Raw genomic sequence first — 144,179 nt, forward strand, 5'->3', positions numbered from 1 at the left:
CCAAAAACTCCAAGGGATAGATCTAATACAGGTTGCAAGGGTCCTGAGGTGAAGAAGGGTCAAACACCACACAAGGGACTTTAGACAACTTCCCATATAGTAAATGCTACATTATATGGCAAAATTTGCCCAATTTACTAGATGTAGACATTTTTTAATCCTACAATCTAGATAATGTGATTTGCTATATACTAAATCTAGGAAATTGCAATATGATCAGAAAAAATGCATTCTATCTAGAAAAAAAGTTGGTTCTATATAGTAATTGACAATATCTATATAGTAAATAAGAAAGTCTATGTAGCTAATTCATTCTATCTAGCAAAAGAAACAAAATCTGTATAGTAATTGTAAATGTCTATATAGGAAGTACATAAAAGAAAAGGAATTCTACATAGTAATTTTCAACGTCTATATAGGAAGTACATCACTATCTAGTTAAAGAAGTCATAATTTTCTAGAAGATATGAATGTCTATATAGAAAAGTCATTGTATCTAGAAAATAAATGAAGTCTATATACTAATTGACAATATCTATAGGAAAGACATCCGTGTCTAGTAAAGAAGTTATAATTTTTTATAGCAAATTCAATCTATCTAGCAAAAGAAATGATTTAAATATAGTAATTGACAATGCGTATATAGGAAATACATTAGTATCTAGTAAATGTAAACATATATATAGCAAATTATGCTTTTCTATTTAGCAATGACAATAGCTAAATAGCAAAGTAATTGTACATGTAAAACATATATGCATGACTATCTATATATTAATAAATAAATAAAGGATTGTAAAAAGTTTACCTTGCGCTACTAAACAATTGTCAATTTCTATATAGCAAGGGGTCAATTTATCTTTACAATCTTTTGAACAAGTAGTACCTCTTTTGTACTATCAATTGATTATGTATAATTTCCATTTAAAACATATATGTGTGATTATAATAAATAAAGAAAATGATTGTCAAAAGTTCACCTTCTTCTACTAAACAATTGTCAATTTCTATATAGCAAGGGGTCGAGCAATTACCTCTTTTGTACTAAGTAATGTATATATGCCAATCTTTCAAAACCTTTGAAAAAGAATCGATTCGCATGTATACGCCATGTTTTGTAAATATAGTTGTGCTTTCATTGATTTCCATCGGTACTCCATCCAAATTTTCCATGTAATTTATATGCCCCCTTGAATTAGGTCAAAAGTGCATGGGGGAAGGGGAGTTTTTAAATAATAAAATAAAGCATCAAACTCAATAAATTATCAATCAAAGCAATAAAATAACTTCTTACAAGAAAAAATAATGTAAAAAATTAATAAGGTTTTAGACCTTGGTCTGAGAATTAGTAAAAGGTCCAATAGTAGAAAGTATTAATTAATCATGCCCATAGTGGGTCCTATACATTATTGATATCTAGAGATCCGCTATTAATCATAAAGTATTCCCAAGAACCTAAATAATTAGGGGTGTTACATGAATGTTTAGGTAATAGGTGATCCCAAGAATAAAGTAATAGAACTTCTGAACTAGTTCCATAACCTTTTGGGTATGAAATTACTTCCATATTATTGAGTGTATGACTATCATAGTTATTAATTATTTCCTACAATCAAGGGTAGGAAAAAACATATAAATATAATTTCTATTGCTTACAAAGGAATATAACTTGGAAATCTTTTCTTACATAGGTAAACAAAAGCGATGCTGAAATTAAACAGATGGTTCTTGAAAGCCAATATAGATGGATTAAGAAAACTATTAGGATTCTTGGCTCCATATTCATGTATATAACTTGGAATCCTTTTCTTACATAGGTAAATTGTGAAAGGGCCAAATTGCAATGCTTGGGAATGTCGATTTGGGCATCTTGTGCTTCACAAACATAATAATTCTCAGAGCATATGTGCGTGTGTTAGAAGGCTATGATACTTTTCATAGACCTTAATGAGAGTAGGATCCTTGTGCCTGCAAATTTTTATGGGGATTGGATATCATTTTCATAGTTGGGCATGAATATTTCCACATTTCTTATCGTGCATCGTACATGAGGGCTAAAAAAATGCATCGTTGCATTTGTAGCATATGTGGGTGTATGTGATGGGTATGACACCTTGTACAATTTGGTATCATTTTCACTAATTCTAGGTATCAAGAGTTCATTTCTGTCAAATCCTAAAGGAATTTCACCATCGCGTAGAAGGGAAAACTGTTCGGCACGTCGCCAGGACCCAAGAAAACCCAAAATCCACCACGGTGCGAATTTGGGCATTCTAGAAGTGTCCCGCACATCGCCAGGACCCCAGAAAGCCCAAAACCTACCACGGTGCAAATTTGGGCATTCTGGACTTCCAGAATGCCCAAATTCACGCCAAGCCAGAATGCCCAAATTCGCACCAAGCCAGAATGCCCAAATTCGAGCCGTGGTGGGTTTTGGGTTTTGCAAGCACTTGAGGGTTTTCAAATCACCAGCAAGATGCCATTCAACTTGAAAGGTTCCATGGCCATCAATTGTCAATGTTTGCCCTTCCTCTTGTCTTCGAATGGTCAATGGGATTCTTGTTCTATCTAGAACCCACTTCAATGTCTCATGGCACTCTTTCAGAGTCTCAAATGCTGCAAGCCACCATATATCTTTCTTTGATTGCATTGAGAAATCTTGCTCTACATCTTCATCCCCTTGAACAAAGGCTAAGGCTTTATTCATAATGCAGATGCTGACTCTCTCTAACTTGTGTGCTTTCACCAATTGAGCTTCATCCATTTTGATGACAAATATGAGCTTTTCATTGCAATTTGTACAACAAAAGAGAAAAATTGTTAGGATAAACATGATATAGGAAATGAACTAAGTGCAATGCTATAATGGATTTCCTCTTACCATCATCTCTCATGCCATAGAATTTGACCATTGCTTATTGCAGTTTCTCAACATCTAAGTAGACATTGTTGAAAGCATTCAACTCAAAGGTTTGCAAGCCAGATTTCTTTTTACTCTTCGAAGTCATTGTGCCCCTTACGCAATGGTACCCTCCAAGCATTTCTCTTGCATATTGGTTTGTTTCTCGCTTTGCACATCTCACAGACCAAGGTGTGGGTAGGGGCACTATAGACTTCTTATACTTTCCCAAAATAGCAGACTTGAAAATTTTAAAAACAGATGTGTAAGCTTCATGACTTATACCGGCAGTATCACAAGCTACAAGCATCTCCTTTGCATCCACAATATCCTTGAAGTCCTTCATCACCTCCTCAGCAACTTGCACACATAGGCGCTTGTGTCTTGGGTCCCTTAGTATCCCAATGACATTGCTTGACGTCAATAAACTAGCTAGAGCATATGAACACTCAATATCATCCCCGTCCATTCTTCCCATCACATCTTCCATGAAGTTCCTAAAGAAGAACACAATAAAAACTTAGTCACAAACAATGTAGCACAAAAGAGTGTAATCTGATTGGAACATTTGATAACCAACCTTGTAGCCTAGACCCTCCTCTTTCTAGCACCACCAGTGGGTGCCAATGCATCCATGTTATGTAAGTACCTTCTTTTCCTCTCCTTCAATCCCAAAGGTGTTTCTTCCATCTTTTGCACTCGTTCTTCTACCAAGCAACCCCGCATGTCCATTTCCAACAAACCGAACTAGCTCATGCATTGTATGGAAAGGTCGGCTCTTTTGGTTGGCAGGATCTAAAGGATACAAGGATCCTTCTACCCAAAGATCAAGATGCTTCTTTCCTTGTGAATGAAGAATGTGGATTTTGAAAGCTCCCCTCAATCCTAGACTACATGTGCTTGCATATTCAGCCTCCAACTCTAAGAACTTGGTACTTGTTGGAGACATCCTCAAATGGTGCCATGACTAAAGGAGTGTAGAGAAGGAGAACGTGTGGAGATGTAGGCTTGAAGGAGCAGCATGTAAGAAGAGGGAGGGCGAGGAGGAGGGATTGGGGAGGGAGGACAAGTAATTGAAGAGAAGGAAAGGGGGGCAGACCAACAGGTGTGGAGGGTGAGGAGGAGTAGGCGTGGAGGAGGAAAGAGGGAGGAGGGAGGAGCAAGAGGGAGGGGGGAGGAGGAACATCAATGGAGGAGGAGGGAGGGGGAGGGCAGGAGGAGCAGGCATGGGGGAGGGAGGGAGGGGGAGGGCAGAAGGAGTAGGCATGGAGGAGGGAGGGAGGGAGGGGGAGGAGGAGGAAGGGGCAGGAGGGAGGAGGGAGTGAGGAGGGTAGGGGAGGAGAGGGGAGGGGGAGGAGGGAGGGAGGGAGGGGGAGGAGGAGAAGGGAGGGGGAGGAGGGAGTGAGGAGGGGGAGTGAGGGAGGGGGAGGGAGGAGGGGAGGGAAGGAGGGAGGAGAGAGAAGGAGGGAGGGAATTCAAAATTTGAATGTTTGAATTTTGAATTTTGAATTTTGAATTTTTTGGTTCCCACCTAGGAGTAAGAGTTGTGTAAGAGGTGTAAGAGGTGGGGTCACTTGTTAACCCACCTAGGTGAGGGGGGGTTAGGAATTTTTGGGACCTACCTTGGCCCTTTCATTAGGACTAATCGATTCCTTATGAAGCCCTTTTGAGACCCCAATTCTCCCGTAATGAGTACATTTACTTGTTATGCTTATCATTGACTGGTCAGACTTGTCTATTGGTGAAGGGAACTATACCTTTTCAGGATTACCTAAGCAAGCAAATGATGGTTTGAGGTTGCTTTGTTTGGGAGCAAAGGAAATGCCTTTGGAAACTCAATTTCAGATCCCATGCTTATGGAATTTCATTTAGCCCATTGGGATACTTCCACCATTTTATATGCACTTCATTAATATCATACATGCCAACTGCTTTAAGAATGCCAAGATTTTATTAATGCTAATCTTGATTGAGTGACAGGGATAACAACCATGTTTCGGCATTGAAGCCCGGCTTCCACATAAAAAATGTATTGTCCTAACTTTCATTTTTGTTGTGATGGTGCCAAGTGAGTTGGCACACCTCTCCGTCGGATTTGCAAGTAGAGTCTTGGGCATGATATTGCGAAAGAAGACATTGGCAACCTTGAAGAATGCACTTGAGAGAGAGATATAGTGCTCACGACCCTATTATACAAGCTTACATAATTATATGTGTTTGCAATTTAAGAACTTGGAAGTGAACTGCCTTGCAACTTGCTTAATTTAGAAATTATCTTATGACTTTCACCATTGGAATAATTGACAAAATGTTATTCTGTTGGATTCATGACTGGAAATGCAGCTAGAGTAATTAAATGGATTTCTCTTGTCTTGTGGATTATCTCTAGGCTCTACTGCACCCTATAGCACTAACGTAAAGGTGAACATAGTCTTAATAAAACAATGGCTACCAGGGGCCTTTCAAAGCATTGACTAAGAGCATGGATTAGTGGAGATTTAGATTCATTGAAATAATAGGTAACACTCACACACTTACAATCTCCCTTCCCCACTTTTTTCTAGGATCATTCGTTGTTGCATGGGGCCACCACCTATGGACAACCTTGATCTTGCTCTTTGGAGCACCTACCCACGCACACCATGACCTGTCTTACCTTTGATCTATTTCTTTACTTGGTTGTTGAGTCTTTTATAATGCCTATTGCCTTCTCAAGTTGCTTATAATTGACTACTGCTTCTATTGGGCTTCTCTGCCATCGAGCTTACCTTGTGCATATGTTGAAGCTTGCTTACTCTCGGTTATGGCGCAATGAGGTAGCTCTTCTTTTGCACTTCCTCATCACTTATTGCTAGCTTTGAGTCACTTCTAGGTGTTTGTCTTTGCTAGCTTTTCACCTCCTCTATTTGCCTCACAACTGGGATTGCTTCTCCTTTAACTACACTATTTGCTGCTGACAGTTTCTTAACTTTCAACTGCTCTTGGTTCCCTTGGCTTGTCTTTTACCTTGTTTATTGTGTCCCTTTGCTTTGTTTACCTCTTTTGTGCTTCATGGTGTCCTTTTTTATTCCGTGTTGCTGTCTTGCTCATGGCCTCTTGCTCAGATCATCCTTTACTTAGGTGCCACTTCTTAACTCGGTCAACTACGCATTAGTAAGTTCCACATGTTGGGCTTACTCCATGCCATGTGGTCTTACCTCTAGGTTGGGGGTGGCACATACTCTCTCTCTCACACACACACACACACACTTTCATTCTCTCATATATACCAACACCCCCCCAATAGATACAGATACACACACATGCATGCACGCACGCGCACACGCATACATACATACATACATACAAGAATAAAATGTTATATGTGGGATAACCAATGACACTTGGATGTCAACTAAAAAATAAAAGGAATTATATTGAGGGATCAAACACTTTAGGCTCTATTGGCTCTTCCAAATTTTATAGCTTAAATTATTCATCCTTGAAGGAATATTTGGATTCTCTAGATGCCAATTGCACTTTATCAGTATCCAAGCTAAATTTTGCTTCCACCTCCAAGTTGGTACATGCATATTATTAGCTGCACATAGCTATTGCAAGATAAATGATGCTTGCAAGGGATCTTTCTCAATTGTAACAAAATGCCTATTGTTTTGGAGAGCACAAACCATGTACATCCCTGTCTTGACAAAAAAGTCACAAAACAAATCATGAAAATGTCCAAAAGTTAATTGATGAAACATTGTGGCTTTTGGTATGGGTTGATAAGGGACTTGCTATTCTCTACATGTCATAGCTTCTGTGTCACTAATAGAAAATGAGATACATTATTTATGTGAATGTGTATGGCCATCAATTATTTGTTCATAGAAGATAATTGGTCTATAGAATGAAATGATGATCCAGTTTGGATCCATGTTGTGTGCCTTGAAGGTTGCGACAATCACATCAATCTACTTATGACCTAATTCTATATCATTTATGCTTCCCTCTAACCTAAATAAAAAATATGTGCTATATCTAACTTTTAATCTTTTCGAGTAGTGATGTCAATTGCAATATCCCTCATGTCATAACAATATATATTATAGTAGCTAATCCTTAAAGGATTTGAGAGAGGAATAAAAACTTTCATGTGCTCATCAATCCTTATGACCAAAAGATATAACATTTATGCTTCCCTTTAACCTAAATCCATAACCAATATCTCCTATAGCTTGCTTATAGTCTCTCTTAGGGATATTTCTACAAAATTCATCATGTCACAACAATATAGTTTTAAATAGTTAATCTTTAAAGGATTTAAGAGAGGACAATATTTTCATGTGCTCACCAGTTTGTAAAAGTTTGAGACCCTCTCTCCTCTTCTTCTCTAGTCATACATCTTCAACGTGTGCTAGAAATTTGCTTGGACATGGCAATTCCAAGCTGCTAGATTTTGCATTTTTTGCTATAAAAAACAAAACAAAAGTTAGAAAATGCTTGACCTTCATTATACAATTTTCCAAATAAGAAATTGAATTAGACAATTTTACATTCATTAAAATGGCATCAACAACTCATAAGCACTCAAGATACAATAGTTATACACTATCTAATCCCATGATTGAACATTGAGCCTACCCATCATCTATTATTGCAACTTTATATGTGTCTAATGCATGCACAAAATAGGGACACACAAAATAATTCAAGTACATCTTACACAATGAAATAAAACACAAACAATGACAAAATTATCTTTCAAAAAAGAAAAGTAGCTTATTTTTTCAATGTTTGTGATTAAGGCTAAAGTCCCATGCCCTTCCCAAGTTAATTTAGAAAGAATAACTTTCGTATCCTTTATGCCTTGCATTGATCATTAAAAGATGACCTTCACTTCATCCTATAGGGTCTTCAAGGAAACATCTAACTTTCTAATCTTTTCTTTTAAAAGGATTTTTGGATTATCCTTTTCCTTTAGCTACTTCAAATGCTTTATTTCTCCTCTTTCCTAAATACAAAAAAATAGTTCTTGCAAATCCCAACCTAGATCAGGTCTAAAAGCTAGCTTAAAAAATTTATTATACCTCTACTTGGTATTTAAACACTTTGTTTTATAAAAAATGAAGCCAATCTCCTTGTAGCATCAGATTTCAAATGCTAGAGTGACCTTGTCATTACTTCTCATGAAAGCAAGGTCATCATTATGGAAAAGTCAAATCCTCTTGATAAATGACATACCCTACGAGTAGTTATTGTGATCGGTAAAGCAAGAAATAGCTTATAAGTTTTGCATATCTTTATACTTTGCTATTTTTTAATACATTGAGTTAAGATACTCTATGTATAGTTGCCTCTCAGCTTCTACACCATGACATCTAATCACAAAATAGTCATAGGAGTGGGCCTTTGAATCATTAAGTATTTTCGTTTTTGGGGTGTTGATTTGGATTATCCATTTTAAGAAAGCAATCCAAATTAGCAAAAGCATTGGTCTTCATTGTAGCCCTTAGATTTGCCACATGAAGTGGGTGTGGCTCTCTAGTCTCGAAGATCTCCTTCTAGCATCAGGGTTAACAAGGGCATGTGAATCTTATTCATCTGCAACTCCGAAGTCCCAATTCAACTTTGGATTTTAACTTTTGAATTTTCTCTTTTGAGTATTCCATTATGTACGTACAATCACATAAGCCAATAAAATTCAAAGAGCCTCTACATCTTGCTCCTCATGGTCATCTATATATGGTAATGAGGCAACCTCCACTTTATTTCTTCTATGAGTCTTCATGGCTTCCTAGTTTTGGCCTCTTTTCCTCCCCCTTTGGAGTCTATGATGCTGAGATTCCACCAAAGTGCGAAAAAGGGGTTTGGTTGGGTAGGAGATTAGCATTTGTTTTGGTAGACTCCAATACTTCTTCCTTAATGTTAGGGGCTTGATTCTCATTAATTTTAGTGGCCACTATGGATGTCACAAAAGAAATTTTGTTTGAATTATAGGTGATTGACCTCACTGTGCCACAGCATTCATAGGTACTTCTTGTGAACACCTAGACAAATAGAAGAGTAAGCTCTTTTTAAAAAATTTAAAGAGCAATCTATGATGAGGGTACTAGTGGGTGCTTTGTGGTTGAGGGTCTTCATCTAGAAATTTCCCTAACTACCAATCTAGTGTCTATGAGGGTTAATAAAGCCTATTTGTAGACCACCCAAAGCTAATAGCTTGGACTTGGCAACAACTAGAGAGGTCTACTTGGTCCTACATTTCTTCATAATCTTGATAAGTGTACCTTTCGAGGAAGACACTAGGGTGTCACTCTTTGAAGAACTCCCCTCTTGCTTACAAACTTTAGCTTCAATGGTCTACACAATTGAATTTATATCCATTATAGAAATAGAACAAAGGTACAAATATAAAAGAAAGTGGACTTTCTCAAAATAAAGAAATTGATTTTTGAGCAAAAATTTGTGAATATGAAAAACAAAGCTAAATGTTCTAGTAAGTGATTAAAATGAGGAAAATGAAGTGAAAATTCCCTAAAACATAGGAAAATTTGACCTTGGGAATCAAAATAGTACAAATTTTCACTAAGAAACGATCCTTGGAATCAACTTAGCATGAGAAGGATAACAGTTGATCCCTAGGAATGGCAAGATGTGTATGTCATCAGAATTCAGAATCAAGCATCAAATTTTTATGCCATTGACCTTGGGGATTTGGTTTGGATGGAGCTTTGCACAATTCATTATGATGTAATCTAATTCATTTCCTTCCACACAATTTGTCATGAAACAATAGTCAGACCCTTGGGATTAAATTTGCTAATCTTTATTGCTAATATAATCAGAAATGTTGGGTAAGCTAAATGGTATGAGTTAGCATGAAGCTTGTAGGAAAACTTTAGGCTAATTTGATCCTTGGGATTAGATTGACCTACATGCTCATGCAAACCCAATCTCTGGGATTGATTTAGCATGAGCCTACATGCACATCTGGTCCTCAAGATTAAATTAACCTGTAGGATCAAGCAAAGTTGATCCTTATGATTAAATTAGCATAAGTTTAGAAGGTAATCTAGCATCAAGGATAAGATTATCATAGAGGCTTCACACTCATCGACAAGTTTGGATTAGATTAGCCTATAGCTCACAAAAATCTAATCCCCAAGATCGAATAGGCATGAGCCTATTGCTCATGTCCGCATAGACTAGCAGAGTCAAGCTGCTAACTCGAACATGGAAGCTCGAGGATTAAAGCCTCGTGGTTGTTGATGCCTTTGATGGTTGGAAGGTCAAGGATGAATGTGATGTTAGGATGGTCCGGCTTCATCCATAGTTGAAGGGCAAGGAGGGGACCATGGTGGCTCTGCATCAAGATGTCACCCCCTTAGCTACCAAGGATATATATGACTGATATCACTAGGGGGTCGTTTGGGTTTAGTGAGCCAGTCCAACGTCTAGGCTTCAGCTACTGGGTCTTCAGATGGAACTTCAATACCCATCATCTCAAAATTGTTACGGTACCTTTTGACCTAGCTAACCCACTCTTGCCACTTAATACCCGGATCCTTGCACAAATCGTGCATTGATCAGGCATCTACTACATGGCCACTGTGATTAATTGCTCAAGTTCCCACAAAAGTTGCTCGTAGTAGATGGGAAGCTTGGCCATAATAGGTTTTGGTAGTAGCTAATGTTCTCATGCGAGAATCCACCTACGCTCAGTTTTGAAAATGTCTTGCTACCTCTGAGCACGCTCCTCAACAAAATGGCTGAAATCTCTGATTGCCTTGTCATATACCGAGACGATAGGCTGTACTGGTGCCAAAACTTTATGGTGCATGGAGTGTGAAGAAGCAAACACTTCATCTACCTTAGTCTGCCCCAATACACCCTGTAATAGATGGGCATATCCTCCCTACATGGAATGCCATGTAAAACTTCCGTGGTGGGCACTGCAACTAGGAGACCCTCAACTAGCAAAATTGGCTTGGCTTCTACTAAACAACTCCACCATCTGCACCTCCTTATCTACCATCTATGCCAAAATTCAAACTTGCACAGAGGCATCTTCAAAATTGCTGCCCATCTACATTGATTGCTTGATTCTTGCTACTCAACCTTGTGAGTGTAGCATGCGAAGGGTCTAAGCCATGACCGCTTATGAGCCATGAACGCTTGTGAGTATAGCATGTGAAGGGTCTGAGCCATGACCGCTTCTAGCCCCTTGGTTTATGAGGTACATCCCTTGTCGAGGATTTCTAGCTTGAGGTATCCACCTTCTCACTCTAAATGGGCCGAAGTCCACCAATCTCCTAACCATAGGCCCCATCATTGTCAGGTGGTTGTTGGTGAGGTAGGTTGTCTAGATGCTTGTCTAGCACTTGGAGAAGATGAATTAGATGCTAGAGCTATTGATATTTTCCCACCTTAGCCTATAACCTCGCGTTCTCCTCTCTTAGAGCCTACCCTTCTGTGGCTCCCTCCCTTCTCCCTCCCTTACATGTGTATTTTCTGGTTGAAGAGCCTCGAGCTGGTCTTCAGGTACCTGCTATTGGGGAGCATGGGAGAGAGGAGATGCATCATGAGAAGAGTTGAGAACACAAGAGAAGACCAAAATGTGTGTTCTATTGATTGTGAGAGAGAAGCCTCTCATTTATAGAGTGGGAGAGAGGGTGTCCTAGGTCATAGGCACATCTCATACATCAAAGGCAATCAACCCTATGTCATAGGGCTCCTGAATCTTTGGCACCTCCTCAAGAGGGCGCCTTGTACTACATCACCACCCGCGTCATGGTCCTAGACACCTCATAGAACTAAATGTGCTATACTACACACACACACACACACACAAACATGTGACTACTAGATGCACATATGCACCTTAGAGCAAGCCCTTGATCAAAAATGTCCGAACATACCCCCCCTCAAGGGTCTGCCTCATGCTATGTCAAGGATAAATCTAGTCACATAGTTTCACATGCCATCTCATGGTGGTCAAGGATAAATCTATGGCTAGATCACATGCTAGCAAGGGTGCCCAAGGGTCAAGGTTTACAAAAAATGGGATAGACCCCCCCCAAATCGTTTTCTCCCTTGCATGTACAAGGATTAATCTTAGGCCTTTGTGTGGACCTAATTTCTCATGTCTGTAAGAGTTACCATGAAGACAAACACAACACATAACCATAACATTCTTTTTAGAGAGGTAGAGAGCCTCAAAATTGACTACATGACCAAGCGATGACAAAAGTTAAAAGATATTGGAATTTAGAAGGTACAATATTTATCTTTATCTACTGATGGATTTCTTACTTCAACCATATTTGCCTTGACTTTCCTCTTCTCATTGTAAACTTCTCAGAGATTGTTTTTGCCACAATAAGTGCAAGGATTGATCCTATAGCAATCTTTTTCAAGATGATTGGTCTTGCCACAGTGCTTACATGCTTTGTACTTGCCTTTTGAGAACATCACTGTAAGTGCCTGAGTTTGATCTTTTACCTTCCTTGAAGTCTTCTTTCTCTGTTCTTCTTGTAGAGTCAGTGATGCTCTCTAGTGTTGGTTGCAGAAGATTCTTCAAAGTAGTCACAACAAGAGGCATACTCTTCAAGAGCACAACCAATGCATCATCTTCAATGATTGGAGAGCTGCTGACTAATACCAATTGTGTCATAATACTTCTCATAGTGTTGACATCAGCCAAGAAGAGCCACCATGGAATTGCACAATGTTGTGCCAAGTCACCAGGAGAGCTACGCCAATTTTGACTGATTTTGTGCTTATTTCTCCTCATCCATTGAAGCATTTGAGCTCAAAATCCATCAGGATATTCTTCATAATGTCACACAACTTCAACTATGAGGGCTGGTCAAATTCTATGTCTATAGCCTGAATTTTAAAAAAGTGCGCCTGACATAGAATGCTTTGGTATGGGCAGTAGGAGGACGATTCCAAGGAGAAGCACTTTTTGTGGGAGAAAAACGAGCTTAGAGCTATAGGTGCACCCTAATGAGATGGTTCTTTAGCCCATAGGTCTCAAAGAATGGTCACTCGGGTGAAGAGAACAAGCTCTCACAAGAATTTTCAAGAAAGGGGCAAAATGGAGGGAAGGAGGTGGAGGTGAGGAAGAAGATGATGATGTGGCAAACTAGGAGGCTAAGGAGTTTTCTAAAACCTATAGCTTTGATACCACATGTTGGGGAGTCATGGTAGAGAAGATATGCATCATGACAAGAGTTGAAACACAAAAGAAGACCAAAATGTGTGTTCTATTGATTATGAGAGAGAAGCCTCTCATTTATAGAGTGGGAGAGAAGGTCTCCTAGATCATAGGCACCTCTCCTACATCAAAGGCAAATCAGCCCTACATCATAGGGACTTCCTAAATCTTTGGCACCTCCTAAAGAGGGTGCCTTGTACTGCATCACCACTTGTGTCATGGTCCTAGACACCTCATAACACTAAGTGTGCTATACTACACACACACACACACAAACATGTGATTGCTAGATGCACACATGCACCTTAGAGCAAGACCTTAATCACAAATGTCCCAACACTTGCTGCTACCTATCCTCTGAGATCTTTTTTTGTAAGAATTGTAGGGCATGTTGCAGCTTGATGTTCCTTTCGAAAATGGCGATAACATTCACCTAGGCCTTGCATGCAACATCCTTAAGATGTGCCATTTCACATTACAGATTACTAAAGTTAGTTTTCAACTCAGTGTGCGCATACTACAACTACATGTGGGCATGGACCAAGTCATCGTGAACTACCTTCTTGCCTTTTAACTACTCCTACAAAGACTTACATTCAACTGCCAGGTCACCCTTAGCTTGGTGCAGGTTGGCAGTCTATTCCTCAAAGAACCTGGTAACCTCCTCCCAGTACTTAGCTTGTAAAAATAGATTGTGCTCAAGTACTTGGGGAGGGATCTAGTGGTTTGCCAAAATTTTAAGTGCCTATAGTGCGTGGACCATATTTTCTCTGAGTAGTTGCCACTAAATTTCTATGGCAGCCCGAGTTCTCCTATTGTCCTTTGGAGTTGTCATCGTGATCCCCCCTGATTGTCAGGTGCCCTCACCTCACTATTCCATTTTGGCCTCTTTTCTTCTTTCTCTTGCTCAATGAGCTGCCTTTCCTGTTACTCTTGCTCTTCCTCCTCCTCCTTTTCACCATGTCCTTGCTTCTGCTCACCCTGATGTTCTTCCTATTCCTACTTGCCTTCCTACTCTTCCTGCTCTTGCTTGCCTGTCCCTTCATCCTACTATTCTTGGCTACCAGGCTCCTATTTTCCTATTGAGCTCCTGATGGTCCAACTCCACTTGAAGGTAGTGCTCTGGGCCAAGGCGCTCACCCTGACATCAACCGATGGTAGAGCATGCACAAGTGGGGGCCGAGCTTGCAGTGGGGCTGGCCTTTTTTGACTGCTCACAGTAGGAGCAACTGGTTTTCAAATGCCTTCTCAAAAATTGTGAGCCAGTCAACCAGTTCCTGGGCCTCTACTGAAGTGATGACTCAAGCTATGAATTGCCTTCAAACATACCCCACACTCTTCTTGAGACATACTCAAGCTATGTATTTCCTTAAGACATACCCCATGCTCTTCTTGAGTCCGATAACTTGGACAGGAACCTTCAGGTGGTCTTCCTCTACCTTGTTAATCAGGTACCCTTGTGAGGATGAGTAGCTTTCTCCTTCAAAGTAAGCATCGTAGCGTTTGGCATTCACCTTTGTAGGAGTGGTGTGCTTCTTCAACCCAAAAGGCCTTCTTCAAGAGATCGGAGGTGATCCCGACATGTGTTTCGTTGATGGTGAGGCTATGATCATCTTCATCTCGTAAGAATCTAGGATCTAGCCCTTCGTCATAAACATCCCTCCATGGCAACTGTGCGAACTTCAACAAACAGTTGGCCTCCAAGATGCCTATGAGGAGGTCATTGGAGAAATCTTCTATTGGGAGTGGGGGAGACATACGAGAGCTACATTTTCTCTTTTAATGAGCTTGGTGCTCTGCTATGTCCATCATAAAGATGACACAACTGGAGACGGAGAAAGAAAGTGGCTAAGGAAGAAGCTGGAGACAGAGAGCAGATTGGTGCGAAGGAGATAGAGAGCTCAAAGAGGTCAACAGAAGCGTGAAAATGGTAGCAAAGGGAAGCACAGAGATGGTGTTGAAGACAATGAAAGTGACGAAGATGAAGTATACCAAGTTTGCAAGTGAAATTGATTAGTAGAGTTCCTAACCAAATATAATCAATCACAATCTATAACTGTAGTTCCTATCAAATCAGTGGTTGCATGAGCCTCCCTTTCTTTAGCATGATGAGTCCTTCAATGTTAATCATGCCACATGGCAGAACACAATGCATTTGTTCCATTGTAATTAAATAGCTAGTTGGCATGTTACCTTTTGAGAACTTTACCAAGGCATTGTCAACCAAGTTATTTATTTCCGAGTGTTGTTTGTCTAAATAAGTTGTTGCTTGGTATGGATTTGCTTTGCTTCCATTGTACAACTCAAAAAAGACATTACCTTCCAAATCCATGAGTTGCACTATCCCATCGTCAAAAACTTCCACAAGGTGGTAGGGTCCATTCTAACCCAGCATAAAATTGGTACTCACCCATAAAAGATTGTACTGTCTTAGTGAGAATGAGTTTCAATGTCTTGCTAGCTGACTCAACTTCACCATTACCATGAGCATAGTAAGTAGTGGAGATTGTATGCATGATTTTGAATTCCCTTTTGACTAATTGCATCACATCATTAAGGAAATGTGTTGTCCCTTGATTGCTAATAAGGTACAAAGGGCATCCATACTCCTAATGTTGATTGGCTCTACTTAATTAATTTTTTCATATTAAGTTTCCCCTTATTTTAGTTCTAATTTTTTTACCTCTTACTTACAATTTTTTCTAATAAACTCTCTCTTTTTTGTTATCACCTTTTCTCTCCCTATTGTTTACTAATAATCTAGTTAACCCACTAATAACCTAACCTACCCCTCCTCCTTTCGCATTACGGGCCGCCTCGCCATTTTGCATTCATAACCCCCACCTCCCAACTCTCGCACTTCACACATCCTGACTCTCTAATCTCTTCAACTCTGGTCCTAGCTCCTGACCTCCTCACTGACTCCTCGCTCCCCCTCTTCTATTTACATGCCCGCCACTATACTCACTACTACCTCTTCTCTCCCTATCGCTACGGTATGCTACCATCTATGCACCTCATGTTCGCTGCCTTCTTCCTCACTCCTTCTATCAGGCTGTCGCCTTCCTTCAAGTCTCTCTGCTGCTGTGCTACTGTGAACAAACCCACCCAGCCTAGCTCACTAGTGGTATACCCTTTGTAGCAGCCATCTATACTACCCCATCTATTGTCGTGCCGTCCTCTCGACCTCGACTATGGTGCGCCCTAATCCCAATTGCACATGGCCCCTCACTAGTTCGCACCTCGGCTCCCGTACACTTCCACAACCATCTTCAAACTGCTTGCCACCTCATCTACTCTCCTCATCATGCTTCATTAAAACTGTGCACTTCTCACATGATTTCTCCCCTGGCTTTACACATCAATCCCCCCCCCTTTCATTTCACTCACTTTCCCCGACCCCTTCTCTGTCCCTCTATCATTTCACTCACTTTCACCTATTTATATTGGATGGTGGTAGGTATGCAGACTCCCCTCTTCAATAAAAGTGATGCTTGCTAGGACTTGTTCAAGCTCTACCTTAATGGAATTTGTGCAAATTCATTTTTACAAAATTGCCCACCACTTGGTAACTTTTAGGGGTTCACCTACTTCAAACTTTTTCTTTAATGCAATAAGTTTCGCTTTCTTTTCCATTCTCCAGCTTCAATCTTTGTCATTTCACTATGCAAAGGGGTGTTGCCAAGTCTTCCACACACACACACACATACACTTACTATCCCTTCAGGGAATGAATAGGAATAAACTAGGTGAAAATTAAAGTAAGAAAAAAGAATATAGAAAAATCAATGATATTGGTAGAATTATGGAAATTTATAGTTAAAAATAATGAATAATAAGAAGAATTAAGGATAATAAGGTAAAAATAAGATAAATTAGGAAAGAAAGGTAAAGTAAGAATAAGGAAAATAAGGAAAGAACCAAAAAGAAAAAAATGAAAATAGGGGTAAAAAAGAAAGAAAAAAGAATGAGAAATGTAAAAAAAGAATAAATTAGAGAAAGTAAAATAGAAAGGAAAAAGGTAATAATTAGGAGTAAAATAAATTTTAAAAAAGAATTAAAAATAGGGGTCAAGAAAGTAAGAGAATTAGGGACATTAGTAATTGAAAATAAGAAAGTGAGAAAAAATAGTGTATATAGAGAGGGAGGGAGAGAGAGAGAGAGAGAGAGAGGGAGGGAGGGACGGAGGGAGGAAGAGAGAGAGAGAGAGAGAGAGAGAGAGAGAGAGAGAGGGTAGAGGAAAAGGGAAATAAGGGGAAAAAGGGAACAATTAAGAAGGGAAATGCGAGGGAAATGAATGGAGAGTGGGTGAAAAGAGGGAAATACTAGGGAGAGAAATGAAAGAGGGGTTGGGGGGGTTGTTGTCAGGTGGAGATCTAATGAGCAAGTGACCAAACCAATGTTAATTCCCCCCTGCCCCCCGTACCCGAACCGTCTACCTTCTCCCTTCTCAACCCCCGACTCCTCATCATGCACCTTATGTAAAGTCTCCCTCCCAATTTGCTCTTCACTAGTTACTCCTGCTCGCTATTCTGCACGCTTGACGATGCCTTTAGCATGATCCTTAGATCTCTGGCTCCATCCCTAATCTCTACCCTTAGGCTCCCTATTGCCATCCAATCTGTGGTTCTTTCATCCGCCCATTCGCCATCTTGTTTGCCTTTTGGTTCCTTCACCATCTGGTTCGCCACCCCTCTACTCACTAACTCCCTTTTTCTTTACCCTCTCACCCCTTATGTTTTGGTTCACAACCTCCATCTCTGATTCGTTGCCCTTTGTCTTGGACTAAACTTTCGTGTCTCTCTCGATTGTCGCACTGACTACCAAGTTCCCTCCCTGTGTGGCCTCTTGTCCCACCCGTGGCTCCTCAATGGCCAGCAACCTTATGACTCTTCAAATGCCTGCAGTCCACCCTTCCTCCTTGAACACTCATAACCCCTGGTTGTCCCGCTACCTTCAGCACGGTATCCCACTACCCCTACTAGTCACTACTACACTACCCACTACAGTTTGCAACCCCATCTCTATCTGCCTCCTTAGCATTTCCTGCTTGCCCTACGTACTTAGTACCATCTACTCCCCTCTAAACTATTCATGCTGCCGCCTGCCCTGTGCTCTTTTCCAACTTGCCCTCTGGCCTTACTGCCATAGTTCTCTACGAACCAGGACCAACCCATAAGCCAGCTCTCTATAGACAACCACCAGGCCACCCCTCCTCGGCGGACCTCGACCTTAATAGTACCCTTCATCAACACCCTCAGTACGTATGACTCATGAAACCAAAAGGTAATCTTTTCAACACACAAATTCACCACATAATCAATTGGAGAAGAAAAGCACAATCACACCATGAGAGCGACAGCAGACTGGGTACAATCTCCCCCCCTAGATGAGTGGCCCACGCTTCCTCACCTAGAATATTTATGATATTTCATAAAAGCACCAAGGAGCCAAAATTATCCCTCTCATCCAAAAATGAGGGATTTGCTTTACATAGCCATCTTAGGGCCCAAAATGAATTATGTTTCCAACAAAATATATTGCTCAAACTTGCAATAATAAAACAAATACAAAATTGGCCCATGGCCATATATAATGCGCTGTGCAACACCTCGATCGGTACCCTCGCACTTACTCCAATCCTTGCTATGAGTTCCATCACTTGTACTCAAGTCGCCAATTACATTAGTTATTAACAATCGATTGAGCGATTCACCGAATCAATCGATCCCAACATAACCGCGCTCAAAGCACAATAATCAAGCACAACACCAATAACACTAGCAACATCAGTATTAACATGGAATCACCCATAGTACCAACCATCTAGCATGGCAAAACACAAGCTAGTCAAGCATCCCCAACTAACCACACAAAGTATCCACTATGACCCCCGCCGCGTCCAGTGCGCTCCTATGGAGTACTTTGCCATAGTCACACTTGACTAAAGTAATAATATCCAAAGCAAGATATATCAGAAAATATAATTTCCGTAACAACTCAAGTACCCCCCCCTTTTTTTTTTGACACCTTTTTGATTAATTATTACTAAACAGGCTTTTCGCCCCTGTTAGACTCTTCTAACCCCCTTTTCTTTCCTTTCTATATTTTCACTCTTAATCTATTTCTCTTTGATTTCCTCCCCCCCCTCCCCCTTTTTTATTTCTACTCACCATTTACCCCTCCCCACCCACTTTGTCCTAATGACATATTTTACCTCCTTGTCCCTTTCTCTCCCCCTTACATTCATGAGCATCAACATCCTTTTTTATGACCCCCCTCCCCTTCTCTCCTTTTTAACCTTTATTTAATTTCTTAAAAACTTATATACTGCCTATACTACCTATTGCTATTATTTTCATTACTCCATTTCTTTTTATCAATCTCTTTAGTGTGACCTTTCCCTTTTATCTCTTTCGCATTGAGAAACATCTGTGTTTCATAGGTTGTTAGTAAAACCATTGTTGCCTCATACACTACCCTAGCATTTGATTTTCTTGTTATTTTTAAACTAACCTCTTTCCATATTCAATTCCCTCCTTCTTACCTTTGATTTCCCTCTATAATGCTCTGTTTTCAACTGCCATGGTTTATTTATATCTCATTATCAAAACTTATTTATTCTTCTTGTCTTAATGATTAACCCTATTAATTAATTTTTTAAAACACCTATGTTTATTTCAAAATTTTATATCTAATTTATATCTCCATACTACTTTGCACTCATAATTTTTACAGCTTGCTTTGTAAGTCAGTGGTTAAGTGTGTATTTTTATTGTGACTCCGATAACAAGGGAGAGGTGTCTATGACACCTGTCTTCCCAACTAAAGCTTCAATAAAAGTGATGCTGCGAACGACTTGTCAAAGCTCTACTGCTCACATTTCCTCTTTTAGAAAAAATTGTTCATCCTTTAATGATGCTACTTCATTTTATTTCAAAGCTTATCTATTAAACATTTCTCTTTCCTACTCCAAATTTGTATACTTTTCACTATGGAAAGGGGTGTTGTAAATGTCTACTACACACACACACACATGTGTGTGCGTGCAAACACACACACACACACGTGTGTGTGCGTGCAAACACACACAAGTGTATATAAATAGATAAAAATAAAAAATAAAAATAAAAATATAATAAGTGAAACATTCCGTAGCCTCTTCCAATCTATGAGTTGACACTTGCGAAGTTGTGGAGCGGTGGTAGCTCAAATGGTAGGGCCTTTGCCTAGCGAAGTTGACTTAGGACCTACTGGTCATGGGTTGTGTGTGCTCCTTGAAGGGACAATGGGTGGGTCCAATTCACTTATTTAAAAAAAAAACTCAAACGAAGTGAGTCATAAGCTCATGTCATACAAAGTTGAAATCGAATTTACACACTATGGCCACTGCCCAGGCAATAAATGGATCCGCAGAGTGGGCGGGGGCAATCTTGCCCATCCATGAGTAAATCTCCTTGCAATGACCTCCCAATAGCCATCGTATGGGCATTGAACTTTGAGGTAGTCTCTCTAACTAGAGTACTAGCATTCAAAGTTTTGAGGTACTTGCCAACGTATTTATTTAAAAAAAAAACTTTTTAATTGTGTTGGGTCTTTGTAATTTGGACGGCTGTTTTGTTTGCAAGTATGGGGGATGGTGGATTGAAAAGCCCTATGTGCTGTGTACACTGTGGGGCGACAGTCAATGAAGTATACGTACAATATTCTCCTGGCAACATTCGTCTCACAAAATGTGTAAGTTGTTAGTTGAATCCCAACTTCTTTCTTCATAACATTGAGATCGTACACATTTTTTAGTAAGCTTGCTGTGGCCAGTTCTTGACAGTTCTGTCCAATTCTCCAGCAATTTCTGTGTTGCTTCTAGAAGGGTCACTTCTTTTTGCCTACAGTCTTGAACTGCTTCGCAAAATTTGATCCAAAGAGCGAAACTTTATGCCTCTTATGTTGCATACTTTCAATCAGTTGTTCCAAAACGTATTTCATAAAAACCTGTGACAGCTTTTTATTTGATATGGTAGCCACACTTACATTGAAAGGGGTGATTAGGACCCGATTTGATGTCTTTGTTTTGCTACGTTAAAGAAGGTCAGAAGCGATCACTTCATATATTGTAACAATTATGACACACTTTGCCTTCACAGCTGCACTTGAAAGCGTACACTCCTGGCTATGTGCAGAGACTTTCTTGCAGCATCGCTCGTCTCATGCACAGCATGCAGGCATGCTTACCTTACAGCATGGAGGTTTTGGAAGGGACTGGTGTGCTCAGGAATACAGAATCAAGCAACGGGGCAGTAAGTCCTGAAAGTCGAGGTCACCGATAGAAATCATGGACATGCTTACACTTCTGACTGCTATAAGTTTTGCCCCACACTTTATACATGAAAGATTGCAATGCCACCCCGTCCCTCCCTGCGCCCCCTCACCCCATACTCTTCCCAACTTACCTCATCTCATCTCATCTGGAAAGGTTTACATCGATCAATGACAAAAAAATATGGGAACACAAACATTTGTAATTAAAGTGTCCCTCAAAGTCTACTCTTAAAGTACTAGGCTTCTCAATCGCATGTCTTTTGTAGGCCCATGATCCACCTCGCCTTCCTCTTGCATGATAGCCATGCTATCCATAATTTATCTCCATCATGTAATTCCCACGGATAACACGTGTGAAATTCACCTATTCTAGGTTGATGCAAAGCACCTGCGGATGCTGCATGTACGTGAGTGGCTCGATTAGAGAGCGTCACTGGTGCAACTGCCTCTTGCCATACCATGTTTGTTCTATGGATTGAAAAGCCAAAAGGCTGCTGTTACGACTGTTGTTGATGACCGGGAGCCTTCCTGAGGGGAAGAGTGGAGAAAGGCAAATCACCTCGCTGAATCCTCACTTGTACTAACTCTACTGCTGGCTGCTAGTACTGTAGGCTGAAGCTGAGGCTGAGTGATGGAGTAAAATGTGGGGGATGTTCCCTTTTATACACGGGGGCTGTGCTGGACCTGGCCAACATACGATTGAAGCTGCCTGACTTGTAGTAGGGCTTGTATCTGGTTATCATGAGCAAGGTGGGCTGCCTCCGTGGAATGATCTAGAGCAGCAGAGGAATGGGGAACTGGATGGCCCTTCGGCTGTTTTCTCTTCTCCGAAGCAATGCTCTTCTGACAATCTATAATGTTGTGGCGGGTTTCCTGCAGTAGTTACAGTGCTTCTTATTCTTCCTGTCGGAATGAGAAGAGGAGGATGAGGTACCAGATGAAGGTTTGAGCTTGTTGTAAAATTTTCCCCCTTTCCCTTTGCCCCTATGGTCGATAGCAAAGGCTTTGCATGAGTAGAAGCAGCCCAGTGTTGACGACTCTGCTCCTCCTGCAGGAGTAGGGAAACAAGCTGATCAAAGGTATGGTGGTCGGGCTTACCCATGGCCATTAGCCTCAACATCGTAGCAAAGCCTTGATATGAGTCAGGGAGCCCATCAAGTCTCGTAGACACAACCTGTGAGTATGGCACAATCTCATCAACATTGATGAGCTGCTCTCTGAAGTCCTGGCCTCATTGCGAATCTGATAAAGATTGGCCAAAGTAACCCATGCATCCTTGGCTGTCTTGCAAGACCGAATGTGAGGTCTAATGACCTGCTTGTAATCCATAGCAATCACGGCGTGGGCCTGTACATAACGTATCTGATCAGGCATGGGGGGCACTACGGCAGGCTGTGTGGATGAACCGGAAGTGGCTGTACCAGCAATAGCACCACCTGAAGTGGTGGTGGTGGCAGCAATGCCGGTACTGGAGAGACAAGTCTAGTCTCCGATCCAGACACAATATCCCAGAAATTCCGAGTGGCGTGCCAAGTATGACGACATGGGATAGTTGGTCCTATCAAGTTTATCTTCAGCAGCAAGCATTCCAAATGACTCATGGTTTGCCATTGCAATGAAGATTCCCAAAAATAAAAGGAAAATGTGCAACAAAGGTCAAAGCCTCAAGGCTATCAGTGCAATGAGCAGGCTGTTCAAAATACTGACACACAATCTGCAAGTGCCTACCCGAAAATGACAGCAAAAGCTTGGCAAGTGTCAATGATAAATAGACCCGCTCAGCCTCTGAGCAAAGATGCACACAATATCCAAAATAAATTCTGCAAAAACAGACTGCGGGAAGGGCAAACGTCTGTCCACTGGAAGTGATCCTGCAAGTAAACTGATGATGCAAAAATGAATGCAATGGCTGCAAATATCAAAGCACCTGAAGCATAAAGCTGCGTTGCATATTTCAAAGCCTCAAGGCTACAATGCAATGAGCTGGTTGCTCAAAAGTAGACTGCAAGTCTGCAAATGTCAACTCAGCACTGCTCTGCAAATTTAAATGCCACAAGTACTGCTCAAACGCTGAGCAAAAAATGCAAAGGGCTGTCCCCAAAGAATGTCCTGCAAAGATAGACTGCAAATTTGCAAATGTCTGTCAAAGGAAAAGATCCCCCCTACAAAGGGCTGTCCGGCAAGAGTCCTGCACAAATCTGCCCCAATATATGCACAAGTCAGCTCCAATGGACCTGAAAATGACGTCCTCAATGCAAGATGACAGGAGCAAAAGCCCAATTTCTTGCAAGCTGAGTGTGTGAAATGAGGAGGACTATGTCGAGCCAGGCAATCCAAGAATTGAGAAAGGCAATAATGGCAAAAGCCCCAAATTCTGAGGGCAAATGGTCCAAAGAAGGGAAAATCTGAAAAATCCCCTCCAATGCTGCAAATGCGACTGCCAACTGTGGCTGCTCAAACAATGAGCAAATGCACAAGGTGTCTTGCAAAATCTGTCCTGCAAAGAAAGTCCTGCCACCAAAGGTGACCAGCCCAAAGCAAAGGGCAAATACCTGCACAATGGTCCAATCTGCCCGCAAATGGTGGCGAAAAGTCCCTGTAATGCAACTTCCGCGGCACAAGTGCTAAGTGGAGTGCACAGGGGGTCTATTAAGGCAGAATACCCAAATCAAAGGGCAAATGCAAGCGAATCCCAAATCTGGCTGTACCGTGCAAGGTTCATTGCAAATATCAGTAAATCTGACAAAAGCCCCAAATATGAAGAGGGCAATTATGCCAAAAAGAGGGCAAATGGGTAAAATTGAACGGAAGATCTGAGTGGAACGTAGGTACCAATGGTACGGTTTTTGTACAGATTGTACGGTGTGATGGCAACACTAACAAAGCGAAAGTACGAAAGGATGCGCAGGATTTGATAACCGTATGGTACGGCCAGGTGACGTACGGTAGATAGGCAAGAATAGCACAGAAGCATACGGCTGATACGTACGGCAGATGTATAACACCAACGATGTACGGACGGTGCTGATGTACATACGTCGCTGATTGTATGGACGACGCTTGATGGTTGTACGGACGTGTAAGGATACTGATTGTACAGAAGATGTAGACTTACGTCGCAGACACAGATTCGCAGACACAGATTGTACGAACGACTGTGCGGTTAGGCGTTGTATGGCAGATATGACGACACTCGGCGTGAGCAGGGAAGCAATGTACAGAAGCGATGATGATGCTCAACAATGGAGCATGAGCAGGGAAGCAAAGGGGGGAGCAGAGGAGGGGCAGGCACCAAGAGCAATGGAAGGCTCTGATACCACTGTTGGGTGCGGGAAGCAATGGAATGGGAGTGGAGTGCAAGGGAGCAAACAACAAGCTCAAGCAAACGTGAGTACTTGCAAATGGATAATGAAGCAATGTACAAGAATGGCCGATGTAGGCCTCCAAGTCAACCAAAGTGTTCACCAGGGAAGTCAACCAAAGTGGTTGACCGTGTCCTAACATCTTGTAGGGCTTGTGGGCCCTGGTGTGTGGGGGATACCCAATCAAGGACCAAATCTGGGCACCTAGGGGTCTCGCAGAAATAGGTCCAGGTTAGATTGTTTAGTGGTCGACTTGATGCAGACTTGTGGCCAGAATGTGGGGTCGGCCCCAGTTGTCTGGTTCGCCCTGCAAGGCAATGCGACCAGCTTAAGGCACTAAGTTGGCCTCGTCTGATAGAGGGCAGCCATCCCTTTCTCTAGAAAAGGCCCCTTTGGGGTTTAGTCTCCATCCCAGCTATTGAAGTCACAGCTACTACTCATGAGAAAAACACTGATAAAAAACCTCCAACTAGGTCAGAGGAAGGTCTCCAAGAAAATGCGCATCTTGGAGAGACCGAAGCAAGGATGAATGAAAGAAATGAAAGACATCGACTGAACAAATGCCCGTACAGTCAAATGTTACGGGCATGATAGATAGACCATAAAGCCCAAAAACAATATCAGGAAAAGAATTGTGTAAGAAATCCTAGATTTACTATATTTAGAAATGTGCTAAGGAACAGAAAGGAGACTGAAATAGCAGAGAACAAGGAATATTTGTATTGCTTGAGTGTCTGTAGTATCTGTAGTGTGTCATCCATACAATTGGGCCTCTCTTATATAGAGAGTGAAGAGTCACACATGAAAAGGTGTGTACTCCAAAGTATATGTGCATGAAGAGGTGTGTACCCCTTGTGAAGGGTGTGACCCTTGATGAGAGGGTACATTACAATAGAAGTGTCTCTTCCATAGAATGTCTCTTGTGAAGGGTTGTGCCTCATAGGAAGTGTCCCGTCGAAAGGGCATACCCTTCCACAAGTGTCCATTCATCAAACCATCCATAAGTCTAGATATAGAGAAAGGAATACGTCACAGATCGTGACATCCCCTCCCACTCAAAATAAGACCCTGGTGGAGAGAATGAACTGATGTAGAAAATATCACGGTAAATTCTGAAAATACTGCTGTAAAATGTCAGGGTACTGCTGTAAGTCTTCATCAGATTGCCAAGTAGCGTCGGAGTCGTCCAGATCTCGCCAAAGAACAAGGAATTCCGTGATAAGTCAATGTCGAGTCTCTCGCTGTCGATGGTCCAGAATATGCTCAGGAATAATGAGAACATAATCGTCTTCGATTTCTGGGACATAATCACCTGCAGGAGGAACTGCTTCATCGCCTAGAATGTACGTCTTTAGCCAAGAAATATGAAATGTCGGATGGATTTTACCCCATGATGGTGGTAATTCCAATTTGTAACTTAAAGATGAATTTTTCTTGATGATCTGGAAAGGTCCATAGTATCTTAGTCGCAACTTAGGAAACACAGACTTAACCGTCTTATAGCAATGTGGGGCTACAAATAATAGCACCATGTCACCAGTGTCAAATTCCAGGTGACGTTTATGTTTGTTGGCAGACCGTTGATACCGCTCTTGCGCTTTTCGCATATGATCCCTGACTTGGAGTAGAATGTCTTGCATTTCTTGAACCAGTTGATCAGCTAGGGCCACTCGATGTTGAAGTACAAAATTCGTTGGTACAATCGGAGTGTGTCCATAAGCTGCTTGGAATGGACTCATGTTGATGGCACTATGGAAAGAGTTATTATAAGCAAACTCAAGGAGTGGTAGATACTCTTCCCAAGCTGCTAGGCGTGACTGAATATAACGTCGAAGCATTTCTTCCAGAACTTGGTTGACTCTTTCAGTCTGGCCATCTGATTCTGGGTGGTAGGCTGAACTGAACAGTAGAGTTGTTCCTAGCTTCGAACAGTGAAATCCAAAAGTGACAGGTAAACTTAGGATCTCTGTCGGATATGATATTCTTGGGCAATCCATGGTGTCGGAAGATGTGTTGTATGAAGAGTTTGGCTATGTCCGGAGCCTGTGCACTGCTTTTGCAAGCAACAAAGTGTGCCATTTTGGACAATCGATCAACAATTACCATAATCTGAGTATTACCTCGGGAGGATCGTGGTAGTGTTGTAATGAAATCCATGGAAATACTTTCCCACCTTTCAGTTGGAACTGGAAGAGGCTGAAGAAGTCCTGCTGGAAGTCGTCGGCTTGCTTTCATTTGTTGACAAGATAAGCAAGATGTAACCATTTTGATGACGTCGTTTTTCATCTGAGGCCAGTAGTATGTTACACTGAGTAACCGACAAGTCTTGTTGATGCCTGGATGGGCAGCATAAGGAACTACATGATGCTCTTTTAACAAAAGACGTTGAACATCCTTGTCATGTGGTACACAGACGCGATCTTGATAATACAGAAGGTTGTCCGTATAAGAATAGGATGAGAAAATCTTCTGTTCGGAAGTCGAAGGTTGATCTTTTGAAAGAACTTGTACTGTTGTGCCGAAGTCTTTATCATTGAAATACTTCCCTTTGAATGAATTCGGAACATCCACAGATAATGTAGAGATTACCATAGCTGATGCTAGAGTTAACCTGCTGAGAGCATCTGCAACTACATTGCGTAGTCCTGGAATGTACTCAATGGTCATGTGAAAGTTGGCCAGAAACTCAACCCAACGTGCTTGTCGAGCGTCCATGACTGGCTGAGTTAAGATATACTTTAGGGAGTGATGGTCTGTCTTGACCACTGAGTCGGCTCCCATGAGATAATGTTTCCAAGAGCGATAAGCATGTACAACAGCAAGAAACTCCTTATCATAAACCGGGTATCGGGTTTGGATATCAGAATGTTTATGGTTGTCAAAAGCAATAACTCTGCCTTCTTGCATCAAGACTGCTCCTGTAGCGATGTCGGAAGCGTTGGTCATGACCTCAAATGGAAGGTTTGGGTCAGCAATAGCCATAACTGGTGTGGTAGTGAGTGCTTGCTTGAGTTGTTGGAAACTATACTCTGTTTCGGGAAGCCACTGAAAAGCTGATGTGCTTTTCAATAATTCGGACATAGGAGCTGCGATTTCGGAAAACTGATAGACCTTTGTATGGTAGAAGTTTGCCAATCCGAGAAAAGAGCGGACATCATGAACATTCTTAGGAGTAGGCCAGTTTCGTATTACCTTGACCTTCTTGGCCAGTTTCGTATTACCTTGACCTTCTTGGGATTTACAGAGATGCCTTGAGCTGAAATAACATGTCCCAAATATTTGAGTTAGGTCTTGAAGAACTCACTCTTCTCAATGTTGATGTAGAGAGAATTTGCGCGGAGAACTTCAAAAACTTGGTGAAGATGTTGTTTGTGCTCATGTAGGGATCTGCTGAAAACGAGGATGTCATCGAGGTAAATGATGACGAACTTATCAAGGAAAGGCCTGAAGATGTCGTTCATTAGTGTCATGAATGTGGCCGGGGCATTTTTTAACCCAAAAGGCATGACCAAACATTCATAGTGTCCATACTTTGTTCGAAAAGCTGTCTTGTACTCATCGCCTTCTCGTATGCGAATTTGATGAGAACCTGAACGAAGATCAATCTTTGAGAATTGTGTTGCGTGTAGAAGTTGATCGAAGAGGTCATCGATGCGAGGCAATGGATACTTGTTTTTTATAGTGAGCTTGTTGAGGGCTCGGTAGTCGATGCAGAGGCGCATTGACTTATTCTTTTTTTCCACAAGTAGTACAGGAGATCCGAAAGGGCTGCGACTAGGCTGAATGTGACCTTTGTCGAGTAGTTCGGTGACCTGTCTTTGGATTTCTTCATTTTGAGTGTAAGAAACCCGATAAGGAGGTTTCGACGGTGGATTATTGCCGGGAATAAGTTCGATTGGGTGATCCACTGGTCGTCGAGGTGGTAACTGCTTTGGCAATTCCTGTGGAAAAATATCCAGGTAAGGCTGGAAATAAGGTTGGTTAAGGTATTCAGGAGGATCCTTTGTTGGTGTCTCCTCTACTGCCGTAACCAACAGAAGTGAAGTCTTTACTTGACGTTTACAAACCCACTTCTTTACTTGTAGGGCAGAGGCAACTGGGGTTGAAGGAGAGTCCCTAGAACAAGTCAGCTCAATAAGTGTTCCCTGGTGGACAAATTGGATAGTATGGCTGCGAAAACTGATTGATGGATCATAGTCGTAGAGCCACTGTTGTCCGAGTATGACATCGTACCGAGAAAGAGACATGATGTCGAAGTTCAACTTGTCCGTATAGTGTTGGATGCGAAAAGACAAGTTTTTGATCCTGGTGTTGCACAAGAAGGTAGTTCCATTTGCGAGTTCAATCTGATAGTTCATGAGACTAGGACTGGTGGTCAATCGAAGTTTGTCGACCATAGAACTAGCTAGGAAGTTATGAGAGCAGCCACTGTCGATGAGGATAGTGACCGTTGTTCCACGAATCGATCCTTGAACACAAAGTACTTGAGTGGCCAGGGAAGGTTCGGGGTTGCTGGCAAGGCTCAGGTGGATGGTATTTGCCATTCGAACAGCTTTGCCTTTCTTGTCTTGTGCTGGGGTAGCATCTTCTGTTTGGGAAGTACTAGGTTCCATATTGGAATTTTGCTTTGGTCGCTTGGGACAATCGAACCATCTATGGTCGCTTGTACAGATGGTACAAAGTCCTTTTGTGCTGGAGTTGTTCTTCTCGTCAGTGGCCGCACCTTTATTTTGGGGATGACGGTGATGACTTTGTGAAGAAGAAGAGGCGCGATCCTTGGAGGAGTGCTTCTGTTGGAATCCAGCATACGATTTCTGAGACTTCTGGGGATCTTGAGACTGTCGCTGACCTTGATTACCCGAGTTTTTTTTAAACCTGGGGTTATCTTGAGGGCGAGCACCTTTAGCCATAGTAGAGTTCTGTGTTCGATTAGCACTCTGCTTCCGTGTGTTTTGAAAATCTGTTATGTGCTCTACGTAAGCAATAGCGCCAGCTGTGGTGGTGATGTTTGCTTTAAGGACATCAATGCGTAACGAGGGATTTAGGCCTGAGATGAAAGCATGAAGGCGATCATCATCAGTTAACCCATCAATCTCCAGCACCAATGTGGTGAACTGAGAGATGTAGGAAGACAGGGAGCCTGTTTGCTCCAACTGTCGGAGTTTTGAACGTGCTTGGAAGTCCGCATTGGCAGGTATGAACTGCTTACGGAGCACGTGTTCAAAACGTTCCCAGGTTAACACACTTTTACCGTCCTTTAAGCATCTTTGCCACCATAGAAAAGCTGTATCCTTAAGGAGGGAGGCTGCCAAGGCAATCTTTTTGCCTTCAGTGAGGTCAACAGTATCAAAGTACATGCGCAATTTTGCGAGCCATTGGTCAACTGTTCGGCGATTGCGCTAACCATTGTAGGCTTCCGGAAGTTTAATGTCAAGTCTTTTAGTTTTGGAAGCTTGGAGTAAACGGTAGAGGGCACGGAGTTCAGTGTTTTCTACCTCTGGTGGGAATGAATCCGCATAGTCGTCTGGTTGCATCACGTCATCCTCTGTATGTGTGGTACTGCGAGAATCTTGGAGTTGTTGGACTTTCTGGACCAAGTCGGAGATGCTGTCCTGAAGCTGGGAAATTTGAAGTTGCAGTAGTGTTTCGCCTTGTATGTTGACTTCAGGGGTCTTTTTTGGACTTGAGTCGCTTATCTCCGGAGAGACTGCACGCGAGCGTTGCGACATATCTAAGGTCCCCGTGAGAAAAGCACAAACCTGCGCTCTAGTTTGTACCATTTCTGGAAGAAGATTCGGGCTGCTCCGTGAGGTTGCTCATGTTGGAGGGGGCAGAAGAAGCAGGATGGAACCAGCCGTGGAAATATGGTAAAGGAGTTCCTGTCTGAGGTAACACTGGTGATGCCGAAATGGGTGTTACTGCTCGTGAGAGTACAGGGGTAGGTTGCAGAGTCCACGGATCTGAGAAGGGATAAGAAGCTGTTGTCGGGAGTGGAGGATATCCAGGAGAAGGAGTGCCTTCAGAGTGTAAATACTGTCTTGGGGAAGGTACAACCTGTATAGGAGGATATCTTGGAGCTGAAGGAGGTGGAGAGTTGTCATGTGCACGGATCGGTATCTGACGTGTACTAGGTACACAGAACTAGCTCAGGTTAGCCTGGGGAGGCTTAGAGCTAGGCAGGCTTGATTCTCGGGTTGAGTGGCAAGGGTATGAACTATTTATAGGTCTTCGCTATTTTTGGCGCCGGGGCCCGAGTCTATAAAAGAGGCCCAGGGGGTTCAGTTCTCAGTATGCAGTTGGGAGCAAGTCTCGTTCCCAGGTGCTAGGTCTGATCCTGGATTGTGTCGCGGACGCGCGCCTGCATCTTAGCGTAGCCCAAGGCCCAGTGGCAGATCCAGGGCTTTACAGCGCCACCTGGTGGTATGGGACACCAGGCTGGTTTGGATCTGATTGGGAGTTCGTGCCAGTAGCTCAGCTCGTGGCTCGGGGGGACATCTTCTGATTCGGGATTACATCCCGTAGATGTCACGGTTGGGTGGTGAGCAGCCTGCTCAGTTCTGATGTTGTGTGTGGTTATTTTGCAGATCAGGGGTTTCAGGAGTGCTGGGATGTGTCAGTAAGACGACCTGATCACTAAGAAAGCCTTCAGTGAGTTCACGACTGCTCTGGATGGTAAATTTGAGCAGGTCAACGCTAATCAATCGGGGTTGACACAGCAACTCCAAGGGATACAAGCTACTTTGACTCTTCTGGCTAGCACGGTTCAGGCACTCACGCATGTGGATGCCATGGCCTCCGTGCTAGGCCCGAATATCACTCCGGATCCCTTTCCAGGTGACCAGAAATCAAGAACAAAGGAGGTGGTTGACACTTGGTTGCACAAGTGGCAAGTACACTTCCAATTTCACCCCTATCCAGATGAGAAAAAGATTCAGCTAGCAGCAGGGTTTATGTCAGGTAAAGCCTTGCTTTGGTGGAAAGAACTTCAGCCTAAGCCTGACACTTGGACAGAATTTGAGGGTATCTTCAGGAAGGAGTTCCTGAAGAAGGAAGATGACTATGATATCGTCGGCAAGCTCAAAGCCCTCGATATGTCAAAATTGAATTTAACTTTTGAAGTTTATCTTCAGAGATTTAGGGATCTGCAAACCAGGGCCACCAAAATGGATCCTGTAACCTTGTTAGGTTTTTTCGTGGATGGTTTGCCAGACTCCTATAAGTTACAGATTAAGAATAACAAGTGCACAACATTGCAGGAGGCCATGACATATGCGCGCATATATGATGATACCATGGCCGGTACCAAGGCAACCACAGTTACCGAGACCAGCGGAAAGAACAAACGCAAGTTCTTTCAGCATGCGACTGGTATTGGGGAGACAAAGTCTACGGACAACGCCTCCAGGAAAAGCTTAACTCCTGCGAAGAATGGTAAGGCCCATTTCCTTCGCACTCTCAGGCTCAAGAAAGAGGGCCGGTGTTTTTATTGCGAGGAGCGGGGCCACACGAAGAATGAGTGTCCTAAGCGGAAGAACCAGAAATTGGTGCTAGGACCGAAGCTCCAGGCAGGTCCACGTACCGCAGCCAAGGGAGCCAACCAGGTTACGATGACAGGTATTTCAGTAAATGTCATTACCTGCCCCCTTTCTTGTAATTGTACCTTTAATACTTCGTTGTTTGGTTCCCATGATCTTTTCCGAGTTTATGGAGAAGTTAGGGACCAACAGGTTCACATTCTCTTTGATCCGGGCAGCTCTCACAATTTTGTTAATTACAAATTTGTGCAGAAGATGGGGCTGTCCACAGTACCTAGCGACCACACCTACGAGGTGCAGCTTCCAGCCGGGAAGCAGTTTTGGGATCGCAAGGTTGAAGCGCTTCCCATCCGGATTCAAGCCTACACGGGAGCTCTCACATGTTATGTTATGCATCTAGAGCATGTAGACTTGCTGATCGGGATAGAGTGGTTTAAAACCCACAATATCCAGATCGGATGGACGGAGCATACGCTTTCTTTTGTAGACAAAGGCACCCAATTTTGTATTCAGTGTGATAAGATTACCCCTTCTCAGGGGCCTATTGTATCTGCGATGCAGCTTCGGAATATATTGAACACTTCTCATTATGATGTCTATCAGTGTGTTTTGATTCCACTTTCTTCATTCATTGTTTCGGTGATTAACAAAAATGAATTAAGTGTGTTTGAACACCGAGAATTGAGAACGTTGTTAGATAATTTTAAGGACGTATTCCCAGCTCAACTGCCGGTAGGGTTACCTCTAGAAAGGGCAGTAGATCATCGCATAGACTTAGTCCCAGGGGCTCAACCTATCAGTGTACCACCGTATAGGATGAGCCAGGTCGAGGAGGATGAGTTAGCTATCCAGCTTCAGGATTACCTGAATATGGGCTATATCCGCCCAAGTAAATCTCCTTGGGGTGCACCTGTCCTCTTAAGAAAGAAGAAGGATTCTTCCTGGAGGATGTGTATAGATTATAAACGACTAAATAAAGTTACAATTAAGAACCGCTATCCTTTACCTCGTTCTGATGATTTGATAGACCGTTTGGCCGGAGCGAAGTATTTCACTAAGATTGATTTGCGTACGGGTTATCATCAAATCCGTATCTATGCTAAACACATAGATAGGACCGCATTCCGGACTAGGTATGGTCATTACGAGTTCCTCGTATTACCTTTTGGTTTGACCAATGCTCCTGCTACTTTTCAGCAGATGATGAACGATTTGTTCAGGGATTATCTGGGCAAATTTGTTGTCGTGTTCTTAGATGATATCTTGGTCTATAGTAAAACGCTTGAGGATCATATAGGACACCTCCGGGTTGTCTTACTTGTTCTAAGACAGCATAAGCTTTATGCCAAGATGAGTAAATGTGACTTCTTTATGAAGGAGATCATTTACTTAGGACACAAGATTTCTTCTGAAGGTATTAGCATTGATCTGGATCGTATCCAGAAGGTTTTAGATTGGCCTATACCTCAGACTGTGAAACAACTTCGCTCTTTTCTAGGATTTACGGTATTTCTTCGAAAGTCAGTCCGTGATTATTCACAAATCACGGTACCCTTGACCAACATATTGAAAGGTCGTGGACGCAGGTCTACTCAACCGATCCCTTGGAATGATGCAATGAACAAGGCTTTTGAAACCTTGAAGTTATCTATCAAGGAAGCACCCGTTCTTGCATTACCCGATCCTACCCGGCCTTATGTTTTAGAGGCCGATGCGAGTGATTATGCGATTGGGGCAGCTCTATTCCAAGAGGGCAGACCTGTAGCTTTTGAGAGTAAGAAGCTAGACGACACTCAGTATCGTTGGCCCACACTCGAGAAGGAACTTTATGCGGTAGTGTATGCTCTCAAGGTTTGGAGACACTACTTGTATGGTTCAAAGTTCCTTGTATTGACTGATCACCAGTCAATTAAGTATGTGTGTGATGGATCAGAATTGAGAGGAAGGAAAGCCAGATGGGCAGAGTTAATGCAGGATTTTGATTTCGAAATACGTTATCGTAAGGGTTCGTTGAATAGTGTGGCGGATGCCTTAAGTCGAGTTAAGTTTGTAAATGCTTTGTCATTTACGGAAATATCCTCAGACCTATTTCAATCCTTGAGAGGGCTATACGCAACTGATAGTCATTTCAGTTCTTATTGGCAGAAAGTCCAGGATGGGAATTCCATGGTTGACCAGGACTCAGGGATTGTGCCACCTAGGATACAGGCGGCGGGAGGTCAGTGGATGATTAGGAACGGCTTGCTGTTCCGGAATGAAAAGATTTGTGTGCCTGATGTTCTGGACCTAAAATCCAAGATTCTCTGGGAGTGTCATGATGCTCCTAGTGCGGGACATCCAGGTATACATAGGACTCTGTCTCTTGTGAAGCATACCTTTTATTGGCCTAAGATGCGTGCATTTGTAGAGAACTATGTGGTAGGTTGCCGAGTTTGTCAAGTTACTAAGGCTGAACGCCTTAGGAGCGCGGGCTTATTACAGCCATTACAGATTCCAGGTAATAAATGGGAAAGTATTTCCATGGATTTTATTACTGGTTCACCTCGAACGCGCAAGGGTCATGACTCTATTTGGGTCATAGTCGACCGTTTGACAAAAATGGCTAGATTCTTACCTACAAGAACAACTATTTCAGCTGTTCAGTTGGCTCACGAGTTTGTGGACCACTTGTTCAAGGTGTATGGTTTGCCATCTGACATAGTCAGTGACAGGGACTCAAAGTTTACAAGTAACTTTTGGACACTTGTATTTGAGAAGTTGAAAAGTACTCTAAGTATGAGTTCCTCGGATCATGCACAATCCGATGGCAGTACAGAGAAGGTCAACCAGTTGGTTGAAGACATGCTTCGGGCATATGTATCTAAGAGACAGTCTTCATGGGAAGATTATCTACCCATGATTGAATTTGCTTACAACAGTGCAAAGCATTCTAGTACAGGTTATAGTCCTTTTATGCTTATGTACGGGTTTCAACCTAAGTCACCAGTTATGGTAGGATTAAAAGGGATTCAAAATGATGCTGCTAAGAACTTCTTGCAAGACATGCAGGAAATGTTGCAGTTTGCCAAGGAGTCTATTAGAAGTGCCCAAGATCGGGACAGATTTTATGCTAATAGACATCGTTCACCTAGAGAGTTCTCTGAAGGAACGATGGTATATTTGAGAATTCCTAAGGAATCCAAGAGCCTAAGTACTGGTTTGGTTCCGAAATTATCCCCCAGATACTGTGGCCCATTCAAGGTCATTAAAAGAATTGGACCAGTTGCATATCGACTAGAATTGCCTCCTGATGTTAAAGTACATCCAGTCTTTCATGTCAGTAGACTGAAAGAAGTATTGGGTGCAGATGATCAAATTGTTTCTCCTCATGAGATTATAGAAGTTACAGATTTAACTTTTATTCCTCACGAACCTGAATCTATTCTTGAATTTCGTGAAAGACAGATTCGAAATCGTACTATCACGGAATACAAGATTAAGTGGAAGGATCGTGTTGAGGAGGATGCAACATGGGAGACATTACAAAACCTCCAAAGAACATTTCCCGATTTCTTAGCGAACTCAGGAGTGAGTTCTTAGAGGAGGGGGCGTATGTCATGTGCACGGATCGGTATCTGACGTGTACTAGGTACACAGAACTAGCTCAGGTTAGCCTGGGGAGGCTTAGAGCTAGGCAGGCTTGATTCTCGGGTTGAGTGGCAAGGGTATGAACTATTTATAGGTCTTCGCTATTTTTGGCGCCGGGGCCCGAGTCTATAAAAGAGGCCCAGGGGGTTCAGTTCTCAGTATGCAGTTGGGAGCAAGTCTCGTTCCCAGGTGCTAGGTCTGATCCTGGATTGTGTCGCGGACGCGCGCCTGCATCTTAGCGTAGCCCAAGGCCCAGTGGCAGATCCAGGGCTTTACAGCGCCACCTGGTGGTATGGGACACCAGGCTGGTTTGGATCTGATTGGGAGTTCGTGCCAGTAGCTCAGCTCGTGGCTCGGGGGGACATCTTCTGATTCGGGATTACATCCCGTAGATGTCACGGTTGGGTGGTGAGCAGCCTGCTCAGTTCTGATGTTGTGTGTGGTTATTTTGCAGATCAGGGGTTTCAGGAGTGCTGGGATGTGTCAAGAGTACCCCGGAGATGCTGAAGCTGAGGGGTAAAAATCTCTCCAAAGATGGACAGCAAACTCGTGAGGAATATCGGGTTCTGGGTATCTTCGTGTCTCGTGGAACACAACCTGAACTGTGTTGAGGAAGTAATGTAACTGAGGTGCCTCACGCAGAAGGTATAGGATGTGGTCCAAATCACTAGGAGGGCACGTGACACAGAAGACCCACGATGCCAAAGCTCCGAAATGGGCTGGTTGTGCAATCTGAACACGATATTGTGTGGTAGATAATGCCTGAGGTGTCCTTGAAAGGCCGGGTGAATTACCAGGGTTTTTCATGCTTTAAGGAAGCGTCTTTCATTTGCTGTAATTTGATAATGACAAGAGAATCCTTAGAAGTAGAATGGAAAGAATCCACCTGGCATTGATTTAATCTGCCAATTTGTTGCGTAGAAAAGGCCTGCAGATTTCTGTCCGGAGGTCCATGTTGTAGTGGGTGGCGAGGAGCAGATCTGGGCCTGGCTGGTCCGGATTGGAAAACAGCAACAGCGCGCGTTTAATCGGCAGTCTGAATCGCGTTAAAGGGGCTGTACCGCTGCTGATCTGGCAGGTAAGATGGCGAAAAAGAGGGGGCAGACTGCGTATGGCGAATGAGGCTGCTGGTATCCAATGCTGGATCGCGGTAGAGGGCTGGCGAACCAGGCTGCGGGCTTCCAAGGGCTGTTTAGCGGCAGTAATGGCAGGGCCTGGCAGGTAATTAGGGCAGCAACTGGCGAGGGCAGGGCAGCAAACCGGCGAGGGCAGGAGGGCTGCGTACGGAGGCGAGCTTGCTTGACGAAATCTGTACGGGCGTCAAAAAGTGCGTCCCTTTTTTTTTTTTTCGTTTGTGGCTTCCTATGTTGGGTGGTTGCCCAAAAAATTAAAGGGTGGGTTTATTTGACCCTTGGGTAGTCTAGGGTTAGACCTAAGGTATGGGGCTGGGTTTTCCTTTTCAGCCCCTCTAGGTACCCTTTTATTTATAAGTGCTTGGTGCCAAAAGGTGTGCCTATTCGAAGGGGTGTGACCCTTGGAATAGGTGTACCTTTTCATGAAGGGGTGTGACCTTGTTTTTAAAAGGGGTGTCCCCACATGAAGAGGCGTGTCCTTTTTTCCACGATGGGGTGTGTCCCTTGGGTGAGGAGTCAAAACTCTTCATCAAAAGGTATGTCCGATGGTGGAAAAGGTGCGTCCCTTGGTTTTGGGACAGCCCAAGCACATGAAAAGACACGATTTTTGTCGTGTCCATTCACATCAACTCGTGATGTGAGGGAGATCAAGAGGCCATTGATGACTTTAGGCAGGGTTGCGCTAAAAATTTTTACGCTCATTCTCTCCATCTCTTCCATGCACAATGTGCACGGATATCCTTCTAGTGGAAAGAGATGTATCAGATAGGCGCTAGAAGGTGGGGGGCATTTCCTACAGGCAGGAGCGAAATTTGCTCTGATACCACTGTAAGAAATCCTAGATTTACTATATTTAGAAATGTGCTAAGAAACAGAAAGGAGACTGAAATAGCAGAGAATAAGGAATATCTGTATTGCTTGAGTGTCTGTAGTATCTGTAGTGTGTCATCCATACAATTGGGCCTCTCTTATATAGAGAGTGAAGAGTCGCACATGAAAAGGTGTGTACTCCAAAGTGTATGTGCATGAAGAGGTGTGTACCCTTGTGAATGGTGTGACCCTTGATGAGAGGTTACATTACAATAGAAGTGTCTCTTCCATAGAATGTCTCTTGTGAAGGGTTGTGCCTCATAGGAAGTGTCCGGTCGAAAGGGCATACCCTTCCACAATTGTCCATTCATCAAACCATCCATAAGTCTAGATATAGAGAAAGGAATACGTCACAGATCGTGACAAATTGAGTAAAGTTTGGTCCAAGGGCATTGCGACCAAATGGCCAGAACTGCTTACCAAAGGTAATTCTAGGAAAACGAGCATGAAGATCTGTCTGTAGCTTGAAAAGAAAATCGCGAGCAGTAGGACAGGTCCAAAAGAGATCAAGTACAGTCTCCTGTGGATGAGAACAAGTAGGGTAGATTGGAGGAGCAATACACAGAGCAGCCAATAGAGAACTCACCGGTAAGGCCCCTACCAAACAGTGCCATAAAAAAACTTGTTGCTTGAGAGGAAGCTTGCTATCCCTGTCTTTGATCTCTCTCTCTCTCTCTCTCTCTCTCTCTTCTCTCTCTCTCTCTCTCTCACACACACACACACACACACACACACAATCCGGATCAGAAACCCTAAAAACGAATCGCTACTGGTAGAAACGCAGCCTTGATCTTCAATTCGCAGTAGATAATCACCAAGATAGATTTTGAATTTCATAGAAAATAGGGAAAAAATATCTTCATCTGACAAGGAGCAGCACCAGATTTTTTTCAGGAATCAAAACAAACTCAAAGATTCTTCGCGATTGAACAAAGGGAGAGAAGAAGCAACACGTGCAACACTAGGGCCTAGAAATATGGGCTGGACCCCCCCGTGCAATAGAATAATATTTTGTACAACTGGCTTTGAAAAGAGCATGAAGCTGAGTGCAAGTCTTCAATGAATTTGGGAGGCTTGGGCCCTTTCTTTTATAGACTAGGCCTAGCAAAAAGCTAGGGCCTGCTTTCTAAAAGATACTTTTACAAAAAAAACCAAGCTTTTTAGGCTTTCTTTTTAAATCTGGTGCTTTTGGTGCCTTTTTTAATCTTGTGGGCCCTCCTTTTAAAGAGACTTGTCCATGCTTTTAGGCCTTATGGGGCTTGCTTTTTGTGCTTTTCTCCCCACTCTTGGGTTCTTTTTGCACTCTCTTAGGTCCTACACATTGCACAAACAAGTTCCAATACTTTAACCCATTAGAGGTTAGCGAAATACATGCATGATGCATTCCTAGTTCTTGACTAATCCTAGTCCCTTGTGGGCGTCCCCACAGTTCTCTTTTATTAATGCTAAGTAAAAGTAAGAGTAGTAAAACTTATTCTAGTAAACCAAAGTCAATTTTCTTTGACCATAGTCAATCTGATAAAGACTCTTCTTTATTTCTTGGGAGAAATACCAATTGGTGACATCCCCTCGGCTTCTAATTAGTTGTCCTCAACTGAAAAGCTTCTTGATACAACTGTAAAACTTGGGAATACCTCCTCTATTGGCATCAATTGCCTGATAGTTCTGGTACTTGGCAAGATACTCGCAGAGATAAACTTGCCTATGAGTGCTTTTCTTCTTTGTGCGGTACACAATCTGTTCTTGTTGGAGGATCTCCTCCATCTCTTCCACCTAAAGTGGATCTTGGAATCTGGTAACTTCCAATTGTGGCATTCTCTGCTCCTTTTGGCCGACTAGCCTTCCAGTGCACTAGGCAGCCACACGCCCCTCTTTCTACATCTAAAACACTTGCTTTTCGCATTGAGATTCTTGCTTTTCTTTGGCATTTCCTGCTCTTTAAGAGCACTGGGCAGCAATAGGCATTCTTTTTCTTGGCGTTTCTTGCTCTTTAAGAGCATTGGGCAGCCATAGGCCCTTCTTTTTCTAGACGTTTCTTACTCTATAAGAGCACTGGGCAGCCATAGGCCCTTCTTTCTGATTTTGGATTGATTATTCCATCCCATGACACTGCTATGCAATAATCTTCTTGCTATGATCGACCCACCTGAGTCCTTTTGATTTGGTGCCATCCTCGATCATATCAATATTCTTGGTCCAAATTCCTTGGTATGACAAAGCTCTAGACATCTCTGCAACATAATGTCTGTAGATACACTTAGAGAAGTTTCCCATCCGGTACTTATAATGTCCTTCTTTCTTGGTAAATCCATGCCCCTTTCACTTGGAGTTGACTGCTTCTTCTTTGACTTTCACAAGCCGGACTAGAGATAGTTCTGAAATGATTGCTCCTTCCAAGGGCTCTGTATTCCCCTCGGCTTCTTTAGCTGCAACTCCATCTTTAATCCGAATAAAATGGAAGCTGAAAATCGCATGGCCAATATTTGGGCATATCATACTTATTGACTTCTCATTCATGAGAGGTGTCTTCTTGAAATAAATTCAAGAAAATAGTCCACTTTTCTCCTTGTATTGCCATATTGTATACAAGGGTTAGATATTCATAAGGCAAACTTTATCAACATAAAAGAGTTACCTAGCCTCAATAAAACTGCTCAATAAAACTGTTTCTTGGAATCTTTCCATATCCTCTTTCTTTGAGAATCCACTCGAATCTTTTTGAATGAAGTGATAACCTCCATACCAATACTCTTTCAAGTATTGTAAAGCTCAACTTTGGAAGTTCTTTGGAAAGAACTGTGCATTGGAGCATATTTGCAATTTTATTCATTGATCTGGTGCTTCCTTATACATGTAATATCTTCCTACCAAACACTTACCGTGCTGGTCAGACATAAACTTGGAGGGTTCTTAAACTTTCCAAAAGGACATATAACTGAGAGATGAACTGTAAAACTGTGTCATTTTGGCCTTAATAATCCATGAGAAACCATAAGAGTTCTTGTATAAAACAAATCCCAATGGAAACTATTGAATAATAGAATCCTAAAGAAAATACTGGGTCAATAATGACCATAATATGCTGCCATATTGAGGGCTGATACTTGAACATGTCATGCTCCATAACAAGAAAACAAAAAAACTGAATATCATAACTGAAACTCCTCTGGAACTGAGATAATATAACTTGAAACTGAAATACTTGGCCAATAATGACCACATGAAATCCCGCCATAAAGGATTGGATACTTGATCATCTCATCCTCCATAAGAACATAACTGATTATTATAACTAGTTATCATACATCAATTCCCTAATTGAAGATCATAAATTTGGAGCATGACTATCAACTTGCCAACTTTGAACATGCTACCCTCAAATGGGGTCTAATCTTGAATCTGTCATGGATCTAACTCTTCAATTCATAAAAGATATACACGTAGTCTTTGACACTTCTCCTCTTTGGCATAACCTGCTTAAACCCATAAACTGGATTTAATAACTTTGAGATTCTTTTGTCCTGGTACTATGTATACAAAAGTTTGATGAGACCAAACAAATAGTCCATAGCCTTGATCACATAGGTCACAGAAAACTGGTTCCATAATTTAGACTATATCACTCGTGTCTAATAACCTGGAATCCTCCAAATATAACTCGAAATAACTAGCTTGTCCCATTAAGGAATACTTTAGAACCACATATGTATGTATAAGCAATCTTGTGTACTTGGCTTTTGATTCCTGAAACAATCAAGGAAACAACACACTTCTTTCCTTGTAATAGGATACAAGGGCTAGATCTTTAAATTAAAATAAGGCAAGCTTAATAAACATGAAAGAAATACTTATCTTTAGATGTCCCATAACATCTCTGAAGCCACTTTGTCCAAGGACAAGCTTCACCTAAGATGTGGTTATCTCTTGCTTTTGCCAATTCAGCCAATAGTTCTCGATAGAAATCCTCATTTAGGGAACTTTTTCTTTTCTTTTTGTTGCTTTTGCTACTTCTTTTATACCGCTTTGGAGAAAAAAGAAGGCCGCATATGCATTTTGTGAAAAGCGGGTGCTTTATTTAAAAAAAAGAAAAAAAGAGAAGCAGATGCTTTTTGCTTCGAGAATTCTGAGCAAGAGATTGGAAGCAGTCACCAAGGATGACGACATGATGAACGTCTTTCCTGCTTGATAGATCACAAAGAAGAGAAGAAAATAGCCCCAAGAGATAGGGCGATAGAGAGAGAAAAGACCTCTGGCCAAGATGAATTTGTGCCTCCTGAAAGATGCGCCTCAGCTCCCACCTTCTTAGATGTGTATTAGTTCACAAACAGGAGTGCTCCACCTTCTCGAGCAAGAATCATGTCACAATTGATACACCTCACCCTCCAACACTCGAACTGATACAAAAACTAGTGTGCTTCACCTTGATTCATAGCTGCGTGCTAGCCTTGGACCGTTTCCACCAAGGAAAGTGAAAATCCTATTCTCTAATACCACTGAAACCAGACCAAAAACTCTAAAACCGAATCACTGCTCGCAGCCTGGATCTTCAATTTGCAGCAAATAATCACCAAGATAGATTTCGAATTTCATAGAAAACAGGGAAAAACAGCATCTAATATCTTCATCTGACGAGGAGCAGCACCATATTTTTTTTGGGAATCAAAACGAACTTAAAGATTCTTCGCGATTGAACAGAGGGAGAGAAGAAGCAACATGCGCAACACTAGGGCCCAGTAATAAGGGCTGAACCCCCAGAAGGTCTTTATTTCAATAGAATAATACTTTGTACAACTGGCTCTGAAAGAGCATGAAGATGAGTACAAGTCTTGAATGAATCTGGGAGGCCTGGGGCCTTTCTTTTATAGACTAGGCCTAGCAAAAAGCTAGGGCCTGCTTTCTAAAAGCTACTTTTACAAAAAAAACCCAAGCTTTTTAGGCTTTCTTTTTAAATTTGGTGCTTTTGGTGCCTTTCTTTATCTCGTGGGCCCTCCTTTTAAAGAGACGCCCCCCTTGTCCATGCTTTTAGGCCTTGTGGGACCTGCTTTTTGTGCTTTTCTCCCCACTCTTGGGTTCTTTTTGCACTCTCTTTGGTCCTACTATAACATGCAACGGAAATCTGATCGTGTAATTCACAGCAAGACCTTCTTTAAACCTTTAGCGAGGAATGAGCGTTGTTTACCATAGAGAGAGAAAGGAGATGAGGGTAGAGAGAGAGTAGAGTTGACAACTGATTGGGTCCATGTACCCACTGAGGGCCCCCTCCCCCAATCAGGGGAGAATTTGCTTTATACTTGGAGAACTGAGAAATACAAAGAACACTCTTTGAGAGAGCACGGAATGCGCTTCTAAAGAGCTCACTGTGCACACGTATAGCAGACCCAAAGACCCAAGAGGCAACGCTGACCAGTACCGAGACCTTGATGCTGTCCACACTGACGATGTAGGACGTTTCTGCAAGGCAAGGGAGAGGCTTGTGCTGTCTACCGGAAATGCAGGGTTACTGCGTGAGTGAGAGAGTGATAGCTGAGAGTAATAGATATTGAGAGAGAGCTGAGATATGACTGAGAAACTAGAGCCGAGAAGTAGGCTGTGTAGCTTGTAAAGAAAACTGAGAAAAGCTGAGGAGACAGTGTCCAAACCTCTCTCCGTTTGCTGGTCCAAACCTCCGACTGTTGTGCTGCGTGGACACCTTCAGATCAGGCTGAACTGATGGCCAAGGGACTGAGGCTAGAGCAGGGCCAGAACTGAGGATCTCAGGGGCTGCACAAGGAGGTTGGAGTGGAGCTTGTAGGAGAGCTGAAGGCAAGAGCACTGAATGAGGAAAAAGGGCAGCCAAGGGGCCCTTTTATAGGGCTGGACTGAGCCAACCCAGTCTGTAAACAGCCGACTGAGTCGGTCTGTTTTACAGACTGGTTGGCCTACAACCAGCCTATAAAAGCCCTCCCTGGCTCATTTGCTAGGGGAGTTTTTGGGCAGCCTTTGCAGGCTGCCTTCCCTGCTTACCTGTCCAGCCTTTGGGGACCTTAAAGGGACTCCTAACCTAGGCTAAGACCTAAACTATAAGATGGAAACACTTAACCTACTGTTCTCCAGTGGGTACTAGTGAACAAGAACTGACTTACCGACTTGACCTAAGGCTGAGAGACTGACCTAGGTAGCTTGTGCCTGACTGTCCCTAGACAAGGGCTCACAAAGGGGTCACAGCATACGACAAAATCTCCTATGTGGGAACTATAATGCACTTGTCGATGTAGCGAGTGTGTCACCTTGCACCCGAGTGCAGGGGTGCATGTGACACCTACACATTGCACAAACAAGTTCCAACACTTTAACCCATTAGAGGCTAGCAAAACTCATTAGAGGCTAGCAAAATGCGTGCATTCCTAGTTCTTGGACTAATCCTAGTCCCTTGTGGGCGTCCCCATAGTTCTCTTTTACCAATGCAAAGCAAAAGTAAAAGTAGTAAAACTTATTCTAGTGAAGCAAAGTCAGTTTTCTTTGATCATAGTCAATCTGATAAAGACTCTTCTTTATTTCTTGGGAGGAATACCAATTGGTGACACACACACACACTTTTTGGGTGAAAACTTTGAATGATTTATATTACCAGAGAGCTAACCCATGAAAATGAGAAGCTTAAAATATACATCAGGAAAAGATTTCTAAGTATGCCAAATATGCATCATGCTCTATGCAACCAGTTTGCCGGCAATAAAAAATGATTGCTGCAAAGAATGTCGGAAGAAAACCCAAACCAAGGAAGTGGGATCACCAAAGACTCTGTGGTTGCGAGCTTTCCAAAGAGCCCATATTGCCCAGTAGTGAACCCAGGTGAAGAAAAGGTCAAAATCCGATCGTGGCGGATAAGTACCAAAAATCCAAAATTATCTTCCAAAAGTTGTCCGAGGAAGTCTCATCTGTAAGCGTTGAAGAAAGACGAGGAAGTCTCAGGTATGAGTGCAAACCCAAAAAAGATGTGATATAGACTCCCTCAGAACCAAACACCGGTGACAGACAACTGGAGCAATGCGTCTGGCTGATAAAAACTGTCCAGACGGAAAAACCCCCAATAAAGTCTGCCAAAAGAAAACTTGCTGTCTAAGAGTGACCTTGAAATGCCAAATTATTTTTAGTCGCTTCGTCCACCAATTAGCAGGGTGCTGCAAGCGCCAAATCTGATTTGCTCTGTCAGAAACCCAAGGAGGAGGCAATAAAATCTTGTACAAAGAAGATACCATGATATCAGATAGCTTTAGAGTGTGGAAAGACGAATGTGTAGGAACCAAATTCCAATCTTGAAGTCTGTCTTGAAGCTGTAATGGTGGAACTGGCAGAAGAGGTTGAAGCATCCGTATAATGATTTTCCATACAAGACGATATTGCATCCCCAAATCATATTTTCTAGTAGCTGAAGGAAATGATAAAGGAGTGTCATCATCCCTAACAACATCAGCCACATTGGAAATCCCTTTTACATTAAGGAAATAAGAGCGTTGTGGCTCCTGTAAGGCCAAGGGAGAAGAAAAAACCCGTGACCAGTGGATGCTCTCAGCTCTCAAAGAGTTACCCTATAAAGAGTCTCGTCCATTCTAGTCCAAGTGTGAAAGAATATGCTTCCAATCCAGAAACATCTGTGAAACCATAGGGCAACTTTTGATTTTGCCTTCAATGCAGGCCAAAAGAAAATCCCACTGCATGGGGTGCCAAAAACCAAAAGCAAGAGTGGTGATTTGAACAAGTAATGAGCGCATCATAGTAGCCCAAGGCTGATCATCTTGAAGAAATCGAAGCATCATTTTGCCTTTGTGGGCTAGAATATGCACATGAATATTAAGAATATTCAGCCCTCCATGCAATTTGGGTGAGCATAATCTCTGTACCGGAAGTAACCACAAGCTTTTCTTGCCATGCTTTGACCGCCAAAAAAATTCCATAATGGTGGACATGAAGGAAGACATATCCCCCTTAGTGAAAAATATTAAAGGCAGATAAAACTGAGTATAGGCCACCAAGATAGACTGAACAATGTGAAGACAGACATGCAATGGCCAAGTAGCCAACTTCCAATATTCCAATTTTTTCTTCAATTTAGCAAGAACCCAATCAATCTATTGATGCCAAGTAATGCTCCAACCCAGAGGATATCCAAGATGACGGATCAATTGTGTTGGAACAATTTCCCCCGGCCAGAGCAGACTGTGCCAATCCTTGGAATGCAATGGCAGCAAATGGGATTTCTGAAAGTTAATGTGAAGGCCAGCAGCCAGTCCATACAAAGAGAGAGCTTGCATAAGTGAAGAAAGGTCCATTTGAGTGTTTTTTGGCATGAAGAACGAATCATCTGCATAAGCCTGAGCAATCAAGGGTGACTTGCAGGAATTTCCAGCCCATGTAGTATATCTGTCACCACTAAATCATCAATATATTGAAGCATTGGGTGCGTGGCTATAGCATATAAAATAGCACTGAGAGGAAAACCTTGCCGGATTGAACATCGAAGCGTCTAGGGTTCTAATATGTCTCTAGACAAAATGCATGCAACTTTATGATCCTGATAAAGCCAGAAGATGACATGCTGCAATTTCTGACCAAACCCCAAAGCTTGCATAGTCTGAGCTGTAAAATCCCATTGAATGGTGCCAAATGCCTTTGCCAATATCCACCTGCAAAATAAGAACATCTTGCTTGGTATACTTGGCATACTCAATCCCAACATAAGCATTAGCAATATTATCAGTAATATGCCATCGTGGAATAAACCCATACTGAGCTAGATGCAGGCCATTGTGTAAATATTCCTTAATCCAATCAACAACCATTTTGGTGATGATCTTGTATATCACTAGCATCAAAGTAATAGGGAGTCAATCAACCAAAGATTCACAAATGGGCTTCTTGGGAAGAAGTTTGACCAAACCTTTCTTCCAAGAATTTGGCATATATTGATTTTGCCAAGCACTATTGATCATTTGTAGCAAAGGAATTTTCAGCAGGTCCCAAAAAGCCAAGAAAAATTCTACTGTTAGACCATCCCAGCCAGGAGGTTTCCATCTACCACATGATTTAACAGCATCACTTAACTCTCTTTCAGTGAAAGGAGCTTCCAAGTTCCAAGTCCAAGGCATGTGCTGGTGAGACAATTGGAGTGTCATGCTGTAATGATTTTTCCCTTGCTGAAATGACCTCCTGCGAAGGTAAATCTACTTTCCCAAACTGAGAAGAAAAATGCTGAACACAAGCTACAGCAAGCTGTGCCCTAGAAGAAGTTCAAACACCATCCGATAACAAAGCCCTGCAAATATTTTGAAAATGCCTTTTGTAATGCAGCCCTTTAAAAAATGCTTTGGACGAGCAGCCTTTATCCAAAAAAGCTCTCTGTCGCGCACGTGTCTCCCATTTGGCTATTTTCCTATTGTCATTACATTGCAGATAATATTTTACCTGACATAAAATCTGATTTTCCTAAGAAGAAAGATTCTTAAAGCGACTCAGCTCTGTCAAAGACTGACACTGAAATTTTGCTTGAGCAACATTATCTAGCCAAGGTTTCATGTAGCTTTTGCCATAATTACGAATAATTGCTTGCATTCGTGCAACAAAAGCTTCCCAAGCAAAATCAATGCCACAGGCAGCCTGTTGAGACAGTGGCTGACCCGCATCTTTAACGAGAGCCTTGTATGCTTCATGCTCCAAATAACTATTGTTGACAATGAGCAATCTTCTGTTCACAAGCCTACCATTAGGCATCTCATGAAGGCCAATCCTCAACCACACATTCTGAACACACACATACTTTTTAGTTAAATCTTTTATTCCGTGTGGGAAACCCCAAAAAGAGGTAAAAACCCATCAATAGGTACAAAGAAAAAATTTACAAGTAAAGCCTAAGAGAAACTCATGAGGCAACCCAATAAAAAGTTACATATCCATTGGAGGAGAATGAAACAAAACATCCTCCAGTTTCAGATTGTTGCTTTGTAAAAAGTGATGTAGTGGAGTAACTGCACCATCAATAAAAACTAGTTGTTTTTTGCCCTTGTGATTCTTCTTAATATAAGCTGGCAGCCGGATTTTTTGATCACAGGGTCAAAAACCTATTGTAACCAAGGATGAAAAGAATCCAAAGAAAAAGGAACATCTGCATCGTGAACAAAAATAGACTCTGGCACGATCATCACAGGCGAAGGAGCTGGATCAACATTAGTACCATTTGAAGGAGCTGCATCAGATAAATCACGACTCATCGTTTCAGCTTCACTCCGAGTATCAACCTGAGATAAAACATGTACAACATCCTGTATAATCCCCTCTTCAAGAGGAACATCCATATCCTGAGGAGGAGGAGGCTGGTGGTGCTCAACAAGAGATTGAGCCTGAGCTTCTTTAGCAGCAGAAAGATTGGCCTGTGATTTATCTACCTTCCTTCAGTAATGCTTCGGAGCAATGAATGAAGGCTTATCCAGCGAAGCCATAGCAGAGACCGGAGAAGAAAGGGGAGTAATCTTGACTGCTGAGGAAGGAGCAGGAGGAGGGCAAGCACGTGCAAAATGACCAACCTGGCGGCATCGATAATAGGCTGTAGGAAAAGAGGCAAAATGCAACCGAATGCGCATCGGATGGGCAAAACCCAGATCAAGATCCAAAGTAGAAGGCACTGGCTGCATCATATCCCATAGAACACAAATACGAATATCCTGAGTGGCCTGCAAAAACTCCTGTCTCGGAACATGAAGAGGCCTCCCCAAGAGCATTGCAAGGGTAGAAAGATGCTGAAGAAGAGGAACAGGCAGCGCTTTGAGGGTGATCCATACTGGGCAATGAGTCAAAAGAGAAGCTGTCGGATCAAAAAGAGGATCCCAGGGCATGACATAAGCAAAGAAACTTGCCCCAGGAACCCTAGCACAACTGACAAGGCGCTCCACCACCTCCGTCGAAGAACAGTGGGCATAATAAAACTCTTTGCCCATAAAGACAAAGGAGGAAATGAGATCCGGACCCACGGCAGCTTCAACCCAACGACGAAGGTGAGCTACAGAAAGAACCCTACCCATAAAGTAGAGACAGATCCCAAGCTACTGAGCCTATCGAAGACCAGAGATCACAAGGGCAGAATCCAAAGAACAAACCAAAGGAGAACCCGAAGAAGAAACTTCTGTAATGGAGGCAGTACACATCTGGTGAAGAAGATCCAACTGGAGAGGAGAGGAAGGTCCATCTGCAACATCCAACTTCGTTGATTTAAAAGAGCACGAAGGAAGCAAAACACCTCTCTTTCGCCGAATGAAAACACGTGTGGGATCAGAGGCAGAAAGAGGAGCTGAAGCAGAGTCGAAGCAACAGGAAAAGGGGAAGAAGAGGCATCAAGGAAAGAGCAAGGCGGAGAGGGCTGCTCCAGAAGAGGTACGGACTGCACAAAAGGAGCGAAATCGGGCTGTACGGACAGACACACACACTCTTTTTTTGGTGAGAAAAAATATTTTATTGCTGTGAAATAATTACATTCATAGTTACTTCAAAAGCGGAGTAACTACTACTCAACTGAAAATCTCAGTATAAGCCATATATACATCATGACAATCAAATGAGTCTGAAAGCAATCATAAAACAATTGCCGCAGAGATCGTTTGAAAAAAACAAAAGATGGAAAAGTAGGATCACCAAAGACTCTATGATTTTTGTCCATCCATAGAGTCCAAAGTGCCTAGTAGCACACCCAAACAAAAAATAAATCAAAACCCTGTCTAGCGGGATGAAAACCAAATAACCAGAAGAACTTGCCAAAAGTAACATTAGGAAATCTCGCTCGAAGCCCCTGATGAATGAGAGCGAGGAAATCACAAGTATGTGGACAATGCTAGAAAATGTGAAGCACAGATTCAGTAGAATGTAGACATCTATGACAAACAGCCGGGGCAATATGTCTATGCGCGAGTAACTGCCCAGATGGAAAAATGCCAAGTAGGACTCGCCAAAGGAAAAGCTGTTGCCAAAGAGGGATTTTATAATGCCAAAGGAGACGCATCCGCTTTCTCCACCACTTTAGTGGGCGATCCATATGCCAAATAGAATTGGCTCTGTCAGAAACCCAAGGCGGATGTAACAACACTTTATAGAGAGAAGACACTGTGATATGTCAGAGCTTCAAAGGACGGGCTAAAAAAGATGAAGAATGGAGAGTCCAATCCTCAAGCCTGTCCTGAAGTTCCAAACGAGGTACTGGCAAGAAAGGTTGAAGATTTTATGCCATAAAGGACGATAATTAGCTCCCAAACCATACATGCTAGCAGCCGCAGAAAAAGATAAAAGAGTGCCATCATCTTGAAGTACATCCGCCACAGAAGAAATACCTTTGAAAGATATAAAATAAGAACGCCTGGGTTCTTGTATAGCCAAAGGAGGGTGGAATACTTTGGACCAATAAATATTCTCAGCCCTCAGGGAATTTCCCGACAAAGAATCCCTGCCATTCCATTCCAAGCGAGATAAAATATGCTTCCAATCAAGAAGCAAATGAGAGATAAAAGGGAAGTCTCTGATCTTGCCTTGAATGGAGCCAAATAGAAAATCCCACTGTGTAGGCTGCTAATGCCCAAAAGCAGAAGTATCAATATGCAACAAAAGAGAGCAGATCATGAAAGCCCAAGGCTGATTCCCTTGCATAAACTGCAACATCATTTCCCCCCTGTGAGCAAGTATATGCATTTGAATATTGAGTATGTTCAAACCCCCGTGCATCTTTGGAGAATAGAGACGATGCATAGAGAGTAATCTAAGACTTTTCTTGCCATTTTTTGAACACCAGAAAATCTCCATGATAGCAGACATAAAGGAAACCAGATCCGCCTTAGTAAACATGATGAGGGGTAGATAGAATTGTATGTATGCTATCAAAATGGATTGCGTTATTCGCAAACGAACATGTAATGGCTAAGTTGCAAGCTTCCAATATTCAAGTTTTGCCTTCAACTTTGTGAGCACCCAATCAGTTTGTTGAGAACGAGTGAGTCCCCAACCTAGAGGATAGCCAAGATGTCGAATCAATTGAGAAGTTGGAACAATTTCCCCAAGCCACAAAAGACTGTGCCAGTCTTTAGCATGCAACGGCAAAAGCTTGGACTTCTGAAAATTCACATGAAGACCAGCAGCTAAACCATATGTAAAAAGAGCCTGCATAATCAAAGAGAGATTGCTCTGAGTATTGTTCGGGGTAAAGAAAGAATCATCAGCATATTCTTGAGCGATCATGCTACGGCTGCCAGGAATTTCCAATCTGTGCAACATGCCAGTGTCCAAAAGGTGGTCCATATATCGAAGCATTGGATGCGTGGCTATGGCAAATAGTAAAGCACTGAGGGGACATCCTTGCCGAACAGAACAACCAAGAGTCCAGGTTGTAGAAATATCCCCTGAAAGTATGCAGGTAGCTTTACTATCTTGATATAGCCAATTGATAACTTGTTGCATTTTTTTGCCAAATCCCAAGGCCTGCATTGTTTGTGAAATAAAGTCCCACTTAACAGTATCAAAAGCTTTGGCAATATCAACTTGCAATAGCAAAGCATCCTGCTGCATATATTTGGCATATTCAATTCCAACATAGGCATTAGCAATGTTGTCTGTGATATGCCTATGAGGAACAAAACCATATTGCGCAGAATGCAACCCATCATGTAAATAGCCTTTTATCCGATCCACAATCATTTTGGTAGTAAATTTATAAATGACTGGCATAAGCGTGATAGGTCTCCAATCAGCCAAAGATTCACAAATTTGCTTTTTTGGAAGGAATTTAACAAGACCTCTCTTCCATGTGTCTAGCATTTTGTGATTTTCCCAAGCAGAATTCACCATATGCAGCAAAGTATGCTTCAAAAGAGGCCAATATTCTTAAAAAAACTCAATTGCAAGACCATCCCATCCTAGAGATTTCCATCTACCACAAGATTTGATTACATTTGACAATTCCCTTTTAGTAAAAGGTTCCTCCAATTCCAAAGCTTGAGTAGTGGAGATAATAGGAGAAACATGCTGTAAAAGTAAATTTCTTGCAGACAAAACGTGTTGTGAGGGAGGATCTGCATAACTAAACTGCTGAGAGAAATGATGTACACAGACAGAAGCAAGCTGTGACCATGATGTAGTCCATGAACCATCAGGCATAAGCACCGTGCAAATGTTTGTTTTTAATCTCTTCTGATGCAAGCTTTTAAAAAATTGTTTGGAAGAGCAGCCTTTATCTGTGAAAGCTCTTTATCTTGCTCTGGTCTCCCATTTAGCAAGCTTCCTGTGATCATTTGGAGACAATGTTTAGCTTGGCATAGTGTTGTTTGCTCATGCAAGGACAGAGGACGAAGGTGACTAAGTTCAGTGAGGTCTTGACAAGTCAATTTGGCCTGAGCAATAGTTTCCCTCAGAGTCTTCATGTAAGACTTGCCATAACCTCTAATTACAACTTGCATTTTGGAAATAAAAGAATCCCATGCTTTGTCAATATCAAAGTGACTTTGAGAAGACAGAGATTGATATGCTTCAGTAACCATTGCCTTGAAAGCAACATGCTGCAAATAGCTATTGTTCATCAATCAGATGTCGCCTTTGAGGCAATCTATCATCTGGCATATCATGAAAAGATAACCTCAACCATAACAGTGCATGATTTGAATGCACAAAGGCATAGTCAACCCACATTTTGCATGTAAAATCATCATTTTGTTGTGGAGCTACACTATACTAGCGATCTAGACGTGCCTGATAAGAAGAAAGGGCATTATGTTGGAAAGTGTATCCAGGTGACAAAGGCTGCAACTCCTTCCAAAGATCAACCAAATCAAGATGAATCAGTAATTGAGACCATGCATGCCTTTCAGAGGTTCACATATGAGTATTCCCAGATGTATTGTCACCCTGTTGCGGAGCATTATTGAAATCCTCACATATAAAGGCATGATATCTCCATGGATATCGTTGCATGGCATCCCAAATGGCACTTCTATCCCGAGAAGATTGAGGTGCATATACAGAAGCAAATTCAAACACCTCGCCTTGAATGATGCATTGAAGAATAATCCATCTGCCTTGATTGTCATTTAAAGCAACCATACTGATGTGGATGCAGACCATCATGTAATATATTGTGCAGTCTATGAACCAACATTTTGGAGATTAACTTATAAATCATAGGCATAAGAGTAATTGGCCTCCAATCTGTCAGATGTTCACACAAATGCCTCTTAGGGATGAGCTTGACAATGCCATGTTTCGAGGAAGCAAGCATACACTAGCTATCCCAAGCTGCATTAATCATGGCAAGGAGCACTTCTTTGAGTTCCTCCCAGAAAGCCAAGTAAAATTCTACTATGAGCCCATCCCAACCAGGAGATTTTCCTTTGCCAAGATGAAGCAATGCATCATGAAGTTCCTCAGCAGAAAAAGGCTGCTCTAGAGGAAGTGCATGGTCCATTGTTAGTATTGGCTGTATCTGAGTCTATAGAACTTCCCTGGCATCAATGATTGGCTGAGTGGGTGAAGCAGGTGGTGCAAACATTCTTTGAAAATGATCATAGCACTCTTGATCAAGTTTAGAGAGAGTTTGTGTCCAAGTGCCATCAAGTCTCCTTACTTTGGGATAGGAACTCTTCCACCTGTGTGCATGCAAACCTTGAAAAAAGGATTTGGAGGAACATCCTTTGTCTAATAAAGGCTTCATTCTTGCCCGCACTTGCCACTTATTGAGCTTTCTTTGATCATTCTCGCGGAGCAAGAACTGAAAATGCAGCATAGACTCCTTCTGGGTGTCAGTCAGAGGCTGAACATGAGAAAGCTATGTGTGAATTTCACTAAAAAAGTGTATGTGTGTGTGATATGAATGATAGAAACCATAGAGAGTGCACGCGCACGTGCGCGCGCGCGCACGTGCGCACACACACAGAGGTGAATGTTTGTGTGAATTTCACTAAAAAAGTGTATGTGTATGTGCGTGTGTGATATGAAAGATAGAAACCATAGAGTATTTGGTGATCCGTCTTGAGCCAAGTAGCACTTCTTCCAAGCTTCTCTCTGGCAATTGTTCTTCGACTCTCTGCGTGCCCGTGATTTGGATTACGCTACATTCTTGTCATACAATGTCATCTTTTGATGTTGTGGCTGCATGTTCCCTTTGCGGGGACTGCTTTCTGTAACATAACTATAAATAGGCTTAACAAAAGAAAACTCGGCATACCTATCTTTGTGTCATACTAGGGAGGGCTCAAGCAAGAATTTATGGTCCCACAATGAAGGGGGATTTTTAGAAGGGTGTATTTATAGGTAGGCAATGGAGAGGGGGTGGGTTTGAGCACCATGCACAAGAATTCATAGAGTAATATCTTGGATCCATGATAAAGAGTTGGGTTTGAGCACTAAGCATTTGTCATAATGAAGATAAATGAAATTTCAACTTGAAGCATAGTAACTATTTGTTGTGCTGTCCAAAAGTTTAATTATTTTGCAATTTATTTATGAGTCGGTTTCTCATAGGTGACAACTAAGCACAACTTTTACTTTTAATGACTTGCAAATATGGTCTAAAACAAAGTTCCTAAAGTATAGTACAGGTTTAACCTCATAATTGCTTGTTTTTTGGGTTTTCCTTGCTTGGCGGACTGTATCAAACATCAATTGTGGTCATTGTTTGTGCTTGACATTTATACAAACCTTCAAATCCCCAAAATAACAATACACCTAGGAACACAGTTTTTGTCTGAATTTTTGTGCTGCTTTATATTTTTGCACTATATTCTGTATGGGAGCTCTCTCTCCCTTTTTGTTTTGTGTATGGATAGTATGGCAAAGTGATCAACCATGTCATTCATTGTTGCAGGCAGAGTGCAAGTGTGTGGCAGACGAGTATGTCGAATGTGAAATGATGGTACGTTTCAACTCTCTCTCACTTTGGGAGTGTGTTATATGCACTCCCAAGGGACTCTCAGTCTATAACTGATGTTTGGTGTTGATGGGTGTGCCTTGTCTCACAGTCCTGCGAGGGCTTCTGAAGATGTTAATATATCTTTCTTTCTTTCTCGGAATGCTTGCTTTGTAGACTTTTGAAAGGCCTTCGACACTGTCCCAGGCTCCCACATGATCATGAGACTACATGAGTTGTAGCTCCCCGAGACTTTGATTTGGGGTGTGATGAGCCTATATGAGTCCATCAAAGGGAGAATTCATGCCCCAGGGGGTTTACTGGATTGGGTCAAGCACGATAGGGATGAAATAGGGTTGTCCCCTCTCGCCGACTCATTTCGGACTCTACATTGATGAGATTACATCCTTCATACACCGCCTAGGGGACGAAGGACCACTACCGGCTGACCTCATGATACAGATATTACTATATGTTGATGACATAGTCCTCATATCATCTTCAACGGAGAGGCTGTAGAGACATATGGAGCCCTACAGGTGTTTTGAAGAGAGAGAGACTTGATAGTCAACCTTGGGAAGACCAAGGTTATGATCTTCAACACCTCACGCGCAGTGCTTCACTGACATAGCTTCACTTACTGAGGTGAGCCAGTGGAGATAGTGCAATCCTACACATAATTGGGAGTAGGCTTCACAGGACCTGTCTTCACGATGACTCAGGCAACCATGGTATGACTCACACAGGGGCAGAGTGCTTTGGTCCGACTAGACAGACAATGCTTCTAGGCACACTTTCAAGATCCACCGGGCGAAGGGATGGCCTTTGACACTTTAGTGCGGCCAACTACCATGTATGCAGCACGGACATGCTTCCCTCCTTTCAGTACAGCATGGATGCGCCACGTGAGTCGAGCTACGAGATGATATTAACCATATCATACAGTTAGATCTCTTCCAGCTCCGTACATCTCGAACTTGGGAGGGACCATGATCTCCCCACCAAGATTGAGCTCTATCACGACCATTTCTTGAGAGTATTGGAGGAGGGATTCATCATCAGACCCCACTATCTCATGGACAGAGGAGTCTCACATGCACTGAGGATTGCCATTGGATAGATGTGGGTTTTGTCCCATCAGTTGAGGATTGAGGCGGGAGAGCCGCAGGTACACCTAGAGAGCAACGGATTTGTATGTTATGCACATTGGGGGTGGTTGAGATCGAGGAGCATTTTCTTTATGACTGCCCAGCCTACTATGAGATCCAGGGACTATACCCTTGTCTCTACTAGGAGGAGAGCAGCTTCGGTCCACTCTCACGATTGATCCACTTTCATGATCAGGTCTGCATTAGGCTCTATCTGATTGAGATGCGCTGACACAAGGGGACACTACTACAACAGGACCCTAGAATCTAAGGGGCAGGGCCTTGGGATGTGGGTGTGCAAGATTCTCCCTAGGGAATAGGTGCCTTGGGGTTGAGATTAGTACATTGGCCCAATTTGAGGGATTAAAAGGACAATTAAGGGGCTATAGGGGTACCTTGGTATCCTCATTGATGCCAAACAGCCCCTTAGGGGGCTCAAGGGGCAAAAAGCCCCAAATTTATCACGTGGGGGATTGCCACGTGGCGATTCCCCCATTCGGAAAGGAACTCTGAGGAACCCCACCTGGGGGGCTCGTTGCAAGGGGAGCAGGAGGGTGGTGGCCATTGAGGGAACAAGTGGACGTCTAGATTTGGGGCGAAACCCACTTGTCCTTGGTACTCGTTTGCTGATGAGTCGATCATTGTCTATGGGCATACGAGGTGGCTAGCCTACCATGGCCACCACCTCTGCTCTCTTCTTTGTCGTGCCGCACCTCCATTTCAGCCCATGGATCCACTGCTGCAGCTCCACATTGTTCCGTATCCTGTCCCGTACAATCCTGTACTTCTGCATTAGCTCTCTTCTGCATTCTTCTCTCCAGTGTGTATATGCTGCCTAGATGGCAGTCTAGATCCTGCCCATGTGGCAGCGTTGTCACCCTATGGTTCACCCCCCCTTTGCTCTCCTCATTTGGGGGCTCACAAGTGGGGAGGTGACCATCCATATTCCAACACAAGGCCCTAGTGAGGGATACTCACTCTAGGACTCTCACACATAGGCTTTGATATCCAACAAGAATTTCCTATGCATTTGCCCAGTCTATTATGAGATCCGTGGACGATATCATTGTCTCGTTCAAGAGGGCACGGTTTTGGGCCACTCTCACGGCTGATCCAATTTCATTATCAGGTTTGTGTTGGTCTTTATCTCATTGACCACTTACATGACTAGGTTGGGTTGGCCTTTATTTGATTGAGATACGGCGGCATAGAGGGACCCTACTGAGACAGATCAGATAGCAAGAGGTGCCCGAGGACATAGTGGAGTGGAGGAGGAGCTAGTCGATATGAGGGCAAGGTGGATCAAGAAGAGGAGGCGACATGGAGTTGCGAAGACAGAGGCACAAAGAGCTATGAGGGCAAGGTCGATCAACAAGAAGAGGCGACATGGAGTCGCGGAGACAGAGGCACAGAGAGCATGCATGCTTCAAAGAATGATTAGAGCATGCATGATGGAGGTCCAGCCCATCTTAGCTTACTCAGAGGGGACCACTAGAGTCGAGGTGTCACTCTTGATATGGCTCATTGGATACGGAGATCGTGGCGACCACACCTTCCATCGCAATGTGAGACGACCTGTCAGAGGGAGATATGTGAAATCTTTGCATCCCAGCCAAGAGCTATCATGGTACTAGGACATCTGATTACATCTCTTATCATCTTAGGATTTCTGAGTTTTTTTTGTTTTGAGTACTATTTTTGAGTTTCCTAGTATAGCACTCAGTAAGGGCCTTAGTGGACACTTTGCCTTAGCCCATAGCGGCTTGTATGAGATACTTTTCTTGTCTCATAGGCCTGTGATGCCTCCTGAAGACGTCTCTTTTTTTGTAGAAACGGTTGGCTGGCCCGTTTTGAGACCGCCACCGTTATGCTCATTGTATCAGTTATCTTTAGTCTCATAGACCTTCACAGTCTCCCGAAGACTTTAATAAACTTTCTTTCTTTCTTTCTTTCTTTCTTTCTCTCTCTCTCTCTCTCTCACACACACACACACACACACACACACACACAGCAAGGACATTAGTACGCTGCGCTTGCACCAGCCTATGGTGGCTTGTATGAGGAATTCTTTTAGTTGTACTTTGTCTCATAGGCCTGTGAGCCCTCCAATAGATGTTAATCTCTCTCTCTCTCTCTCTCTCTCTCTCCCCTTCTACCCTTTTTGTTTTCGTTTTACATCTTAGTAAGTACTACATCTTCGAAAACATAGATGGTAGATTGTGCTTGGGTACCAATGTGAACATTAGTGTACCTTTTCTTCTAAATAGTTTTCTTTTTACTTTGTACTTTTGTTTAGACTGTCTCTCTTTCTTTATCAACATTTCCCTTTGCATGTGGTACGTGCATGCATGGCATGCGGACGTCTTTCTTACATTCCATTTAAAAAAAGTGATAAATTTGAAAATTGGATACACTTTTCTTATGATGTTATATGTATGATAATGCTTTCTCATTGGGCTACAATATGAGATATGAATCGTATCCTGTTACTTGTGAGTGCGTTAGAATTGGATATTTTACCTAGTTAAAGTGATTACTGTATTCTTTATGTAACATGGCTTGCTTGATTTGGACAGATTGTTCTTATTGACTTAATCCTTCACAAATCTGAGGCTTATCGGCATTTGTTTTTTAACTACCCCAACTTAAACAAGTTGGACATGAAGGTAAGTACATTTGGGGTTTGCTACTGGGATTGTTTCATTCTTTTAGTCAGCTCCAACAGTTTGGCCACCTCTTTTCTTTTCTTGATTGTTTTCATTTCGGATGATCTACACAGTGAGACTTTTTTTTTTGTCGATATAGTGTAGTTGCATTTCTACACATGATTTGAATGAGAAAACTACAAGGCCTCCTCATTTCCAAACAACAAATGCTGTCATTGCACTGTTGAGTTCTTCAGAAGGTCCTTGTTACTAATTTTAAAGGAAATGGAATTGTTGTGGACGATGAACTGAAACACCTGCTGACTGCAAAAGAGCACTAGTAAATTTAAACATGACTCAAGGGGGCAGTGAATGTTTCTGTATTTCAGTTATGCTCTCACTTGTAATGTTGTGTATAAAGTTAAAAACAAGGGAGTAGGCTTGCAAGAGCGGATGAGCCTGCACCTCGAGCTCCCCTTTTGACAAGGTAGTTTTGGTATGCATACTGTATAGAAATTCTCGTATGGTACAATATGGCAAATTGCATACTATCGGTTCGTGTACATAGTATGCGTGCCCCCGCTCCCCCCCCCCCTCTCCCAACCCCCTTGTGTGTGTGTGTGGTTTGTAGGGGTGCATTAAAAGGGATGTGATTCAGATCTGTCCCCCTTGCTTCAAATGTATGAAAGACATACATGAAAATCCATTTGGGGCTTTGTATCGATTTGGCACTTATTTGCGTGTACTTGCCACCTCCTTCCTCGCTATCCTATCTCAATGTTGGTTGCTACCCCTTTGTTCCTCTTCCAAGCTCTAGTGACTGCTATGGTCCATAAAACTCCTTGCTCAAGTATGTTCACCAGTCTTTATCTCGTAATTGGTTTCAGCTTTGAGCTTTCAGTTTCAAGTCGAATCTTTTTTTCTATTATTTAGTTCCATGTATGATGTGTGTACATCCATAATCAACTATGCTAGAATCTACGTGATTAGCGATGATGATTAATCATTGCATTTTCTGAACTATAGTCACTAGCATATTGTCCCTTCCCCTCTCAATCAGATAGCATTGACCAACGGTCCCTAGGGAGACAACGGAGATGAGACCTGGAGTGAGAGACATGATAGACCCGCTAGCGTGTTGGCGCAGAAATGAGGCTTGGGGATCTTCCCTCCATGTTTGTTGGACGAGGGACATAGCCGACGGAGGTGACAGTGGCACTTGTCCGATGGGGAGCTACTCCGAGGAGACCACATCGGACCATGCAAGTTGATCGACATCAGTGCTCCATCACAGGTTTTATCCCTCTGCGATGCCTATCCGTGTCAGAGCCTTTGTCTGATGAGATCCTCCTTTCTGTTCACACTCAGTCGCCTAGTGGACTTCGTTCCTCAGACATGATACAGAGGACCGTCACAATGATACTTCCTTGTAGATCTATCTTTCTTCGCATGGATTTGTATTTGTATTTGTCTTGGGTGTGGAAGCCCGCTCAGTGGCTCCACCCGTTCAACTCATTGTATCTAGTTTTTAAAGTCTTATAGACCCTCTAATCTTTCGAATACTTTAATAAAATTTCGTTCTTCTTTCGAATACTTTAATAAAATTTCGTTCTTTCTTTCTCCCTACTTCTCTAGGGGAAAAAATAATGCTTTACAAAGGGGACGTACCTGATATACCTTAAAATTTTCCCCATATGACGCACATGTACCGGTAATTGTGCTGTATGTATGGTACTTAATGCACGATACCACTTTGTTGCTTATTTGGTGAGAGCAATGAATATTAGCCAACAGAGCCTAGAATACCCTTAGTGAATTCATGCCTGTAAAAAGCATTGACAGCGATCATAACCTTTCTCTATGCCAGCACCTCTTGAAAATTCATGCTGAGCCTTGGATTTGTTATCCCAGATAAGTTTTAAAATGTCACCACCTCTATTTGTTGCCCCCTAAGAGAAATGAGTTTCCACATCGTCCTCTAATAACACATCCTGCCTACTTGGTCTTTTAGGGAGGGCGAGATTAACATTATGTCATGACCTTACAATAGTATTAATCTTAGTATTTTAGTAGTGAAGATCCGGCTCCCTATGCTGCATTACCCGAGCCTCTAACTATCATTAAACTATCTGTAGAGCATATGAGACAAAGGGCATCTTGTTTTGCTGTTTGTTAGAATCTAGATACAGCCCATAACAGACTGAATACGTCTGGACCTTCCTCTTGCATTTGTTTATGCAGCTGCATGAATTGCATTTCTATGGGAACCCCACATCATGCAAGTCCTAAGGAATCAAAAGAGCGGGTGGCACCAACTTGAAGCCTGCAAGAGACCAAAAGTTCTACTCACAACGTTTTGCCTCATCTATGGTCTCATGCAGTCTGAAAAATTGATCTATGTGGAGTAACCGTTCGTGAGGCTTATGTGGCTTCTTGCCCTTGTGATCAGATCTTACCACTTTCAAGGTTTTTTTGAGCAAGTTTACTCACTGTGATAATGATCTGGACACAAATGCAGCAAGCTTTGTGTAAGGACAATCATGAGGAATGGCCTTGGAATATATTGGTCAAGTTTCAGCGTCAATTTGAGGCTGTAATTTTAGTGCCTGTGACAGCTTAAAGGGCTTGCCATGGCTTGGGTTTATGCTGTTCCTGAAACTACTAAGCTCTATATGCTTGATTCATGTGAGGACGAGATGAATGCTGCTGAGGTTGTGGCTTTTGTTTTTTTTCAGTTGGAGTTTAGTCGCTTTCTTTGCAGGCCTCTCTCACCACATGGGGTGGGGCTTTTGTGATATGTGGGGTGGCTACCCAACTGTGAAGATTTCATGGATTGCCATGCACAATACGTATAGGCATATTCGTACATCAATGGGTTGGCTCATAATAACCTTTAGGAAAAACTTGGCACCAAATTTCAATGAGGCAGAAGTTTAAGCTTTTATTATAGATTACAATTCACTCTAAAATCCGGCTACCAAGAGGTTTTCACTAGTAGATGTTAATTTGGAGAAATCAGATTTGCCCCTTGCTGTATTTTACAAAATCAGGGTTCGTTGAATGCATTTGAAGGGCTGCTGGCGGTTTCTTTGGATATTGGAGCTGATATACCTATTGAAAATCAGAATTTGCAATGGGATTGACAAGTTTTTGATGACTCAGTTCAGCCCATGGCTGGTCCTGTCACTCAGGATGCTGTGACACAGGAAAGCTTAGCAATGCAGGAAGCTAGGATAGTCTCTCGTTGGCTGCTCCGTACTCTCACTTTCTGCACCACTTCTTGGCTGCACACGTTGTGAGACTAGAGACACAAAGGATGCTGACTGTTTTGATTCAGCTTCGGCCAGTAGTTTACTAGAAATGGATGAACCTTATTCTTTTGATGATGCACATGATAATGCATTGGATGCAGGTTATGCAAGTGGAGATTGACTCCATTTTGAAAAACCACAAAGCTTCGTGAAAAGCCTCAAAATTTTCACAAGGTAGAGCTTTGGTGAAAATATCTACCACATTTTGATGTGTAGGAAAATAGATGAAGCTGATCTCCCTTGCATGTAGTCACTCTTTGACATAGTGATAGTGTATCTCTATGTATTTTGTACGTACATGAAACACAGAATTCTGTGCCATGGCAATGGCACTCTAATTGTCAATGAGAATTGGAGTAGGCTCCTCCAATGATGCATGTAGATCTGCCAATAAACATCTCAACCATAACATTCCACTAAGGTTGTGAAAGCTGCCCTGTATTCAACTTCACATGATGAGGTAACTTACTAGCCAAGAAATGCATGAGTGTCTGAGGTAGAAACAATTACCACTACTTGACTGCCTTGTCAAAAATCACCAGCCCAATCCAGATCGTTGTAAGCCCCCTACATTGACAACAATGTGAAATGTACAAGAAAAAATATCAAACAGCTAGGGGCACTTTTTCCCTATATAAGGTTTTCCCCCCTTAACCATAGTTAGTGGGTGAGTTAGTGACCACATCTATGTAGACCCTAGTTAAGGCCCATCCTAGGGTTTAGTCTCTATGACTATCCTAGTGTATCTCCGTACCCTGTACCTTGTCCGTACAGCTCGTCAGCAGTTAGCCAGTATCATGCAGTCCCATCGTCCGTACCTCTCACCTTGTCCGTACAGCCCGTCAGCAGGCAAGCAGTACCGTACCGCCTGTCAGCAGAAGCCTTACCTCTCCCTTCGTACCCGTTAGAAGCAGCTAACTAACCCTAACTCCGAGTTGGGCTAAACCCCCAACCCAACCTGGGCGTTAGGTTAAGCTAGGGGGTTCAAACAGACAGCCAACTATGGACTACTGGCCTACCATTTCCTCCAAGTCCCCCTCAACTCCCTCAACTCCTTCAACATCCATCAAGACTCGGTACTCTACAGTTGCAGCCATGGCACCCTCTCCATATGCACGGAATTACCAACAAGAAGGATCAAAACGACCCATCCTTGGGCAACAGGATCAGATCTTTTATCTGCAGCAGGCAGTGAGAGAGCTGCGATTGGAACTTGTAGAAGTAAAGGCTTGTTCACACTGAAGTACAAACTGCTAAGAAGGAAGTGATTGTGGAAGTGGACACCAAAGCATGTAAGTCAGATATTCAAGCAAAGATTAAATAACACGAAGCTAGATGTGATAATGCGCTGAAGATCAGAATAGGGGGACTCCCAGAAGATTGGTACAAAGAGGAGGACACAGTGTGTGAAATATTGACAAAGATCAAAGCAAGCTTGCTCAACATTGTGGGTGGATGATGATGAGCAAGATGATGACCACTCCAGGCCAGCTTCTATTTTGCACTATAAAGGTCATGCTATCCTCACACTGAAGTCAAAAGATATGTGGATTAAGCTTCTTCGACAATCTTACAAGTTGAAGGGCACCAAAGTATGGATAGCAGAGGAGCAACTTAAGATAAGGCAGTTGAATTAGCTAAAGTCAGGGCTGCCAAAAAGGATGGAAAATGGGCAGTTTACCGTGAAGGCGTAGCACTAATCAGAGAGTTCAAATCAAAACCAAAAGACTCTCAATCTTAAACTGATGTATGGCTATTTACTCTTCCAGACTATCATGTAGGTATTCTAAATAATGTGGGTGGCTTTTTGCACTCCTTGGGACCTTCCATGTGCCCTTCCTAAAGCAGATGTACTAGAGGATTTCTTGCTGTCCCATAGACCTTTTGGTCTCCAGTGGACGTTAATAGACTTCCTTTCTTTCTTTCTTTCTTTCTCATTGTGTGTTGCTGAATTTCTCGATATAGCTTGCTCCCTCTTCGTGTTCTCTTGAACTCTCACTCCATTTTCCAACATTTGCATCCTTCTTGCCCTTTCTAAGTGACTGTCCTGCATCATGCTTTGGCTGAAAAGTAGCAAACTTTGACCTTCTTTTGTTCTTAGTAGCAAATGTCTTCTCTCCAATATGCATAGTAACTGATATGTTTCTCCACGTCTACTGTTCTTACAATAGAAGTCCCACAAGTTCCTGAAAGGTGAGTGTGTTTGGATTACCTCTCAGGGATAGATTGAGCAATGAGTGGAAAGACAAATACTGCTGAGAATCTGAAATAACTTCGTCAATATTCAAGATTTTCTCCTTGAGATCCTGAATTTTAGTTTGTCGTTGAGTCTCCTTAATGCATCCTTATTGAATCAAGTTACCATTTCAAAAATGAAACCCTTGCCGCATTACGGGCTCAATACATTGCTTCCAACATGTCGAGGATTACCAAAAAGCGAGCGATAAAAAACAATAAAAGATTTATAAATCCCCCATTTCAGTAGCAAAAAATAATAACTTATTCAAATGTCCATATGCTTCCTCAATGCTAGAAGGTTAAATATGCATATAACTTTAAAGCCCCTAACACTAACTTCACATCATCCATGAGACATTTTGTATGTTTAATTTCCAAGTCATTACTTGTATCAAAGACAAACCCTACTACAATCAAGTTCTATCTTTCCACTAGAGTAATTGAGATCATCAATGCAACCTTCCACACAAGTGGGGTGTTTCCAAGGACTCCTTGCATGGATTAGTCTAGATTCCATGCATATGTAAACGCTTAGCTTTTTTAACTCTATTCACTCTTGGAACAAAACCCATGTTTCTTTGTTATACTGCAAAAATATCCTTCCCTAATGATTTACTCTTACCTCCTACTAATCTTACTAATGCAACAAATTGACCACAAATTCATATTTTGGTGCATTATTTTACTAGATGGTGCACAAAGACATATAATCATCTTAAGTACACCTTGCCATTTGATTTGATATGTACCATGATCCCATTTGGAATTGTAAATCAAAAGATACAGAGATGTGAAAATATCATCTTTTGGGCCAAAACAGGGAGCACGTTAACCAAATATTAACATCTTGTAAAAATACAGGGATGTGAAAATGTTCTCTTTTGGGCAAAAACAGGGAGCACGTTATCCGTGTATTTTTACAAGATATTAATATTTGATTGTTTTGGCCCAAAAGATGAGTTTTTATCATCCCTGCATCTTTTGATTGTCAAATATAAATGGCATAATGTTATATATCAAATCAAATGACAAGGCATGATTTAGATGAATATCATGCCTTTCTGCACCATCTAAAAAAATTGCGTGCATCAGAATATGAATTTTGTGAAATTTTGTCCAATTTCTTGCACCAAATTTAAAGCAAGGTTTCCCATAATAGGGAGCGAGAAGACATTGTCTATTTTGGCAAAAAGAAACCAAATTTTAACATCCTCTACCTTTTAATTGCACTTTGTGGATCACTCTTCATAAACCCATAAAGCATGTGCAAGCAAACATGTGTTAAAAATTACCCCTATTCTTGCATTTTAACATTTTCTCAACTTAAAATTGTGACACTCCTTTATAAATCTACATATATAAATAACATTAAGTTGCTATTTTATAAATCTCCTATTAAGTTCCCCTACTAAAAAATCATAGTTACCAGCCAAAACGGAAACGGAAGAAACGGAAACAGAAGAAACGGAGTTTCCGGTCCCCGCCAAAACATACATAATACAATTATCTATACTTGAAGCTTCAAGCATCAATGCATCATTCATGCCTCTATGATTCTAAATTCTTGAATGATGCTTCAATAATCTGAAATCAACATGTATCATGACTAACAAGTTTGGCTTACAAGAATTTGAAATTTAGAAGTTTGAAGTACTTTAAACTTAGCACACAAGTTGAAACTTGAAAGCATCCAATGTCGAGACTCCATAGATGATCATGATTCATGATCCACAAATTTCATGATCATGACTATGAGTCATGCAAGACTTAAAATAAAAGCACCCATGGATGATATAAAAAAAAGCAGCTGCCACCTGGCACCAAGGTCCAAAGTATACTCAGTAGTAAGTACTGTATCTAGGAATCAAGATGCATCATGCTGCAGCCTACAGGCTGCATGCATGATGCATCTGAAGTGTCATGACTAGGAGTAGGCTAGCACTGTAGTCTGTACAGTTGTAGTCAAGTGACAAGGACCAAGGTACATCACTACTGATCATCTGCATCATCCATGGACTCCTCGTCATCGTCATCCTCTGCCTCCTCAGATGAGCCTGAGGCATTTGTGTCACTGTCTGAAGAAGAATCATCAACATCAGGATCAGGACCATTGGGTGCAACTGAAGTACTAGCACAATCTCCAGATGGTTGAGTGTATGATCGTGTGTGGTGTGCTGGTGCTGACAGCTCCTCATACAACATGGTGTATATGTCCAGCTCCTCCCGTGGGATATCTGGTATGGCCTTCATCTTCTCCACATCCAGCTTGTCTACATTCACTTGGCGAGGTTCGGGGCAGCCGGCGGCGAACTCAAGGAGACGGAGGTTACAATGACAAAACACCAATCGCTCCAATTGAGCCGTGCTCAATCTGTTCCTCTTCTTTGTGTGAAAGAGGGCCCAAGTGCTCCAGTTCCTCTCACAAGGACCGGAACTGCAGTCCTGTGAGAGAACACGTATAGCAAGGCGTTTCTGCCATAAGCCAATTAAACAGAATAAGTATCAGGAACTTGATAACTTTAAACATATTTGTAGTAGATAAAACTTCAAATGACTTAACGACTAAGCTCTAACTAGTGGCGTTGTAACTTGTCTCTTACCAAAGTAGGAGTACAGTTGCCATATTTCTCCCACCAGGAGACAGACTGCAACTGTGTCTCTCGGAGCCTAGCCGTAGGTCAACCAAAGGAGAGGCTGTGATTGCGGAACAATAGAAGTTCATCCTCCATTCTTCGTTGCATCTCCAAGTCACCACCCGTCCAATTTTGTGGATACTGTTGCATCCCCTCCTCCAACTTGTCATTCTCATATTGCTCTTGACTGCGCCAGAGGGGATGCAATACATGTGCCACCGCATGGATTGGGCGGTGTAACCAATTCCACTACTTATTCCATATAGCACGGATGGACTCAATCCTAAATCATGCCACAAGAAATTGGAATGCATTATGCATGCAAAATTCATAGACTATAGATAATAGTACATACATAATATATATTTGAAAATTCTAGGCTTCATGATAACAAATTGCAATTTAGTAACTGCAATAATTATACATATTACAAAAGTAAAAAGTATTACTTATCAGGCGATAGGGAAGTGTTTCTGTTGAGGGCCTCTCTAATCTTGTCCATAAACTCGTACAAGAGTCCTAATGTGCTTCCCTCCATGTCCGTGATGCGAAGCACCGTGTAGATAGGATTAATCGATTTGATTAATGCCTCCGCCTGATTCCACCAAGACTCATCCATGATCATGCGGAAAAATTTGATAGACTTTGCTTGGCCTCTATCATCCCAATCTCCCCACTCCCGAGACACAACCGTGCACAACAAGCCCTGGCGCACTCGCACAAGCCTCTCCACCACTATGAACATGTAAGCAAACCTTGTGGCTGGAGGTTTCAATAGCTCAAGGTCACTGTAAGCCCGATAGATGCTAAGGACTTTGGGTCTCTTCGTGATAAACTTCACGATACTGCGGGCTGTGGAGAAGATGGCATCAATCCAAGGTATCTTCCCTAGGTCCTCGATCAAAAGATCAAGGCAATGTGAGGCACAGGGTGTCCACACAATCTTAGGGAACTCATCTTCTAACATGGCACCCATTGACACACAATTGCTGCCATTATCTGTCACCACCTGCACCACATGCTCAACACCTATCTCCATAATGGCTGCCCGTAAATGCTCCCAAATATACAACCCTGTCCCGCACTAGCATCCACACTAATTAATCCATGTGGCAAGGGTGTTCTTGTAGCACTAGGACCCGCGCTCGATGTAGTTGATGTCCCTCTACTTCTCTTTGCAGAACCCAATGTACTGGCATCATCCAATGGCTCAGTGTCAGCAGCCTCTTCTTCATCTTGCAGCCCTTGCCCTCCAATTTTTGCAGCCAAGGATGCCATACGCACATGCTTCCATTCTGTTAGGCAACCTTTCACTAGAGTAGGCACGAACTTACAAGGTCCTACATCCTTGCTGGGAACACCTGCTAGATGGTCTTTCACCCGTGTGACAGACCCCGTTCTGCTTACCCCGCAATAGTTGCATCTCCACTTCTTGGAGCCACCGCCTCCTTTATAAGTTATAACTATCCAGGAGGGAGACATGGACCCAATAAGCATCTCTCGGCATTGAGGAGGATGGAGAGGTGAGAAGGAGGATGGAGAGGTTACAAGTGAGAAAGGATGGAGAGGTAGAAGGAGGATGGAGAGCTCAGAGGTAAAAGAGGATGGAGAGGTGGAAGGAGCCTGGAGGGTCAGAGGTAGAAGTGAAGGAGGATGGAGAGGAGGAGGATGGAGAGGCTACAGGTAAGATTAAAGAGAGGATGGAGAGAAGAAGGATGGAGGGATGGAGAGCAGGCTGCCAAGCTGCAGCTTGCAGGATGGAGAAGATGGAGAGAAGGATGGAGGTCTGAGGAAAACAGGATGGAGAGTTCAAGAGCAAAGGATGGAGGGATGGAGAGAGCTTAGAGAAGGTGGAGAGAGCAGCAAGGATGCACAGAAGGAGTGCAATGGGTGGGAGGCGGCGAAAAAAGGAGCCGGGCGGCGAAATCGCGATTTTGGGGGTCTAGGTCAAAAACAGGCTTTACTGAAGAAACGCCGTTTCTGTTTCCTGCCAAGAAACGGCCGTTTCTGGCAACTATGTAAAAAATACCCCTCAATACACTAAAGTGCTATGTTACATGTTTATGAGTGACCCCCTGGGGTAATTGCTAAACCCAAATGGGGTCATGTTACAATAGTTCTTAACTTTAGACTACTCAATTTCAAGAAATGTGACACATAGCCAGCCTTTTGAATACTTTCTACTTCAAGCAATTATTTTATAGAAAACTTAGATTCTTTCTTTCCTTGCTTGATTTTCCAACCACTTCAACTAATTGTCGCTCGCTCTATTGACTACCTCCAACATGTTCATTTTTAGACTCTTGCATGACTTGATATGAGAAATAATGAACCTCTTAATTGAAAGTGCAAGTAAGGACCAGGCCTGTGCATCTCATGCATCCGGTCATCTTTGATCTAGTGTTGGTGGAGTAGGTGACAAACCTTCAATTGACTGTCCACCACATCCAGTACCTCGACCAGCTCCTTGTTGTTGCAGAGGAGTGGCAGGATCTATAGCTCTAAGAAGGGCTTCATTGCCTATCATGAAATTCCAAAGTCCTTTTGAAACCAAAAGACTTTTAATCATAAAGGTCCAAAGAGAATAGTTGGTGCCATCCAACTTATCCTCTTGAGCGATGACTCCGAACACATCATTAGGGTTTTGAGCCATCTCAGATATATACCCTAAAAACGGGCATGGAATCACTCTGAACAGATCGCCCTGCCCAGAGATAGCTGCATCTGCTCAAAAACAGTGAAGAATACATGCAGAGAATGAGTTGTACACTTCTGAAACGGCTGGAAATGATTGCAGGAGGTGGCAGCAGTCCATGATAGGGCTATATGACTGCTGTACGATAGTCGTACAACAGTCCAGGACAGGGCTATACAGCTGCTATATGATAGTCGTACAATAGTCATGATAGCTGTAGCAAAAAACACCTCGAAATGCTCCCCAATGACCTCAACCCGATGAGAAGCTGAATATAAAGCATCAAATGCATTGAGTATAAAATGCATGTGGTTGAGGAACTTATTGCATAATCTCCATCATTCATAAGATGTGTGACTGCTCCCATCTATTGTGACCATCAAATTTACTTGTTTTGCAAGAGGGGCAGATTTAATATGGTCATCCCGTGGGGACATCACATCATAGCCAAAGAGTGTGTTGATGTGATGTGTTGGTGTGTAGTACTAGGAGATCTAGTGATAGTGATTGTGTGAGTCATGAGCTTGTCTCATTTAGAGATGATGAATGAATGAAAGCCTTCATGGATTCTACATTTGTCTACCATTTCTTCACTCCCTAGCCTCTCTCTCTCTCTCTCTCTCTCTCTTTCTCCCTCACAACATGTTTCTAACATGGTATCAGAGCAGGTCAACCATGCAATACCTGCCTTGCCACGTCATCATCCCCCTAATTCGTGTCTAGCTGCTCCTATCTGATTAGAATTTCTGCACAACCGCCTCAGTTCTGGCTCACCTTCCCTCCGTTTCCAGCCTGCCTACTACCTCCACATCTTGCCTTCATTGCCACCGCCATTTGGGATCACGTGGAGCAGTACCCAGCCCTTTGACAGCCTTCCGAATTCTTGGTCGATACCTTGCAGCCACAAGCGCTTGCACATGTGAAGTATTTCGGCTGGCTAGCACGTTTTCCAAGAGACGCCTGCACATGAGCTGATTCAGAGCTATTTCATCGCCGTTATTAGGGTTTGCAGGCTGTTGCAGCAAAAGTCGACCATCTGTGAGCATTTATAGCAGATTTTCGAGGTTTTTTGGAGGTTTTTCGACCTGTTTTGAAGCTGCTGCTTGCATTTTTGAATTGTTTTGGAGTTGCTGCTGCAGAACCGCCTTCAACAGAGCCGTTTTTGGGGCTGCTCCTAGCCTCTAACTCATCTAGAATGGCCGATTCTTGAACTGGTGACCAGCTGGTGCATTTTGGTCCACCTGTACCTCTACTACAATATCTCGGTATAGCTTGGAGCTGGTTTGCTGAAGCACTTCTCAAATTTCGAGTAGTATCATGGCATTTGGTGTCTCTCCAACTACCTTCTTGAGGATTTCGGACTTGCTACAGCACCCAGAGCAGTCCTCACGCCCACAAGTGCTCTTTCCTTGGCTCATTTCTGTGTTTTGGGGCATCTACTTGCTGCTCTTTGATTCAGCTTGCTGCCTTGTCAATTTCCTTGCGATGGAAATATTCCATTATTTGATTTTGATTGAGTGTGAGGATTTCCATGACGAGTCCAAAATTTGCTACCTTAGTTTGACACTATGGAGCCTCATCCTTGTTGTGAAGGCTCATCAGCACCACTTTCAGCTAGGGAAGAGCAGGATGATAGAGCACTCGCGCTTATTGGTGTGAGGTTGGTCAACAAAGTGCTCCATCAATTTAACCTCACTATTGACCCGAGCAGGAAGTTTCATCTGCTATGTTGCATGATCTATTCCTCTCTGAGGTGGTAGATGATGCGTAGCTCTATGTGTTTTGGTGTTGAGTCAAATAAAGGTTCTCAGCCTTGAGTTGTCCCTCTAAATTGAATGTATTTGGAGTCAATAAGAGGTATGTGCAGAGAATGAAAAGCAGCATTGACCTCATGTATTATCCGTTTTGTGGACACTGCATCATAAATCTTCATCAAACGCATTTGCACCGATGCATTTGTCCATCTTTGAAAATGCTTAGGGATGAGAGATTTATGAGATGTCAACTGGGGTAGTAAAATGGTATTTTTGATGACAAGTGCTCGTGTAGTCTTATCCCCATCGGATGAATTTGTGCAACTAAGTATATAGGTACCCTTCAGATATTTCCATGAGTTCGTTTGCGAGATCTTTAGAAGGGAAATCAAAGGGTACAATGGCAATTGTATGATAATGCATATTGGTGAACTAAGTTTCTAGGGCTATGGCTAGGGTTCCATATATATATATTATTTTATTTTTTTTAATTTTTATTTTTTGCAAAAGAGACAGGATTCCATATATAACTCAAGTCAGTTAGTAATTTTCAATGTTGTTGGCTCATTGTGGAACACAACCTTGTGTCTTGCTTCTCCACTATCTAGGTCAAGCGTGTTTGTCACACTCTACACTGATCTTTTATGCATGTAGCTGCATGTAAGGGAACAGTAGTATCAGGATAGTTTCTAGTTGGGCTGATCGGATCTTGCATCTATGTGCTTCATCATTGATCTCATTTATTATTTGCTTTAACAGTCATAGAAGTTTCCTAACTGGGCTATTAGACCTGTCATGATTGCAGCAAATTTGCTGAGTATTATAACTGTCAAGATCTATTGTAATTGCAGATCAGATTGTATAAATTCTGCATGACACAATGCTTGCAAAAGAAAGACTCTTATATCCTGTCCTTCTTGGCAGGATCTGATTTGGAAGACAAGTTTACTGCTTGTTTTACTGGATTCATGTATCCTTAAAGGAGTGTATCATCTGGATCCTGTTTGCAGCATCTTTTCATTTCAAAATATAGAGACAGATCAAAGAGCACAAAAGAAGGTGGCAAGGGAATGCGTAGGGATATCAATTCCTTGTATATGAAGTCCTTGACTGTGTATATGCAAACAATCATTAATTGGTGCAGGCAAAGTGGATGCTGTGAAATGGGATAGCCTTTCAGCTTTCCTTTTGACTGCTGGAAAGGTAACTACTTTATTGAATGTTTCAGCCATTCTCTCATATTGTGCTGACTGTTTTGCAATTTTGAGTCTGTTACTTACTAAACTCTTCAATGTATAAAGAGTTGGGCCTTCACATATACTGTCCTCTCTTTTTCTGTATGCAACTTTCTTGTTTGTTTGTTTTTAAAATTGGAAAAGTACTATTGTATGCCAAAGCTACAGGTGTCCCTGAAAGAGCCTGCCACTTTGCTTGAGAAGGCTTTTGGGAAGTCACCTCTGCATCTGTCTGTTTGTTTTTGGAGGACGTGTGACTTTATCGAATTCCAATTAGTCCAATCTATGCACCTCATCAGGGTGTAGAGGAAACACTGAGTGATTAGGAGTTTCCTGTTGGGCAGATCCAGTTATCATTTCTACATATCTGTCTCTAGATGCTCTCGAGGGGATGCAGGACATATATAATGCTTTGTGCTCCAACTTCAATAAATCAATGCTAGCAAATAAGATTTGCAATTGTTTAGCCACAGTGATACTTATATGCCAGGTGGCTGAAGGAAGAATGCAATATTCACAGCTCTGATATCTGTTTATGATGCCTCTATTGGCATTGTGTCAGCCTTGGCAGGTGTCCTAAACAATATCTACAATTGGTAAACTAGTGTTGTTGAAATTTTTGGAGAAACCCCATAACCAACTTTGTTGGCATATTACATCCATGGTTGTTTGGCTGGTACAGTGTTGTTGAGCTGTATGAGAAATCATATTACCAATTCTTGTAGGCGTATGAAGATTGAACAGTACTCACAAAGGATCTACCTTCTAAAAAAGCTACCATGAATTTTATTTGAAGAAATGCTTGGCAGTGAACTTAGCTAGAGTCGAAAATGGTGACCATCCAACCAGGTATATATCATCAAAGCATTGGAAGGCCTATAGAGTTTTAAGCTGCCTTTAATCTATGTTGGCCAATGAAAGAGAATTCTATTAAGGACGAAAGAAGTAAGGTATTACTCAAAACAAGGTTGTACCGTATGCTAGGTACCATACACACGGTACGAATACCTGTATATTGCATCTATGGAAGGTATGTAAGGTATGTTGGCTTTGTAAATTATTATTTTTTTCTCCCAAAAAAAGGGAGAGAGAGGGGAGGGAGAGAGAGAGAGAGAGGGGGGAGGGGAGGGGGGGTAAGATAACATTTTAGCACCTATAGTTGGAATTTTAAACCCACAAATCTAACATTGTAGTCCAAATGACATAAACACACAGTTTCAACTTTAAACCCACATATTTAATGTATCATGTATCATGTGACATGCCACAATCTAATTTATGAATGATCATCTTATGGAGGCGAAATCTCCATCAATGATTGTATTACCATCACTATCATACTCAGGCTCATGGATCTCTACCTCTTGTCCAACCTGCTCATCCTCATCCTCTGAGAATGCATCCTGTAGGGGTAGAGGTGTCTCCTCAGTCTTTAGTACAAACCAGGTTGAGGAGCTACCTCGACGTATATATCAGTGCTGAATAGCCTGAATTGCAACACTCCCCCTGTCACATCCCCTAGCCGTGCATCTACCTCTGGTTTGCGAAATTGCAGGGATTCACTGCGTGACCTTACATGAGCTCGAGTCTTCATCACTCATCTGTCCACCATGAGCAGCTTCTGATATGGGGAAGCGTATAATGCCTCCTCCTCATCAGTGGCGACAACATAAGCATATGCTTTGCTCAAGTCAAGCTTTGAGACGTGCACCCAAAAAAGAGTAAAGACTTATATGATATAGGGAAGAATATAATGCCTCCTCCTCATCAGTGGCAACAACATAAGCACATGCCTTTTCAAGTCGAGTTTTTGAAATGTGTAGAAATAGCATAATGTTAGTAGGAGTTTCTATCATGGATGCCACGTTTCTATTCTCACTGCTATGAACCTTTCTAAAAAAGGCAAGATTTTAATTGATTGATTCATTTACCATCCATGTAGACAACAAAGCAACATATACACTGCTCGTATGCTGTTTGAGCAATTCCAGGTTTAAATTTTTCTTAGAGACTGTGATCTGAAGAATTGTCTAAGTTTTAGAAGAATGTTTAGAGCCTAGTGTTGGCAAGCTGGTGAGACTTTCAGGGTATGGCATAGGAAACAATTGGCCCTTACCTTTTTGCAAACTGTATTATGAGGCTTTTTATGTTTCTCTTCTTCTCTGTCTCTGTTTAGTGCTTATAGCTTGTTAAATCCAACTGCATAATGAATAGCGATGTTATCCTTCAACTGTCATTCATATTCATTCTCCATGGTACCCAGAGAGTCCAATGAAAGCAATGGCTTGATTTCTCTTTACAAAGAACACATCTTGAGCAAAGTTTGATATCTGTTGAGTCTTGGAAACACAATATATTTACATGTAAGATTGATTAGAGGTAAATGTGTGCAGCTGATGGCCCTCGTGATAGTGCAGAATTTGGTATTTCTATCAACAACCTTGATAGCCTCACTCTTTCTGATGCGAAGTGGATCTTCTTGGAGAATGAGGTATGGTACGAGTCTCATATCATGAGATCTTGATTGTTAATGTTTTCCTTTTCATGCCATCGAGTTAACCAATTTAATCCTGGATGGTTATGCTGCTTTGTCTGATTTCTGTCTGGATATGTGATTAACATACTCACTCATCCATTTTCATGTCAATCGGGCACACAAGCATCCCATTGGGATAAACGTATGTGCATGCATGGAACGAGGCACACACTTGACAATCATCTTGAGAATATGTATCTTTTATTTTCATCATCAATCCATTTTGTTTGCAACATCATGTTACCGGTTCTGATGTGAATATTGGCCCTCGATGTATGTATTTTACAACAAAGTAATCAGCTGCTTTGACATGGCATCCGTGAAGAACTTCCATCCGGTTTGTTTTGGCAGTGCTTCTGTTGGTTATGGAAGGCATCTAGTCCATGGTTTTGGTTGTTAGTGAGCTCCCGCCCTTTGAAGTTACATATAAGTTTGGCCGCTAGGGATCATGTAAAGGGATTTTTTGGCTAATAAGGCCAAAGCAAATGGGTGATGCTCTTTGATTGCAATGCTGAGCCACTGGAGCAACATTCTGATGGCTGGCACGAGAAGATGCCCAATTCACATTGCTGGAAGTTTAATGTGTATTCTGCCCAATGTACGCCATATGTCAAAACAAGTATCTTCTACCATGTACACCATGGTCATCAGTGCTATGCCCCATGCACACCATTTGTCAAAACAAGTATCTTCTATCCATTTGGGAGTTTTGTCAAAACATTAACACTTGTGAATACTGATTAAATAGCATATATTATTTGTAACAAACACTCCTGGATCAAATCGTGCATTCCCAACTGACTCTGAGACAGGTAGGAACAGAGTAGAGACATTCCTAAAGGTGAGGGTCTGTGATATATTCTTCCTATCCTTAGGGTATGGCATGTGATGGCATTACTCTGCTTCATTGTCTCTTCTTAGAAAGAGATTGGGACTGGGACCCAACTTTGTTGTTGAGGGGTCCGTAATATATTCTTCCTATCCTTAGGGTATGGCATGTGACAGCATCACTCTGCTTATCTACTTAAAATACACTTTTTAGTGCAATTAAAAATTAATGAGAACAAAATCCTAATAAGATTTTTGGAAATTGTATTTATCAAGATTGTTCATGCATCCATAGTGATGTAAGTATGGGTGATAATGTTGAATCTTTTATTTTCTTTTTGCAATTAGAGCCTAATGAAGTCAATTTTCTATATTTTCACTTGATTTATGTTTTTGGAGATAGAAGTATAGGAGTTTAAAGGCCCATGCTACTAATCAAGCAATTAAGTGTCAGGGAACGACTTAGACTATTATGTAAAAATAATTTTGGCCAAAAATGTTGTGAAGAGATTGTGTACTCATTTCTAACATTATGTCCCTTTTCTTTCCATGATGCGGGAAGGTGGACAGATTTATTACTCTCATTGCTCCTCTCCAGCTACTTCAAGTTTTTTACATTTGCGATGATGGTATGTTATTTCTAAACCTGCTAGGCAAGAAAGAGTTAGTCCAATATGGCTATATGATGTAACATTTTCTTTCCTGACGTTGTCCAATTATTCAATGACACTATGGCAAGACATTTGAATGAAGCTTTTGGGGACTTCATTAATATGTTTAACAGCCTAGGTAGATTATTTTGTAATCTAATGTGAGCGACTCTTGCTAAGAGATAAACAGGGAAGCAGTGGTGGGATGTGAAGAGTTAAAAAGATTGGAATGTTTTTTTCCCCCATGAAAAAGACTTCTATTAAGTATGAAAGAAACCCATGTGAGCAAGCTCGAAGTGGAAATACATCATGCTGGGCATGAGGGAAAAAAATACTCTAGAGGAGTAAATTAAAACTAAGAAAGAGCTGGAAAGAAACCAAGGTTGAGGCGAAAATGCCACCTTGACCTTGCTGTAGTCTCTGAGAAAAAGGGGGAGCCCCTCTATTCCGTAAGGAATATAACCCTCCTGGTAGAGGCTACCCGAGAGGGTCCCTGCATGCTCGCCCAACTGGCCATCAAAGTGTGAATGGGATCAGCCCAAATACTGGCCAAGGTGTGGGAAGGGTGGACCTGAGATCCATCTAAGGCCTCTGTGCATTTGGCCCTCCAAATCTGCCAAGCGGTCATACTAGCCGGTTTCTTCCAAGCAGAATCCACATTAGCATGTACTAGTCTATGGCGGGAAATAGGCACATCCTCCAGAGAGCAAGGCTCGACTAGGTGTCGTTGAATGGAGATGGCCCAAGAAGCATCCTGCCACTCATAGAAGATCTGAGATCCTGACAAAGAAAGCCAAACCACTGAGCTCCAAGTCATGAAGAAACGAGAAGAAACAAAAGTACTGAGGATCTTGGCAGCCCCTATCCATGTGACTCTTGCATGCTTGCAGTCCCATAAGCGATGATGAACGGACTCCTCCGCAGACGAACACCTAGGACAAGTGGAGTCTGCCCCAAACCTGGACCTCCACTTGTTCACTACAATTCTTCCATGAATAGAAAGCCAAAAAAATAAAGTGATATTTCTATTTCTTCGGGATTTTCAGAGCCTCCTTCAAAAGACTTTCTACATATCTGCAGAAACTTGATAACTCTCCCAATGAACTTGATAACTCTCCCAATGAGGGGCTTTGGAAGGTCTCCAACCTCTACAACTGATCTGGAACCTCTTGGCATTAGTGACCGTGTAACCGAAGAAAGGGAGACTCTTCTCTTGGTTCCATGCCAGAATCAATTCCCACTCTCCGGGGTCCCACTGAAGATACTTTATGGGGACTTCTTCATAGAGCCACAACCTCCATGAACCTTAGATAGAAAGACGAGGGCTTGGATCTATATGCCAAGCAGAGTCCTTGCCCTGTTCCACATAGCCTATGATCCTGACAAGCTGAAAAGGCATGCCCAAAAGAATATCACCTGAAGAAATAGACAGCCTGCCACCTGACTGTACATCAAAGACCAATGCATCCTCCTGTGCTACCATAAAAGCAATGACCTGAAGAGGAATGCCCGTTCTCAAAAAAGCCCCCATTTACTGTGAACAAACTACAGGCGTGCCATCTGTATCCACCCAATCATGGGGTAAGGCTGCATCTATCTGAATGCACTTCCTTTGAGGTGGCTAACCAAAGTGCTTGGTCAAGGAGAGGGGCTACCGTTGAGTCAGGGGGAGAAGCTGCAGCCATGGAAGCAGCTGGAGCACTAGTGCCCTGGACTGCGTGAGGTGCAACATCAGTGGGGCCAACCAAAACGGGAATATCCAAAGCTCCTGAGGGGATGGCGTCCTGGACGGTGGCCTCTTGATATGGAGGGGGTGTAGGCCGCACACGAACCGGAACCCATTGGGGGGCAGGTGGAGGCGGTACCGAGGGAGCACTCTGTCGAGGAAGAGTGCTCTGAAGTGGAGGAGCTGTACCAGCACCTTGTCGAGGTCGAGGAGGAGGTGCTGGAACTGAACTAACACCCTATCGAGGTCGAGGAGGATGTGTTGGGACTGTACCAACACCTTGTCGAGGTCGAGGAGGAGGTGCTGGAACTGTACCACCCCACTGTCGAGGTCTAGGGGAGCTGCTGTACCAAAAGGCTTTTCTTTTTAGGGCATTCCCTGGCGAAATGCCCATCTTGTCCTGCAGATCCTGCATTGCTCCTGTCTGCCCTGATCATCTAATAAATTAGGGTCTAGAGTGAGGATCCTAACTCTAGGAACCCCATCAGACCTGATCGCCTCTGCAATTGTCAAGGGCAAACCAGGGAGGGGAGGGATCTCAGTGACAATACCAAGGCACTCCCCAATCACCGGGAGTAAGCGATGGTAAACTTGGGGGAGACTGGGAAATTGGACGAAAAAAGAAAACCCCTGATTGGCCTCCTCCACAGGGTCAAAGCAAATATTGGAGATGCTGGAACAGCACTAGGGCTCTGCTCATGATTAGTGTTAGGGATCCTGGTGACCATGAAAGCTGCCTGAAAATCTGCAGATGTGGCCCCCAATCTGCTTTGTGCTTCCTGTACGGGAGCAGTGTGCTGAAATCTGTTGGGAGGCGGTCTAGGGATGCGGTGTAGAAATGATGCCATGAGGGACTCAAAGTTATGTGTGAGCTTGGTCATGAAGTGGTCTGTCTCGATGATGCTTCCAGGAGGGTGCCTTGAATGGGGCATCTTGCTATGCCCATGGTGGCAGTGCTTATGCAGGTCTGGCATGGTTGGGGAGCCAACTGGGGATCCCATGCTCAACGCTCTTCACATGACAAGGAACGTCGCAAATTGTTCACTTACTTGGACAGACATTGTGAATATTCGATGGCATTTTTTCTCGTGGTTTTGTTTCCACAGAGGATTGCTTGTTTATCTTTTAAGTTGTCCATGGAAGGTCATACGATGGCAGAATGTCTTCCTCACTTTTATATTGCCATCACTGGGGTTCTCTTGAATACAGGTGACGAGAAGGGTGTCATGGTGCATGTTATCACCCACCCCTTTCCCCCCTCTTCCTTTCCTTCTTGCTAAAGCTTTACCTTCTTATTTTGCAAGGTGCTGGGGGCCTGAGTTTGCAGTTCAGGTGCCAATGGTGGCCATCCAGTGGGACTGTGTGGCTCTGCAAGATAGTCTGGCCTTATGTGCGAGGTGTGGCTACTTGATTGAAAAACACAGTGGGGTGGAGTCCTGTTTAAGTGTTTTTTTTTTTTTTTGGGGGGGGGGGGATTTCGGTACTCTTTAACTAATGGTCACCTTTTCAGGAAGTCTCTTTGCCACCCAATCCCTGACGTTGGACAAAGCTAATGTGATCTTCGTACTTCTGATCAGGCTATTAGAGGATTTCTCTGTGGGTTACCTGCATCACAAGCAGATGTCCAAGATTCCTCTAGCAGCAATGGTCAGAGCTCTCGTCCATGGAAGGAGCATGCTCTGGTGGCCTTTAAAGTGTAGACCGTGTCTTATTGAACCAGCCCATGCCACCAGCCAAGCACGCTTGGGGAGCTGGTCATGGAGACTTCTTCCTGCGATTGAGTTTGATCAACATTGCTTGGAGTTGCTCCCTTAATGTTCTGTGTAAACAGACTTTCCACTGCGTTGTGTTAGTGAGTTTTCTTAAGTCTTGAAATAGGTTGGGGTTACTCTCTTGCTGTCATGATTGGCTTGATATGATGATTGGCGTTGCTGGAGTTGCTACTCTCTTAATGCAAGATTGGCTTGATGTCTGTTGTACCTACACATAAGGTTTTTTCCTACTTCACTGTTTGTAAGCCTACTCTTGCATTTAATGGTCCAATGGTTCTCCTGTTTGCATTTTGGACAAATTTGCTGTGTATGTACTGAAAACTTTGTCAAACAAATGCCGTTTAGGTATACAGGGGTTTGTCAGGCTATAATATTTGTCATGTCCTATGCTCCCTTTAAGCACATTTTTCTTGTATTTATAAGGCTGTTATGCTCAATGCTGAAAAATGTGCAGGTGTGGGATTTCTCTCCTTTTATGATACATATAATTGAGATGTTTGTACTATCTTCGAATACAGTAGCCCTCAAAGGTAATTGCACTCAATTTTCTTTGCATTTAATTATCCACAGAGACACGAGTATTTTTAAGGTCCATTGTCAATTAAAATTTGAAATAACAAATTGTGTCTTTTTCATGAAGAAAATAAAGAAATAACAAGTTGTCGCTTTAGGAATGTGTCCTGGCCTTCTTTCTTTCTGTTTACATTTTATTCAGTGGTAACTGCATATAGTTTATATTTTCCTGTGTAGCTCCTTAATCTTCTTAAATAAAAAACTTGTATAAATGACATTTTCCTCAATTTCTCCTAAAAGAAAAAATTCCTTTGTCTCTCTATCTTTTCTGGTTTGGTGCTTTATGTTGTGTTTTGATTAAGTGGAGTTCTGATATGGATGATTCTGAACTTTAAAGTAGGTTGGTATGCAGCTACAATGTCTTTAAAAAGCGAATCTGAGAGACAAATGCATATTCATGAACAAGGAGGGCTTGTAGACCGAGTTTATGAAAACCACTTCTTCAGGTTTGTTAGTTTTTGCATGATAAGCTATTAAACCATATGTATAACAACTGTGTAAAATCATTTATATGCTATTACAATCATAGAGAGCACAATTTGCCAGTGTCCTCCAAACTTGCCACCACATTAGCTTATCTGCCCTCTCCAGTACCCAACGGAGGAGAGCGAATATCTACCACAGGTACCATACCTTTGTAGACTCCCATTGACGTGTCTCATTTCATGCAACCAGTAAAAGGCTGCTACCTACCAGTCGTAGTGATGCCCGGAAGAACTGATACTTAGCAAGAGAGGGATCACCGAAGACCCGATGGCTGCAGTCCTTCCAAAGGGTCCATAGAGCCCAATAAATGAGCCCAGTAAAAAAGAAGATAATATCCCTGCCTGACGGGATGAAAACCGAACAAACCCATTGAAGCTCCGAACAACCACACACTTATATTGGGGTAAAAGAACCAACAACCACACACACACACACACGTCCAATCTTACAAATTATTTTTTCCCTAAAAAGCATACGAAAAAAGCCCCAAGGGCTCGGGCTGGTCTTTCTCCAGCCAATCTGTCTGCTGGTGACAGGAACAGCAGCCTGCCAAAAGGGCCTGGTACCTGCACGGCGGCCCAATTATGGCGCACTCCTAACTTGCAAACCAGGACCATACAGCGCCTTCCACAAGGCCCAAAGAGCAGCAGTGAAGTGGATGACCAGGCGGGCAGGGGTGCGACGATCAACAGCAGCAGAAGGAAAGAAGGGGGAGGAAGATAGGTGCAAGGGGGATGCCCGAGACCCATGAGCTGACTGCTCACGGGCTGAGCAGACGAGGAAAGAGGAAGGAGAGGGAGCTGCATGGGGAGGGGGGGCGGGTCAGGGGTTGTCAGCACAAGGCCTTGAACGACAGCCTCAAAGTAGCCTCTGTGCAGCAAACCAGCAGGACTAGGAGAGGAAGGCCTAGCTATGAAGACTAATACGTAGATTGAGACTTGGAAGAGGCCTTGGGCAACTGCCTCAGAGAAGCCCCTGGAGGGGCTAGAAGATAAGGCTAAGGAGGAGCCTAGGTACGAAGCTAATAAGTAAATTGAGACTTTGGAAGACGGTTTGGGCCATATTTTCCAATAAATCCCAAGTAAATCTATGACTGGATGAAATGGCCAGCCCTGTGCAAAGTGCAGAATATGCCGCTGAGGAGGAGAACGTACCAACAAAGACCACAAGGCGGGAGGAGACCCACAACGAAAGTTAACCTGAAATCTTCCTCTAACCCTATGGGATAACAATGTTCAATCACAAAGCTGCCTGCTCTCTTTCCTTGTAACATCAATAAACATTGAACGAAGAAATTTTGTGTTGATTTCAAGTTCCTGATAGATTTTAGTGTCTACTCTGATTATTTTGTGTGTAAAGTCCTCCATAAAGTGCATAAAATCTATTTCACTTTGGTAGAAGAGGAGTGGGGGGATCTTCCCATCAAGACTGGATTCGTCTATGCTAAGCTCTGTCGCAGCAGTCAAGAAGTCTGGCTGCGCTAAAATTCACAAAAGGTAACTTCAACTTCAGCTTTCAATTATGTAGAAAGGCTTGGCATGTCACAGTTGGAACTGATTTCTGGCCAATGGTATACTAGAATCGAAAGATGGCAGCCTAGGATACACAAAATCAGAGGCAGTAGGAGTAATTGGGTGAGGATGGAAGAACCAATTTGTCCACTACATCGACCCATCAAAATTAGCTCACACAATCTGGACGTCAATGGAAGTACTTTTTGGTTCTCATATGAAACAATCAAAAGCGTTGCTGAAGCCAACATTATTTTGTATTCAAAAGAATGCATTTGGTCCTGCCAAGAATCCTGTCATCTTACTAGAGGGATGTTTGTGGGGAATCTACATGCATGGGATCTAGATTATCCTGCCTTCTTGTCTTATAACGATATCTTCTAATGCTTGTAACTGGTTGTCCCTTTCTTTGGGACTTCTTTTTGTGACAAATGGATTTCATTAAAAAAGGTGTGTGTGTGTGGTTTTGTCAGTCAGAAAGTCCTTGCATTTTGTCCCTTTTAACTATTGATTTGGTTTTTGCTTTTTTTTTTAAACGTTTTTTTTTTTCCTGCAGTGATGATGAACACAACAACTTCCCTAGCTGCAGCCATCATTGCTGCAGGTGCCTTAGCAAGATTCTTTGTTGGCACCTTGTTGTGGTTTTGCCGTTAAGGCACTCTTTTGTCATTTGAGTTATATGAAATCCTGTCTTCAATCGTGATGCCATATGCTGCTCGTACAGAAGGAGATGAGTTGATGAGTTGAACCTGAATGCAATTCTCCAATTTTTTGATTACCTGGTTTGCTTAATCCATTTATGTACATGTTCTTCATCTTCTGTTACAAAATATATTCTGGAACGTAATAGACGAAAGTGAGAAATGGCCATCTAGGTACTTGTAGGTCTTTTTGTAGCTTCAGACTACAGTAATCTGGTCCTTTGGGTCGAAGGGTTGCGAGAATTGTTAGCGATCGGAATATTTTTCCTAGTGGGCCCTTAGGCAGGATTCATGTCTTGGTGGTCACTTCAATTTTGTACAAGTTTAAAACTAGCTTATTTCCATAAAAGTGTATTGTATTCTGTGTGCTATCCCGGGAATCATTCAATTGCTCCTAATAGCTTATGCTTGGACACTAACAACTCAATTTGCTTTCTGTGTCACTAACTGCTTTCCAACGTTTGTATCAAGGACGATGGTAGCCATCTGTAATATCAATTCTTTCTTTGGTAAGTTGTGGTCTCTAGAGTTCACAAAGATCCTAAAGTATAATCCATGTGTTGCATTGGTTAATAAGAGATTAGTTGGTGTCTAACCCTAAGGTGGGGGAACCTTAGGGCGGCAGTTCAGACTACAAGTAGAAATCTGAAACTGGGATGGGTTTTGAGGCGGTCAGAGGACATGCAGAGGGAATAAGCTGAATATAGGTTCTACTGTATTATGTTCACTTTAGCAGATAGCATAGGATGGATCTGTATAAAAGTGGAGCTACATTCATTGGTCTTTGCGAGCACTCATGGCTTCTGCCCCACATTACTGAATCTCCACTTCACAGTTCAGGTTGGCTGGGGCCACGCTTGTGCTGAAGGGATTAGTTGAGTATGCTTTGACTCCTTAGCTCAGGGGTGGGTATGGATTTGCCATATAGCTAGGAGCAGGTCACATCCTCAACTAGAACATGTCAATGCGATCATCAAATTCTTCATTCTCGGGTAAAGGGCTCAGCTGAGTGTTCTATTACATCTTGGCTTTCATCTTGGGGGAGAGCATCATGGGATGCACCCTATAGTGGACTATCAATTGTGAATGGTGCATATGGAGTTTGTGGGCTTACCTAGTTGTGTGCATGGATTTAAAGTGGAATGCTCCCAACAGCTCATGCATGGCTGTCTTGGACAGCAAACCAATTGCATGTGACATTCAACATCTTGCAAATGATGAAAAAGCACTATTTTAAAGGGGAAATGATTCAGTGTTAGAGGTTCTTGTGTTTGTGGATGCTAACGTGAAATTGGTCTTGATATTTATCTTTTACAGGAATTAAACCATGTCTTTGACATTCAAAGGTGATGTCCTAGCCTGTCGATACGTCCCCCCCCCTCCCCTCCCCATTGCGAGGTTTTCTTGCCATGCCTTTTAAGTTGAGCATGCCAAAGGCACTTGATGAGATGCTTAAGAAAGTAATTAAGCCACTCCTTATGCCTCCGCAATCAAAAAGGGGCTCACAATGATTAAAGAGGTTGTGGGATTATGCCTTTGTGGTTTGGATGCAATAGATACCATGAAAGAAGAGAATGGTCCCCTTGAACAAAGTCAAAATGACTAGGTGTCGAACGTGAAAGTGTGGAATTAGAACTAGTGAATAAAAGAGCAGAAGAGCAAGCCTCAACCTCACAACTATCCAAAGAGAAATGCAAGAGCTTAAACAAGGGAACACTCAACTCTTTTTGGAAACTCTGAAAGCTGAGAATGTCGCTCCAAAGAAGAGCCTAGACAAGATGAAAACCATCCGAGGCAGGTCATGGAGGAATTCAAAATCTAAGGGAGGCAAAGCTTCAACCAAGAATGGAGGCTCAAACCAAAGACACCAGTCTCAGATAGTGCAAAGGCACAAACCCTAGAGGATCATCCAAGAGATCTTCGAGGAATGACGGAGGAACAGGCCCTCAACTTGAAAATGATGGGAATCAAGAAAGATGCAACAAGTCATTTTGACACAACAAAGTAGAGTAAATGCACTAGGAGTTTATGCTCGATGAGAACTAAATTAAAAATGCCATAAATTGACACAGCCATGTCCTTGGATTGGGTTTTAAAGATGACAGGCCTTGCCATTGCTCTACTTGGCTTGGGTCTTTTACGAGGTCAGTTATCCTACTTCAGGTCATAGGATTGTGATGAGGTTCAAACCGGGATGATTTGTTTTTCGATGTTCACTTTAGGGGTAGGTTATCTAGGTCCAGGGATGAGGATATCCTCGTGAAGTTACTTTTGAGCTTGTCAGGGTCTTGGGGTCATGTGGAGCAGTATTTTTTGACTTCAGGGTGAGAGATAGGACCCTATGGAGGTGTCCCCGTAGTTAGGAGTGGATCGATTGCAGCGCCTCTACATATCGAAGAGAACACTATAGGTAATCATAGAGAATTACATACTGGATAAGCAGGACATATACTCTTGTGGAAATGGAAATACACAGATAGATATGCAAACACAAATTTTTAATTAGGAAAGCCCATCTTTATTGTGTAAACATCCGTGATGAATGAATGAGTGATACGTTCGAAGACTCCAGGTCGCATGAATATATATATGAGAGCCCGGTTGGCAACCGTCATACCCATCTGAGCGGTTGCGACGACTCACACCTCTTGGAATCCTCGATTGGATCTCCGAGATTGTTAATTTCTTAACACATGGGGACTGCGAGTCCACAATGTGACAGCTATTCCCTAATTAGCCAATCAGATGTATGCAAGTGCATTACAATCAATTTGGGTAGAGAACCTGTGCAAGAAGAGAAATTCCCGAGTATTCATCAAACATAGCCAATCTTTTGGAGACGCTTGTGTCTTTTGGAGACGATTGAACAACAGATGTCTTCTGCTTGATTCCTTCGGGCTTATCACTGTTCGAACCAGTGATGATCTAAGACCATGCGTTGCATGGCTGGAACTGGCACCGTCGAACTTGTTGGTGCTCCCTTTATCTCCTCCGCACAACAGACGTCTTTGTTGGTTTATCTGTAAATATATTTAGTGAGTAAGATTTAATTTAATTCACTATGTATTTATTTTTACTTTCATATCATCTTGCTTATAATTTTTCACAAATTATAAGCTAAAGAAGTAGGAGGTTTCTTGTTTAAAAAGTGTAACATGATTTGATGCCTTGAGGTTTAGAGCTCATATCTAATAGTTCTAGTTGAATTAGTGTTTTCCATTATAAAGTGTTTAAAGTACATAAAATATAATTCCTTGTATTTTTTAGTTGACATCCAAGTGTCATTGGTTATCCCACACATAACATTTTTATTCTTGTATGTATGTATGTGTGTGTGTGTGTGGGGGGGGGGGGGTGGTTATCTCATGATACTTATAAGCAAGTCTTTCCATATGGATGGGAGCAAAGAGGTGCTAGTGTTTAATGAAACTATATGACATAACAGCTTATGGAAGTTTACTTCTAATATATTTCACAAGTCAAACATGAAATTTTGAATAGCTAGAATAAAATAATATACTCATATCTCTCACACCTTGGCCTGTATGTTCAATTCATTTGAAGAAAAAGAGATGGGGTCGTAAAATATAAATTCAAGGAGAGTTGTTGAGGGGACATTTAGTGCTTCTCATCTAAAAAGAGTCCCTTCGAAAGTATTCATATATTGGATTTTTATGGAGTTGCGAATAGTCTATATTCATTGACATGTTTTTCATCACCTTATATAGTAGCTCATGAATTACATGAAAATAAGTATTCTCAAGCAAATAATCAATTTCCATGAATTACATGAATTACATGAAAATAACTATTCTCAAGCAAATAATCATTTTCATCTATCAAAAATCATAAATGTTCATCTAGAATAAGCAAATATGCATTTCATCTTATCAAAATTCATAATCTCTAACTGATCATGAAGAAATTATTTAATTTTAAAAAATTTCAAGCAATAGTCTTTTAATTAGGATGTCTAAAATTAGATCCAAAAATATTTTGTATCAAATAGTTCTCTTTTTTTATTGATAGGTACAAATTTTACATTAGTTTTAAAATTCAAGTAAAATCCAGCACTATCTAGAGGAATCTTAAAAGTGGGTAACATGCAATAGCTCTCACTTAATATGTAATAGTCTTTACAAATCAAACCATAAACTAGGATCCAAACCATTGAGTGCCTTATCACCACCCAACCATAGAGCCATCATCTCACCCCTAACCATTGTAGATCATGGGAAAAGAACACAGACCAACTCCAATCCATAGACCTTTGCATCTCATATAATCTCGTGTTATAGACCAACTCTAATCAATAGACCTCTTCGTCTCATATCACAAAAGCCTCATGCACGAGGCACACAATGACCTAGCTTGTCAAGTATCACAACTATTAATTAGTCTCTTCCTTGCCGAGTCCCTTATGCCAATATATATAGCCACAATGGATATAATTAGAATTCAAGCCCTGATCTCATTTTGAGGCCTTTTAGCCACAATAAAAAATGCTTCACCAATTACAAGAGGGCCAATGTAACATTGGGAAAATTAAAAACACTAGCATAGTTCCATAACATAAGAGAAATTGACAATACTTTATGGACATACAACTGTAAATAATAAATGAAATGATCCTTTTTAGATCTTGACAAGATTTGGGAAAATTTTTGTGAGTTTTTTATTGCGGGCTTTTTTTAGATCCCCAATCTCACACACACACACACTTTTTAGATGTGGACAAAAATCTACCAACTCCAAAGAGACGAAGAATCTTGCATTATAGGAAGAAAATTCTCTGTGAACTTTTTTGGCTTCTTGGAAAGTGTGCAAACCTTTTCCACACATTTGTGCTTAGGTCTTTAGCCATCTCTATGGATTACATGAAGACATTAAATTTATCTATATAAATCCTAGAGATGCCTTTATGTTTATATATCAATTTCTCCATATATACCATGGTCAAGGTATCAAGAGTCACATATGAGATTAAAAACATATATTTATAGCCTAAGTTCCTTTAAAAAAATCTAACATTTTGATACAGACATATTTTGGCTTTTTTGACATTAGAAATGATCTCAGAAGGCCCCAAAACCCTAGAAACGATTGTAAACATGGATACCTTTGGATGATTTGTCAAACCCTCTCTTGGAAAAAAGTGCACCTGTAGGGCTTAGCTAGAGTCTGCACCAGCGCAGATTCTAGCCAGGCCCTACAAGGGCACTTTTCTCCTTGATGGTTTTTTAAAAAGTCATTGAAAGGTACACATGTTTATAGTCATTTCTAGGGTTTTTGGGCTTGATGGTTTTTTAAAAAGTCATTGAAAGGTACACATGTTTATAGTCGTTTCTAGGGTTTTCGGGCTTTCTAAGCTCCATTCTGGTGTTAAAAATTCCCAATTATGCATATATAAAAAGTTTTGATTTGTCTTAAAGAAATTAGAGCTTCCAAAGGTTTGGTTTAATGATTACTATATATTTATTCCATTTTGTTATAATTTATCATTGAAACATTGAGGTCTTCATTAGAGTCATCAAGTTCCCTGAGTACATCATTGCATTAAGAGAGCTCATCTATAGCCTTCATTATCATATATGTTGATCATCTAATCAGGCTTGTATTGGATTAAGGGTGTACCAACCATTATTAAAGGCAAAATTTTAATGTAATGAGAATTTTATTGTTAATATATATCTTAATCCTTGTTTCTAAAAGCACTATACACTACTTAGGAGTGTTAGTAAAGGTCATGGTGCATTGAGATTTATGATTTAAAAAAATTACATCAAGAGTTATCAAAATTTCATTAAATATACCAATAAAATGTCTCTAGGATTTGTATGTGTAGAAGGGGGATGTCCAAAAATCTCACAAATTTTATTAACTTTCGCAAAAAGCTCACTGAAAAATCACACCTGCAAGATTTTAAATCTAAAAACGTTATCTTTGAAAAGTATCAAGGACTTAAATGTGGTTTCCCTCCTAAGCTAATATTCCCACTTGCATTTTGCCCATTGGCATGTTCAGTTGTCTTTTATGAATCAAAGATTCTAATGTGCTTTCTCTCCTAAAATGGTTTTCCTGCTTGCATTTTGCCTATTGACATGCCTATCAGCTCTCTTTTTGGATCAAGGATTCTCTCCCTTTCCCTCCTAAACTAGTTCTCATTAGGGGAGAATTGGGGTCTCAAAAGGGCCTCCAATTAGTGTTTCCTAATTTCAAGGGATTAGAGTGATTTGAGGTGTACCAATGAGAGTGCTAGAAGGTGTGGGGCAATGGTATGTTGAGGTGGAGGGTGGGCAGGCCTGTAGAGAGCCCCTATTGGTTGCTCCCCTTACACTAGGGACCACCCAAACCATCCCCCCCCTCCCTCTTAACCCATGTTTGACCCTCCTACTAGGTGCACCTCCCCCACATGAGCCCAAAACTGCCTTCAATGGGATGGTAGGGCCCTTGTGGCGAATTTTTCTTTTCCCCTCCCTCTTTCTAGGGCCTCTACCCCCCACTATTCTGGTCGAGCCTGCCAAATCACTCAAATTTGAACCAAATCCCATGCATTTTCCCTCTTCCCCCTCTTTCTCCGCTCCCTCCTACTCTGGCCTACTTGCTGCAGCTCCTCTCTCTCTCTCTCTCTCTCCCCTCTCCCTCTCCTGTGCCTCTGTTGGAGCTGCTCTGTCCCTCTTCTTCTTCCTCTCCTGTGCCTCTGTTGATGTTTCTCTATCCCTCTCCTTGTCCCTCTCCTGTGCCTCTGTTGCTGCTACTCTGTCCCTCTCCTTCTCCCTCTCCTATGCCTCTGTTGCTGCTGCTCTCTGTCCCTCTCCTTGTCCCTCTTTTGTGCCTCTGTTGGAGCTGCATTGCCTTGTGTAGGAGTCCCATTCTTACTGTTGCAACCTCTGTAAGCATGGTGAGGAGAAAGGCTACAAGACCACGCAATGCTATGACCTCTTGTGTCTTCCACAACACCAGAAATGCATTCGATGAGTGGATCCTTTGCACCTACAACTTAACTGGATAGTGATGAAAGGATCGGCCAAAGGTCCACATAAGCTTCCCAAGAGCAAGAGAGGAGACATCTTGCATGAGTGGAAGGGGTGCATCTTGAAGTTCAAGTTTGGGAAGAAAGGATGGCTCGCAAAAGTGCAACATGTTTACATGGGAAAAGATATGCGGCTTTGTCCATCATTCAATCAATCTAGGATACCATCACACTGTGAGCCTTTCTATCTATGCACCTTTTTCACGTGTAAGTGTAATGAGTCCATTTGGAAATTTTGTGTTTGGTTTCTAAGAGCTCTTATTCATGGTGGCAGATGTTTTCCCTTCGGACCTCGAGGAGTGGGAACCAGTTGAATCATTCATAGGTAAGTTCACTGCGATTCACGAGCATTTAGGTAAGCAAATGCATGCCGGGGAGAAGTTGGCCTCCTTGCGAATGAAGAATGTATATTGGTATAATGCAACATACATCACTCCAACGACATCATCAAGCTATGGCCGTCTGCAAACCATTGCACCACCACAACTTCAAGACATGGATTGCAGCAATGTGGACTCGAGGACATTGCAATCGTACAAGTACAAGATTGCAAAGGATGTGGGCATGGCCATGAAGTTTACATTTGGATCCAAATGGGCAAGGTTATCTTGGTTTATGCCTCTACACATTTTTCCTTCTTTATTTCAGAATATACATATGCATAGCAGAAAAACTATGTGGTCCTACAAGCGTGTAGATGAAAATGCTCTTGAAGATTTACTTGGGATGAATTGGGGAACCAGGTTAGGTGACCAAAAGGGTGATGTGTTTCAATGTCATGTATGTAAAGACAATGTGGTTATTAGATACCATTTGTCACGCCAAATGTTGTATTTAGCTTTTCAATATAGGTGTTGGAAGAAAACAAATGGCCGGTGGCTTCCCCTAGACTCTAATGATGAAGACAATACGGAGGTAAGTTTGTCTATTGATGTTGAAGAGGGAGATGTCAAGAATGTGAATGTCACATCGCAATTGACTCTAAGGGATGTGTGAGAACACCTATTGGTCATGGAGGACGGCATGTCAGAGTCCTTCTACTTTACCTTAAATGGTGGTAAGATCAGCCACCATGTGGAGAAGTGCATGCATAGTGCTAATTTCATTCCTCCTGCAACTTTGAAGATTGCTAACAATGTGTTTGATGAGTGCAGCATTTAATTTTTTGTTTGTCAAATCCTAGTTATTACTTTAAAAGATGATGGACAATTAAATTAAAATGTTATTTCTTTTAATGTTTTCTCCTTTCACTTCATGGTGGTAAATGTTTTTCAAAAAATTTGGGGATTTTATGATTAATTTTAATTTTTAAAGTTTTTATATATATTAAGGGATAAGAGCCCTTTTTACATCACATTCTCACTTTCACATTTAGAGAGCTATAGAAACTCCCGTCCTCAGAAGTTACTCCCTCCATCAATTGCTATTTGCCATGGATTCAGCTAGAATTGCATTCCATGACTTCATCTCACGAACTGCATTTGCAGATTGTGAGGAAGAGCTATTTTTAGTGTTTGATAGGACTTTAGATGTCCTAGGCACATATATGCGAGCCAAGGATGACTTCTAAGATCTCATCCTTTACCAAGATAATTTCTCAAATTTTTCCTATACACTTGACCACACTTCAAAGAGATGGGTTCCCATAGATTACATAAAGTATATGTTCAGAGAAACCCAAGTTTGTAAAGTGCTTGGCCTGCTTTTGTGACAACCTTACAGACAAAGAGTTTAGGATAGTCGAAGTTCAAGACATCCTAGATGCAGGGATCATAGGAAATAGAGGCACCGAATTCCTTTCATGGGAGATGACATTCATCTTCCTTCTCCAAGAAGGAAATTTAGAGGAAGAAGCCTCATTGTCTAGCACCCCCTCTATTAGAACTGCTGATCTAGTCGTCCCTAGACTAAAGTCGGACATCCACATGGAAGAGAGTCTTGACGATCCAACAGAGGAGATTGAAGCAGCTCAAGCATTGAGCCTACTTCAAGAGCCCCCAGTAGAGCAAGAATCTGCATCGGAGACCGTTGACCCAGACTCAGAATTATGGTCCTTGTCCCCCCTCATCATCAATGGAGAAGAGTACGTATTCCTCCATGACATAGAGATTCTTTTTGGACTACGAGAGGATGAGGCACTCGGAGTCCTATCGGGGTTCACTGTTGACACAAGTGTCAAAGATCCCGGGGTTTTAGGTACTGAAGACCAAATAATGGAAGACTTTCTCTTGACAACGTTGGTTTCAATGAGGGATGCAAACATGTCCGTATACGATGCACAACCCTCTCATGCAGAAGCTTCCACCTCCAACATAGGTCAGGAGAAAGCGTCCACCTCCCAAATGGAACATCACATAGCACCTGGTTCCATCAACATTGCAAATGAGGAAGGGATAGAAGCCGATGACGCTGTAGTGGTAAGTTCGAACAATATTTTTTATTTTGATGTTCTTTCAGTACAGTTTATTTTGTCGGTCTTCTAAATTTTGTTGAATTGTTGTAGGATGCGTTCAAGCTTGATGAATTCTCATCTCGACGGGGTAATGTTCGCAGCACATTTGGGCGAGATCATTCTTTGGCCCATTACCTTGGCAAAGTCGTAGAGCATATCGTGGTCTTTCACGGCAAATTTTCTCCTTGAGGTCCTTCGAAGCTACTAAAGTGCAAGGCATTGTCGTGCGCTATTGGATACTCCAACATTACTCGGAATGCCGACAAAGTCATTTTGGTACACCGCCTGGCTACTATCAATGCCTTTGGATCAAACATTCACGGCAGGGCATTAACGGTAATGGCTATGTCTTTGGCAACAGGAGAGGAGGATGTTAGTGCTGTTGTGGCTAGATTTATATCTAGGAATCCACTAGAGGATTAAAATACCCCTATTCTTGATGTACTCAAGCTAGCCAAGAAGCGCCAGAGCCATGTCCTTGTCCATGATCGTGACGCGCTTTGCATGGATGGCACACAAGTTGGTGTCTCGAACAGAGCGATGGCCACTTGCTCTACAACCTCGAGGAGTGCCCCCATAGCTCCTGTGCTGAAGCGCATGTCATCCTTGTATCCCTGTGCGATCTCCCATACCACACATTGGAAGGGAGCACGCGGGATAAAGTTGTCGGTGGTCTTCTGCATTTGCTTGACCTCCCTTAGGGCCCGCGCTCCTAGTTTTGCTCGGTACGGCTTCCTGACTCTTGGTGGGGGCCTTACAGGTACCCGCACACCTTCCCATGGCCTCTTGTCTGCCTTGAACTTCTTCTGTTGCTCCTGTCTGTGTTGGTCCTCCTCCGAGTCGTCCTCTCGCTGACGTCTGGAGCTTTGGCCTTCTTTGGGATGGGGCTTCCTCGGAGTCTGCTTTACCCTCCTCATGGGCACAAGGGTCATCTCTGCCATGGGATGTATCTCTGGGAGAGGGAAGATGGTGCTCTCCCTGGCAGTCTGTTGACCCTCAAAAAGCCTCTCTATATCCGAGAGGTTATCGAACACATTTTGTTCGATCGAGAGAGGGATCTCATGGGGAGGGGAAGGCCGAGGGGAAGGTTGAGGGGAAGGCTGAGGGTCAGGCTGAGGCTGAGGCTAAGGGAAAGGTTGAGGGGAAGGTTAAGGGGAAGGTTGAGGGTCATGCTGAGCCTGAGGCTGAGGGGAAGGCTAAGGGGAAGGCTAGGGAGAAGGCTGAGGGGAACACCCATGCTCTTAGGTCTGGGGAGTGGGCTCACAGGACTTGGGAGGAGAAGAAGGCTCAAGAGATTAGCGAGTGGGCTCATAAGACTTGGGGGAGTTGGGGGAGGGCTCACGAGAGTCGAGGAAGGCGCCACCGGACCTGGAAAGGTTCGTGTGCATGGATGCCATGGAGGTGGTGGAGCTAGAGGAGGAAGGGTGGAGGTGGCATCCAGTGGGTCTAGCAGTGTTCTTCACTCTTGCCATTGAATACTGAGAGTTAGGGTTTTTTTTAAAACTTTTTATAAGGGCCCATCATGTTTTGACATCCCTTTTAATTACATTTAGGGTTTCATTGTGCCCCCTACCCCCGCCCTAACCCCTCCAATCCCCTCCCACCCTCATCGCCCTCCCCCCCCTTGCCCTCCCCCTACTAATTGCCCTGCCCACACCTGTCGCCCTCCCCCATACCCCCCTCCCCCCACCCTTGCTACCACTCCACCCCTCCCTTGCCCCGCCCTATGCCCCTACCTTCTCTCCCCCCTCCTTCACCATGTCCCCACTTTCCCCAACGTCGTGTGAGTACAAAAATTGTGGTCAAAATAAGTAAGATATTAAAGAGGGAGTACACAAATTGTGGTCAAAATAAGCAATATATCTATTTGCAAGTTTTGATGCCTTTGCCTTTTCAGACTTCAAAGTCCTTCCTAGTAAACATCTAAAAAACCAGTCGAACATCTCATGCAATGCATTGCTGCGAGTGACACCACCACCATGCCTTGAGTTCTTGAAGTAGGCTGCCTTGGCTCTATAGTGCGACTTCTCCATGACTTATGTATTCCAAATTGACAAAGGACTCCAATTTTGTACAAACCATGGTTCTTGTGCATAGAGAATATGTTGCAAACATGACGAGAATCAAATCAGCAACAAAAACTATTTATAAAGCAAGTGCTAAATATTACAATGGTGCCAAGATTACCATGTAATGCGTAATGTGCGACTCCCCCCATGCTTTCACCATTAATTGCATAAACTATTTCACAGCCATCCTGAACCTTTCATAATACATTTCATCGATTTGAACCTGGCGAAGCAATTTTATCAATGCATCTACCTTTGTCCATAATTTAGCTCTCAAAGTTGCTACTTGAGGATGAGAAGCCTTATTGGTCATGCATTCACACAATGCTTTCCAATATTCCCAACCCAAACTACTTTGAGACAATGTATGTTTGTCTTTATCTAGATTGTGGTTCGATAGGAATCTCCTTGCCTTCCCTCCACCCATGGACACTTTTGCAAGAAGATTTTGCGTTGCCCCAAACATTTTCTTATCCTCCTTAAGTTTGACATGTCCTCCATGGAATCCCATCTCTGACAACAACTTCTTAGCTTCTGCAATGCACCATGTGGATACTTCTTGCGGAATTAAATTCCAAGCATAAACAAGATGCAAATACAACAACTTATCAAGTACGCATAGTTCTGCGTGTAAAGTACATATGTGTACTCTCTCAAGTGGGATGGGAAAGATGGGATCCCACTTTGGATCCTTCTTGTTGCGATTCAGAGCTTGCGTTTGGCTACAAGATAGAATGCCATTCTCCCATTGTAAGCTAGCCTTTTGCTTACATTGCGAACACATGCAATAAAGGCATGTGTTCATTGCATTTGCGCCTATATCACAACCATGCAAGCACTTGAGGGTTTTCAAATCACCAGCAAGATGCCATTCAACTTGAAAGGTTCCATGGCCATCAATTGTCAATGTTTGCCCTTCCTCTTGTCTTCAGATGGTCGATGGGATTCATGTTCTATCTAGAACGCACTTCAATGTCTCATGGCACTCTTTCGGAGTCTCAAATGCTGCAAGCCACCGTATATCTTTCTTTGATTGCACTAAGAAATCTTGCTCTACTTCTTCATCCCCTTGAACAAAGGCTAAGGCTTTATTCATAATGCAGATGCTGACTCTCTCTAACTTGTGTTCTTTCACCAATTGAGCTTCATCCATTTTGATGACAAATATGAGCTTTCCATTGCAATCTGTACAACAAAAGAGAAAAATCATTAGGATAAACATGATATAGGAAATGAACTAAGTAAAGTGCAATGCTATAATGGATTTCCTCTTACAATCTTCTCTCATGCCATAGAATTTGACCATTGCTTGTTGCAGTTTCTCAACATCTAAGTAGACATTGTTGAAAGCATTCATCTCAAAGGTTTGCAAGCCAGATTTCTTTTTACTCTTCCAAGTCATTGTGCCCCTTATGCAATGGTACCCTCCAAGCATTTCTCTTACACATTGGTTTGTTTCTCGCTGTGCATGTCTCATAGACCAAGGTGTGGGTAGGGGCACTATAAACTTCTTATACTTTCCCAAAATAGTAGACTTGAAAATGTTGAAAATAGATGTATAAGCTTCACGACTTACACCGGCAGTATCACAAGCTGCAAGCATCTCCTTTGCATCCACAATATCCTTGAAGTCCTTCATCACCTCCTCAACAACTTGCACACGTAGGCGCTTGTGTCTTGGGTCCCTTAGTATCCCAATGACATCGCTTGACTTCAATAAACTAGCTAGAGCATATGAATAGTCAATATCATCCCCGTCCGTTCTTCCCATCACATCTTCCATGAAGTTCCTAAGGAAGAACACAATAAAAACTTAGTCACAAATAGTGTAGCACAAAAGAGTGTAATCGCATTGGAACATTTGATAACCAACCTTGTAGCCCGGACTCTCCTCTTTCTAGCACCACCAATGGGTGCCAATGCATCCATGTTATGTAAGTACCTTCTTTTCCTCTCCTTCAATCCCAAAGGTGTTTCTTTCATCTTTTGCACTTGTTCTTCTGCCTTCTCTTGTTCCTTCTCTACCGCTCATCGTACTTGATTGTATATAGATCTTTCCAAGCCTTTTTTGGACTTAGCTAGCTTATAGAGTGACTGTTCTAATTTATGTCACTCCAAGTCCAATGCATTTCACTCCAAGTCCAATGCTTTGGCTTTATCATGAAGATCCTGGTTCTCCCTTTGAGGATTTTGCATAGAGTTATGCATTGCAATAATGGTGCTATTTCCTAAATGTGCTAGCATCTCTGCTTGGGCTTTGCACATCTCGCTTGCTTGCATAGCCATTGACTTAGCATTTTTTAACCGATTTTAATAACCAAGCAACCCCACATGTCCATTTCCAACAAACCGAACTAGCTCATGCGTTGTATGGAAAGGAGGGCTCTTTTGGTTCACAGGATCTAAAGGATTCAAGGATCCTTCTACCCAAAGGTCGAGATGCTTCTTTCCTTTCACCTCTAGACCTTCGTGTGGATCTCTACGCTCTCTACTTCTAGATCTCTTTGTGCATCTCTAGACTATGTGGATCTTAGAGGTGGAAGGAGAATGAGGATACCCGTGGTGCATTCTTTGGGAGATTGAAACTATGTAGGTAAGAAGGACAAGGACTTGTAATGGGCAACGATGGTTATGCATGTTTCTCATGGTCCGTACATGAGGATCGCTTCTTGATGTCACAATAATCATTTTGGCATGCTTCTTATTATGGAGCCTTATCCTCCAAAATATATAAATGTGTGAATTCACAATGACTTGTACAAATGCTAGTAGGAGACAAAATATGATTGAATATTTATTAATCTTGTTCTTGCTTACAGATTACAGAGGAGAGCTACACATCCGTTTATGTAGATGGTTATAGATCAACTTCCATAGAAAAGCTCCTTCGTTATGATCATAGAGCACCCAAAAAGGGATTCAAAGGTAGTGTTTCTAGAGTCAAGGAGCGTGTTGTTATAGCTGGGATCACAAGTGCTATAAAGAAGCACAAAACAATTCCAATTGAGGAGAGTCCCAATGTAGAGGAGTAGCTTTTCCGCCAAGACCAACATCCACAAACACATGATGATTAGCCAGTACATGAGGATCGGTTGCTTGTGTTTGAGGGTTTGCAGCCTCTACCTCATGAGTGCCCAGCTTCTGAGGACCCTTCATATGAGCAACCTCCGACTTCATCTGCATATGAGGACCCCTCACATCAACATCCTCTGACTTCATTTGTATAGGAGTTGATGATGTCATTAGTTATACTCTAAATTTTTGTTATGACTCACTCATTCTTGTATTACAATATATAATACATGTAATCATGAGTTTTGATTTATCTCAACTACACATTTGGGGTGTCTTTGCATGTGATTTGAATTGCCCGTAACATGTAGTCTTAATTATTAGTGTGAATTACAAAGAAAAGACATTGCATTAAAATAAAGACTCAAGGTTTACCTTCTTGTTGTTGAGAATGAATGAAAATCCTTTTAAAAAATTGCCCTCTGTATTTATAAGAATATCATTGCACAATTGGGCAATTGTACAACATTGTCTTAGTGATATAACACTCAACAAGTGTCCATTCTCATTGACCGTAATGTCAATTGATTCATTCTCAAGAGGAAAAGAGTTAAGATCTTGATCCATTAGAACTAGTTTCTTCCCAATCAGCCTACTACATTTATAGAAAAAAGAAAATATAAAATTATGAGTCACAATCATGTATTTAAGTTTAAACTAGTTGCGCACAACCTCACAGTAAACTTTGTTGGATATTCCCAACCATCATCTAAGAAGTGTGGAATGCTTTCATCTCCATTTTCTATATAATTGAGCATTTTTTTGCAAACCTTGACTGAACATTTATTAAACAACTCTACAACGACTATGATTGGCATGTAGATGTTTATTTTGAAAATTCTAGTAGCATTGCTAGGCCGTAAAGATCTTTGTACTTCTATAAATAGCTTGGCTCTATGTCTCTGCTACACTGCCATGAGAAATTGGCTAGTCCATGGTGTTCCATGCTGGGGGATCTTGTTTTTTCAACATGCCATGCGTATTACTTTTGTCTAGTAGTTGGTAAAATTGATCCTAGAAAAATATACCTGATTGAGCCAATTGTTGTGCAGTTCTACCTTGAAATTGGAATTCTCCTATCGCCTCATGCAACACATCAAAGAATCCTAAGATGCATTTGATCGGCTACCACTGCTCATAAGATGAAGGATGTATATCTGAAGCAAAAAATCAGATATTGGAGGTCAAGAATAAAGCAAAAAAGTTATGGTTACAAAACATGAAGAGTCAAAGGGATCAAAATTTTAAAAGAAAACAATTTTGTGTTATAAAATATGAAGGGTCAAGGAAGTCCTTTACAACTGGGTCTGTGCTATAGAAGAAAGTTTAGATAATCCTGCAACACTAGTTCTTTATGCATATACACATGTTGAATCAATATTGTAAGAAAAGTGCTTAAGAAAGCAATTTGAGGTGTTGGAAGCCTCCCAACAAAAAAATCTATTTCTTAAGCACATTATTTAGTTTTTTGGATGGTCCTAATTTTGAAAGAAATATTTTGTCAGATCCAAAAGGTAAGGGTAGGAGGTCCCAGAAAAGGATTGTAGATTTCACTTCTGATGTTGTCACCAAGGACCATCATAACCCAGGTAGATTCATCAATCATGTGTCTAGAGGGAATATTCTTGTGAGAGTAATTTGGCTTGTTGAGAGGTTATTTGGAGCAAACTAGCTTTGTTTATCACATTTAGATAAAAATTGCTTAAGAATTGTGCTATTGAAAGTTCACCTAGCAGGCCAAATCACTTCTTAAAGCACTTTTTGGACTTTGAAAAGCATATTTGATCAAGTGGTGCATATGAAAGAAATTTGTTGCTTTTTGAATTATGGAATGCTTTGCTTGAGATTTTTTGTAGGTTTGGTGCTCATAAAAGAATTTTAATTGTCATGGGCCTTTAGAACATTCCAAATGTCTTAGTAGGGAAAAAGTGTGGAAGAAAGCGATTTGTATTGTTGGATGTCCATCCAACTGTGCAAATTGCTTTCTTAAGAACTTTTTGGGCTTTGTTGGAATATTTGATCAAGGAGTGCATATGGAAGATATTGTTGTAGTTTTAACCATGGACAAAGGATGTAATGACTTTAAATGAGATTTTTGATAGGTTTTGTGGTCACAAAAGTTGTTTTAACTGTCATGATCCTTCAAAACTTTCCAAACATTTTAGTAGAGAAAAAGTGTTGAAGAAAGCGATTTGTGTTGTTGGAAGTCCACCCAACAAGCCAAATCACTTTCTTAAGGACTTTTTGGACTTTGTTGAGATTATTTGATCAAGTAGTGCATATGGAAAGAATTGTTGCTATTTGAATCATTAATAGATGATGAAATGAATTTTTGAGATTTTTTATAGGCTTGGTGCTCACAGAAGCTATTTTAATTGTCATAGATTTTTAGAACTTTTCAAATGTCTTAGAAGGGAAAAACATACTGAAGAAAGAGATTTGTGCTATTAGAAGTCGATCCAATAGGCCAAATCACTTTCTTAAGCAATTTTTGGACACTGTTGAACATATTTCTTTAGGTAGTGCATATGAAAGAAGGTGCTGCTATTTGAAGCATGGACAGATAATGGAGTAAATTTTTTAAATCTTTAATAGGAGTGGTGCTCTCAAAAGCTACTTTCATTGTTATGGGCCTGTAGAGCATTTCAAATGTCTTGGTAGAGAGAAAAGTGCTTAAGAAAGGGATTTCTGCTATTGGAATCCCACCCAACAACTCAAATTGCTTTCTTAAGCAAATTATTTCTGCCATTGGAATCCCACACAACAACTCAAATTGCTTTCTTAAGCAAATTTTTCATGTTTACTCATGTAAATATATTTTTATTTATTTAAAATTTCAAAATATATGTTTCCTATCAAATCAAAGAGATAAGGACATGGTATACTAGAAAAGGACAATAGACTTCAGTGCTAGTTTGGTCTCCTTCACTCTATGTATCCTGGTTTTTTTCTTATTAAAATTTTCAGAAGTAGAGATTGATATTGTGTTTACAACGATGTAGAAAAAAAGCGGAAGGCGAGACAAGAAGTGTCAACTCTTCCCAAGGAAGGGAGAGTCTTCTCCTTAAAGGTTCTAAGAGAGGAGATGGAAGCCAATTTAATGATGAAATGCTCTTTGACTTCCTCCATAAGTCTAATGCCTAGAAAGAGTTTTATATCTTCTATGACATGTTCAATAAAGAGTTGGATTATTTAGCTTTGGTGAATGATCACAGGGAAATTCTGGTTGAACAATCCAATGCATTTCAAAAGCTCACAGAGGAGGATAGGATTTGTCTTGCAGACAAGTACTACATTAACATGAAGGATGTAGTGAGACATGAGAAAATAAAGATAAGGAATTCCATGAATAAGATATATGAGCTCTTTTCACACAGCATGTTAAGCAAAGTGTATCATTCACTAGAATAAAAAGTGTTGACTTTTAGAGGAGAGTTTGTCCTTTGTAGTGTACCTTAACTACCATGAGTTTGACATTGTAGAAGGCCCAGAGATGCAAGAGGAAGAGGAAGCAATAGAGAAACTTTGGGATCAAGAGGCCCAAGATCAGGATGAAGAGGAGATGCAAGAGGAGGAGAAAGCAACAGAGAAAGCACCAGAGGAGGGAATAAACTTAGACAAGGAGAGTGATGATTGGATCTGATGGCACTAAGGTCAGAGACACTTAAGGGGCCAGAAAATATTAAAGGAATTGACATTGAAAGTTGTAGTCATGCTGTGCCTTTGCTCCCTAGTTTCAAAATATTAACCTCCTAGGGAAGGATGGTGGAAGTTTGGGAGTCGTCTTTACTCCCCCCAATGGCACTGCTTGCACCAGAGCTTGATCATCTGCATCGAAAATGGCTCTATCTCTCCCTAGGTCCACCTTCGATGATGCCTTGGGAGATCTATAAGGAGGTCAATAGACTCGGACACTCGTTGTCTCTCCTCATCCCACTTGTGTAGGAGTGTTTTCCTAGTATTGGAATCTAGCTTTGTATGCATCAGGGATATCTTATGCATTTTCAATTATATTTTAGGCTTCTAGGCCTTCTTACTATTAGCTCCTTCTTGATGAGCCTATGACAGATGCTACATCCCATGTCGATGGATGTTTAGCCATGCACACATCAGATAGCCTTTAGCTCATGATAGTTGAGCATATAGGTTGGACAGGTTCTTATACCTTGTCATTTGTACATGCCTCTTCATCAACAAAGCAGTGTATCATACCTGCACCTTCAGTCCCAGCTTTTATGCAGCCCCTGGATCACTCTGTCCACACCGACTATGTGGTCTTCTTTGACCCCACATCATTTGACAAATATTATAGCTTTACTATAGCATACCTCCACCATTGCTGTCAGTTCTTTTGGCTTGGTCACACTCTCGTATGTCACAACCTACCGGATCACATTGCCATAGCTATATTGACTAGCTTCACATCCGGATGCCTCTTCTATAGAGCAGCTACATAGTCCACACTGACTCATGACATGCTCGGCTTTGACATGTTTAGCACGCAACCATACACACCGTTGTTCACGCGATCATCTTTTGATTGACCAGTCTTTGATCCAAGCAGGCATCTTATTTTTGGCTTTCCTTCCTCATCCCTTCGGCCTATCTTTTGGGTTTTATTCCCAAAGGTGAAGGATGACCCACAACTTAAGAGGGGGAAGTCCACATTATGTACATGATCATAAGTTGTACTCATTGTACACGCTTTTGCTATGTAGTCACATTGTGCTCATATATACACATACTGCTCTAATTTCTTTTCAATTTTTGATGCTATCATATGCACGAAATGAAATGCACAAAAAGGTCTTGTAGATGCACCCTCTACTTACCTAGTGCAATTTAAGAGGGTGTGTTGAGGATGGATATAAATTGCACCATACCTCTAGGACATAGGGGCAAACCCTAACCCTAACCCTAAGGGATTCACATGTATATCTTCATGTTTGAGTTCAATACAACATAGTGTACAGGTAGCTATATCATGTGCACTCCTCTCTCTCTCTCTCTCTCTCTCTCTCTCTCTCTCTCTCTCTCTCTCTCTCTCTCTCTCTCTCCCTCTCTCAATTCTGCTATCATATTGGAAGATGTCCAAAGCAATACGACAAGTTAGAGAATATGTGTGCTTTGTAGCTAAGGAAGAGCAATAGGTCTTGCTTTTGGTTGATAAGAGATGGAACAAATATACACCCCTTTGCATGGTGCTGCATTTGTAGTACATCCACAATACCAAATGCATGCTCAATCATAGAATCCAGAAGTTAATAGTAACTTTCGGGAGATTTGTCAAAACTTCCTTCCAAGTGAGCAAGGCAAATTGGCCTATCAACAATGAGTCAAGTATATGAACAGTGAAGGTTCTTTGGAATCTTGATGCTATTAAGATGATGGTTGTGCCTACTTGGTGGAAAGATATGGTGGAGAGACACTGGAATTGCAACATGTTGCAACACATGTGCTCTCTGTTGTTGCATCATCAGATGCATGTGAGAGAAATTGGAGTGTGTATGATTTTATTCATTCCAAGAAGGGCAATTGGTTAAAGCCATCAAGAGTTGAGGATTTGGTTTATTGCTTCAAAAATCTATGGCTGTTGAAAGGATTTAATGTTGTGGCAAGGGAGGCAAGTGAATCCAATGCAACGAGAATTATTGAACAATGCTTGACTATAGAAGTTGTTGCTAAGGCTGCATTTAGTGAAGATAAGGACAAGCTTGAGCTACTTAGCAACAATAGGAGCAGCAGTGAAGTGGAAGAGATCGATGATATCATACCAGTGTTGACTTCGATATATGGTGTTGTGCACAAATACTAGAGGATGGATAGGAGATTATGTTAAGTGATGAAAGATCACATATGCTCATATACATCTTGTCTCATCATCTTGACTTATATGCTTTTGTGGGGAAATTACGGTCATTTAATTATGGTGCATGTATGCTTCGTTGTATTCTTACAATGCTCAAGTGCCCATATCGGCTTCTTTTGTCCTTAACATGTTGTCGGAAATATATTGACTCTTTTTTAAGTTTCGTATGCAATGCAATTTTGTAATCTTGATGCATGCGTGAAGCAACATCTGTTATTTATCAAAATTATCAAGAAAGTAGTCCAAATACATGTCTCAAGATGTTACAGTCCTTAACCCTAAAAGGAAATATATCCTCTTTTATATATTCTCTTAAAAAGATTTTAATCTTCTACTTCTTTGTGTTCCTTTTCCTCTCTTGCTTGCACTTGCTCTATCTTTTTCCTTGCTTGCATCCTCCTCTTCTTCTTGCTTCATAGGCCCTTGAATTTCCTTAGGTGTGTGTCCTCATCTCATCAAAATTTGCGTGATCTCAATAGAATAACAAAATTATCTTTATCTAAGGGATAGATGTCAAGACCATCTTGGGTGCTAGCAACAAGATGTGCTCCAGGGATCGTGTTAAAATCAATAGGAGGTCCCAAAATTTTGTGGTATTATAGGTATAGCTATTCAAAATATGCTATTAGAGCTTGTTAGGTGGGGGCCATTGGAGAGAAATATTACTTATGAAAATGCAAGACAATGTCACAAAATTTCAAAACTTTTCATTTCAATGTTAAGCGGCCATGGATCATCAAGAGGATGAGCATCAATCTCACAACAATGAAGATTCTAATGACGCTTCAACTGATTAAGAAATGGAGAACAACATTGATCTAATATATGTTGCAATGTGAAAACATTTCAATTTGATTTGAATTTTGAAAGGCTTAGCAAGGATGACTATCAATGCTTTTTTCGATGCTATGTTTTTCCAGATGCTTTTTGACTGAAATATCGATGCTAATATTGATGAAAATATGGACATTATGACTTTTTGGCTATAATATTGACAGAACACTTCTTGGCCAAAAGAAAGTAGTAGAGAAACCGTGGGATCAAGACGAGTAAGAGCAAGATGGAGAGAAGGGAATAAACTTAGCCAAGGAGAGAGATGAAGGTGTTGCACTAGATTTGGTGGAACTAAGGTCAGAGACACTTAAGGAGGCAGAAAATATTGAAATATTTGACATTGAAAGTTGTAGTCATGCTGTGCCTTTGCTCCCCCCTTTCAAAATAGGAGATATGGAGTATGTTCTTGTTCATGACATTCAAGAAATATTCAACTTGAGGGAAGGTTATGCACTGCAAATGATTGCCCAAGCTTGCCAGTTGGATTTTGAGCTAGGTGTGGAGGATGAACCCTTATTATGCATAGAGGACAACTACAATCCCCAAGAAGACCTATCGATGTGCTTAAGACTATGCCATGGATGATGAGACATTCTTGAAGATTTAAAGTGATCTTAAGTTTGACCAACTTGAAAAAGAGGAGGAGGATTAAAGAATTGCAGGCCATTCCTTGGGGGAGAGAAGCATTTTCCTTTGGACGGACAACAATCTAGAGGTTGATGAGAATATGAAGGTGATATCTTTTAATATGTTTGTTCTGATGTTGCCATCAATGGAGATGTCATTTTCATTCAAGTAATCCTTTCTCACATTGTTGCCTTTAATAGAAATCTCATTTTCAATTGGTTTGTGCAGTTGTTTGTTGAAGATGATTCCTTCCTTTTGAGTTCTAGTGGGAGTAGGGAGAGAGGTCTTGGCTAGCTTGTCGGCCTCTCTCAGTATATGACCATGCTCTCTTTACTACAAAAATTTCAATTTATCACTGAGCTTTAAACAATGATGGATAGAAAGTTGCGTGGTTTTTCAAAGCTTTGCCATTGTTTTGGGAGGTGACCAAATCAACCAATAGAAGGACAAGGTCATTCTTATCAAAAAAATCTTTGCTTATAATATTTTTGGTTATTAGAGCTGCTCTAGGGTAGGATATTATCTTACATACATAGTGTGTGCCCTTGCAAGTGGCATTACAAGCCCTGTCAACTTGGAAGTTCAAGGACAAGACCATCTTCTCAGGTTTAGAGAGATGAAGAGAAACCAGGCCTTCAACAAGCATGAGACCACTCTGAGCTGCTCCTAAGTCAAGTGCTAAAAACTCTCAAAGACTCATGAAAGAATCTCTCAAGAAAGAACCTTAAACCATCTCTCTCATCTTGAAACACATAGAGACATAAATGATCATATCTCAAGCTCCATAATGCAGAATCTTGAGTTTCTTGAACCAAAATAGAGATGAGAAGTAGTTCTGCATGAAGAGCTAGAAGAGGAGATGCCTCACAAAGGAGGGCTTGTTGCCTTGATGGAGCAAGGCTTGCGATCTCTCTCTATCTCTCATGAAAAGTCTCTCACTGGACCTCGCGGATCTCTCGCTCATAGACGGAGGGTGCCTCGCACAAGGAGGACTTGGTGCCCTATCCAAAAGCAAGGGCTTGGAGCACTTGGTGCTCTAATACCATGATAAAGTGGAGAGAGAGAGAGAGAGAGAGAGAGAGAGAGAGAGAGAGAGAGAGAGAGAGAGAGAGAGAGAGAGAACCCCTTAGGTTTAGTAATTACCCCTAATGCCCTTAAAGTATGGTGCAATTTACACCATCCTTAACACAAACAACACTGAACAAAGAAGACCAAGAAAAGGCATCTTCATCACCAAATAAGAGGCATACCCAAGCAAATTGATGCCAATCAAGTTGAAGAATGGCATTTTGTGGAATGTAATGAGACTTTTCGATTCCCTGGGTTGACTGAATTGCAAGGCATCCATACTTTTGCACAAAATATGGAAGGTGGTTAAAGATAATGTACTACATTTACAAAAAACAAGAAGTCAATTTTCTTGTTACATAATATGCTACATTTACCAAAATGAATAGCTTGTCTAATGATCTCCACAATTCAATTTTCACATTTCGTGCAATTCCATCTGCCTCATGATCTTTGACTACATTATGTATGAGCTTCCAAAAGCCATACTTCACTCTGGAAACATATCTTCATTGTCTGCATGGTTTTCTTTTGCTTTGTGGTTGTGATTAAAATCTTCTAGCTTTGACTTCACCAATAGACTTTTGTCCCATTTTTTGCCTTCTTAAGGTCTATTGTAATATGCACATCGCCTCCATGAAGACCAATGTCTGACAATACTTTTTCCAATGCTTGAAGTGCCTCGTTCTTATGCTTAGTTTCTCCTTCACAAGTTGCTTGATTATGTCTAGAATTTAGTTGCTTGATTATGCTTGGTTTCTCCTTCACAAGTTGCTTGATTATGGCTAAGCCATCCAGCTTATGAGACTTGCCGTAGCCTTTTGCAAGCATTAGTCGATTCTTTAGGAAAAATTTTTCTTTTGAGGGTGAAATCCCTTTTGCTAGAGATCCCTAAGCTTGGGACAAGGGGTACAATAATGCATTGCAAATATCTCTTCCTAGTTTGAAAAAGGCATAATTCATCCAAGTGTAAAGGATGGGATATGACTATAACATTGAGGCGTCTAAAGAATAGTACCACTTTTTGTTTTGGGTGCTTTTGAATGTTTTCCAACTTTTGAAAATCTTTATTCAAGACCTCTTCATGTGAAGTCCCCCAAAGCTCTTTTGTGCCATACTTGATAAACTATTGGTTTCCTAGCTGTTTAATATTCTCTACTTCAATCTGCTTAAAAAGCCTTAAATTGGCTTCCAACATGTTTAATCTAGTAGAACGGTTCTACAATCCAGTAGAATTGAGTTGCTTCTTCACACCTTCCACAAACTTTATATTACTATCCAGTAGAAGAGTCTTCCTGAGAGTATGTTGAGACTACAACATACATAAGTTTGGTGCTCAAATTCTATGAAATCTGAATTGCTTCATAATCTAACTCCTAACCATGACTATTTTTAAAAGGACATACTAGGTTTGAAAATATGGATTATTCAAGTTAGCTTCTCAATGCAACAACTCTCAATTGAATGAAAGAATCCCCCACAAACTTATGAATTAATTTTAAACTATGTTATGAAAGGCATTTCTTTGGAGCAATAATGTTGAACAATGTCAAGTTCACGAAAAGACCGGGTTTAACATGAGGTGAATTATACACGTGAGCCGTAAAATGTGTTTTTCCGACGTGATGAAAGTTATTCGATGCAGGTTGGAAGTTTTGGAGTTTTGTGGCTCAGCACTCCACAGCAGCAACCCTTATTAGTGATGATGACCGGGCAAAACTCCAATGTTCGAGGGCGATTTGAATTTGGAGGACGGTGGATGAATGAAACAGTGGCCGACATCACGCTTGAAGGCTTGCACTTTTCTATTTCAACGTTCAACGCACAAGCACTTGCCCAGGCAGCTATTTCGACACCGTACGTGGACCGTGGCACATTGTAGTCACCTGACACCGGATATAAAGGGGTCGTCTTTAGTTTGTTGGTGTAGCGGCTGTAGCCGGCGTCGGGCGAGCCGCTTTGAAGCAGCGACGACATTTTTGCGTAGCAGCTGTAAAGTTCAATAACAGTGAAGATGGTCCAAGTCGCAATCTAACTTTCGCCTCAAGTTGGACCAGACGTCGGCAATAATATCACTATCTTCACTATTACATAATGCGGCACGCCCTACCCCCAGGGCCCCGATGAAAAAGTCGGGACGTGACAGAGGGATGAAGACCTCAGACGGCAATCAAGGGAGCCCGCCTTACGTTTAGACTTTACGCTACAGCCTGATTCCTGATTCCTATAGCACCCTCCAGGCTCCAACAGACTGTTGGTGTATGCTCTCAGTGCTATGGAACGTATTGTTGAAGCTTTCCAGTCTTGACGTCACAGAATAATATGGAGAAGTTCCTGTGTTCCACACCAGTTTATGCAAGATTGTGCACGGCTCACAAAGACTCGTAGGCTGTAGCTCGTAAGAAGTCGGTAATACCATGACGAGTCTGCAGCAACAGTGGCTGCCAACCCTGCAATAGGGAAGCGCGTGCATGCAGACATAGGAAACCACGTACAGTGCGTTACATTACAAGCGGTAATGTAACGCGTCCCGAGTGTCCATTGATCACGCTGATTTTTTCATCGGGGCCCTGGGGGGAGGGCGTGCCGCGTTATATAATAGTGAAGATAGTGATATTATTGCCGACGTGTGGTCCAGCTTGAGGCGAAAAGTTAGATTGCGACTTGGACCATCTTGACCCTGTTATTGAACTTTACAGCTGCTCCGCAAAAATGTCGTCGCTGTCGGAGAAAAAAATGACGCCAACAAACTCAAGACGACCCCTTTATATCCGGTGACTGCGTTGAACGTTGAAATAGAAAAGTGCAAACCTTCATATATTCTTGAGTTTGGACAGAAGTCGCCTTCACGAGTGGGTCTCCTGGCGTGATGTCCGCCACTGTTTCATTCATCCACCGTCCTCCAAATTCAAATCGCCCTCGAACATTGGAGTTTTGCCCGGTCATCATCACTTGAGGGTTGCTGCTGTGGAGTGCTGAGCCACAAAACTCCAAAACTTCCAACCTGCATCAAATAACTTGCATCACGTAGAAAAACACATTTTACAGCTCACGTGTATAATTCACCTCATGTTAAACCCGGTTTTTTCGTGAACTTGACATTGTTCAACATTATTGCTCCAAAGAAATGCCTTTCATAACATAGTTTAAAATTAATTCATAAGTTTGTGGGGGATTCTTTCATTCAATTGAGAGTTGTTGCATTGAGAAGCTAACTTGAATAATCCAGATTTTCAAACCTAGTATGTCCTTTTAAAAATAGTCATGGTTAGGAGTTAGATTATGAAGCAATTCAGATTTCATAGAATTTGAGCACCAAACTTATGTATGTTGTAGTCTCAACATACTCTCAGGAAGACTCTTCTACTGGATAGTAATATAAAGATTGTGCACAAAGCAAAAGAAAACTAGGCAGACAATGAAGATATGTTTCCAGAGTGAAGTATGGCTTTTGGAAGCTCATACATAATGTACTCAAAGATCATGAGGCAGATGGAATTGCACGAAATGCGAAAATTGAATTGTGGAGATCATTAGACAAGCTATTCATTCTTTGTGACAAACAAACTCGAAGCAAGAATGATACCGTGCATTAGAAGAGGAATTGAAGAATTTTGCAAATTCAATGAAAGAAGCTTGGACAGCTTGCAATATAACACATTACATGGTAACAAGAATTCACTCTTTCCTTTCCTTATGTCACCTCCTAACAAAGCAAAGTGAGATTTATTTTTTGGTAAATGTAGCATATTATGTAACAACAAAATTGACTTCTTGTTTTTTGTAAATGTAGTACATTATCTTTAACCACCTTCCATATTTTGTGCAAAAGTATGGATGCCCTATGCTTCGGTCAACCCAAGGAATGGAAAAGTCTAATTACATTGCACAAAATGCCATTCTTCAACCTGATTGTCATCAATTTGCTTGGGTATGCCTCTTATTTGGTGATGAAGCTGCCTTTTCTTTGTCTTCTTTGTTCAGTGTTGTTTGTGTTGAGGATGGTGTAAATTGCACCATACTTTAAGGGCATTAGGGGCAAACCCTAAACCTAAGGGGTTCTCATTTACATATTCATGATTATGTTCAATACAGCATCATGTATAGGTAGCTATATCGTGTGCATTCCTCTCTCTCTCTCTCTCTCTCTCTCCCCACTTTATCATGGTATCAGAGCACCAAGCCTATGCTTTTTGTCAAGGCACCAAGTCATCCTTGTGCAAGGCACCCTCCATCTATGAGCGAGAGATCCATGAGGTCCATTTCTTATGTGAGAAAGTTTTCATGAGAGATAAAGAGAGATCGCAAACCTTGCTCCATCGAGGGAACAAGCCCTCCTTTGTGAGGCATCTTCATCTCTTCTAGCTCTTCCTACAGAATTGCTTCTCATCTCTGTTTTGGTTCAAGAAGCTCAAGATTCTACATTATGGAGCTTGAGATATGATCATTTATGTCTGTATGTGTTTCAAGATGAGAGAGATGGTTTAAGGTTCTTTCTTGAGAGATTCTTTCATGAGTCTTTGAGAGTTTTTAGCACTTGACTTGGGACCAGCTCAAGGTGGTCTCGTGGTTGTTGAAGGCTTGGTTTCTCTTCATCTCTCTAAACCTGAGAAGATGGTGTTGTCCTTGAACTTCCAAGTTGAGAGGGCTTGTAATGCTACTTGCAAGCGCACACACTATGTATGTAAGATAATATCCTACCCTAGAGTAGCTCTAATAACCAAAAATATTATAAGCAAAGATTTTTTTGATAAGAATGGCCTTGTCGTTCTATTGGTTGATTTGGTCACCTCCCAGAAGCTCGGGGGGGTCACTATGTATAAACCCTCAATATCACATGCGTTCAAGGCCTATTTGTAAAATCCCTTATCTACAATTTTTCCATTAATAAAATGCACCTTTTTCTATACAAATCTGTAAATTTTTTCCAAAATCATTCTAAAAACTCCCTTATGTATATTAATTTCTGTAAATTTTAGATATTAAAAATATCCTTCTATTGAACTCACATGATAGGGTTACATATGATGAATGACCCACTCGAGCCCAGAACAGTGGCAAAGCTTTGAAAAAACAAGCAGCTTTCTCTCCATCATTGTTCAAAGCTCAGTGATAAATTGAAATTTTTGTAGTAGAGAGAGCATATTCATATACTGAGAGAGGCCGACAAGCTGGCCAAGACCTCTCTCCCTACTCCCACTAGACCTCAAAGGGAAGGAATCATCTTCAACAAACAACTGCACAAACCAATTGAAAATGAGATTTCCATTAAAGGCAATAATGTGAGAAAGGATTACTTAAATGAAAATGACATCTCCATTGATGGCAACATTAGAACAAACATATCAAAAGATCTCACTTTCATATTCTCATCAGCCTCTAGATTGTTGTCCTTCCAAAGGAAAATGCTTCCCTTTCCCAAGGAATGGCTTGCTATTCTTTAATCCTCCTCTTTTCTGAGTTGGTCAAACTTGAGGTCACTTTTAAAAATCTTTAAGAATGTCTCATCATCCATGGCATAGTCTTAAGCACATGGATAGGTCTTCTTAGGGATTGTAGTTGTCCTCTATGCATAAAAAGGGTTCATCCTCCACACTTGGCTCAAAATCCAATTGGCAAGCTTGGGCAATCATTTCCAGTGCATAACCTTCCCTCAAGTTGAATATTTCTTGAATGTCATGAAGAAGAACATACTCCATATCTCCTATTTTGAAAGTGGGGAGCAAAGGCATAGCATGACTACAACTTTCAATGTCAAAGATTTCAATATTTTTTGCCCCCTTAAGTGTCTCTAACCTTAGTTCCACCAGATCCAATGCAACACCTTCATCTCTCTCCTTGGCTAAGTTTATTCCCTTTTCTCCATCTTGCTCTTACTCCTCTTGATCCCACTGTTACTCTACTGCTCTCTTTTGGCCAAGAAATGTTCTATCGATATTACAGCCAAAAAGTCATAATGTCCATATTGTCATCAATATTATCATAGATATTTCAGTCAAAAAGTATCTAGAAAAACATAGCATCGAAAAAAGCATTGATAGTCATCCTTTGCTAAACCTTTCAAAATTCAAATCAAATTGAAATGTTTTCACATTGTAACATATATTAGATCAATGTTGTTCTCCATTTCTTAATCAATTGAAGCATCACTAGAATCTTCATTGTTGTGAGATTGATGCTCATCCTCTTGATCATCCGTGGCCAAGCCTCACACATCTTCAGCAGGTAGATTGAGGTCTCCCAAACCAGTATCTGAAAAATCCTTTGAGGAGCTCAAACTATCTTCACTTTCCAAAACTCTAGTAGAAGGGGTACTGGAAGTGCTAGCATCCAACCCATCTATTTTGTGATCTTCCATTTCATTCTCTACTTCCACATCTTGAAATACACATCAGTTTCTTGGTGCAACTTGAATCACAAGCCACCACTAGTTGTCCACTCAATCAGGTCGAAAGGCCACCTAAAACAAAAATCCATGATATGTTCACGCATTCTTTGATGAAGTTGAACAACAAATAATATCCATACAAGAAATGCTTACTTACTTGTAGTGCATGGATAGCCCAAATGTGTCACTAAGTTCATCACATATTTTTGTTGAGTCAATGGCAAAAATTCCACTTGGATCCTTCTTGACCATAGCCTGAGCACCTCTACAAATGACTTTGAACCATTTCACATCAAATATAAATACTTGGAATTTTCTAAAGTTCACTTGCAAAATATCTTGTATGGTTCCAACATAATCCATTTTTCCTGTGATGAGATTTGTATCCCTTGCACTAGCTTTACCCTCTTGTGAAAAATTGGCCATGACTCCTCAATCAAATGTGTTGCACCTTACATCAATTTTCTCTACTTCGTACCCTATGCCCACGTTGCATTGAATGAAAGGTATTGCAAAGGTAATTGATTCTCATTAGCTTATACAATAAGACTGTAGACAAATGTAAATAAAATAAAAATGATTACATACCATTAGATCACAACCTCGTGCCTGTCAGTCACAATCTCCCCTCTTAGACTTAGCAGCTTCAAGAGTGTCTTCCAACCAATCATCAATGGTGCATTTAGTTGGCTTGTTTGATAACTCCAAGGGATACTTCTTACCTCTATTCCCCCTTCGCCTCCTGCTCTCTTTTAGCTCTTTCTTCTTCATATTATTTGAGCCATTTCTCCACAATTATAAAGAGAAAAGGTGTTCACTTTTTGTAGCAAGGCGATACTCATTTTCTTATGCTCTCCCTTCCCTTGTCTGATCTCTCCTACAACACGTGGATCATTGCTACTATCATCCCAAAGTCGAGGTATGTCTGGCATGAGCTGTACAAGAAACTCCGTAATGTAAAACATTGACTCGTGCACTAGTCATCCTTCTGCCGTGCTTCCCTCTAGTCTTGCTTTTTGTCTTAAATACCCTTTCAACACCTTCATAAATCATTCCAAGAAAAATATCCATCGGCTATGCAAAGTGCCTGCATATGCCACTTCATCTGCCACATGCATGAGAAAATGCAATTGGATGTCCATGATACTCGATGGAAATGCCTTTTCAATCAACATACGATTTTGACTATGAGAAGTCGCATTTGCAGAATGGATGATTTCTTGATCTCTTTTGATGATATGCACCCGCATTTACATGTTGGTAAGCAATGGAACTTGCTTTTGCAATGCACTAAAAAATTTGGCATGCATTTGTATAGCCTCTAACATATGTGAGTTTGTAAGAAACACATTATTTCTTCAAAGCCCAAGTTATCCAATCTATGACACAATGCTCTTGCACACATTCTACTCCAATGGTTCATAGAACGGGAAGGGAACATGCCAAACAATCAACAAATTCTCGTGCACTTCATCTAGCAAGTGTACGTACACGATGTCTTGCATCAATACATAGACGAGACCAATAGACACCATTTGTCGGGCAGAGGAAAGGGACATCCTGTCAAGTGCAAGCAAGCAAGGGCTGAGAATAGAGAGCAACCATCTCATAGGCCTCACGTATTGACTCCATAGGCACACAATGACCTTATTAGCATAGCAATGTCTTCCATACCTCTTCGTTAATAGGGTTTTGTTGCCAAGGACTTGAAGTTGATATTGTAAGATGCATGCCAAAGAGATTGAGGACTTATGAGCACATGTCCACGCACCAGAAATGCAGCTCCACCAATACAAAACCAATTTTGGGGACTTAGATGTAGAAGATGATGTTGATACTTTTGATATTGCGAACTTGACCAATCTAGACAACCAAGGTGTAGGACCCAACCGTCTAACCTAGCACTCATGGTACTTCTAATGTGGAACCTAGGACATTTGTCCATTGAGATGTTTTTCAAACAAACCTATTATATGAGACATTCTATTGTGAACATGTGTATTTGGATTCTGAAATGCAATTTTGTAAATATGATCTTGAAATATACTGACTCTTTTTTAAGTTTCGTATGCGATGCAATTTTGTAATCTTGGTGCATGTGTGAAGCAAATCTATTATTTATCAAAATTATCAAGAAAGTAGACCAGATACATGTCTCAAGATGTTACAGTCCTTAACCCTAAAAGGAAATATATCCTCTTTTATATATTCTCTTAAAAAGGTTTTAATCTTCTACTTCTTTGTGTTCCTTTTCCTCTCTTGCGTGCACTTGCTCTATCTTTTTCCTTGCTTGCATCCTCCTCTTCTTCTTACTTCATAGGCCCTTGAATTTCCTTAGGTGTCTATCCTTCTCATCTCATCATAATTTGTGTGATCTCAATAGAATATCAAACTTATCTTCATTTGAGGGATAGATGTCAAGACCATCTTGGGTCCTAGCAACAAGATGTGCTCTAGGGATCGTGCCAAAACCAATAGGAGGTCCCAAAGTTTTGTGGTATTATAGGTATAGCTATTTAAAATATGCTATTAGAGCTTGTTTAGTGGGGGCCATTGGAGAGAAAGATGTACTTATGAAAATGCAAGACAATGTCACAAAATTTCAAAACTTTTCATTTCAATGTTAAGCACAATAGAAAGACCTGAGAAATGGGGATTATAGAAACACATTATAGCAATCGACACAAAGTGCATAAATTGACTCCAACACACAAATTTTTTCCAAGGCGACATGTTAAGAACAAAAGAAGCTAAAATGGGCACCCGAGCATTGTAAGAATACAACGAAGCGTTATCGCGATGTGATCTGGTAGGTTGTGACATACGAGATTGTGACCATGACCAAGCCAAAAGAACTGACAACAATGGTGAAGGTATGCTATAGTAAAGCTATAATATTTATCGAATGATGTGGGGTCAAAGAAGACCACATAGTCGATGTGGACAGAGTGATGCAAGGGTTGCATAAAAGCTAGGAATGAAGGTGCAAGTATGATACACTACTTTGTTGATGAAGAGGCATGTACAAATGACAAGGTATAAGAACTTGTCCAACCTATATGCTCAACTATCATGAGCTAAAGGGTATCTAATGCGTGCATGGCTAAACATCCATCGGCATGGGATGCAGCATCTGTCATAGGCTCATCAAGTAGGAGCTAGCAGTAAGAAGGCCTAGAAGCCTGAAATTTAATTGAAAATGCATAAGATATCCCTGAGGCATACAAAGCTAGATCCCAATACTAGGAAAAGACTCCTATGCGAGTGGGACGAGGAGAGACAACGAGTGTTCGAGTTTGTCGACCTCCTTATAGATCTCTCAAGGTATTGCTGAAGGTGGGCCTAGGGAGAGATAGAGCCACGGTTGATGTAGATGATCGAGCTCTGGTGTAGGGAGTGCCATTGGGGGGAGTAAAGATGGCTCCCAAACTTCCACCATCCTCCCCTAGGAGGTTAATATTTTGAAACTGGGGAGCAAAGGCACAGCATGACTACAACTTTCAACGTCAATTCCTTTAATATTTTCTAGCCCCTTAAATGTCTCTGACCTTAGTGCCACTAGATCCACTGCAGCACCCTCATTGCTCTCCTTGTCTAAGTTTATTCCCTCCTCTAGTGCTTTCTCTGTTGCTTTCTCCTCCTCTTGGATCTCCTCTTCATCCTGATCTTGAGCCTCTTGATCCCAAGGTTTCTCTATTGCTTCCTCCTCCTCTTGCATCTCTGGGCCTTCTACAATGTTAAACTCATGGCAGTTAAGGTACACTACAAAGGACAAATGCTCCTCTAAAAGTCGACACTTTTTATTCTAGTGAATGATACACTTTGCTTAACATGCTATGTGAAAAGAGCTCATATCTCTTATTCATGTAATTCCTGATCTTTATTTTCTCATGTCTCACTACATCCTTCATGTTAATGTAATATTATTTTGCTATATAGTTTCTTTTGTACCAACATAGAAACCTTCAATGTTAAAATTTCTATGGTGCTCCATGCCACTCAAGGGCTATGCCATGTGGCACTCCAAGGGATGCTCTCTCCTTGCACATCTATCTTAGTACTTCTTTAAGGAAAGGTTGCCATGTGGCTTAAGGAGCTCGAGTAGAGGGGGAGTGGGAGAGGTGCCACATGTTGCAGAGATGGAGCTTTGGCTATAAGAGAAAGGAGCTCTAGCTCCTACCACATGGCATTGAGCCTTGATCCTCCACAACACACTATGCTGGCACCCAAGGGACTTGCCAAACATGCCTTTTTACCATTATGAAGGATTAAAAGAAAGAATATAGGGAAGCGCTATGAAGGCACCATAGCTAGAGAGGGAGCTCAAGTGGAGGCCATCGCAGGGATTCAATATATGTTCATGATGCGGGTGTGTCACTATGGGTGTGTTGTTCTTGTTTGTGTTGTGTGCTATGTTGAACTGCCCGGTCGTCCTGGAATGAGCTTGCCCTGATCGTAGACCTCTGGGGCCAAAGTTTGTGAGACTGAGATGCAGACCCCTCCACTCCATCCTACCGTAGGGGACCACTCCTCTGGACCTCTCCCTAGGAGAAGGTGATGGGTCATTTAATGTCTGAAGCTGAAAACATGTGCTCCTAAATCATAAGGATGTCCACTGCCCATCCTACCACTGCCCTTTGCAACTCCTGCCAGAGTATCAAGTACTGTGGTTGGCTACAAACACGATCGTGGAGCCTGTGTACATTCTAGCTCACTATGGTCCAACTCATGAGGATGGGGGAGTCAGGAACAAGGCTCTCCTGTGAGTGGGTGCATGTCCCAGAAAGACTGCTTTGTGTGATTTTGCCCAGGGTTCAGAGGGCGAGTAGTCAGAATCTGTGCATCACCGTACTAGTGTGGATGCCGGCTCAATACCGATCTTTCATGCCCACTTCATCATGAAGGAGGCTTCCACCCCGAACAGATCCACACACTTCTTGAGGGGCCAGAGGTGTGCCTGCTCCACCTTTGCCTCCAGCGGCAATCTAATAACTCCTGTCGCCAAACCACACACCGACTCCACACAGGTGAAGCTCAACTGAAAGTTCACCTCTGCACCATGGGCATACCAAAGCTCTAGTCCATGTGGCCCCATTCACTCATCCATCATGAGTGTAATATGATTCCCCAAAATAGCATCGAACACATCCGGGGACCATTTCTCCACCCCTGTGGAGGAAAACGGAAATCTCCAAACGGGGTGTGTTGGAGATCCCACTACAATGATCAAACCCCCCTTTTGGGGCTGAAGGACCATGAGCGTTACCTCCAATGGTAGAGGATAAGAGTCCACAACCTCCAGATAGTTCCAGGGTCCTAACCTCCAGAAGTCCCATGGTAAGGGACGCCCAGGCTAGTGATTATGGGACACTCACTAGGGAGATGAGCCTTGTCCCTCAAGATCCCTCCCTGAACGGGCCTGCTACTGCAATGAGGAGGTAGAAGGGGGCATCATCATTCCCTTGCCAGCTGGTAGGGGAGTCGAAGGAGAAGAACCTACTACTAAAGTGGAGAGGGGGACAACAGGAGAGGGAGTAGCGGGGATGCAGAGGATAGAGGGAGGGGGGTGGGTGGTGAGGGTGACTATAGGAGGGGGGGCTGAGGGGGGGGGAGTGGGCGGGGGGAACTCTGGAGGGGGAGGGGGAAGTGAAGATGAGGAGAGGGAGACGTCTAGGGGGGGGAGGGGGAGGGGGAGGAGGAGGAGGGATAAGGACAACATAAGGTCCCCCCTACTGATCTGGCTTGCCAGAGCTCTGGATCTCGGCTCCTCCGTAGTCCTCATCGAACTAGTGACTGCAACTTCCGCCATCACCATGTCTAGAGATCTTGGGGCTCACTACTGCTGCAAGGGTCGGTGTGGAGATTGAACCTCCAAAGCTAGAGAATCGGTAGAGTGGCCCCTGTCGTCAGAGGAGGTGGCTCCTGTTGATCCTCCCTCAAGGCCTCTCGGTCAACCCTATCCCTCTCTTTGTGATTGGCCCTCTGCCTGCAGTGTTTATGGGCCTGTTTACTTTGTTTCTTTTTCTTTTTAACTTGTGTCCAATCCCCTGCTGAGGGGGTAACCCATGGGGTCTGAGACTCCTACTGCTCCTACCTAAGAGGATGCTGAACTCGAGCCTGCTGGCTCTGCCTACTCTGTGGAGGAGGGGGGGGAGGTGCACGGGGGAGGCCATGGGGGCAATCTCTGGCGAGGTGACCCATCTATTTGCATCAAAGACACTGGCCTGGTAACCTAGAGATCTCCACCCTCTGGCGAAGTGTGCCCCCTTCCAGGGTCTTGAGAAGGATCAACTCTTGGAGGGACTCCAGGCTCCCCACCACTAGTCTGATCCTGGGGACTCCATCATCTGGTAGAACGGAGGTGGTCGTCTCTAGTGGTTGGGGACTCAAGCACTGTACCAAATGCCCGACCAATGGAAGGGAGGATGGCTCGATATTCCTTGGGGAGCCCTGGGAAGTAGAGTGTAATCAAAAACCGTGGAACATGGTGTGTCATATCCATGTCCTCGACTGTGAACCAATGATACCAAGGAAAGAGGTAGACAAGGTGCGGGCCAAGGAGTATGGGGCTCTGCTCCACAAGTGTCAAGGAGGTGTTGGGGGAGCTCAGCTAGATGAGGAAAATGCCTTGTCCATAGATGGTGACCTCCTGGATGTGGTCTCCCTCTAATGCCAAGCTCGCCTAGATCCACTCTTGCACCTGTCTTCGTGTAGGCATGAGGCCCACAATTCTGCCCACAAGCACCTTGTCTTGGAGGGACTAAACTGCATGTTGTACCTGTTGCTTGTCAACTGGGGAAAGAAGAACCTTAACAGCTATGGTATTCGAGGGTGTTTCCATAAAGCCCCTCTGGCCAAACCAAGGGTCACCACCAAGGTTTTTCTTTCGCCTTCACAAGCACAAGTGCTCCCGCTATAGGGAGGGAGAAGAAAAAAGGGGGGAAAAGCGTTAGAGGGGGAGACAGAGATGAGGAGGAGCAAAGGAGGGAGTAAGGACATAAGAGGAAGAATGAAGGCAAGGAGGGCAGAGGGCGGAAGAGGACGGAGGGCGAGAAGGTCAGCAGGGAGAGGAGGAGAGGAGAGAAGAAGGCGAGGAGAGGCAAGAGGGCAGAGAGGAGGTGGAGAGGGGAGATGGCAGGGGAGAGGAGAAGGGAACGGGAGGCAAAAGAGGTGGAGTTGGCAAGGGACGAAGGTGGAGGAGATGGAGGAGAAGGCAGAGGCGAAGGGAAGAGGGGTGGCAAGAGGTGAAGCGAGTGGAGAGGGGCACAACAAGCAGATAGAAGAAGGGGTAGGCAAGGGCACAGCAGTGGGTGTAGGAGGGGCGGTAGGAGCAAAAGAGGCAGCAAGGAGGGCAGAGGAGTGCAGAGGGGGTAGACGGCGGGGCAGCCAGGGGTAGTGCGGTGTCATGGGGAGCAGCAGCTCCTCAACTTGCTATCAAGGTGTGGCAATTCTTTTCATATCACACTTGAGACCACTTATCTATATGATCTTGATGGTTCTCTTAAGTTTCTAGGTAAATCGATCAGAAGAGGAGGCGCAACAACTAATAATGAGGAGCAAGAGTAAGGGAATTGCCAAGCAGCAATGCACCCCCGACCAATGGGGACTACAAAGCCCTATGGTGCAAACCCAAGAAGCTCTTTCCCCTTGTGGAACCTCTTAGTTGCCTAGCTAAAGATGGCCCTCTCGTACTAAGAGGTTCCCCTTGTGGAACCTCTTAGTTGCCTAGCTAAAGATGGCCAGTAGATGGCCCTCTCGTACTCTAATGCCATTCTCATCTAGTCGATGTGTAAAGTATTCGTTGGAATGCTTTTGTTTTTACATGTCCCATCATTCCAATACCATATACGCCTCCACTGAGATGCTATCGAAATCATGGGGTAGCTTACTACATATATGAAGAGGATGGAGCCCGATAGACAACGCTTACACCAAAAACCCAAAACTGGAACTACAATGATAAGAGACCTAATGACTCCACGGGAGATAGTGTCTGAGTGCTGGGATAGCATGGGGAAGACATGCGGGAATAGCCCATTTGTATAGAAATATTGAACTATGAGGAAACATCCACTTTAGCTGGTTCTTTATGACCATAGTCTTTATCGAACGGTTCGGTTAGGATGACTACTTGCATGGAAGTAGAATAAATAAAGGTGGCTTTACGTAGACACCAAAATGACGGAGACTTTGGAGGTATTTGTTGGCCCATGAACCATTCCAAGACTTGCGAGCTGCTTCGACGCCCCTATCAATGAGTTTTGTTGTAGAGCGTACACTCAAGGAGCATGTCCTTGTTATCTACAAAGCCCATGCTTATGACCTGTGTCGGTGCTCTCTACCTTTCATGGTTGCTTCTCCTCTTCATCGACTGTACCTCTCAAAGGGCCATATACTGCAATTTTTCTTGAGGTTATCTTTATGGGTTGATACCCTTCTCTAACTACTGTAGGAGAGTTATTGTAGCAGTCATATATAAGAAATCAGTAACCATATAGTTACCTACGTGAGGGTTGTCTTATGCTCAAGTAGACCTCGAAAACTCTCTCTACTTGGCTCCCTTCAATCTCTGCTAGACCTCCTACTCCAAGGTCTTCACTGTAGCTCACTCATGGCCCCCATGATCTCGAACCAAAAAAGATACTTCAGTTGCTATTGTTGCTACTAGAGGACATGGTCCCTCACAAAGTCCCTCACCCTTGAAGATCCTCTAACCCAGATTCTCTAACCCGGATCCAGCTCTTTCAGAGAGCCGATATGTCATATATCTTAAAATATTATTGGATATAGAAAACTGCTTTACAATGTGATGACTGTCAAAAAGTTTTTACATTGCATAAAGTGGCATCAGACAATGAGATATATATGACAAAGTCATTATACTAATTGTAATTATTTGTTGTTTACTAGGACACAGTTTGAAGTTAGTAAGGGGTTCCTTTTGATTTCCGAGCATTGTGTCATGGATTTTCTTTTGACTTAACACATTATCTAGGCTGGTCCCCCTATGGATATATGATGGATTACAGTTTCAAGGGCTTACATGGGATTCACTATTAAACTTGACGGATGATTTTGCAGTGGATGAATCGCTTCCTGATGGAGAGAAAAGAGAGTTGGGGAGACGGGAATGAGAAAAAGAGCAAGGATCTCTCTTTCATGGCTAGAGGAGTTGTTTGGAATCAGCCTACCACATCACTAGCAGGGAAGATTGTACAATGGCAGGCGATACTTCTATCGAGCTTTTTGTTTGGATCATGGAATTGATTGGTTGAATGGATGATATAGTAGAGGTGTGAAAGAGGTCAGTTGTGATTTCATTCTATATGTAAGAGGAACTAGAAAAACTTTTCATAGAGTCCTATTGATGGAACAATGTCTAGATTTTTGAATGGGAACTAGCGCTTCACAGACTTGCTGATGAGGCCCTGACAAGATGCACTTTTGGTAAATTTTTTCAAAGCACCAATTTTCGCAGTCATGTTGCAATACTACTTCAAGGGCTATCACTGGCTTGGATTGTGGCATAGATGTTTTCATAAATTTTCCACAAACTAAGGCATTTAAAAGTCAAAGAGATCCAGTGCAACAACTCCACAGACTTGAGAACACTCCCTCACATCTTCTTTTCTCTTTCAATGATTTTACACTCCTATGCTTGATTCCAGTGTGCATTTTCATCTTCTATATGCGAACTTTGCTGACATGGCTGCCTTGATCAAAAAATCTTGCAGTGCTCCCTTGCATGAATTATCTCATGATATTGCCCACGGATCATCCCTTACTACATGTGGTTGCAGAAGCTCGACAAGCATCTACTTTTTTTGCATGACTGTTCATGTTCATTCCTCTCTTAACATGCACAAAAATTGAAGGGAGTGATCCTAGGCAATCTCCAAGAGCGTGATGACTAACTTGAAGAATTTTAAGGATGGCAAATCCAAATCGTCATCTTAGTCAATCATAGTTGTTGGGGAGTGGGAGAGAAAAGGTGCATCGTGTCAAGAGGAAGTGAGAACACAAATGAGCCAAAGAGTTTGTACTCTATTGATTTGAGAGGAAAGCCTCTCTTTTAGAGAATGAGAGAGAGCGTGGCATAAATCATAGGCAGCTCTCTTACATCAAAGGAAATAACTCCTACATCATAGGCACCTCCCCAATGTGGGGGCCTTGTACTGCATCACCACTTGTGTCATGATCCATAGCACTGTGTGCTTGATCTCTACACACACACACACACACACACACACACACACACACACACACACACACACACACACACACATATGCACGCATGCATGGACGCATGCACACACACATACAATCATACGAATGCTACTAGAGCAAGCCCTTGATCACAAATATCCCAACATACCCCCCCTAAAGGGTTTGCCTCATGCTATGTCAAGGATACATTTAGTCACATAGTTTCATAGGCCATCTCATGGTGGTCAAGGATAAATCTATGGCTAGGATCTCATGTTAGCAAAAGTGCCCAAGGGTCAAGCTTCACAAAATGGGATATACCCTTCCCAAATTGTTATCTCTCTTGCATATATACGGATTTGTCTTAGTCTTTTGCATGGACATAGTTTCTCATGTTTGCAAGAGGTACCATGGAGGCAAAGACATATCACATGGCCTACATCATATGGTGAACTAGAGGTGATTTAAAAAGACTAAAAGGACTTAAACATACAACCATAGCATTCTTTTTGGAGTACTCATCCAAGTAGAGAACATCAAAATTGACTACATGACCAAGTGATGACAAAAGTTCAAAGATGTTGGACTTTATAAGGTCTAATCTTTATCTTCCTCTTCATTTGCTAATTCTACCACAAAATTTGTGACCTCAGTTGTTGTTGGAGTTCTTTCTTCAACCATATTTTCCTTGACTTTTTTCTTCTCATTGCAAAACTTCTCAGAGTGATTGTTTTTGCCACAATAAGTTCATGGATTGATCCTATAGCAATCTTTTTCAAGATGATTAGTGTTTCCACAATGCTTGGATGCTTTGTACTTGCCCTTGATGAGAACTTCATTGTAAGTGCTTGAGTTTGATCTTCTATCTTCCTTGAAGTCTTCTTTCTCTTCTTCTTGTAGAGCAATGATGATGCCCTCTAGTGTTGGTTGGGGAAGATTCTTCAAAGTTGTAACAACATAGTCAAAATCTTGAGGTATACTCTTCAAGAGCATAGCCATTGTCATCTTTAATGACTGGAGAGTTGATTGAGGCCAAAGAACTTAATTTTTAGATTCAACTTAGAAGTATGAGACCTAGCAGGTCATCTTTAGTGACTAGAGAGTTGATTGAGGCCAATTGTGTCATAAGACTCTCATAGTGTTGACATGAGGAGCTGCAACGGTGTCTCCATCCATCTTAAGTTCAAAGAACTTAATTTTTAGATTCAACTTAGAACTATGAGAGCTAGCATCAAATAAAACATCTAATTTATGCCAAGCCTCAAAAGGAGAATCCAAATCTAAAATATGATGCACATAATCATCTCCCAAACTTAGTGTCAATGATTGCATAGGATTTCTCTAACCTTTTAGCATCTATTGGTGTTGTTGAAGTAGAGTCATTTGCCTTCCCTTTTCCTTTGGTTGTTGTGGATTCACCCTCTTGTTATGATTGATTCCCTGACTTGACTAAATCCCACAAATTCTCCTTCATTGGCACAAATTTAATTTTCATTTGCCATGTATGGAATCCTTGGCCATTGAATTTGTCTATCTTATGTTAGATATCAATGCTCCACTCTCGTGTAACTGTGCAGGAACTAGCTAACTCTACTTGTAAGCCCCCCATATGAGGAGAAGGCATTTGAGTAGCTTGGTTATCCAATAGGTCCTGGTTTGGATACCAAATGGGGGCCATGTGTGGCCTGATGGCTGGACGACTTCAAATAGAGTTGGCACACTACTAACTAGGCTACATGCAAGTGCAAGAAGGCATCCCATGACTGACCGCACTGAGGGTGGACGGAGCATTTCCCGAGGCAGCCCACTCTTAGGTTGCGGGGCCCGTTTGGAGCCCCAGATGATCCCGGATTGCTCTGGACCGAATGGCAACCATAGGTTACTTGCTCTATTCTGTGCCACAGTTCTCTCGTGTGGTCAGTGGCCTATTTCGGGACCAACCTCCAGTTGACCGTTTTGGGCGGACTCGGACGGTCACCCAATTGGGTCTAACTGACTACGACTGGTGGCTATATAAGAGCAAGCCCGTGAAGCCCATATTCATCACTGACTACAGCAACCCTGATTCCTTAGCATCCAGCCTCTGTCCTCTATTGTTTCCAGCATGCCATCGAAGCTTCTCACACAGGAGTGCATGGCTGGGAGGCAGCGCCATCTATTGTATCAGTTTTACAGTAATCAAATTTTTGATTCTCCATACTATCTGCTTTTCTCTCTTACATACGAGATCCTATTATCTGTTGAGCATAGACATTGTATTGTTTTCTTACAAGTAGCATACCATCCACATACAAGATGCCAATCAGCAAATCCGTGTCTAGTCCCCCCAAGCATATGACAACACCATGATTAGGGAGTTGTATGATAAGCATAGAGTTGAGTGGTGCACATGAATGGTGCGGATGACGTAAAAAGCCAAGAAATCAAGAGCTACCATAAACAGTGCAATGGAATTGGCATCATGGAAGTGCAAGAAGGCATCCCATGACTGACCGCACTGAGGGTGGACAGAGCATTTCCCAGGGCATCATGGAATTGGCATCATGGAAGTGCGGAAAGGCATCTCATGATTGACTGCACTGAGGGTAGATGGAGCATTTCCTAGGGTAGCCCACTCTCAGGCTGTAGGGCCCGCGTTTGGAGCCCTAGATGATCCTGGATGGCTCTAGGCCGAATGGACATCGTAGGTTAGTTGCTCTATTCTGCGCCACGGTTCTAATGTGTGGTCGGTGGCCTATTTCAGGATCAACCTCCAATCGGCCATTTTGGGCGAACTAGGTCGGTCTCCCAATTGGGTCTAACTGACTATGACTGGTGGCTATATAAGAGCAAGCCCATGAAGCCCATCATCATCATTGGCTACAACAACCCTGATTCCTTAGCATCCAGCCTCCATCCTCTACTGTTTCTAGCATGCCATCAAAGCTTTGCACACAAGAGCGCACGGCTGGGAGGCAGTGCCATCTATTGTATCAGTTTTATAGTAATCAAATTTTTGATTCTCCATACTATCTGCTTTTCTCTCTTGCATACGAGATCCTGTTATCTGTTGAGCACAAACATTGTATTGTTTTCTTACATCTTAAAGGTAGCCATGAGAGGGTCTTATCTTTACGTTTAGGCAGTTTTTGCTCTCTTTAAAAATGGTTATAAATCTCAACCATACAAGTGCATATTGTAAGCCATAAAACCAGACAATCCTAGTCTTTTTGTAGCAAAATAATAATATGGCTTATATGGCTTTTTCTTCAAGCTTTGTCACCTTTCTATTGACATATCTAGGTGTTTGTTTCTTCTCTTTTTCTATTTCCAAGATGAGAGAGCATGTGGTGTGGCATCTACATAGGTAGCCATCCCACCAAAGAATGCCCATGCCTTAGGGCTAGGGAAGCACTCTATTGTTTTGATTGTGCTTGATGGGAAAACCATGAGACCTCCCAGTGTCGCTATTCAAAGACTATCTCCCAGCTAATGTACAAACAAAGACTAACCCTGACCTTACCCACATTGCTGAATACGTTCAATTAGGGACCATTGACCCCATCTAAGGAGCTCCCTCTGCTAATCAAGAGAAATAGAGGACTCAAAAACTTTCATTATCTCCACCAATCTTGAGTCCTCAACCCCCACCACCCTGAATTAACCCCATGAATCGGGTGATAATTGAAGAGCTACCCAATGAGTGGGAGGAACCAGACCATGCTCTCTGGATGAGTGATTCCTCACAATATGGGAGTTCTCCACACTAGTTCAGCTATGTAAGTCATTATATTATGTAGGAAAAATAGTATGTCCTAGTGTATAAAATAGCCTTGCCTCTCAAAAGGCCAGGTATATGAACAAATTGACCCATTGACCACCTATACAATGCTATACATGCCAAGGCCCCCACCAAGCTAGTGAATGTCCATATAAGATGCCAACCAATCAACTGATGGCTTGTTATAAATGCCAATTATATCACTCCCTGAGAGACTGCCTTGATAAAGATGACCAACTCCTGCCTATGACAACTACCTCCAATATGATGTGCCATTGTCCCCTCAATATTTTAATCATGTTCAAGGGGAATATAGTTCCTAGCACTTTGGAATCATAAGAAACCACATGTGTTCTTCTTTTTTTAGTGCATCTATGGCTGCGAGGATGCTCTAAGGATTTGCATCTAGTTGTGGGAGAACTCAAATCTGCTGGTAGTGGAGCACACCAATGTTCATACTGGTCCTCTCCTTCATCCTTTTCATTTACAGGCTGGGAACACGTTCACAGAAGTAGTCTTCTGAGTAGTATCAAACTTGCCTGCTACAAATAAGTTACTAGACATGGGATGGGCTTTCCAAGTTCGAAGGCGACCCCACAACTGCTTGTCCCTACATAAATATATATTCAATTCAAGAACCATTCATCGGTTGGTCATGGAAATCCCGGGGGATTCATTCTTCATTAAAGGGGGACGTCACCTGCATGCATGAACTTCAAGAAAACCCCCTATTTAAGATCCATGTAGGATGATAAAACACCCCTATTTAAGCTTATAAGATACCACCAAAATTCTATTATGTCCCCCCCTTTCCTTAAATCTACGTTCTTTCTCAAGAATTTAGATTACACAATAAGAAATTTTAGACTACTTTCCTTGTCACTATTTAAAACCATACACAAAACCAAACTTGTTCGGACTAGTTACCCAAGGTAGCCTATACTATGTCCCCCCCTCTTAAATATGGCATGGGCCCCCTAACTTAAATTCAATATTGGGAAAAAATAAAAAGGGCCCCCACCCCTAATGTATAAGCTTATTCCTCATTTCAGAAAACCCCCCTATTGTACACTCACGTGATATCATAAGTTCCCCCATGTGAATCCCCCGGGATGGAAATCCATAACCACAAACCATACGTGGTAAGGTTAGACCAAAAGTCTTGATTTTAATATGTATTAGTACTCCGATCGGTTGGGCTGTCGCTCCATTAGCTACCTTGATTACAAGATTTGTACTTTCCATCTTGGTCCACTTAGCCTAGCACTATTTAATGACTATGCTCACCCCAACCCCTCCATCCAATATTGCCTTGGTATTCTTATTCTATAGGGAGTAACATGTTGGTATCGCCACTTTTGAAGTACTAGCCTAGCTTATTGATCGGTACCTTAAGAAATTTAATTCCTCATTCGAGGGTTCTACTACTGTAGGGGCCACCTCCTTGGGGGTCACTATTTTAGCATTCATCCAATCAAGGAGATCTCTCGAAAGGGCAGGGTCCCCTCTTAGCAAGGAACAGCGAGTTATAAAAAACGATAACAAAGTCATGCAAATGACAACTCAACTCCATTTTGGGTGAAAACACCAAAAAGTGTACCTTTATTCATAATTTTGGGGCAAAAAATAGACTTCCATGTGAAACATTTTTTAAAAACCACTACTTTTATGAGAAAAGAATGCATAAGATAGTACTTTTGTTTGACTCTAGAACCCAAAAATGCTAAAATTTTGAATCACAAAAAGAGTTCTATTATTCAAATTGGAAAACAAGACAAATTACAAAGAATAAGAATCTCTTCCATTGAACTAGGAGAGTCCTTCCAACTTTTGCTTTAAAATATCAATGGTTTTTTCATGCAAATGTCCAGAACTTTTTAATTCAAACCCATACACGAATTTCTACATCTTGTAAATTAAGAATGTCCACATGGCGATGGGTTTCAATTTTCTTTCCTTTTTTGCTTTGTTTAATCATTTTTGGATCATACTTTTCCTTTAGTGCATCAATTGAATGAGTTCTATACCAATGTACTTCCACAGTGCAGTAATAACATTGCCCTCATAGATAAGATTTGTGACTTTGGCCAACCAAAATGGATGATTGTTTTCATCATTAGTGGCAAGAACTGCTATCATTTTGCCCTCATTTAGCTCATTTACATTACCCTCCCACATTTCCTTCTCTCTTGTAGACAACGTTTGGTTGATTTCCTAGGGCCAACATACATCTCCCTTGTTTCTCCATGGACCATTGCTAATAACTCTTCTCCAATTGGCATGTCATTGACTATTGTTGCACTACAATCCATGGTGCTTGTGTTAGAAACCTCAATTTCACACCACACAAATGGTACATTGAGCTAAATTGCATCATTTTTGAACTTCTCAATGAGCCTCTCTTGCTGTACAAAAAAATTGTGCCACCATTGTAGTGTACTTGCTAGAAAATATGCATGTGCACCCCACATTGCCTCCTTAATTTCATTCAAGCACTGAAGAAAATCCATTAGAACAATTATCTTTTTGGGACCTTGCTGTCTCACTTGTGGAAGAGAGTAGCATGTGCTTAGCTCGACTTATTGGGAGCGAAGTTTCAGAGTTGGAATATTCTTTGCTCCACATGAGAGTATTTTCATCCTGTTTCTCTATTTTAAATTGACGTTGAAAGCTATGATCATTGAGATGCACAAATGATGCATCATGGACACCTTCTCCAATTGCATATGATCTAAAATCATATGTCTCCTCAATTATTCAATGGTAGGCATTGGAACATATGCATCTTGCAGCCCACTGCAAATTTGCGAAAGATCCAAGGCACTTTTCTTTGCAATTTTGACAGAGAACCTACTGAACATCGGATCAATCTGATCGTGTGTGTGTCCCACTAACAAGAACCCAATTCTAATTTTTTTGAAAATCCCTCTTGGCACTAGGATGTTTAAGTATGCAAGTAAAACTTGATTTTTGTTCTCTCCACTTGTATTATCAAGCTGCAACAAGTAAAGAATAGATGGTAATTGACTAGACCATCCACCAATGATCTTTTGAACTATTGTAACTGTCAAGTTTGGACCATTATGAATGTTAGGAAATTTGATGAACACTCTTGATGACAATACACCATTTTGAACACCAAGGCTCCAACAACATGCAATTGGATGAAGTTTTCCTCCACATTTTTTGGAGTGCATATGAAGTGAGGTAGCATGGCTTTTTTAAAATCCATACCATCAATGACCAAGCCCAAGTACTTTTCTTTCTTCTCCAAACATTTTTTCCTATGCTTTGCCAACTTTTGCCTTTTTGTGCTTTGTTGTTCTCTATGAATTTGCAAAGCTTTTTGAATTTGCTCTGCAATGTATGAAAAAAATGCACAAAAGCTTAGAACAATTTTTTAATTTCAATCATTTACTCTCTTAAAAAAATTGAAAACTCTTAAGAGAAACCAATGTACTCACCCTTGTCTTCTTTGGTCTTTGTGGTGTCTCTTTTTGCTTTCAATTCTGCACAAATTTGACAAACGCCCACCTGTTCTTCTTAGGAATTTTCACATGAGAGAAATATTGCCTCCAGACTCTCAAGAATGAGGGAAGGGAGAGACCCTCTTGCATATTCTCCTTGAATGTATCTACATAAATATTGTAGACTTCTTTCTTTGTGAAACTATCTGGCAAATGAGTAAATGTAGAATTTGGGAGGACTTCCCCATTGAACAAGACAAAATTTTGAAGCCAATGTCTCAAGAATGAAAGTTGTGGTGTTTCTTGAGAGCCATAAGTTGGATGAAACTCCTCAAGTCCTTTGCTTGAAATTATTTTCCCCATTCTTAAGTTTCCAAACTTTCTAAAAAATATCCAAACTTTCTAAAAATAGAGAGAGAGTGCTTTAAAAGGAGGTAGAGGGGCTTATTTCTCAATTGCAAGACTTGGAATTGGAGCTCGAGAGCACTATAGAGGCTTGCACACATTTTTGTACAACTTTTAAGAAAAGGTTGGTCTTTTACTTGTCTAGTTTAGTTTACATTCTAAAAATATAGTTTTTTAGAGAACATTACTTCATTTGTGATTAATGTTTTGGGATTCCACAAAGGTACTTTTAATGAGAGTTTGAATGTTTGGAAAAAATAAGGAACAAATTTTGCTAGTCTGAGGTATAGAGTTAGTTATGAGGAGATATTCTTGTCTCTGTAAACTTTGGGCCAATTGTTTATAGTTATTGAAACGTAATTACACATCAAAGTACACAACATCCAAAGGGAAAAAAAAATCTCTTCTCAAGATGAGTCCTCCATTCCAAAAGGAAAATAAGTTAGGATTCCAGAATCCAAACCTTGGAAGTCTTATTTTTAAGAAATGGTTCTTTAGAACTAGTGAAAAGGAAAGTAGGATTCCAGAATCCACTTCATATGAAGATTGGGATTTAGACCCTAACCTCAAATCTTACATTGGTTGTAAAGAAGCAAAATAGCTCTATTTGGGATTCTGGAATCCTAAAGTTTGGAAAGAGTGGACTTCTAGAGTCAAACTCAGATGTGAAAGATTTTGGAATCCCAAAACAAAAAGACATGTAGTGGAAGGTTTTTTTAACTTCAAGCATCAACAAGGGTAATGGGGGCCAAGTCAAGAGGGGACGTGCAAGACAACTTTGGTTTGTAGTAGGCAAATATGAAGAGGAATCTTATGAAATGGAACACAGTGAAGCCAATAACCACTTGCAGGATGGCTTTGATGACCCCATTTTGGGGTAAGTAGAATGAAAAGCTTCCCACCCCAACTAGAATATTTTTCACTCCTTCACTTAGGGAGTCCTTCTTTTATTTTTAGTAATTTGGATTCCAGAATCCGTGTTTTGTAAACTTGGAATATTGGAATCCCAAAAGAAAAGACAATTAATTGGAACATAGTGCAAAATCTCGAAAAGGGTCATAAAATCTTGTTCTCCTTGTTTGAGCTTGTTGTTTTGCTTTGAAGTTGGATTTTAAAATCACATATCTCTACACTTAGGATACTAGAATCCCAAAAAACAACATGGTTGCATTGGGGAGGAACACAATCATTTGGAATATAATGCAAAAGTTTGAAAAGTGCCATAGAAGCCACTTTTCCTTCTCTGAGGCTATTATATTGATTTGAAGGTTGGTTTCTAAATCCCAGTTCTCTACACTTGGGATTATGTAATCCTAGTTCTCTATAGTTGGGATACTAGAATCAACATGGTTATGTTAACATCAACATAAACAACTTTTACATCATGCAAAAGCTTCAAACTATTGTTTATTTCCCTCGTTTACACCCCTTTTTTTCTTGAAATTGGATTCTAGAATCCAAGTTCTCTATACCTAGGGGAAACATGTAGCAGGTGCTATGAAATCTTGCAAATCGTGTCAAAAAGAGAAGAAGAAGGGAAAGTGGTTATAGTCATGGATCTTCTGTTCCTTTCACCTCTCCAACATATTCATGAGTCTTAGTGGATCAAATTCCATTCTTCACTTCAAATTCAGTGACTCTGCATTCAACACACAAAAACCCCATTCAACAGACATAATTTTAGCACTTCCCTATGCTCAAGCTGTCCACCACCAACACTCTTTACAAAGAGGTGAGAATTCCCAACAAGAATCATGTTTAGTTTACAAATTCTATAAAAGCTAAAATTTCTTGGGTTTTTCTTGAGAAATGTTCTTTATTTAACATCTTTCTTGCTTTTTTTAACAAGTGGAAGCAATGATTTCTAGATGTTTAAAATGAGCAAAGTGCTCTGTTGGTCAAAATATTGTTATTATTATGTCCCAATTTCATAAACTTTATGTGAATTTGGAGAGATTTCGCAATGTTCTCTTCAATTTCTATTTTTGAGATGTTTTTTGGTAAATATTGCGCTTTCATATTTCTGTACCTTTTAGACTAGGATTCTGGAATCCTACCTCTTAGATTTGCGACTCATTGTTCTTTTACAACACTCTGGGTTTCATCTTTCATGCTACTTTCCACTTCACTAGTTGTTCTTTAAACTTCTTTTGATTAGTTTGGATTCTAGAATCCAATTTCTAACGTGCTTCGTGATGGGGCATGCTAATCTTACTTTTCTACAAGCACTTCTTCACTAATTTATCTTTCCTTCATTAAGTTTTCTTAATCGCAGTATTTGTTTTCCATCTAATGGCATCACAATCCCAGCTTCTCCACTCCAAGAAAAAGTCCAAAATGTCCAAAAATACATCACCTTCTGAGGTGGGAGGTGATGGAAGAGGAAGGTTCGGGTGTTCAAGCTCCTTGACTCGTTCTCGTTTGCAAGCAACACCCATGAGTCCAACATGTGCAGAGACAAGATCGCTCAACTCACCAAATGCTTCATCAAGGAGAGAGCTTCTTCCACCTGAACAATCTCTACAGCAAAGTGAAGTCATGCCAACAAGGGAGAGAGTGTCTTAAAAAAAGCCTCTTCTTATAGCAGAACAATTTCCACAACAAAGCCAGTCGACACCATCAAGAGTGAAAGGTCGTATAGGTAAGTGCTGTTCAAATGAGATGGAGGCTCCTATTCCAAAGGCTTCAAAACCTACTGGCAATGATGATTCTTTTGACGGAAAGACTAAAAAATCAAAGTATCGGCATGGTTGGACATGGACCATGGGAGTTCCTGGCCTTCATAGTACAGTAGTTGAGCGTGCTACTACCTTTTTACTCATGACTAAATATAAAGGTTTATCAAGTGATACTAATCAATTCCAATGGGCTGGCTGGACGCATCATAAATGTAATGGAGCGAAGACCAGAAAAGATGTTCTTTCGGGTTGAGCATGAACTAGGATCATCTGAAGTTGTTGTACTCCTTTTTCAAAAGGACTTTGAGCTACAAGAGATCAATCCCCAAAGCACACAATAATTTTTTGAAGATGCGATGCAAACAAGAGGTTTGGTAAGAAAATTTTCTCTTCATCTCCTAGTTATTATAACTGTAATTTGCATGTTCTTTTCCTAAGTTCTTGTTTTCTTATTGGATTTTAGAGTTTTGGTCAAGCATTTTCGGAGCACATGGAGAGTATTTTGGTTTAGATTTTGCAAGTACCTCTGATGAAGATGAAGAGATGCAAGAAGATGTGGACACCGAGACTAATGATTCGAGTGAAGAGGAGCCAGCTCAAGAACCTTCTATGCAAGACACAAGAACAAAACGTAGTAAAGGCAAAAAAAGGGAGAAACAACTCTTCAGTGAAGCTGAGATTGTGCCCTTAGGTCAAGGTGCACCCTTGTCACCTCCACAAGGTGAGAATTTAGATAATGCTACCTGCGAGATGTGTAAGAAGACAAAGATGGCCGATCCTTTACCTTGTGAGCTACCTGTCAATTGTATTGAACTACCTCCCATTGATCCCAAGACCAGAAAAAGGCCACTTCAACTACGGCGTATCAATGAAATGCATGTTTCCAACCTCAAGAGAAAAATGAAATCAAAACCTATAGCCATGGTGCCACCACTACTTGTTTTGGTGGTGGACAGGGATCAATGTCCTACAAAGAACTTATGGATAAAGTCTCAAGTAGACTCTTACAAGTATTATGTTCTAGGTGGAACCCACGGATTGCTTGCAAAAAAGAACATTGTCTAGAATATGACCACATTGACAGTTATAAGGCAGCAATTTGTTGGATTTATGTGGGTTTGACTGATGAGGAGTGTACAATATTATCCATGGATCACAATGTTGACTCAGATTATCACTTACAGATGACTTTCATTCAAAAAATTAGATTCTTTTCATAATGAATGGGTCAAGCAACAAAGTGAAGGCTGGATTGTTGATGATAAATTTTGAGTTGCGCTTTGTGAGATATGTGGTCTACAAGTACACAAGAATAATGCATGTGGTGCTGACCAAAAACCTAACGTCAAGCATTATGATAACTATTTTTAGTTGGCATTTCGTGATGGGGATGTCTGGAACCCACAAGAAGAGATTCTTGATTTATAGGAGCAAGGAAAGTTCGAAGGTCAAAAGATGTTGAAGGCTCCTTCTAGCTCTCGTGGGAAAGCCAAGGTAGATGAAGCCATAAAGCCTCTTCCTGAAGACATGAAGATAACACCTTGGAGATCTTTGCAAGGAATTCATGATACATCTCTAATAGTAAGAGTTCTAGCACGTGTGAAGGCTGGAAACATCTCCTTAGAGGAGATGGGAGCAGAGTTTGAAAGGTATATTTTCTTACTTTGCTCATTCACTCAAATATTATAATAATCATTTTCACTCAAGAACTTCACATGAATACTCTTTCAATTCTAAAATCCACTTCTAGTCTCATCAACATGGATTTTGCATTCTAGGTTCTAGCTTAAGGTCATATGTGAGATTCTAAGATTAGTATTTTCATTTTTAAGGCTTAACAATCTCAATTCTTGTCAAATGTTATGATTTACATTTTAAAATGTGAACTCTTTGATACCATTTTAAATTTCAAGTATCTTGGATCTTACTTAATATATATGAAATATAGAATCGAGACCCTCATGTTAAATTGAGGGAAATTCCTCAATCCTTTGAACAAATTTTGTATTGTTGTCGAACACAGAGGAAAAGAAGAGAGCAAGAACAAACAATTCAAAATGTTCCTGGTTTACACAAATATATTTCAGATGATGTGGATGAGCCTCCTTTGCTTTGGACAGTTCATGAAGGATGAGTAGAGGAGATGGACACATTTGTGATGGCTTGTCCTTATACTTTAGCAATCACTGATGCTCCATATGGTTTCAAAGCTCCAAACTCAATCAATGATGATGTGAAGTATAGAGTGAGCGCTTATAAAAGAGTCATTCAAACTTTCATAAAGTGACAACTTGTGAATCGTGGGCACTCATATTTTTTCATGCTCATGATCAAATTACAGCTGCTCAAAAAGCCTTTACAGATCTTAACATGGTGAATCAGATGATCATATGGTACTATTTCTACTTTTTCTCTTCTTTAGCACTTTCTTTTCTTTTGGTTACATTTTTGTGGCATTTTTGAATAGAATCTTACTTGCAGGACTAAACCCAACATCCATGGGTACAAACTTGATCGACTTTCTTGGGCATGTGAGTTTGCAACAATTGGTTTTCACTCTCCATCTAAGAGCTCAAGGGACATATAATTTGCCATGAAACCAACTCATACAAATGTGTTTGAGAGACATAGCATTTGCAAAAAGTTCAGGCATATGAGTGGTAAATTAATAGGCATAATTGATCCTTATCAAAAGCCTCAGCTTTTGATGATGGATTTAATTGACCTTCTTTCAATTAAGGGAGAATGGATAATGGACTTGTTTGCTGGAACAAGCACTAGAACAAGCACCACAACTGTCAGTGCTCTAAAGAGGGGGAGAAATGTTGTTGCTATTTAGTGTGACCTCTTACTGGTACAATTTATTAAACAAAGAGTGACGGCACTAGGAGAGTTGCCAGATGAGTACCAAGAAGTGGGAATGAAGACTACAAAGTCTGATCCAAGGTGTTTTTTATGCAACTGGAGAGCCTCAACCTCCCATTGGTGAACAAGCGTTTGGGGAGATTGTAGATCTACTTCATTATGAACTAGATGCTCGTAATGAGGAGGATGAATAGTAACCAATATTGTTGATGCTAATCTTAAGAAATAAGAGGGAGAGGAACACAAACAAGAAGAAGAAGATCCACTGATAGAATAGAATTTCTCGCCCTTTTGTCCATTACTCATGTTAATGAGTCTCATTAGGATAGAATTTCTGACTTTCTTGCCCATTACTCATGTTACTCAAAACCGTTTGTGTTATTCATGAGTCTCATTATCTACTTCACAAGATGTTGTCACTATCTTTTTATTGATGGTTTGTAATTATTTCATGGTGAAATGTGAGCAATATTTTGTTTTGATAGATCGTTTATTTTAGAAGAAAAAAACATGTCTTTGTGATTCTAATTTATGAATGCATTATACATTACATAGACATGCATGAATTATTAAAAGAATTATAGAATATTAGATCTAATCATTGAACTTCACTTTTCCAATTTTCTAATTTGACTTGAAAAGTAGATATTTTTGGGAAAGAGACCGTACATCCAGCCAATTGCTCTACTATTGGTTGAACATGCCAAAAATCCATGCTTCCTTTCATATCAAGAAAGTACTACCTTGTTTGTTTCAACACAACCTGAACATCAATTGGGAAGCTTGAAACCTTGACTCCACTATGTGCATTAATATGATCATTCGGTTATAGATCTAAAATATATGATCTCTTCCCATGTCTTCTACAAGAATTGTGCTTGCAAATTGCCTCCAGGAAAGTCTAGCACCTTTTCAATCATGCTTTCATTGATGTTTATCTTCTCACTTTGACATACAATGTATCCATCCTTCATGTTCTCTTCATTTATCAACTTGGTGTAGTTGGAGGGAGAATCCAAATTGGGTTTTCAAAGACTATATGAGGAGCTCTCATACATCACGATTTCAAGATAAGGGGAGAAATGATTGTGCGAGAAGCCCTTGCATGTCACAATTTCAATACTGGGGCAGGAAAGATTGTGTGAGATGCTCTTGGACTGTGCAGAGATGGAGGAGCATAATGATACACTTGGGAGGGGTTCCATTGTGAGAGGGGATAGAAGTTACAGAAAGAGTGCAATAGAGAAAGGTCGAGAGGTAACGGTGGAGGGAGTCCGAATTGATGAAGGAGCAATTAGACAAAACAATGAAAGAAGTAAAAAATTGTGAATGAAATTGAATAGTGGAGGCTTAATAGAGTGAAGGCCATTGTGCGGTAGCCAGTCATGAGATGTAGTTGAATAATTGGCAGCTCAAATTTTGATCGAGATTGCAAGCGATTTAATTAACAATCACTAGCATGGTGGCTCCTTCATGATTATTTGGGTGACACCATCAATGTGGGCAATCTTGCCCATCCATATGATGCATTGGCATGCATGCAATTTAATTATCACCAGTTAGTACCAACATGGTGGCCCCATGTTTATTTGGATGTCCTGATGTTAATTACCAGTCATTGTGGTGGCATGTGATTTGCATGCCAAGCTTGCATGCAATTTTTCGTGGGGCAAATCAATTCTCGATTATTTTTTAGTGCAATTAATTAAGAGTCACTACCTGTGGTGGCATGAGATTAAATAGTGGCTTAGGATTCTATAATTGGGTAGGATTGCAGGCCATTGATTACTTTTGGGACAAAAAAAGCAATCTAGTCCGGCATGCATGCGATTCAATTACCACTTAATTATGAGTCAACCAGCACGGCATCTCCTTGATGATTATTTGGACATCCAGATTATATTTAGTGTAATTAATTACCAGTTATAGCGGTGGCATGTGATTGTACGGGTTATTTTTGGTGCAAAACAATTCTCGATTATTTTTAGTGCAATCACCAGAGATGAAATAGTGGCTCATGATTCTATAATTGGATGGGCTTGCATGCCGGCAATTATTTTTGGGGCAAAACAAGCAATCTAGTCCCAGTCACCATGACACCCTAACCTTTAATTTTACTATTATAGGCCTTTTGATGAAGCTTTGCATGGCAAACTGCAAAATATAGCACTACTTGGGAAGCATGGGATCAATTGGTAGCTCAAATCTTAATTAATTGAATGCCAGAACTTGCAGGTTCCTCTCATATCAAGAAAGAAGTGAATGGTCTTCTTCAGCACATCTTGGAGGTCTGTTGGCAAGCTCAAAATCTTGACTCCACCATCTTTACTAATTTGAGCATTGGGGTATACATCTAGGATATCTTCTCTTTTCCACTGCTTCTCAAAAAAGTGTGCTTGCAAACTGCCTCCAGAAATTCCTAGAGCATTTTCAATCATGCTTTCATTGATGGTAATCTTTTGATCTTGACAGACTAGTTGCCCCTCCTTCACGTTCACCTCCTACACCATCTTGGTGAAGTTTTAGAGAGCATCCAAATTAGGCTTTTGAAGAGCTCATGATTATTTGGGCGGCCCCATTGGGCCTCCAGCCACGACGTTGGCTTGGATTTTGATTAATTTAAGGTGGCTTATTAAGATGGCTCATGATTATTTGGATCGCACCACCAAGCCTCCAGCTAGTCAGATTTTGACTCATTTAAGGTGGCTTATTAAGATGGCGCATGATTATTTGACCCTCAAGTCACTGTGGTGGCTCAATTTTTATTAATTTAAGGTGTCTCATTAATATTAAAGTGTATTTAATCATGGCTTAGAACATGGTTTTGCTACTTTGCTCTCATCCCTGCTTTGCTACTTTCCGTGCTCCCTACTGTAGGTCTCATCCAACCCCTTCTTATCTACCTTGATCCATGCTCCCTCCTCTAGCTCTCATTGACTCATCTGCTCCCCTGCTCATCGACCCCACTTCTCACCCACTCTTTTCATGATGCCAAGAACTATAGGAAATGCAACCAATATTCTTGTGGAATGTCTTCATAATCTTCATCGATTCCTCTCACATATCCATAACAACCACCTTGGATTTCATGCACACAGCTAGCCTCTTTATGGATCTGCTTTATGAATTCCCTAGAGATGCTGAAGAAGGGCTATGGATTTTCAAAGCAGTTTTTTCTCATGTTGTTTGAGGGGGGGGATTCTAAATCCTCCATTTGTGCATGATCTTTGGCCTCTCCACATCGTCTCCTCTATTGGCTCCCCAAAAATTTGGATGCATCAAGTTGGGTTGGCCTCTATGAATATGATAATTTATAGTGGTCTATTAGCAATCAGGAATACTGAGTTTTACAAATATCCTCTTTGCAACTTTTGCTCAATGAGGCTCATAACCACTTAACAATGGGTGAGTGGTTATCCTCGTTGGAATCTTTTGGGCTCTAAGGCGCTCAGCAATTGTTGAGTTTTTATTAATGTAATCTCTTTTGTTCAATTTTGGCTCCATAAGGCTCTCAGCAATTGCTGAGTTATTAGTTTTTATAAACTGTCTTTGGATATAGATGCAATCTCTTTTGTTCAATTTTTTCTCGATGATGTAATCTTTTAAGCTCTAAGGCTCTTAACAATTACTGAGTTTTAATAAATGTAATCTCTTTTATTCAATGTTTGCTCCATGAGGCTCAGCAATTGCTGAGTTGTTAGTTTTTATAAACTATTTTTGGATGTATATGTATCTCTTTTGTTCAAATTTTGAATCAATGAACTCTCAGCAATTGTTGAGTTGTTTATAAATTGTCTTTGGATGTAATCTCTTTATTCAACTTCTACTCTCAACAATGGTTGAGTTGTTATACTTGTCAGGTGTAATCTCTTTTAAGTTTCAACTTTAATATAAATAATGCTATTATCATAGTCATTTTGCTAGTAGCAGTCATTGCTGGCAGTGGTCATTGATGGTTATAGTCGTTGCGCAATTGGTGCACAAAGAAATACATTTTCCTTGGTTTTAGGATTAACTACAAGCAGCACTAAAATAGTTTCAAGAACCAACACGGTGGTTACAAGAAGAAAACACATTTTCATTTGTTTAGGATTAATTGCAACCCACACTAAAATAGAATTAGTGTGGTATTTACACAAGGAAACACATTTTCCTTCATCTAGGATTAACATTAAAACAAAGGAAAATGCATTTCCTTTGTTTAGGATAAACTTTTCAATTAGGAAAAATGTTTAGCTTTGTGCAACCATCACACTAAAATAGAACCAGCATGGTTGTTGCAAGAAAATACATTTTCCTTGTTTTAGGATTAACTGCAAATAGAACCAATGCCATGGTTGCACAAGAAAATACATTTTCCTTCATATATGCAACATAGAGACTTCGCAAAAGAGAGCAAAAATGCTTGTGTAGTGACATGTGTCGAGCTTTGCAGTGTACAAAACAACAAGATTTGACAGATTGCATCTCATTATTATGCTAGTAAGGAAATCATTATGCTAGAAAAAATTTTGACAAGAGCATGAGTCTGCTTGAAATTCAAAATACCACCCACCAGCGCATTGCATTATAGCCCCAAATTTGCCCCTAAAATAGTTCCACGATTGGCTACACCCAATTGTGCATTGACCCTAGAGTCCTTAGTTTGAGTAAGTTGCATGTGATATTAAGATTTGATGTGGTTCATATATCATTTTCATGGTTCGTACATGCATATTTTCTTGTTTTTGACCATGCATCATGCATAGGTGTTAAAAGATATGCATTGGTGGGCTTCTAAACATGTGTATGTGTTTGATGGGGTATGGTACTTTGTAGAAGGCTCAATGTGAGTAAAGTTTATATGATCACAAATATTGATGTGGTTTGGATATCATTTTCATGGTTGGGGATTTGTATTTCCTAGTTATTGACCATGCGTCATGATTCATGCATAAGGTTTTAAAATATGCATCGTTACGATAGGGATTTTGCCATATGTGTATGTGTTTCTTGGATATGATACTTTGTAAGGACCAAGTAATTTAAGTAATATTCATATGATTACAAATCTTTAAGTGGATCATATATCATTTGCATGGTTGAGATTATGTTTTCTTATGGTTGACCATGCATCATCCATGTGTTTAAAAATATGCATTGGTTGGCTTCGATCACATGACTATGTATCTAATGGGTATGATGCTTTTATAAGACTTAATGTAAGATTCACATTCTCACAAAATTTTATGTGGGTTGGGTATCTTTACTTAATATCAGCCATTGTCTAGTATTTCAATGTTGGCTAAATACTTGCTAAATATCAACAAAGGTACCGTTGAAAATTCCTTAATTTTTTATAGGTGGCTATTTTTTTCAAACTCCAATGATTTGGACCCAAAAATCTTCTATGTACGGGAAAAACATAGTAAGAAAGCGATAAAAAATGGGTCCTTGGGTAGTAGTGCTTGAAAGTTTCTCTCATAATTATGATGAAATGTGTATTGGGATGTCTAAATTGAAGAATAAGTAGTTTTATAGGTGGGTGATTCTCATGGGTGTAAATCCCATTCTATGCACATGAAAAGGGGAATAGTATGTAAGGACGTGTGTGAAAGAAGAAACAATTGTACAAAAATGTTTTTATATCAATATAGTGTTGTTAGGCATGGGATAGAGTGACATTTGAAAACCGATGGAAATGATAAACTGCATATTATAGAACTAAAAGATCAAGAAAATTGGGCTCTTTGCAAATTTTCCCAAATAAAGGTCACATAATCAAGATGATGCACACAAACAAACACACACATAGTCAAAATGATGCACACAGATACAAAATGTCTTGAGAATTATATTAAACTTTCTTCAATCAAATCCTAATGAAAGGATTTATAATATATGGATGCACCATTACACACAATGCAAGCATCTCATGTTCCCATTTCAAGTAAGCTTTCTCAAAGCTTTTTATGAGATGAATTTTGAATTGGCATTACAAATTCTTTTACCCTACAAGATAAACCTCGAAAAGGATTAACCATTGATTTACGATTATCCAAGGACACACAAGCAAGAAAGCATATTGAAAATTCCCCTATTGTTGCATTTTTACATTTTCTCATGTAATTGATTAACCTCCTCTTGCATGTATACATTTCCCAATCTTAAAATTTAGACTCTTCCATAAATTTACAATATAATTATACTAAGTTGCTTTTTCATAAATCCCCTCACGTATGTAAATAGCATATAAGTCCCCCTACTTAAAGAATACCCTTCTATGTACTAACATGCAATGTTACAATTTATGAGTGACTTCCTCAAGAAAATAATGCACTAACCAACATCAAATAGTCTTGAATCGATCTTTGTCAGTGTTGTATTATCAAATAGGCTCGATTAAAAATCAAATTGTAGCCCCTTGCTTTGTAACCACTAGTGAGAAAACAAGGGACACAGATTGATGCAAAGATCAAAGATTGGTGATGGCCACTCAATATTTGATGAATATTGAAGACTTTTAATAGCTTAATAGTGCTCTCTCTCTCTCTCTCTCTCTCTCTCTCTCTCTCTCTCTCTCAAAGGGAAAATTCTCTTGCAAACCTCTTAGAAAAGCCTCACATTATCCAACCTATATATAACTTGGCCCCTAGAGTCCAATTGGGAAAAACATTTGCTAAAAGGGGATATGATAGGCCAAAGAAGCTTCTAGTACATACAAGAAAGGTGGGAGTCAAAGTAGTAGGCTTGTCATGTGACATCTAGACTTTTTTATTAGAGTCATATAGATAAAGATGCGTGTGTGTGTGTGTGTGTGTGTGTGTTAAAAAAATAAAACCTTTTAACAACATGGCACATGAAGCTCAAATAAGAGTGGATAAAAAATTATTTATTATATGGATGTCCATAAAAAAGTTGGTACAAAAGTGTCGAATCCGTCAGGAAGTCCAAGCTCCGAGGTCAGGGTCCACTTACCTGCCACCATCCAAGAAAAACTAGGTGTTAGAATATCATAGTCTCAATTGGGTAGACAGGTAATGCCTGTATTCCCTAGCATGCTATTGCTTTACCTAGGAACATAGACATCCATCTAGATTCCAAGAAATTTTGTGAAAATACCATGCCATATGTACCATTGGTGTCACAAGTCTAGATAAAAGGTAGTCATCCACCACTAAAGTGTGTGAGACAATAAGGGGGTTCTCCCACACCCTTACAAGAAAACAATCAAAAAGGGGGGTAATCCATACCCTTAGGTTAGATAATCTCAACAGTTAAATTAAGTGATAAACCAAAGAGAAACCAAAGAGGACTTAAAAAACCAAACCAAACAATTAATAAAAAATTGATAATAGAAAGATTTGGATAAAGCATTTACATAAAGATAAATAAACAAGGAAAACCTACGGGAACAAATTAATTAGACCATTAAATAATTAAGCTACTTAAGGAAAATTGCATACATTTGCATAAAGCGCTTGAAATTATAAAAGAGGACTTTATTTAAATCAATTAAAAGAGATAAATAAAATGATATGGATAAATAAATTTATTAAATAAGGATATTTAAATGACTAAAGCAAGTGAAATGGATAAAGCAATTAGTTAAATAAGGGAAATCATGGAAAGAAGAACTAAATTTATAGAAGCTAAAGCAATCGATTGTCTTACTAAAATTGAATAGAATTATCAAGAAGAATAAATTACTTATAATTATGAATGCCATCTTATACCAACGAGTTTCACTAAGGAGGATTTAAAGTTTACCTGTCACAAAAGCATTTAATACATGTATCTAAGTGAATAAATAAAGCACGCTTAATGTGAATGCAGGCTATCTAGTATTGAAAAGAACCATTAAATGAATGAATAAACCATGGTCACGGGTTATTTTTTAACAAATCTTATATCATTGGAGGAGGGAAAATTTAAACACAATGCAATCATATAAGCAATGAAAAGTAATGAAATAAATATATAAAGTGACCCTTAATAGACAATAGAACTAAGGATAACAATCGGGAGATATATGGATACTATGGACACAAAAGTACATATATATTGTTTTAAATAACTAAATAAGTAGCAAATAACCATGCAAAAAGAACATGTCATT

General features: G+C 41.4%; 1 protein-coding gene and 1 pseudogene across 4 annotated transcripts; both read left to right on the forward strand.

Moving 5' to 3' along the window:
• The first annotated feature begins 20,542 nt into the window (after window positions 1-20,542).
• On the forward strand, window positions 20,543-83,637 carry LOC147886437 (protein ARV 2-like). Of its 4 annotated transcripts, XM_087395799.1 has the most exons (10): window positions 20,543-20,603; window positions 20,729-20,837; window positions 54,805-54,852; window positions 58,571-58,660; window positions 72,195-72,238; window positions 72,389-72,473; window positions 74,899-74,996; window positions 76,432-76,498; window positions 80,472-80,547; window positions 83,144-83,635. In XM_087395799.1, exons 2-10 carry the CDS (start codon window positions 20,730-20,732, stop codon window positions 83,239-83,241), a joined length of 714 nt encoding a protein of 237 aa, XP_087251925.1. In that variant the 5' UTR covers window positions 20,543-20,603; window position 20,729; the 3' UTR covers window positions 83,242-83,635. The 4 variants fall into 4 exon arrangements, with proteins under 4 accessions (XP_087251925.1, XP_087251927.1, XP_087251926.1 ...); XM_087395801.1 differs by lacking the exon at window positions 20,543-20,603 and having other exon boundaries at window positions 20,685-20,837; window positions 72,195-72,240; window positions 72,415-72,473; window positions 83,144-83,637; XM_087395800.1 differs by lacking the exon at window positions 20,543-20,603 and having other exon boundaries at window positions 20,685-20,837; window positions 74,923-74,996; window positions 83,144-83,637.
• Window positions 83,638-134,116: 50,479 nt separating this feature from the next.
• On the forward strand, window positions 134,117-134,905 carry LOC147886438 (uncharacterized; annotated as a pseudogene).
• The last annotated feature ends 9,274 nt before the right edge of the window (window positions 134,906-144,179 follow it).

This window comes from Dipteris shenzhenensis, chromosome 24 (genome assembly GCF_047967505.1).
Source record: "Dipteris shenzhenensis isolate YYH24624 ecotype China chromosome 24, Dip_SZ_1.0, whole genome shotgun sequence".
Lineage (NCBI taxonomy): Eukaryota > Viridiplantae > Streptophyta > Polypodiopsida > Gleicheniales > Dipteridaceae > Dipteris > Dipteris shenzhenensis.

Coding starts and splice junctions, on each gene's coding strand:
- LOC147886437 (XM_087395799.1), top strand. CDS start 20,730: ATGGGGGATGGTGGATTGAAAAGCCCTATGTGCTGTGTACACTGTGGG. Junction 58,661..72,194: donor TAAACAAGTTGGACATGAAG/GTAAGTACATTT, acceptor CCTTCTTGGCAG/GATCTGATTTGGAAGACAAG. Junction 72,474..74,898: donor TCCTTTTGACTGCTGGAAAG/GTAACTACTTTA, acceptor AAATGTGTGCAG/CTGATGGCCCTCGTGATAGT.